This window comes from Squalius cephalus, assembly GCF_949319135.1.
Source record: "Squalius cephalus genome assembly, chromosome: 9".
Classification (NCBI taxonomy): domain Eukaryota; kingdom Metazoa; phylum Chordata; class Actinopteri; order Cypriniformes; family Leuciscidae; genus Squalius; species Squalius cephalus.
In genome coordinates, this window is record NC_137130.1 from 41,670,854 (window position 1) to 41,815,032 (window position 144,179).

Here is a 144,179-nt window from a genome sequence, read left to right on the forward strand (position 1 = left end):
ACAATATGACCTTTTCAGCTCATCATGAACCTGAACATGGGAGGCCCCTGAACATGGGAGGCCCCTGGGCTTCAGCCCAGGTAAGCCCGTGCATTAATGTGGCCGTGCTCAGACAGCAATGTATCAAGATTTTGTGGCAAGGAAGGCTCCTTATCAACTACTAAAAGGAGGGCAGCGTATATGAGCAGGAATTTTACAGTGGTTGCGTCAGTGGAGTATTTTATTGGTAAAGAAAAAAAATCTAGTGCTGTATATGTTCCGTTACATGCAATGCTCCAGAAAATGTTGAACAGGGCAGACATTTTAGACAAAGCTCTTCCACTACAGAAGCATGTGCCACATGAGTACAACACATACAAAGATGGTTCAAACTGTAAAGAAAACAACCTGCTGAAAGGGGAGGAGTTCAACATTTCTGTAGGACTTTACACAGATGAGTTTGAAGTGTCCAACCCTTTAAGGACATCAAAAAAGAAACACAAAATGAATGCAGTGTATTGGGTGCTAGCTAATCTGCCACCAAAATACAGGTCTACACTCCATTCCATTCAGCTTGCTCTCTTATGTAAAGTATCTGATGTAAAAGAATATGGCTATGCTAAAATTTTCATTTTCAAGATCAAGAATTTCAAGAATCAATCATTCAAGATCTGGTTTATCTCGAGCAAAATGGCAAATATGTTGAGAAGCTTGGAGCTTGTATCAAAGGCACAGTGTTATATGTGGCTGCTGATAACTTGGGTGCTCATTCTTTGGCAGGATTCTTCGAAAGCTTTGTAGTGGACAAGTTCTGCAGGTTCTGCTTGGCGACGAGGAAAGACATCCAAGACACAGACGTCTCTTCAGGCACCTTTGAAGCCAGAACCAAAGAAAGTCAAGCACATACAGGAGGTACGTCAATATCCCACTTTAGCTAAACAGTATGGTGTGAAAGGAGAATGTGTGTTGACAGACAGTCTGGAGCACTTTCATGTTGTTAATGGGTACCCACCTGACATCCGGCATGACCTTTTGGAAGGCATTGTTCCTGTTGAATTATCACAATGCATTTCAGACCTGATTTCTAAGAAATATTTCAGCTTAGAAACACTGAACCATGCTATCAAAACATTTGCATATGCCTTTAATGACTCAACAGACCAGCCTCAGCCTATTGCACATGGCTTCTCTACCAAAGGGACCATAGGTGGAAATGGCCATGAGAACCGGGCTCTAATTCGACTCCTCACACTTCTTATTGGCCATAAAGTACCTGAAGGAGACAATGCATGGAACATTTTGTTGCTCCTTAAAGACATTGTTGATTTGGTGGTAACAACAAAGCACACTGAAAAAGAGTCAATACATTTTCTTGATTGCAAAGTGTCAGAACACAGGGAACTGCTGCAAACTACATTCCCTGATTTCAGATTACGTCCAAAACACCACTTCATTGAGCATTACCCTCAGATGATTGAGACATTTGGTCCACTTTCAGATGTCTGGACAATGCACTTTGAGGGGAAGCATACATTTTTTTAAATAAGTAATTCTTAATGCTCACAATTTCTGAAATGTAGCTCTTACACTGGCTGTAAAGCATAAAAAATGATGGGTTACTTTTTAGACTCAAGCTAATTTTTTAAAGCCCTCAGTTGAAATGGACAAGGTTACTCCTTCGTCGATCACGTCTTACCCTGATAATATCCAACATATTTTCTGCCAGAGGGTTCCTCAGCTTCCATCAGTTCTTGTTGCATCTTCAGTCTCTGTAGATGGAATAAGATATTGTGCAAATCTGCTGCATCTTAGGGATGGAACATACCTTAAAGGAAGAAAAGATCTTAAACACGAGGTCCTTGAAAGATTGGCAGAGAGCATGGCTTCACAGCATACCCAAACAATGCTCAGTTTGAGAGTGTTGCGGCAGCACTGATAGGCAAGCACCCCTGTCTCCAGGAAAAAGGCTCAACCAGTCGCTGTTCTGGTGGGAAGAACAGTTTAAAATATAACATGGCTAACTACAGATCAAAGCGCAGGCAATCAGGATGTCTTGATGTTGTGGTAAATGCTGGTAAGCGTGGAGGGCATTCAACCCCAGGAGAACCAGCTAACACAAATATAAAGAAGGCAAAGAAAGGCGAACTCAACTACTTGCCCAACCTTCCAGGTGGATGTGATCAGACATGCCTTGAGGATGCACGCAAAGTCTTGGTGGATGAAATGCAGAAAAGAACGGCAAATGGACGACTTGTGAAAGATAAGATGGACCTTACGTTTGCACTAAGAAGAAAAGAGGTGGTGGAGTCCGAGCCTGCCATAAGCCAAGTGGTGGAACGCTGGTATGTTCAAGAGTATTATAACTTATCTATCTTTCTATTATTATTTGATTTAATTGTTTAGTGTCATTTACACATCCTTATGCTCTCTCAGATGTATATGACTTTCTTTCTTCAGATGAACACAAACAAATATTTTCAGAAAATGTTTGTTTGTCCATATAATGCAAGTATACAGGACCCCCAAAGTTGACGCTTCAAAAACCACACAAAGCGAACATGATAATCCACACAACCATAGTTGATGAATCAATGTCTTGTGGGTTTGTCTGGGTTACCAATGTTCACTTTGTGTGTTTTTTGAAGCATCAACTACCGTACCGTACACTTGCATTATATAAGGTTACAGAAATGATTTCTGAAAATCTTCATTTGTGTTCATCTAAATAAGAATGAATGAAATATACTCTTGACAGCATGAGGGTGTGTAAATGAGCAAATTTTAATGTTTGGGTGAAGTATCCCTAAACAGGTTCCTTCAACCACAGTATAATTTAGTTTTAAAATGTAATGCTCTGTATTTTTCTCTATTTTGCAGGTGTTCATGGAGTTCAACAGGATTGTGGGAAGGAATCTTAAGATGGAATTCTATGAAAGCATTGATCGACACAGTCCTCGTCTTACTGAGATTTTTCGATCAAAGAGAGGGAATGTTGGACAGCTGTTGACACAGCTTTCACAACAAACCGAGGTTGGTCCATACCCAGATAGCAAGCCACCATTGAAACAATGTTAAATCAATGTTAAATGGTCAATGTTAACTGTATTGAATCAACATCACGTTTGCACCCACAATTAATGTTAAAATTTCTTTTGATGTTGGTTCAACATCATGCTTGCACTTTCAGAGAATGAAACACACAACTACAACTGAATTGATACATTATACATTTGCATTGATTTTTTGTTTGTTTTTTTAAGTAATGACAAAATTTGACAAAAAGTGATACTATATTGGTTGTCCAATACAATCAAAATTGTCCTTTGTTGGTTCTGCTTTCTTGTAGATTATTTCTTGTTATTCTAGCTATGTAATTTCGTTTAACTCAACAGCCAACTGATATCAGGTCCTTGGTGCTCAGAGGGCTCCCGATTGTCCTTGGTGACAACCCTACAGATTTCTTCAAAGCATAACTTATTTTTTCCAAATGTTATCTCAAAGAACCATGACAACATATATATATATATATATATATATATATATATATATATATTTTTTTTTTTTTTTTTTTAATTGATAGTCTTTGTGTTTGATAAAACGTGTGCATAAAGCTTAAGCCATTGAAACTTAATAGCAAAAGGTCTTTCTAACCTCTTTCTGAAATTGTAATTTACTCACCCCTCATGTCTTTCCAAATCCATAAGATTTTTTTTTTATTAAATAAATATCTTTATTTCTGTTTTGAAGATTAACATAAGTCTTATGGGTTTTGAATGATATTACGGTAAATAAGTAAATGACAACATTTTTGAATGAAGTGAACCAACTCTTTAGTGTACTCCAGCAGTCATATTCAGCAACAAATCCATACGTGTCACTCATGTGCCTGTCTCATTACAGGACTATATTGTTTAACATTATTGATGGTTATGTAGTCAGAAATGTCATGAATGTTCTCTGTTGTTAGGACTCTGATGATGATTACTCATTCCGCCACCTCGACTTTGGGATCCTCCTTGTTGAGCATGAAGGTGCTGTGCTCCCATCTTCCCTTCATCTCACTCCAGCCTCAATCAAGATAATCATTGAGGGAGAAGTTGTGATGGAAGGTGTGATGGCCACAGCCATGGCCTCACAACCAGTTCAAGAGCGGTAACCTCATGCACTTATATTTTTCCTGAGTTTATGCTGTTTTTCTTTAGGATTAGTTTATATACTTTTTCATACACATTATACATTTGTTATTTATTTAGTTACAAATAACTCACAGGACACGTAGTTCATTTCACATACTTTATACTTTATTTAGTTGACCATACAGAAGTATATTTTTGGGAGCGCGCACCATTAGTTACTTTCGGATTGTCATTCTGTTTGTATAATTATTTGTTTCTGAGCTTACCAGTGTTGGATTCCACACCCGGGAGAGATCCAGGAAGTCGGCTGGCTTAAAGGGGTGGCGCTTGAAGCAAGAGCAGCTTTATAGGGGAGGTGGCCTAATTGGACACTACCATTGTTTGTTATGTCTGGGGGGGGTGTAGCTCATTCTCTCCTTAGATATGTTGGGGTTTAGATTTATATTATATTGAGTATTTTTGTTGAGTTAAGGTTAAGTAAAAGTATATTTCTTTTGGAATAAGTTTTAGGTAGGTTTTGCTGTTATTTGTAGTGTATGTAGTAGTGTTGTTGTTAGTCTTCCCCTGTGTGTCAAAATTGGTCTGATCAGCCAATATATAAGTCCCTGTTGTTTCTTGTGTAGGAGGTCAGTTGTATTTTGAATCTTTTATGTTTAGAGCTCTAGTTATTGTCTGTTTATTTTATTTGTTTTTGGCCCAAAACTTTATCTTTATTTTGTTGTTATGATTATTGGGAAATTAAAATCCTTACTTTTTGAACTTTCCTTGTGACTCCTCTTGCTTAACTGCTTGGTCCCTGACAGAAGGCATTAAATACTTGCCAAAAGCTGTGGGCATTCTCTTTGGACTTGCATATGCACTGCATCTCAACTACCCCAAATCAATGAAGAACACATTCCAATTCATCCAACAAGTACTTCTCATGTCGGGCCACATTGAACTAAAACCCAAGCTACAAACATTTAAAAAAATCAACTTACCATTTGATTTTCCCAAAGGAACTGAGAAGCTACCAGCAGAACCCATGGCTGTTTTTTGTTCTCTTGATGCACAATGGATCTTTGAACAGATTCTTGTTCAGAACGTTCAGTCACTACAGTAAGTGATTTAAAGTTTACCAGTGTACTGTATGTTTAAAACTGCATATATTGTTGGTCTATTGATAGAAGTTAACAGTTGTTAACTCTAAAGTAGTCAACAGTTGGAGTGTGTACGTGTTCATTTTCATCCAGTTGAATGCGTATCTGAATATAGTGTTGAATACTGTTTTTTCATATTCCTGTAAACAATTTAAAATTGTTAATAAGCAAAAATGGTTTGCCTATGCAAAAGTTGTTTAACTTGTCTGTTTGGTTGACAAGATGAGTACATTGAAGTTGTACCTGCTTTTTGTCAACAATAAATAAAAACATTGAAATGTTATTTATGTTTCATTTCTTTAAATTAATACAAACAATATCAATAATTTTTTAAAGTATAAAACATTACTTGAATATAACATTTATTACCACTTAAAATAATTTGTTAATATTGTTAATATATTGCATTTTTTGTTTAACTTAAAATAGTTATTTTCTAAAATGTATGCTCAAAATAATTAATATTGTGAACTAAAGATTTTTCTTGATTTGTCTACTGCACCCGCTGAAGAGTCTATGTTAATACAACTTAACCTGTTTAGTTTCACCCTGTGTAAAAACTAAAATGGATTAGTGGAATGGGTTTCCACACAATTTTCTAATGAAGTCAACTAGTTCGGGTTAAGAGTGCAGTTATTGACTTGCTTAAGAACAACGGCCTACAGATCAAAAACATGCGTGGTCAAGGCTATGACTGCGCTGCCAATATGACTGGACTGCAGTCAAGAATACTGCAACACAATGACAAGGCTCTGTCTGTGCTTTGCCAAACCCACTGCTTAAATTTGGTCCTAGTTGAAGCAAAATCAAGCCTCCACTTCATTACATTTTTCAACCTGGTACAGAAGCTCTATGCATTTCTCACCAGAACTAAGAAAAGACGCACTGCATTTGTGAAATGCTAAGAGGCCCTGCACCCTGGAGAGAGTGTAATCAATCTGCAGAAGCTCTCTGACACACATTGGGCATGCAGAGAAAAAGCTCTGAAGGCCCTCCTTAAAGTGATGAGTATTGTGGTCAAGGTCCTCACAGACATTACAGATCAGGAGCCTCCAGATACTGCTGATGGAGATGCCAGGGTGTACCTTAAAGCCATAGACTTGAGTTTTTGCTTTGCCTTGAGATTGCCACTCCAGTCTTTGAGGTCACTGTACTTGCTTCTGATGCTCTACAGCAGGGGTCCCCAACCCCCGGGCCATGGACCAGTACCGGGCCACACAGAAAGAATAAATAACTTACATTATTTCCATTTTATTTATTACCTGAGTCTGAATGATGTTTTATTTTGAAAAATGACCGCATTCTCTCCGTTACATCAGTCTATGACTCACTCTTGGTGCATAGCAAGACGCTTGTCTCGGTCACGTGATACGTTACCGCTAAAAATAAACCCACAAGCTAGCAAAATGAGTAAAAAACAAACGTCTCTGGAGATCGCAAATGACGGCGGCGTTAAAATTATGTTCAAGAAAACAACTCTGCCGGTGTTCTGGATAAAATTCATGGCAGAATACCCTGAGATCGCCACAACAGCACTGAAAACCCTGTTGCCATTTCCGACATCCTATCTGTGTGAAGTGGGGTTTTCGGCAGTGACAGCAACCAAAACAAAACTACGGAGTAGACTGGACATAAGCAACACACTTCGGGTGTCCTTTTCTCCCATTAGCCCTAGATGGGACCGTCTCGTTACAGAGAAACAGGCTCAGGGCTCCCACTGATTCAGCGTTATGGTGAGTTGTATTTTTCATGCCCTTTATATTTGTTTTTGTGGTGTATCTTATTTTGAAGGCATGTTTAAACGTTACCATAGCGACCACAGAGCGTTAGGGGGCAGAGAGGATGTTACTCATGTTATGTTGTTGGCGCGAATGTTATGAGGACGCTGCTAATAAAGTTGCGAGTAGGCCTACACATTGGATTCACGTTTATTATTATTATTATTTAGTTTTTATATAGTTTTTATGCCGGTCGTATCATTTTATTTTGTTGTATTTATCCGCCACACCTTAAAGGCTGGTCCGTGAAAATATTGTCTGATATTAAACCGGTCCGTGGCGCAAAAAAGGTTGGGGACCGCTGCTCTACAGAATTGAGATATTGATCTGTCCACAGCATATACTGTTGTTGATTGAGTGAAGGACACATTGTCCAACCTCAGGACAGAAGAACAGTGTCCTGAGTGAAAAGCAAAAGCCACTGGGATTAGCATTCCCGCAGTCCCCTCAGGAGAGATAAGACAGAGGGGGGTGCCTGCAAAGTATATCCAAAGTACTAGTGCAGTCACAGAGAGCCACTTCTTCCAGTCAGTAGAAGACTACTATATAAGGAAAGTGTACTATTTATTCATAGATGTTCTTTATGAAGTCTTCCACCCAGACAAAGGAAAGTCTCAACAGATATAGCACATCTACTAGTTGAAAGAGGGGAAAGAGCTAACCAATTAAACTCCAGGGACTTCACTGTTTATCAGGAAGATAGAGGAAGATGGTAATGAACCAGCAGAGGAGGAACCCCAGAGGCAGTCTTCAGGGGTGTCCCTAGGCCTCCATCAGAGGCCTGGTCGGACCACGTTGATTCAGCACACCATCCATCTAATCTATACCAATCCTGTCAGATAGTGACCCTATCAAGTGCCAGAAAGACTTCTTGAACCATTGAAAGAGGATATCGAAGAGATGAAGTGGGTGGGAGATATCAAAGATCCTCTATGAGTGAATAGAGCAACCCCCTGGTCATTGTCCTGATGAAGAATGGATCAGGTTCTGCATTGATTTCCGCAAGCTAAATGCTCAGTTCAGATTTGATGCCTACCGTCTGCCTCGAATCGATGAACTGCTGGAAAGGATAGGAAAGGCCTGATTTATCACTGGACCTGTGCAAGGGGTACTTGCAGGTGCCCCTTGATCCTTCTTACAGGCCCTACACCACCTTTAGGTCTCCATTTGGACTACATCAGTTCACTGTTTTACCTTTTGGCCTATACGGCGCACCTGCCACCTTTTAGAGATGAAAAGGACACTATGTTCCAGGGATGTGAAGAGTTGTCTACTGCTATCTTGATGTCGTTGTTTACAGCAAAACTTGGGAAGACTACCTAAGGCATCTACGACAAACCCTGGAGACGATTCATGCAGCGGGTCTGTCCTTGAACGTGGTGAAGTGCGAGTGGGCTCAACAGAAAACCAGCTATTTGGGGGAAAGCCTGGGCAATGGCGAATTGAGGCCTTAAGTGGACAAAGTAGAAGCGATTAGATGCAGTTCGCAACCGAGGACCAAGAAAGAGGGCAGGTCGTTTCTAAGTCTTGCAGGCCCGGTAGCGACAATTTATCCCAAACTTCGCCACCAAAGCTACATCAACAACCAGTTTGTTGGCCAAGACAGAAAATAATCCAGTTATGTGGACCAAAGACTGTGAGAAGGCATTTACCTTGCTAAAAGAAAAGATGTGCTCCAGTCCAGTCCTTCAGAGTCCAGACTTCTCCTAACGATTAAAGTCAATGCCTCAAATAAAGTAATAGGGATGGTACTGACCTGAAGGAGAAGATAAACCAGTAACCTACCTCAGTAAGAAGCTATTACCCACAGAAACCAGCTGTGCCACCATTGAAATAGAATGTCTTGCAATCAAGTGGTCCATGGAAGCCCTCCGATATTACATCTTGGGCCGAGAGTTTCACTTGGAGACCGACCATTGGGCTGTAAGGTAAACTGGTCAATTTAGCTCAAAGGGAACTATTAATTAATTTATAGATAATTTTGAAAGAGTCACTTATTTTACGGCTGAGCAAATGACTCTTCCAGCGTTCACCTGAACGATATCCAAACTATAGTGAAAATACTATTTATTAGCAAGGTAACATAGATCAGCAGTTTAAGACATTAAATTCATAAGCACATAACACAAGAACACTTATCTTTAAAATACAAAGACTTTATTAATTATACTAACACATAGAACTAATACCTTACACAAACACACACACACTTTCCTACGAGTTGCAGAAAGAAAGAAAGCGAGGAAAGAATGAGTTTTAAGAGGGAGATGGTGAAATCCCAAGTTCCTCACAATATATGCACTTATAAGACATGACCGAACTAACCATCAATAATCAAACCATCATTAATTTAACCCTACTACCACTTCAGCTAAGAGTCTGGAGGCTACTTGTGTTTGTCTTTGCTTTGGGTATTTCCTTTTGTTGGCCACTAGAAAAGGGGGTCTCCCGGGTTAGTTGGTTGGCTGGCGGTCTCTTCGTGTCTGGATAGATGTCTTGGCCGGCCAATCACATGGTGTGTTGGTGGATGGATGGAAAGTCTTTGAAGTTGGAAGCAGGCTTTGCTGTCGAATTGTTGACTGAAACTTGACAGCAAAACCTAACTTAGTTTATTTTCCGTTGAGAGTCTCAGTTCTAAGTAAGAGAAAGAAAAGTGAGATGAGAGTAGATGGATGGCTTGAAAGAAATTGTTTAACATGTTCTTCTGATCTGGATCTGAACTCTTTTGCCTGCTCATATAAAAAAAAGTTTAATCATGATTTCTTATAGGGATACGATATATTTTATACAGATTTCAATCAAGCCATCTTCTGAATTATGAGCATACGATCATACTGATAGGAAACATTAAACAATCTCACAGCAACAAAAGTTTGCATCCACTAAAACTAGACTAAAATGACCAGATATTTATTTGACTAAAACTTGATTAAACAAAAACAGGACAAGGTTGACCAAATGTGATAAAAACTAAAAACATTTGATACAGGACTAAGACACTACAAGCCAGACGATAATTCATAATTCACACTTCACTCTAATAGAGCTGGTAAGTCCCGCCCATCCGTAAAACCCCAAGTGGACCTCTAGGTTGAACAATCGTCAATGCAAGTGAATGGGAGAAAATAATTATTTTCTGATCCTGTTTGAATTGTGCCATGAATGTGAACATATGTTGTCTGTGAATTTTTTATATAATTTTTCATGTAACGAGTTTGACAGTATATTGTACGATTCTTTGGCTAGCAGTTGTGGAAGAGACATAACGAGAAAGACTACATGTCGCATATGTGACGTCACCCCATAACACATTTTCCCTCCACAAATCACGGTGCGATAATCCATGGAGACAGATCGAGATGCCTGTGTGTTTTGTACCCAAATGTCACCATTCAAACAAAATGGGCTGTTCTTTCTTCAGATTCCCGTCTGACGTAAAAACTAGGAATCGCTGGATAAAACGTATCAGGTATGTGAATCTAGCAAAAGTTGACTTACCTGCTACTCTGCTAGAAGCTCCTGAAATACTAGCAGGTTTGCCTAGTAGCACTAGCACAATAAAAAAGGTGCTGCTTGAATTATTATAATTTCAATAAAACCCCTCAACCAAGTCCTCCTGGCAACAATGAGATATGCACAGTATGATCAATCAGTGCAGCAATTCACAAAATTCAAAAAGGTTTTAATAGGTGCACATGATGGCATACTTTTAATCTAACTGTGTAAAGGTGATTTGGTTTCAGAGTAATGAAGTTAGTGAGAAAAGGTAGCACTAGTGAGCAAAAGGTAATGATAAAATGTATATTCTTTCAGGTGAAATGTAACTGGTGATATAATTGTTAAGGAAAGTACCCTCTTGTAATCTTATGTAATCATGCAATCAAAATGAAAAACCAAAATCAGACAGATCAGGGAGAGTCGAAGGGACCATCAGCCATGCATGAAATTGTTTCATTGCTTTGAGGGGTGAGTCAGACCAATCACTGTAACTGTTACCATGCGTGAATCAGTCTTTATAATTATCATTTTTAAAAGTGATTTAGTCTTTCTTTCCTCTGACATTAAATACATCATGTTCTGTTTTGTCCCCTTTATTTGTTTTGCAGGAACTGCCAAAGACCCCCAAACAGGACTGGTCCACAGTCATTATCAGGTCATGTGTTTTATAAACTATAGTGCATTACAGTTCGCAGTTAGCAGTGTCATCATACACAGCAGTATTTTAAATTTAACAGTGACCAACTGGGCACTTAACCATGAACATGTCCACATATCTCAGTCACAGAAAGTATGCACAATACACCACCCCACGTTGATCATATTGCACACAATATGAGGGATGTGGCGTGGTGCCTTGTGCATATATTTTGTATTACTGACACCATCCAGACCTCACAAGAACGTTTACACACCAAAAATGTAACATGTAGCTTTTTGAGATTTAATGTTCATCACATGAGCTTATGTTATGTTATGTTATGTTATGTTATGTTATGTTCTTCTATCCTCAGCTCCATATATTCCTGTGTGTCCTGCTTGCAGTACCCTGGATTTATGTACCATTTCAAATAAATGAGGTTTACTGTACTTATGACCTTATGCTGTGTTTCTTTCCGAATGAAAAAATAATGTTTGTATTTAAAATACAATTAGTCGCATAATCTTACAGAACACAAGCTGACTTTATTTGCTAAGTCAATAAGTAGTATTTATAACATAGAAAAATATACTAAGTGTAATCGCTATAGATTGAGTCATAAAGTGGGACATTAATTGAAACAACTACAAAAACCGTGTCTTATCCTGTAAAATGTATGCTGACATATCATTAAAGAAGAGAAGGAAGGCTGGAATACACTGCACAACGTTATCTCCAGGCACACCACCTGATGGGACAATATCAAAGGTCACGGTGAAGGTCAGGACTTCACAGTCCTGGCAAGGGCCTAAAGGGAGAAGGAATACACACGTGCACCATAGGACTAACACCACTCACTAGCAATAATAACTTAAAGTAAACAGCCGCATAGGGCTTCATTTAAGAAACATTAATTCTGTACAGACCATGAAGGGAACATTTCCTTTGGTTAACTCTCGTGTCAAAAGTCAGTACGGATCATGGACCATGTCTTCATTGATCTGCCTAAATCAAAAGAGAAAAAATAAACAGTGACACACACACACACATTAATTCCATAGCACTCACTGCTAATACTTACCGGTAGGGCTGGGCGATATGGCCAAAAAAAATTAATCACGATAATTTTTTTTATATCAGTCGATATCGATAATTATCACGATAAATGTCAAATCTTTATTTCTTTCAAGTTTAAAGACAGATTTTTGCTTCTAAGTGAAAGTTGTAGAAACCAGAGTGTTAATTGTGGTTTTAAACTACTCTTTGTCAGAACATATGTCAAACACTTGCCAAACAGGTTAACATTTCACAAATCTGAGGTAGAACATTCAAACATTTGTCATTTATCCTTAACAAAATAAATATCTTTATAGAAAAAACAATTTCTTAGTTTCTGCATGTGCTAATTTTTATTTGGTAAAATGTAATATTCTGACTGTTTGAGTTTTATTAAAATTAAAACATTGGTCATCCAGTATCATGCATTTAGATCATGAAAACCACAGATAAAAACCAGGCATAGCCTACAGCACCTCACTATCATGATACACATACAAAATGAGTCTTATGGTTTCTATGGTATTTGTATAAAAAACAGTAGCCTAAATATATTATTAAATACTGTAATTATATTCCGTTAGTCATTCAATACATTGTCTACATTCATAATATAATACAATTCAATATGTATATCGCACATTTCATGGTGCAGTTAATATTACTAGGCTAACGTTACAGTAAATCCCTGGTAAATGATGGGAAAGCGGAAAAGCCTTCTGACTGTATCATTTATCGCGATAATTATCGTTATCATTTTATTGCCCAGCCCTACTTACCAGTGATAATTTCTTATCATTTGGTTTTGCAGACAAGCTGACAGAGAGCCGGACAAGAACTCGAGGGTGTGTAGCTGCCATTTCCCTCATGGCAAGAAAAAGGGCCCATCCCTATTTCAGTGGTCAAAAGTTTCATCTGGAAGTGGCCCCATCAACCAGATGGCAGAAGAGGTGGCAGCAGCGGAGATGGCAGCGGAGATGGCAGAAGAGGTGGCAGCAGCAAAGATGCTAGAAGAGGTGGCAGAGGATGTGCCAGGGCTCTCCCAGTACCAGGTCCAACACAGTAGCAGGATGCATGCCCTGTATACTCCAGGAGGCCTAAGTGATGCTGAGATGAAAATGGAGACTGGCCTACCTGACATGGCCATGTTCAGAAGGGTGGTGGGGCTGGTCCAGCGGTTCCAGGGCTCCATCATATATGCAGCTGGCTGGAAGGTAGAGGGGATGACTTTGGAGTCCCAAGTTTTTATGACCCTGATGAAGGTGCGTCAAAATTATCCCCATCTGCACCTAGCCAAACTAGGTGCAGTACGGCAACTGTGTCAAATGTTGTAAGAACACTCATTCATGTGTTACACACATTATTATTCAAGAAAATGATGGCGAATGTGCCCAGTCGGCAAAAAACCCAGAATAGCATGCCCAAGTCATTCCTGCCCTCTGCCAGAAACTGCCGGATAGTTATTGACTGCACCGACATTAAAGTGGCAGCTCCTAAGGACATGAATGTGGCAAAAATGGTGTACTCTGCATACCGTGGAATGTACTCCTTCAAAGTATTGATTGGTGTCGCCCCCAATGGAGTTATCACATTTTGCAGTCAGCTGTTCCCTGGGTCTGTGTCAGACAAGGCCATTACAAAGGACTCCGGCTTGCTGGAGCAGCTTGTACCAGGAGATATGGTCCTGGCTGACAAGGGGTTCCTGATTTCCGACATTGTTCCAGAAGGTGTCAGTGTTAACATACCACCATTTTTGAATAATGGAAAGTTCTCCGGGAGTGAGGTCAGGGCCACAAGGGAAGTGGCAAGAAACCGTATCCATGTGGAGAGGGCCAGTGGACGGTTGAAGGACTTCAAAATACTTCAAATAATCTCCTACCAGCTAAGGAGCTTGGCCAATGTGCTAGTACAGTTGTGCTGCGCATTAGTAAATTTGCAACAGCCGCTAATCAAAGAGGTAGGCAGCACCCTTGCTGCCACCTAATTGTTGACATTCCCTTCTCTTTTGCTATCTCACCTTTTAATAAAGGAGTTATTTATTTTGAAATTTATGACCAAAAAATGAGTCTGGCTGAATCTCTCTAACACACCTCTATGACCAAAAATGTAACTAACTTACGGTAATGTATTGGTAAATAGTACCCTGTTAACATAATACAACAGATTTTAGTTTACAAGAACTGTAGTAGTACAGTCTGTATCTGGATCATTGGCTTCCCTGATTACAATAATAACTTAAAGTAAACAGCCGCATAGGGCTTCATTTAAGAAACATTAATTCTGTACAGACCGTGAGGGGGAACATTTCCTTTGGTTATCTCTCGTGTCAAAAGTCAGTACGGATCATGGACCATGTCTTCATTGATCTGCCTAAATCAAAAGAGAAAAAAAAAACAGTGACACACACACACACATTACTTTCATAGCACTGCTAATACTTACCGGTGATCAGGCGCGCTGGAAGCTGTTTCATGGGGGCTGTGTTGGAAAATATGTGACGTCATTATGTTGTGGCTGATGACAAGACATGAAATTTCTCTGTACTGTATGTGTTGTAGCCATTAAAGAAAACATTTAGTTTCATATTTATGAAATATTAATATTTTAATATTATAGGCTAATGTTATTTTTTAATTTAATCAATGTTGATTATGAAAGTGAGCATATGAAGCATTAGAAAGATAAAGATACATCATGAGATGTGCAATATGACCGAAGACATGGAGTGGGTAAGACATGATTTTGACCACTTCATTGAGTTTTGTTTTGTAGAAAGACTATTTTTAAAAGATTTTCGTTTTGTATAAATTGTATCTTAATTTTGATAAATGTTTAATCAACCAATTGCCTGTATTTAATAAATAAGAAGCAAATATATAGCAGACAAGTAAGGCACCGGCACAATCACTTGCATTGCACGTGAACTGGAGGGTGCAGAAACTCAGCTTGTGCCTCACAGATTTGAGAAATATAGGCTATCTATTATAGAAAGCTTGAAATGTCAACTTTTAAACTAAACTATTCAAAACGAAAAGAAATAGGCTACTCTGTGATTATGTAATCCATATGAAATGTGCATTTCACATGTATATCTCTCTGGCGCAACTTCATCTTTGCAGCGACACAGAAAACACCAGTTTATTAATAAACAATTAAATGTCTCCTTGCTATTTTTGACACATTCATACTTTTGCCGGTTCTTTGTGGCAATCTTTATGCTTGCGGCCGTGCGCCTGAGTGCGACTATATTATCTACACGCTCATTATCCTGTATGTAGCCTATTTAAGTAATAAAAATTAATATAAAGGGGCGATTTGTCCACGAATGGCTTAAATTAACAACTACTAGTCGATTAGGAAAAAAACTTAAGTCGGAGGCAGCCCTTATTCCACATATTTTCGAACCAGCAGGCCATTCTGGGTTGAGCGAGCGACCCTGAGCGGAATGAGTGAGTGGAGCAGAATATTCAGAAATGCGCTCTCCGCTCACGTGCTCCTCTGATCGGAACAAATCATGACAAATTCAAACTTTATTTAATTTTCTCCGTAGCTTGAACACTCACTACATTAGGCATAAGAGAGTTAGTTAACGCTGTCCATTTATTTATTTTTATTTCATGTTTTAAAGTACAATATTATGTTAGTCCACAGCCCCCTTCCCGCGCTACTGCCGGTGATAATTTCTTATTTTGTTTTGCAGACAGAGCACCAAAAATGTAACTAACTTACGGTAATGTAATGGTAAATAGTACCCTGTTAACATAATACAACAGATTTTAGTTTACAAGAACTGTAGTAGTACAGTCTGTATCTGGATCATTGGCTTCCGTGATTACAGGTACTGACAGGAGACGCGACGGGAACGCTGATCTACGGTCTCCCAGAATGTTTGGAACATGAACAAAAGAACTGATTGGATATAAAAAAAACTATTTACATAATATTTACAGATTCAGTCCTCTCTACTGACCAACACTGGGAGAACGTGCTGCCGGTAGAAGTCCTCGAGCATGAGGAGGTGTTGTCCCCACGCAGGGTCTTTGGCGATGGGGATGATGACTGCCTCCTTCGTGGTCCACACCACAAAATAGCATACATCCCGACCAGCTAGGTAAAGCTGACCCTGGACCTGGTGCCAGTATGGGTGGGTCTTTTTGAGGGCATATCCCTGACCCTCCACACACAGGCAAAACGATGGGACCTCTGTGACAGCCTCTGTGATGGTGTTGTTTCGCTGGCTGTAAGGGCACTTTACCTCCAGCAGGGCAGATGGCCCAACCAGCCCATCAGGTGACGCTCCCAGGATGCCTGATCGGCTCACAAAGAGTCCACTATCAAGCACCTCCACCTGATTAGCCATTTTAAAGGCTTTCACCCCCTCCGGCTCATTCATTACGCCCCAGTTGACAGCGAGGACACCATCCAAATTCTGTCCCCCAAGCAGCCGCTTCATGAGGGATGGACAGGGAGCAGAAGACCGGCGCGAAAGCACAGCGCCAAAATTACTGGCGGTCAACCGGCCCTGCCTGTGCGGCTGCCACTGGGGATTTGCCCGTTGCCCCACGGTGGCTGTTAGGATGGCCAGGCGTTGATCCTCAGAAAGCACCAAGGAGGCAAGGACTTCCTCTAGCCCCCGATCCTTGTGCTCCCTCACCAGCTGAGGCACAGTGGGGAGAGCCTGATGCTGGGGCTCTGGCTCTGGCGACAACAGCCATGTCATCCCACATTGAGTCCCATGAAGCGCCGACCTGAACCAGTCCATGTCCTCCTCAGTGACGTCCCTGGCAAGAGCGTTGTAGGTCTCCTCTACCTGGGGATACAGCTCAGACACTGGCCTCGTTATTTTAGTGGCGGCAGGTTTCCTCCAGCGGCACTCCATGTCAGTCACACTGACCTCCCGCATGCCAAAAATGGCAAGCGCTGCAGCATGACTGCATTTAATGTCCCCCACCGCGCACTCACAGGAGGACTTCAGTATGCTGCCATCATCACGCAGGGAGATCTGTTAAAACAGGAGCTGGGTAGAATATCAATCCCATGGTTAGATCGTAGATGGTTCATAGCTTGTTGTGGTTTGGATACACAGTGGCTTGTGTGTTTTCCAGACATCCCAAGTCTCCCGGATGTTCCGGGAGTCTCCCGCATATTGATAGCGGCTCCCTGATGCCCGCAAATGAGTTAAAATCTCCCGGAATCTAGAGCGAGCGAGCAAGAGCGTGCATGCGAGACAGAGACTGTGTTCCAAACAGTGTAGCGCGCGCACGGCAGAGAGGGAGCGAGAGTGAGAAACCTGGTTATAATAGCTTTGTAGGACTATTTAAAAAAATAAATAAATTGATTATGTTGATTGATTATTGAAAAAGAATAATAAATTGATATATTGATGTTTAATATTATTTTAATACAGGGCTATTAATTAGGTTATTCTAAGTTTAAATATTGATGATTACAAGCTTGGGGGAAATGCAATTAATTACAGCAAATTGTGCAATTAATTAGTTTTTTTTTTTTAATCGATTCCCAGCCCTAATGTATATATATATATATATAATAAAAAAAAAAACTCTAAGTGCCATTTGAAATTTTCTTCTAGAATGATAATTTTTATGTTTGTATATTTAAGTTCAGTAAATTCATTTTAATGACAATATATAATTATCATTGCCATTAAAGTGAAATAACTGAACATAAACATACAAGCTTGATAAAAATGATCATTCTAGAAGAAAATTTCAAATGGCACTTAGAGGCTTTTGCATCTGAAGTCTTCATATATATATATATATATATATATATATATATATATATATATATATATATATATATATACACACTCACCTAAAGGATTATTAGGAACACCTGTTCAATTTCTCATTAATGCAATTATCTAATCAACCAATCACATGGCAGTTGCTTCAATGCATTTAGGGGTGTGGTCCTGGTCAAGACAATCTCCTGAACTCCAAACTGAATGTCAGAATGGGAAAGAAAGGTGATTTAAGCAATTTTGAGCGTGGCATGGTTGTTGGTGCCAGACGGGCCGGTCTGAGTATTTCACAATCTGCTCAGTTACTGGGATTTTCACGCTCAACCATTTCTAGGGTTTACAAAGAATGGTGTGAAAAGGGAAAAACATCCAGTATGCGGCAGTCCTGTGGGCGAAAATGCCTTGTTGATGCTAGAGGTCAGAGGAGAATGGGCCGACTGATTCAAGCTGATAGAAGAGCAACTTTGACTGAAATAACCACTCGTTACAACCGAGGTATGCAGCAAAGCATTTGTGAAGCCACAACACGCACAACCTTGAGGCGGATGGGCTACAACAGCAGAAGACCCCACCGGGTACCACTCATCTCAACTACAAATAGGAAAAAGAGGCTACAATTTGCACGAGCTCACCAAAATTGGACAGTTAAAGACTGGAAAAATGTTGCCTGGTCTGATGAGTCTCGATTTCTGTTGAGACATTCAGATGGTAGAGTCAGAATTTGGCGTAAACAGAATGAGAACATGGATCCATCATGACTTGTTACCACTGTGCAGGCTGGTGGTGGTGGTGGTGTAATGGTGTGGGAGACGTTTTCTTGGCACACTTTAGGCCCCTTAGTGCCAATTGGGCATCGTTTAAATGCCACGGCCTACCTGAGCATTGTTTCTGACCATGTCCATCCCTTTATGACCACCATGTACCCATCCTCTGATGGCTACTTCCAGCAGGATAATGCACCATGTCACAAAGCTCGAATCATTTCAAATTGGTTTCTTGAACATGACAATGAGTTCACTGTACTAAAATGGCCCCCACAGTCACCAGATCTCAACCCAATAGAGCATCTTTGGGATGTGGTGGAACGGGAGCTTCGTGCCCTGGATGTGCATCCCACAAATCTCCATCAACTGCAAGATGCTATCCTATCAATATGGGCCAACATTTCTAAAGAATGCTTTCAGCACCTTGATGAATCAATGCCACGTAGAATAAAGGCAGTTCTGAAGGCGAAAGGGGGTCCAACACAGTATTAGTATGGTGTTCCTAATAATCCTTTAAGTGAGTATATATATATATAGCTATATAATTATATAATATAATTTCAAAAATGGGGGTGGGGGGGGGGCTCCTTGAAATGACTTTTTGCAGGTTGGGATGTCTGGTTTTCTACAGGGTACAACAGTAAACGGAGGGACATTGTTAACGTGCACAGCAGCTTCACAACGGCACAGAAACAACTAGTGCTACAGCACTTTAGCCACAGCAACACTAGTTACATTCGTGGATTATGCAGAATGTGTGAATAACAATCGAAAATACTCAAGAGAATGGTTAACCCTCGGGAGCTTTGCTTTTGCTACAGTAACTGCTACTAGCAATTTGCTAACGTGCTAGTTAGCTAGTAGACTCACCGAAACATTCTAACGCTTTTCTCGTCGACTGGCGTGGACAACGCCGACCATCTCCCCACTTGCGTACTTGAAGCCCTCCACATGCCCAGACCTGAAGTGGTTTTCACCACGCTCAATTAGTTTGTCCTCTCCCTGAAAGAAGGCGGTGAAGTGCACCAAAGACACAGCATGTTTAGCGGGATCCGTGAGCTAGTGTCCGTGTGCGAGTGGTGTTGACGTTTCAAACGCGTCGAAAGCAGCGAAGAGTTGTAGTCCACAAAGTGCTCTCACACAAAGTCTAACCGTATCAAACTTCTACCCGCTAAATTGTAGCATTCTTTACACGAAAAATTATATAAAAAATTCACAGACAACATATGTTCACATTCATGGCAAAATTCAAACGGGACCAGAAAATAATTATTTTCTCTCATTCACTTGCATTGACGATTTTTCAACCTTGAGGTCCAGTGGGGTTAGCGGAAGGGGCTGGACTTACCAGCTCTATAGAGACTTGAATTCTGCTGATCACGAATCAGATAATTGCCCAAGTACAATCGGCCAGACTTGATCAGCGATACCGGATCGAGAAAGCAAAAGACGACAATGAAGGAAGCGCCTCATGAGACAAACACAAGAGTGCTTAGACATTGTGAAACATGCATGATGTGACAAATACCTGAAATACCTGATCGTCACGTAGGCATAAACGTAGGCATATTCAAACGTAGGCATATTCAAGTCACGACTGAAACAATGTTTACCTGTGCATTCTCTCACTGAAGAGGAATCAAATAATTCAGTGCACGTTCTTTTATTTGTTATTTCTCCATTTACATTGTAGCATTTCACAGCAAGACAGAAGATTATCTGATGCATTGAACAATTGAATAAATGAAAGCAAATTTAATTTCACAAACATTTGTTGGTGGCATAAAAAATTGCCAAGACAAGGGTATCTGCAAGTAACGATTTCACTTTCCCTCAGAGTAAATGTACAGGTGATTTTGTTTTCTAAATCTCTTGGCAGACTTGGAATATTAAAGTTTCTTAAGAGAAAAGGTTTTCAAATGACGTTTCAAGTCTCTCTGATAGGCGTCACACTGACGGCAGGCGAAAGGCTCCTCTCCAGTGTTTTTCATGTGAATCTCAAGGGTTGTTTATGTTGAGTCACTCCACCATAAAGGCACATGAATGAATTCTCATGTGGTCCTTAAAGAGTCCTTTAAGTGAAAAACTCTTTCCACACTTCTCACATGTGGACAGCTTCTCTCCGGTGTGAATTCTCATGTGAATCTGTAGATTTTCTTTTCGTGAGAAGCTCTTCCCACACAGATTGCAGGTGAAAGAGTTCTCTCCAGTGTGAAGTTTCATGTGAATATTAAGGTTTGATTTTTGATTAAAACTCTTTCCACACTGTTGGCAAGTGAATGGGGTTTCTCCAGTGTGATCTCTCATGTGGACGTCAAGGCTTGATTTACGAATGAAACTGTTCCCACACTGTTGGCAGGTGAACGGCTTCTCTCCAGTGTGAATTCTCATGTGGACTTCAAGGTTTGATTTTCGAGCGAAACTTTTTCCACACTGTTGGCAGGTGAGATCACTTCTAGTTTTTGTCTTCACGGCTCTTTTTCGTGAGGAAACCTTTTTTGTCATTGAGAAACTAAAAGATTTTTCTCCAGTTTCGAAATCATGATCTTTCTCATACTGATTTTTAACTTCAGATTCCTCCAGTTCTTGACGCTCCTCTTTCAGCTGCACTGGGTCTAAAGCAAAACAAAAACAAATACAAGTTAACTCTAGTTTAATGGCACACAGCAAAACATCAAACCCAACAAAGGCCCTGTTTTACACCTGGCATTAAGAAGTGTTCTGGTCAATCGGTTCAGAAGTAAATGAGAGAGACACATTCAAGTTTACACCTGGGGCCTGATGTATAAACGTTGCGTACACAAAATGGCCATAGAAATATGCGTACACAATTGTCCACGCACATTTCGGGATTTATAAAATATAAACTAGGCGTAGTATTAATACCAGTATGTCAAGAAACAAATAAGAGGTATAAGAGCGTTGGCAAATTCATGGTCTGATTTGAAGAATAGGTGTTAACGGGGTCGAACCACCATGTGTAATGATAAGAGAAGTTCTGGATGTGGTGCGTGAATGTAGAGATGAGTCTGGACTAACTGACATACTCTGTATGTGTACATTTGTATCACTGGTTTAACCCTCTGGGGACCACAAACGCGCCCGCGCGTTTTTTTTTTTTAGCAATGAAAATAAACACTAAATGTTCTGTTAATTTTGATCTTTCATTTTCGTGTAATACATCAATCGATCCTGTTCAGTTTCTATTTTTTTTCTGTATACTCACAAAAAAAATAAAGTGTTTTGCTTTTTGACAAATAAAGAAAAATTAACATGATGCGATTTCTGCCTTCACTCTGTCAGTAAACTCCCATTTGAAACGCGTTCGAAAATGATCTATAACTCCGCGAAAATTCAGTCAAACAGACCCACGGGCATAAAGCTTGAGATCGCATCTTTTAAATGAAGTCATTTATATAAAAAACAAATATTATCAGCTTCTGTAATCTGTATAAAAAGAGAGCGACTCCTGTCGAGCTCATTACGAGCTAATTCACTGTAATGTGACCACTCCCCGGAGAGCGCGTGCTATTCAAACGCAAATTCTGAGAACTATTTCAGAGCTGTGAAACGCCCACATCAGCTGTAAACAAAGCGCGTCGCGACTCCTCGCGAGTGAGACATTATCGCGTACCTTATGGAGAAAAGATTCCTCAGAACAGTGCTGATGAGGAGCAATATCTCCTGAAATGAGGAGCAGATCCCGCTGAGGAGTGAGGTAGGCTGTTTTCTTTTCTCAAGTGTGGAATAACGTTATGGAATAACGTTAGTGTAGGCCTATGTAAACCGCAAAAAGATGAATCCCATTTCTATAATATGACTCGCCTTTCTGTGAGATGAATGAAGGGGACATATTTGTAAAGACTGTTTAGCCTAAATATGAATCGCGCGTCTGTGTGTGAAAGAATAAACTGCTTTGCTATAGCCTACTGAGATGAGTAAAAATCGACTGGAATATGTTGAAATAAAATGTATTTGTATAAGCAACGTATTAAACTGCAAAAAAAAAAATACTATTTTTGTCAAAAATAAATTCATAGACTAAGATGTTAGATGTTCCAATGTTGGCTATATTCAAACTAAGGAATACATATGATAAAATGTAGGCCCATAATCTTTTTTTTTTTTTTCTTTTTTTTTTTTTTACAAAGAAAGAGTACACTTGAAATATTGTTGAAATTGTAATTGTTGTAATTGTAACATTTTTAATAAAATAGCAAAACATATTTACAAGAGAGATGTAAGCGAAATCTTAAATGGTCAATATAAGTCTTCTTCTAAATACATCTTTTGTCCTTGCATTGTGGCTCAGTCAGTGTCACACCTGAATGAATGGCTAATTATGCAGAGTGGGTGGGACTAAGGACTCTAAGGTGTAAACTGCTCCTCCCCCTCGCATATTGGCTTTCCAAGCAAAACCTGTTTTACACCATTTAAATCAATGTATTTTTTTTTGTGAACGATAAAGCAAGACTATTTTCACATAATTTTGAAGCTAGAACTCAAAGGGACAACATCAATTAGTCAAAAGTCTTGTGGACACATATTTAATGTGTGTTTTGTGGTCTTAATTCAGCAACTTTCATTTTAATTTTTTCCAATAACCACGCATAAACATTATTATCTTAAAAATACAAACATCTACATACACGTTGCTTGCATATTATGGTAGCCCTGTTTGTGCTATATAGAGTGAATTTACACCTTTGCCATTAACATGTTTATAAATAACTGAAAAAAGCACAAATGTCAAGGCATGTCAGAACATCTCAAGGACCCCAAAAACAGCTTGGTCCCCAGAGGGTTAAAAAATGCTAATCATACCACTGGCGAGATTGTTGAAATGATGATCAATAATGCCCCAGACCAGAGTATGATGCAGACCTGCCAACCTGTACGCATTTTGCGTTGTAGATACGCATTTTGACATCAAAATACGGTGAAATACGACTTCCTCTTAAATGTCAAGCGGGGATATCGGCTACTGATTATACTGATAGCAAAACGAAAGCATCACATGCAAGTGTTATTCTTCTCTCATTCCCGTTTAGTTTGGTTGGTTTCCCCAAGGGAGGACGGTGCTTGCAAAGGTAAACAGGTTTGATGTAGAAAGGTGAAATTGTGAAATGAATTAATTTAATAAAAAAATGTTATTCTTGAAAAAGAATTATAGGAATCGTATAGTAGGCCAATTTTGAAACAATATGTGATGCGATCTGGGAAAACCCACCACATGATGAAATTTTATCTATAGGCGAGTTTCCATTAGAGATTTGCGCAAAACTTTTGCATCCCATTTGCGCCGGATGCTGCACGACGCAACATTCCATCTCACGCCGGTTGCTGCCTAGCGCAGCATTCTTTTCGCGTCATCGTTTTCATGACAAGTGCGGCATTTAACTCACTGTCATTGGTTCAAATACACATGAGGTGGGTCTTGTTCATTTGTTTAAGACCACGTAACCACCAAAATGTACTGTGGTTGGCTGAAAATCACGTCAATCAATCATACATACACGTGCGGTTTTGTATATATACAAAACCGCACGTGTATGTATGATTGATTGACGACATATATGTTTTTAGTGACAAGGCGACAATTAGCGAGTAGCTAGTAGCAATGGAAATGGATGATTTTAACAGCGATGGCAGTGATATTTAAGTAGATTGTGAGGTACTTGACCATGAGAGGGAGGATAAGGATGATTTTGTGCCGGATCCTCTAGACAGGGCACAGGAGTGGGATCTGTGGGACTCCGACGAGGAGGATGATGACTTTCGGGGATTCCAGGTTGACTGGAGAACTGATAATTACGAGCCTCGGGCTAAGAAACGATTCACTCGTACATCCGGGGTGAAGCAACCGATCCCCGTAGATGCTAGCCCCCTGGATGTCTTCTCGATGATATTCACGGATGAGTTGTGGGACACGTTGGTGACCGAAACTAATCGCTATGCGGAACAGGCGCGAGGACAGACCCCCACGAACTCAAAGTGGACACCAGTCTCAAAAACTGAGATGAAAACTTTTCTCGGGCTGTGTCTCACTTTTGGTATCCTAAAGCTGCCGTCACGCCGAGACTACTGGAGGCAGAATAAATGGTTATATCAAACCAACGTTCCCAAGGCGATGTCAAGGGACCGTTTTGACATGATCTGGAGGTAATTATTATGTTTATTTGTTTTCTTGTGCTTTCTTCCGAGTTTCGTTCTCTTCTCTTAGAAAACGGAATGGCCAGTAATGACAGTGGTGCTATAGCACTATTACTAATCTAATGGTGATGATGGTTGATAATGATAATAATAAATACAATTATGCTAATTATAAATACAATACTGGCATAAATAATGCATAGCATAATAAATAGTAATACATTGTGGATAAATAACAATGAATAAATAACATCATAAATAGTAATACAATTATGGCACAATGAATAAATAACAATAAATATAAATACTATAAAAAACATAATACATGTAAATAAATACAATGATGGAAATACATGTTAGGCTTAAATTCTTTATCATATGTATTTTCAGATATCTCCACCTGCAAGATAACTTGGACTCTGCCTTGGACAAATCTGACAAACTTTGGAAGATCCGGCGGTTCATGGACCTCCTCCTGGTTAGATTCAAGGCGCTGTACGAGGTCAATGGCTTTGTATGCGTGGATGAGTCGATGGTGAAATACAAGGGACGCCTGGCCTTCCGGCAGTACCTCCCTATGAAGCCCGTGAAGTGGGGAATCAAGGTGTGGGTGATGGCGGAGAGCAAAACCGGCTACGTCAGCAATTTCCAGGTGTACACGGGGGCCATTGCGGGTAAGACTGAGACAGGCCTGGCTTACCGGGTAGTGTCAGACCTGGCTAAACCTCATTTTGGGTCCAACTTGTGCTTGTATATGGACAACTTTTACACTAGTGTGCAGTTGTTGTTGGATCTGAAGGTCAGGGGGGTGCAAGCGTGTGGCACGGTGCGTGCTGGGAGGAAGGACCTCCCCAAAAATAGGGAGCTAACCAAGAAGGCTGACCTGAGCAAACACCAATTTAATGTGGCGCAGCGGGATGACCTGACCTTCTGCGTCTGGCAGGACACCAAGACTGTGATGGTCCTGTCCAATTATCATGACCCGACTGCTCATGGGTCAGTGAGGAGAAAAACCAATGGTCAGCGGCAGACAGAGGTTCGGGTGCCAGAGTGCCTTGCTGACTATCAGCAGCACATGAAGGGGGTTGATCTTCTGGACCAGATGGTGGGTTACTACCAGATCCATCATCGGTCTACTAAGTGGTGGAGGAGGCTCTTCTACTTTGTCACTGTGGCGGGCTACAACGCCTTTGTCGCTGCCAGGTCTGCTGGAGGACCCGAGTGGACGTACAGGAGGGGTGGCTACAAGGACTGGCTACAGGATCTAACCCAGGAGCTGATCGTCCCAGTGACAGCGAGAAGTGCTCCCTGTGTGCCCACCAGCCCAACAGGAGCTTCGGCTGAACATGATCTGGTGCAGATAAATAACAAGAGGAAGACCTGCAGGGAGTGTTGTTTGAAGCACAGCGGCACCAACATACGTCCAGGGTCAACTTTGATGGGGTGCAAGCAGTGCAACATTCCTCTGCACCGCGAGTGCTTCATGCACCACGTTGTTCGGCATAAATGACTCTGTGTGTGTGTGTGTGTGTGTGTTTGTCTGTCTGTCTGTCTTATCTGTCTGTGTGTTCTGTATGTGTATGTGTGTTAGTTAGTTAGTCACTCAGTGTGTCTGTCTGTCTTGTCTGTCTGCGTGTGTGTGTGTGTGTATGTGTGTTAGTTAGTTAGTCACTCAGTGTGTGTGTGTGTGTGTATATGTGTGTTAGTTAGTTACTCAGTGTGCCTGTCTGTCTTGTCTGTCTGTGTGTATGCGTGTTAGTTAGTTAAGCAGTTTATTATCAGTTATTTATATTATGTTATTTATATTATGTTATGTTATATTTATTGTCAGTTATTTACTTAGTCAGTGTGTCTGTCTGAGACTGTTCCCTGTTCCATCTCAGGACTTTCCCCACCCCTCCCCACCTCTCCCTCATAACAAGGTGCCTTGTTCAATGTTGGCATGTTTAAAATTTGTATTTGTTGTATTTTATATAATTTATGTATAATGATTTTGATGAATTATAATGATTAGAATGATTTTAAGAATGTTTTGAAAAATTTGTTGGTATGATATTGTTAAAGGAGCAAGGTGGAATAAAACATGTGATTCTTACCTTTACAATGCTTTTTATTTCATGTTTCTAGGTGCTACAGAGGCTTAGATATTAAGGTTTTGGTAGACGTTGACAATTCTTAGTATTTTTTCAGAAAACCCTCAGGAAATAAGGTTATTTATTCTAGAATGCCATAGGATTCTATAGCCTAGGCGTTTTTAGCAGGCGTTTTAGGAGTAAATGGGTTAACCGATGTTATGCGACTAAAATTTTATTTTTTCCTCTCGCGATCAGTAAAATCATTCCAAAAAACATGGCACCAGACGTTGGTGGGTTTATGTACTATATCCCAGCCACTGCACTGGCCATTATTATTAATGGAAGGAGATGTGTGTGTGTTATCCAAGCATTAATGGTAAGAAAACGACCCTATTATACTTGTGAGCGGCACATATGAGGAGTTTCTGGGTGTTTCTCCCTCAGATCTGCTTCGAGGTCTTGATTGTGGCATTTCTTTGAGGTTTAGAATCCATTATTCCTGTAATTCTTTTGTCTTATATTAATTTAATAAAGAATCTGTCTCGTATTCTGTCCAAACACACCGCGTCATCTACGTCAGGTGACTGTAAATGTGCAAAAACTGTTTCCATTGGAGTTTTGCGAAATATTACTTTTTCGAATTGCCTGAAAACCCCCTCATGCGAGCGGAAAAACTTTTTTGCGATAAATGGGAGTTTTTGTGAAAATCACGTGTTTCCATTAAGCGTATTTTCAATTCGCAATTTCAATTTGCGCAATTTGAAGAGTAATGGAAACACGGCTTATTACAGGTTTTGATATCATTTTAAAGCTGGGTTCAAGCCCTTTCCAAATCTGTTAAAAAAGAGAAAATAACATTTTATGCTGCTCATTATTTTAACCAATCCAGTGATTTGTTACTTCCCTGGCATTTTTGAATGCATACCAATCACATTTGGCAATGTTGAGTTAGCCCCACATGCTGTCTCAGGGGACCTCACACACACACACCCTGAAACTGGTGTTTCGGGACGCTTCAGAAATCAACACATTTCTGCAATTTTCAGCCATTTCTTTGGTAACTACATTGATATTATGCCAGATAAGAGCTAAATGTATTGTTTTTTTGTGTATGAACAAATATTACTTTATCATGTTATATCATTTTCCTTTAAATGGAAAGATGAGTTTTATTAGCTTGTGTTCAAAGCTAATCTCTAGGTCAAACCATTAGCCTTACAGAAAGATAGACTGCCAAAGAATTAAGCATGTGAACTGCAAACAATACATGTTTTGTGATTCATTTTACATAATTTACATAAACTGTTTTGTAGAGAACCTTATTTTCATAAATTAACTTTTTTTAAAGATGGGCTTAAATGGTACAGTGCCACAAAACGCATGCAAACTAGAGCCAACACAAGCTAACCTTGAATGAAAAAAACTTAATATTTCTCAATGTGGGCACAATGATACTTAGTCCACAGTATATTTAAGCTCCATGCATGTATTTGTAAACATTATATTTCTAAAGGAAAACATTGTCTTTTCTCACCATTACTCATTGTGGAACCATTTAAGCCCACCCCAAACTTTAATACATGTTCTGAAAGTGTTTAATGATAACATTTCTATATTTACTAACCTTTTAACCTGACCTACTACCTTAATGTACAACTATATTTAGATAGGCCACCAAATTACACACATTCATTCAAATGAAATAGAGCCCGTTTTGTCCTAACGCCCCTTATGTATAACCGGGCATAATGCGGGAGACAAGCCGAGTTAAAGGAACACGCCAACTTCTTGGGACTTTAGCTTATTCCCCGTATCCCCCAGAGTTAGATAAGTCCACACACACTCTTCTCATCTCCGTGCGTGCCGTAACTCTGTCTGACGCACCCACCGCTAGCCTAGCTTAGCACAAACACTGGAGGTAAGTGGCTCCAGCTAGCATACCGCTCCCAATAAGTGACTAAATTACGCCAACATTTTGGCGCAACATTTACATGATGTGATTTGTATAGATACTATATGGGGTTTAATGTTACACAGAATAATGGTTTTGTTTGGGCTATTTCCATATTACTTTCCTAATTTAATGTGCTACATGTCATAGTAATGAATGCCCAACATGGAAGTAGGAGTTTCTCAGAGGCTCTTGAAGCAACATTAGTATTAGTCTGGTCATGTGATCCCAACAAACATGTCTATCCTCATGTAGCATTGTCTGAATAAGGATTGAATGAAACTAACCTGTTTGTTGGTCAGTATCTTCATGTTTCACGCTGAACACTTCTTCAATCTTTATGTCTTCACTCTCCTGTTTAATAAACGCCATCTTTATAATAGTGTGTCACGTGGATCTCAGATGTTTCTCCAGGAGTTTTCTTCTCAGAGTGCGTCTCAATCAGCTCTAGTTCAGTAGTTCAGCGCACTGGTGAGGGAGTCAGTCAGAGGGAGAGTTAATGGACAAAAAACACAGAGAACTACAATTTTATAAAATAATTAAATTATACTTACACTTCTTATAATTTATAGACTAAATGAAATGGATAAACCTTTCATGAAAACATTGCAGTTGGTTTGTAAAAGTGTGTTTGTGTTTCCGCTGCATTTACACCATTAGGACCAGCAGATGAAGGTCACAATAGTATAATCCTGCAATACCAGAGGCTGCAGTTTCAGTTGGGTAGTTGACAAATGGCCAAGAAAAAGTTCTTTTTTTGGAAAACATAACTTTTTAAGAAAAAATACATATATTTATGGAGTATGAAAACTGCAGTTTCAGAAAATAGTAGTGGTCACTCATTTTGTCAATGACTTCACATATTTTTTTCACGTTTTCACTCAACAGTACTGTAAATGTGTCCTATGGTGTGACGTTTAAAAAGTACTAAGAAATTATATTAAATAACATAAAAAAATACTTGAGACAGAATTGTTCACATTATTAAAACATTATTTTCTTAAAGTGATATTTATTTTACATGAAAGTACTAATTAGAATCATTTTCACCATGGATAGATGAACCTGATAAACTTTTCCCTACGAATGTCAATAAAACTTTTTCGCCAACCTTACAAAACTGTTTGAAATTGTACCTATTTAAGAGGAGATATTATTGTAACTCCCCTAATGCCAAACCTGACTCTTTTTTTAAAGATATTTTAAAATAAGTATATTTTTCTGTTGTTTTATGTTTGTCACACCATAGGACAAAACGTCACACTAAAGGACAAAGATAGTCATTGCATAAAAAGAGTCAGAATATATAGTGTTTATTGTAACAATAATAAAGGAGGACATTTGTTTTTTTTGTTGTAACTTTATATATTCGTTTTAAAAGCTTCTTAAGGAGGTCTTGTCCTATGGTGTGACATCTGTGTCCTATGGTGTGGCAGGCCAAAGTGTCACACCAAAGGACATTTCCTGTGGCATTTTCTGTCACACCAAAGGACATTTGAGCTTTTGTGGCAGTTAATAACCATGCTAATACCAGCTGAACTGTTATTAACAATTGGCATGATACATTTGCATAATATTATATAGTCCTGCTGTTAAAAATACAAATTTTTATTAAAAAATTTAATTTAGGGGTGTCACACTAAAGGACAAAAAATCTTAACAACTTCAGTGGTCTGAAAACATAGTTAAATATTTGAACAATTCTGAGAGAAATACTTGCCATGTGCACTGCTCATGGGCTTCATAGGGGTCTTCAGTCAAAGGACCTTGAATGGGGTCTTTCAACTAAATTTAGTTGTCCATGATATTGCCCAACTTAATATCAGGTTATTGCATAACACCAAAGGACATTTTTTTCTGTGACAAACTTTATTAAATTCCTACATTTTTAGAAATGTATGTATAGGAAAAGTGATGGCCACTTAGTGAAATAGACACTTGCACAATTATGCCAGGAGTGTTCATTAAGATGTTTAAATATTATTTTCTTTATTTATAAAAGTGAATATTTATGAAATAATGTTGTCTACCGTCACACCATAGGACGATTTTGAGATTTGGCTCAAAGTTGTAAAAAAATAAAAAATAACTCAGGTATTCAAACAACAAATTCATGTAAAACAAGAAAATGTTTAACCATTTATAGTATTCTAAATGATGAAAATGTGAAATAAATTATTTTTTATCTTCTGTGACGGTGAAAAATCCACGTCACGTCAACTACCCAGTTTCATCTTTCCACATTAAGCCCAAAGTATCCTTCGTTATTTACGCAAACACTAGTGTATGTGTACAGTCGAACGCATCGTCTTTCAAAGTATACTGCATTTGATAGTGTGTGTGAACACAGGCGGTCGACACACGCACTCTGGAAACTTTCATCTTTGTCCAGTGTCTGCGCTATTTCTCTCCAGAAGTAACGAGTGGTAATAATGTAAAAAAAAAAAAAAAAAAAGTTTTGTTTCTCTCTCTCTCTCTACACTGATCTCACCATCCAGTTGTGTGAGGGTGTATGTCTAATGCCTGGTTCAGATTACACGATTTTTTTGTCTGTTACGATAGTCACTGTGTCAGATTACACGATTTTGATTCATAAAAATCTTGGCATGTCGTGGACAAGAAACATGTCAGACTACACGTTGTTTTCCGACCAGTCATCGCGAGCCGTCTCACACAGTCATTCACTCGCGCATATACGCACTCACTCGCACATACACACTCGCGCACATACACACTCACTCACTCGCGCACATACACACTCACTCACTCGCACACACACACACACACACACACACACACACACACGTACACACTCACTCACATACACGCTCTCTCTCTCTCTCTCTCTCTCTCTCTCTCACGCACACACACTCGCTCACTCGCGAACACAGACTCTCACTCACTCTCCCTCACTCACTCTCCCTCACTCACTCGCGCGCCGTCGTCGTGGAGGACCGTTAAAAAATTAAACATGCTAGTCTTTCTGTCGTGATGTCGTGAAGCATCGCAGACGCGACGTAGGTTGTCGCCCACTATGACACACTATACGAGATGAAACGATCGAATCTTGCGTCCCGACGCCCGTTGTCGTTTGCGAATCCCCACGACACCCTACGTCAAACGGATCGTGCCAAAATCGGGCTAAAATCGTGTAATCTGAACCAGGCATAAGAGTGTGTAGTCATGCCTTAAGTTGCTAGGCTTGGTAAATGTTTTTATGTATGTTTTAATTATTACTGTGAAGCACTTTGGGCAACAACGTTGCTATTAAATGTGCTATATAAATAAATATAAGTTGAAGGTGAAATACCCTAGTGCATACGTTAGCAACTGCGTTCAGCGATTCCTGATGAGCGTCCCCTGCGCACCGGCCTCGCATCTGACATGAACGGAGGAGCGACGACAGTGAAGGACAAGAGAGGACCAGGCCTGGGCTTCATGTTGTGTGTGTGGCAGTCGTCCGTGAGGGGCTGCCGTCTTTACTTTCGTTTTGTGTTTATTTATTTGAATGATTATTAAAAAACGTTGAACGTTCGCAAGTTCCCTCCTGTCTTATTCCTTGCTTCCTCTGAACATCGCTACACTTGCTTTTAATGTTGTAAACTGGTGTGTTTTCATATTATTGAAATTATCATCATAATTTTTTACCTTTTACTGCACTTTAAGTCAGTCGCACACAAGATGAGAAGCGGCTAATGAAGCAGAGATCTCACTCATAGACAGAAAATAGCTTTGTGATTTCGTGATTCTGAGGGGCAAGATGGTCCAGATGAACTGGGTACTGACCCTTCTTTCTAGAGCTAGCGTTTTGCGAATGCGTTGAACTCCGAGATTTGAGAAGTCGCCGTCAGTAAAGTGACGTGTTGTGGGCTGGTCAAGCTGTTCGCGGGCGGACAACGTATAATATAGGCCCTGTCCCAAATGGCACACTTCATATGCACTTTCGGTCTTGTGGACTTACAATGGCGGCCGCGTGCGCGTGTCCGTTAAGTCCGTGAGACCGTAGGGTGTCCCATTTGTCATTTTAGGCCTCAGAAGAGTGCTCGCGAGTCTGAGCGGACTCCGCCCCCTGTGCGGTCGACATGTGCCCTCGACCATAGACAGTATATAAACTGGACACAGCGACCCCATAGGTTTCAACGGAGAAAAGTGAAGTCAATTAGAAGCTCTCACTTCCTGATGGCTGAGCGACTGCGCAGACTCAAACTGAGATTGACGATGTAGATGTGACGTGAGCAACCCGTCTGTCTTCTAGTTGCTGTGCCGAGAGAAATCTGAATCATTCCCTTCCGAATCTTGCAGAGACGGAGATCATGAGTAGGAGCTGTCCATGAGCTCGGAGCTAGCAGCAATTTTTGCTAAGTATTCTGATTAATTTGCCATTTTGCCTCCACGTCCCCCCGATCGCCCGCGAGCTTCTCCTCCTGTCCATACGGTAATCTCTCTACTGTGCGACAGAGAATCGCGTGGCTGTGACGCAATCGTTAGCCTATTTTTACAAAAACTGCTTCTACGGGGCTACAAGATAATGGAGCCTTTTATACATTTTCGTGTTTCTTTAGGAATAAATAATGGACAAATAGAGTCTTTAAACGCCTCAGATGTAAAGTTATTCGCTGTCAAAGTGACGCCAAAATGAATGGGAGTCAGTGGGATGCTAACAGCAGGTGATGGTCCGCTAATCAATGGCGGCGCCCGGGGAAGCTTCAAGAAAATATGAAACCCTGCCCCCCTGCCCTCGACGCGCACTGATGCGGACTTCTTCCCGACAGTCAAAGCGGCATTACGCCGCGAAAGTGCAGACTCGTAAGAAGACCACGAGTGCCTAGGGTGCCAATTGGGACAGGGCCATAGGTGGGCATTATGTATTTTCTAGTGAAGTAGAACCGTAAAGCAGAAGGATTCGATACACAATCGATTCATTAAGACAATTATTTTTTGGGGGAGAAAATAACTTTATTTATCGTGCACTTTTTACTTCATTGCAGAACGTTTAGGCTACTTTCACAAACAGCTCTATTACAGCGCATGAAAGGGGCTACTCGAAAAACCATAACGGGGCACTTTAAAAACAGAATATATGGGCATTGAAACAAATTAGGTTAAATATACCAAGAGGGTTACCAACGGTTATGGTTAATATGCATTTTCAGTTACAATTTACTGTTTCAATTGCTTAAATTTATTAACACAAACACAGAATTGAACAGTATGCTATAAAACTGCTAGTACAAACTCAACTAGTGTCCTAGAAATGCGGTCCTGAAACTGCAGCCTCTGGTATTGCAGATCATGAACTCTTCTCAAGAGCTGCAAACACTCAGTGAATCATTCTGATGTGCATTTGGTTCAGTTGACTCAGTTTCTCCATCACAACTTTTACCAGAGACTGAATTCGTGTTTAAACTGATTCACGATAAAGAGGGCGATATCAAACACACCTTGTCTGTTACTCGTGTGTGTTTACTCAAAGAAATAACGCTCATAAAAGTTTCATATAAAGCATTATATCACATTAAATAATAAATTCGCAGTGCTTGTTAAACCAATAAAATGGTCTGAAGGGACTATATCTATTTGAAAACATTAAATGTCTAAAAATCACAAACCTTTCTTCAGCAGATTCACAACAGACGCAGAGTAGCACGGCGCAGCCTTATGACGTCACAGCACCACACCAAAATAAAAGTCCTGGTCACAGGCTAAAATCACTAAAGTGCATAGAAATTTAGACTATATACAAAAACACATACAAGTAAAGACGTAAAAAACATGTTTAAATACATGCTATCCATTAATGATGATAATATATAACAGAGATAGACTGATGATTAATGTAAGTTTATTAATTTATTTGTTTAGGTCAAATCAGTCCACACCAACTGATTATAGATTTAAAGACATTGACTGCGGGCTAATAGGTGCTTTAGGGAAAATTAATAATAATAACGTGGCTTAATCTGATTTTTTCAGCAGTAAACACATCACTAATGCATTTAGTCACAGTGCATATACATGTTTGCTCTTAAATGACCAATTATAAACAATCTTAAAAATCAAGAGTATATGAAGAAACAGAGCCAGTGTCAATTTCAAAACATTTTATGAGTCAGTCATCAAACACAGAAAACAGAAAGACAATGTGCTTTACAGAGCAGTTTCAGAAACACAACACAAGAATACACCAGAACTGATGAAAGAGTCTCTGCAACTATCATACAAGGCATCAACTTTACAACCCAGCAACACACACACACACACACACACACACACACACACACACACACACACACACACACACACACACACACACACACACACACACACACACACACACACACACCCCTTCAGGATGAACTTTGCATATTTTCACTTGACTCCCAGGAGTTTTCCCAGTTTTTCCCGCTGTAAGAGAGCATAAAGTGTTACTGGAATATAAATACTGTACAATAAAATGTAGTTTTCAGGTATGAATGCATTTTTTTATACCATGGTAACTTATTGGTTTCAAAACATAATCCACATCATGTATTTTGTACATTATATAATGTAATTGTTTGAAATGTCATTATTCACACTGCACTCAGAGTGTGTGAGACAGCAACAGATCTTCCACTGATTTGGGTTTGTGTTCAGAATATATTATATTCTCATTGTTCAAGACGACAGAAATATAATGCCGTTCTCAACAAAGGCTTGATGAAGTAAATGCTTGAATCTAAGAGTGGTTGAAAACATTGAAGAAAAGATAAAAATAAAAAGTTCGTAAAGGTGTGTCGAGATCACAGCTAGTGTTGTCTGTAGAGATGTGTGTGTAACTACGGCTCTTACGATATTAAATAAAAATTATGAGATTGTTATTTGACTTGCTTGACAATCAGACTTTAGTGTCACTGATCAAACTGCAACTTTATGTTTCTCTAATGTTTCTCTAAATAAATGTGTGTGTAGTTTTCTCCAGTGATGGTCAGATAATACACACCCCATCCAGAGCAAGAGCGCCTCCTCACGAACACGGGAAACATGAGCTCAATCACAGCAGGTTCAGTCACACGTCTGATGAACGCCAAACACTACACAGTCTAACATCAGAAGAATAACACAGCTTTAGCATGATTAACTTCATTACTATATTATCAGTGACACTTTACAATAAGGTTCATTTGTTACAGTATTTCTTAATCTTTGTTAATGTTAGTTAATATAAATCATTGTTAGTTCACAGTGCATTAACTAATGTGAACAAGACTTTAATCAAGTATTAGTAAATGTTGAAATTAATATTAACTAAGATTAATAAATGCTGTAGAAGTATTGTTCATTAGTAGCTCATGTTAACTAATGACCCTTACTGTAATACTTTCCAATATTATCAATACAATTGTGAAATATATGGACCTGCAGTTTTTATTTCTGTCAGACGACCACTGTTATGAAGAAGTAAAATAATTCTTATTAAAATCCACGTTTGAACATTATAACATGAATTATATGAAAACCTCACATTAATTATTGAGTATATTTGGTAATGTTTTTTTTTTTTTGTGACATACACATAATATTGTTATTGTCAATGTGTTTTTGTTGTTCATTATTTCAGAGGTTTTAAATGCTTTATGAAACTAACCTCCCGGAGTCTTGTCCTCGAGATGTGTGTGTGGGGGATCCGGCCGAGTGTTCATGCATGATGGGACACTCTGAAACACATTAAAGGATATGGTTATCATTTATAACAGACATAAGTTCAACAAACATCTTCTACACATTATAAACCACATCAATTTAAAATGAAAATGAAAATTTAGCTTAGTGTAAACAACAGAACCGGTTTCAGTGACGCTACAGTAATATGGCAATGACCATTTTAGAGACGTGGGAATTCCCATAACACACACACACACACACACACACACACACACACACACACACACACACACACACACACACACACACACACAAACCCAACCCCTGAACCCACTCATCACTCATCACACACACACACACACACACACACACACACTAACCCAACCCCTGAACCCACTCATCTCACACACACACACACACACACACTTGTGTTTAAGTCTGTTTTTATTGTCTTTTCCATGCTCATGATAAAGTAGAGATCTATTTTTCCTCAAGTTACATCATAGATTCATGTTTTTGAAACGCTTAATTTCATATTTCATGGTTCATATGAATACGGGGAATGATTAAAGCAACACACAAATATGTAGTTTAAATACACACATATATTTCACTTTGTATATGTAACCATTCGTTCCTTCAGTGCGTTTGACTTCCAGACTCATTCCTGTGCAGAAGCAGTCGTGTGCAAACCTTTAACGGTTACATTATACATTACATATACATTATATCATTTATTATAATTTATTAATTATAAATATTTATAATAATCATTTATTATATAATTTCATCATCAAGCACACTGGCTCAGAGCACATGCAGTTCAACATTCACTTTAGTTTGTTATTCCTCATTAGAGATAAATCGGAAGTCTCGCATATTCAAAGAAAATAGCTACAAAAATGTTGCAAAATAAGATGGATCCTAAATCTTCATTTTTATTTATTTATTTATTTAATTAGCAAACGCTTTTATCCAAAGCGACTCAAATGAGGAGAACAATAGACTCAGATCAACAGGACAACACTCGGGGACCGTACGATCATTACACGGAAGAGCTCGCTGTCAAAAACATTACAAATATTGGAAACACTTTATAATAGGGGTTATTAATTAACATGAACTACTAATGAACAACAGCATTTATTAATCTTAGTTAATATTAATTTCAACATTTAATACATTATTAAAATCAAAGGTTGTTTGTTAACATTAGCTAATGCACTGTGAACTAACATGAACAAACAATGAACAGCTGTATATTTATTAACTAACATTAACAAAGATTAATAAATACAGTAACGGATGTATTATTGTTAGTTCACGTTAGTAAATACATTAATGTTAACCTTATTGGAAAGTTTTACCAATATATTCACTTTCAGCTGACTAAAACTGTGTCTCAGTGCAAAATAAAGATTCATATGTCAAAAAAATAAAATAAAAATCCACACACACACACACACACACACCTTTAGGGTCTGCTTTCCTCTTTACTGGCCGTTTTCCCCATGAGGAAGACACTGGGCCTTCAGTAGAGCGTTCAGCTTGAGGAAGAGGAGAAGCCAGAGAAGAAGATGGAGGAGAGGAGATGAAAACAGGAGGAGGAGTGACGGATGAAGATGGAGAGGACGACTCTGATGATGATGATGTTTGAGTCTCGGTCTGTGAACTCTCTCCCATGATGCTCGCTTCTCTGTCTGTTGGAACGATAACACTGTGATATGAGCCTTAGCATAAGCTGCTGTAATCAACACATCTCTAAAACACATCTATCTAACGGCTGGAATACACTCTACAACCCGTCACCTCTGCTCTGGGCACAACACACTGAAATATACAGCGTGTGTTTGTGCTTAGGAGACGCATGACCAATGAGAACAATGTGGCCGGGTTTCACTGACAGAGTTCAGATTAAGCCAGGATTAGGCCACACCCTCTGGTGCTCTTCAATTAGGCCACACCCTCTGGTGCTCTTCAATTAGGCCACACCCTCTGGTGCTCTTCAATTAGGCCACACCCTCTGGTGCTCTTCGATTAGGCCACACCCTCTGGTGCTCTTCGATTAGGCCACACCCTCTGGTGCTCTTCGATTAGGCCACACCCTCTGGTGCTCTTCGATTAGGCCACACCCTCTGGTGCTCTTCGATTAGGCCACACCCTCTGGTGCTCTTCGATTAGGCCACACCCTCTGGTGCTCTTCAATTAGGCCACACCCTCTGGTGCTCTTCAATTAGGCCACACCCTCTGGTGCTCTTCAATTAGGCCACACCCTCTGGTGCTCTTCAATTAGGCCACACCCTCTGGAGCTCTTCGGCCATTTTTGACAGAAAATGTTTACGTTTAGTTTTTTTCTTTTTTCACCGGAATGGTTCAAAACTTTGCCCCTGCAGCCGAACACACTCTGACAGAAAGATAATTTTTTGTGATATCAGGCTCAAATTGTGAACACAACTTGTTTAAAGTTATGGTTGTGATTAACACCATATGGTTGCTTTCACACCTGCCTCATTTAGTTCGGTTGAATCGCACTAGAGTTAGTTTTCCCCATTGGTGCGGTTCGTTTGGGCCGGTGTGAATGCGGCAATCGCACTCGTGTGCGCACCAAACAAGCCTAGGTGGTCTCGGCACGCTTTCAAAAGAAACCAGGAGCGGTTCGTTTGTGGTGAGAACGTGATCCGACCTCGAACAGAACCAACTGCCAAAGAACTGCGCATTTTTGGACTAAGCCAGTTGCCGTAGTGCATTATGGGATGAGGAGAAATGTGTGTTGACAGTCTGCACTTTAAGCATGGCAGCTCGCGGACAGACCTGGAGTTGTGCGAAGCCTGATAGAAATTATTAACGTTATTTTCGAGCCGCATCCTCGCTTGTACAAGAACAGGTCAGATATATTGCAGATACTGTACCGTTACAGGTGAGCTGAGATGTGGACTCCGTCTCAGTCTGTGTGTGTGTGCTGTGTGTGGCCTGCGGACGCTTTCCCAGCATGCTTTTATCCGTGTTAACCACTGTTGGAGAAATACCACTGCATGAGAATAACAATCGTTCAGCAAAAATAAATACATCAAATAAAGTGTTATTATGGTTTAAGTTTAAGTCCACCAATGGGTTGTATTTAATAATGTAATATCAATTTGACAATCAAAATAATACAAGGCTCAAGTTTCTTATGTTTTCTTTATGTAAAATTGAGGCTTCAAGGTCAAAAGGTTGGGAATGTGATAAATGAAATCAATGTGTCGTAAAATGTTAGTCCTATTGAAAAGAGACATGTTGTTCACATATTAAAGCATTTTTCTAAACCTAAGGTGAGAACAACTTAACTCTGCAAATGTATGTGCCGTCGGTACTACTGTCTTATCACATCAATTCTCAAATCAATAAAGGATGCATTAATAAGCAATGAAATATGTGCAAATGTAGCATGCATTGGATAATCACCATTGAGAAGACTCTCATACAGCCTCTGTATGGTCAGAAAAGCCTCGTGCGTGTGTTCGGTGTCCATCTTCCACGGACAGAAGCACTCGGCGGAGAAACCACTGGAGCCTCTCCGGGCCAGCAGGAGCACTGGGAACCGCTCCAGAAGAGCCCACTTGTGGAGCTGGAGGAGATTCACACATCATCACAACACTGAACATCAGATAAATAACTACAAGTTCTCTCTCTCTCACACACACACACACACACACACTTGCAGGAAGCTGAGTGTTAAGGGTTCAGTGAGGTTCTATAGAGGGATTAAATAACTTTTTCTAAAGAGACAATAAATCCAATAAAGAAATATAGCTGCAAGCAGCAATTATCGGGGCCAAGCAGAATAAGACGACAAGACATGCCAACATGTCTGAAAGTGTCAGACCAACTGCAACAATGAGCAATTAAAGACATTTAAAGACAATTGTAGGTGAAATGGCTGAAAAATCATCAGTTTTAAAGTAATTTAAAATATGATTTAATTGATTACCACTTTCAACCAATAGGTGGCGCAGTTACAAAGCTGATGTGATGTGGTCAGAGTGAAGTGACAATGAGGTAAACTTGGTATCTATGTTCTCGGCTTTACCCAAGGAATCTATTAAGACCAGTGGCATTTCAATAGCCAGATTTATTCAAAAGTTATTAGCCTTTTTGGAAATTTTGTTATAACTTTTGACCACTGGGTGGCGCTGGTTCGAAACTTATCCGGCTCCTTCAGGGCATCGTGCTGATGACCCATACCAAGTTTTGTAACAATCTGTTCATGCGTTCTTAAAATATAGCATTTTATCACAAAATTCAAAATGGCCGACAGCCAAAATGGCCGATATGGTAAAATTGGATATCAGTCGACTCGGCATGTTGTCCTGAATCTAACGAGACCAATGTTATGATTTTTGGACAAACTGTTCAGAAGTTATAAGCAAAAATAGCCATTTTTCATTTCTCCGGACCAGTAGGTGGCGTTGCCTCAGGTCATGCTTGTGATGACATGTACAAAGTTTGGTCTGAATCTGATAAAGCGTTGCGGAGATACAGCCTTACGTCTCTTTTCGCAAGCGCTACGTAAAATTTGTTTGCACGGTATTCGAGAACGGTTTGACGAATCAACACGAATTCCATAATTTTTTGTCGGCATGGTCTGAAGATGATCTGATTAAATTTTTGTGAAAATTGGAGCAACGGCCTAGGAGGAGTTCGAAAAAGTAGGTTTTTCGGAAAATTCAAAATGGCGAAATATTATTGACGTCATAGGATGCAATCGAATCGACATGAGCTCAGGAATCAGAGGGAAAAAGAATTTTGTTTCTAGCCCTTGTGGTTCAAAAGTTATTAGCATAAACATGAGTGCAACTTTGGACAGTTGGTGGCGCTAGAGGGAATGAGTTGGAGACTCCAAATTTGCAATGGTGACTGTTCAGTCTGTCCTCTATCAGTGTGCCAAATTGCACAACTTTCCCGCAATCGGTTCTATGGGCTGCCATAGACGCCCAGTCGGAAGAAAAAGAAGAATTATTTTTGGTACGCCAACAGATACAATAGGTATCTACGCACATTCTGTGCTTGGCCCCTAATAAATAAAGACAATAAAGAATGAATATATTTCTGTATAAAAGGTTATATATAATGGTGGGGTTTTTTCACAAGAATTTTCTGTGAAAATCATTCCAAACACTATCATCGCAGTTTCTTCCTGCATATCGTCCGCCGTGCTTATTCTGAAGTCTCGCGAGATTTTGTGTTCACAGTCGAGACTCTGGTTGAAAATCTGTTTGTGTGTGGTGTGCTGTCTGTCACATCATGGCACACACACACTATAGGAGCAAAACGCTTAAATCTAGGATTTTTTGTCCTCATGTTTGTGGTCTATCACATTTTGAAAATCTTATAAGATGTAAAAAATCTTTTGGTGTGTGTACCCAGCATAAGCTCTTTAAAGGCACAATATGTAACTTTTTTGCTTTAAAAATAGCAAAAATCACTATATCTCTGTTATATATTTTTTTTAGCTGTGTACTTACATTATCCCGACTGTTTCCAACAACTTTCAAACCAGGAGAAATTTGTAATTTAATTCGAAGACACGTCCCGTTTCTTTATTTCCGTTTTGTCGCCGTCAATGGCGTCATATCCGCGTTGTCCCTGGTTTCCGCTCGTGCTGCCATAGCAACCAGAGCCCTCTGATAGTAACCAAGGCGACAGACGTGGACAGTTCGTAATGTCTATCTGCACGCTGTTGTTGTTTCGTTCAACCATTACGGACCACGGCAAGCAGACTTTGGATAAAAAAGGAGAACTAAAACGAGAATCAATATCAGCGCGGTGTTTTCGAGATGCCGAGAGCTCCATAGACAGTATATAAACGAGAGCTCCACGTCCGAGACTTCGACCGCTCCTACATGTACTTTATTAAACATAAAACTAATCAATGTTATATAGTTCAACAATGATAAAATGTTAGAATATGATCTGTATGTTATTCTAATGTTGATCTAGCTTACTGCTAGTCTCATACAGACAAACTAACACATACATTTCAACACATTCAAATGCAGTTTAGTGTGATAGTTTAATGTTAGACCAAGTGAAACAGCGCTGCGTTACCTCACAAGTTTAATTTGTCTAATAAACTGACCTGTGAGTAGTAATTCTGCACGTGTAGTTCGGTAGAATGAAATGTCCATATTCCTTTTATATCCGCGGGACTCGCGTCGCGTGTGGAGCTGAGAGCTGTCTCTTAGCAATCCCGAACTGCTTCATATCACAGTCATGATAAAAGCATCAATGTATTCACTCATCCATAAACATTATTAGATCGGCCGGCTTGACGTTGACGACAAGATCCATAATTCTTAGCAAATGTTGCGTCATCAAACTACGCCTTTGTTATTGTAAGAGGTTAGCGACCCCTAGTGGAGAAAAAATTACATACTGTACGTTTAAGACAGAGGTTTGGACACCCCTGCTCTGTACAAACTCTTTTTTATTATACTTTCTAATGTTGTGCACAAACTTCTAATTTAGTGTTCGTTATCAGACCCGAGTACAGTGAAAACACACACAGATGTTACACTCAGTCGGTGAACACACTGAAAGAAGACTTGCAGAAACGTCTGTGTATAAATATAGAAATGCATGTGTAGAAGGTAAAGATCAGGGATTATTAACGTACTATTATATGACTAACATCTGAAAGATAAACCTACCAGTAGATTTGTTGCATCGTAAACTTTGTTCACACTGCTGTTTTTCTTTTGCCGGTCAATCCATTCCTGGGAAAGCTGTTCCTTCTTCTCCTTCTTCCTCCTTCTTCTTCGTGTATTTGGATGTGAGGGAAAGCTTACCGTGTTCAGCTTCCCAAAGAACCCAGTGTTACAGGAACAGTGGATGCAGTTTGTTTTTCCGGGGCAGCAACGGAGTGTAGGAAGTGCGGTTGTGTGTTCTGGTCATTTCAGTGACGAATGTTTTATTAACAAGGCCCAGGTCGACGCTGGATTTGCAAATCGTTTGCTATTAAAACGTGGAGCGGTCCCAGTGATAAAAGACCCCATTCATGTAAGTACAACTGGATCGGATGTCTGTCTTTTGCTGGAAAGCTACCGCTTGACTCTATAGCTCCGCCTCCAGGACCTCGGCTTTTTCCGGAGAGAATCGGAAAGCTGTATTTTTCTTTTATAAATATAATAAAACTAAACACTTTTTGGAGATATTAAGGATGCACTACTACTCTATAGGTACTCAAGATTAACATGAGATTAGGTGAAACTGTGCATGTTATGTACCCTTTAAGACATATAAACTGTGTGTGTGGTAGCCTTCTAACAGGCTTGCACAATTCCAGCTATTGTTTTCGAAAGGTTTAATTTAGAGGTGGGCATAGATTAATTTTTTTTATCTAGATTAAAATGGCTCATTTGAATTCTGCCGAAGGCATTCAGAATATGTGTGCTACCCAAATAATGACTATAAAATTAAGTCTTTGAGAACGGGTTTCTCAAGCCAGGTGGCGCATTAGACCAGGGGCTCATCTCCTGTTTCCAAAATGCATCACAAACTGCTTGAGAAAGCTGTTCTACTCATAGACTGTAAAAGGTTACTACTGTACTGTTACCGTCCGTAGGCAACATTAGGTAGGCCTGTGTTATTATCAACTACTATAGGCTATCAATTAGGGATGGGCGATATGGCCTAAAATCCATATTGTGATATACATTGCAGCCTCTTGCGATAACGATATTATAATAAAACCATTTCAGAACAGGTTACACAGACCCTGCTAAACAACTGCTAAATGTTTTTTTTTTTTTTTTTTTTTAAAGGGTGTATGTAGTTTTGAGAATATATATTGTGCAAAACTGTAAGTATACAACATAATTTTGCAGATAAATAAAATGTAAGCACACTAGCTGCAGAGACTTAAGTAGGTCTAATGTTTATGGCTTGGAGCTTATGAAACCCCAAATTTAAAATTAGAATATTGTCTTTTAAGTTAAAAAGAAACAACAACGATTCTTAAAATCGGGCGCAGACAGAGATTATGTGCTAAGTTACACCACTAAGATATATTGGGAATAATACGCGCGCTGGTATTCAGTGATATCATGTTTCGTTTTGAATTTGAGGTGGTAGAACGGATTAGTCGTGTGTTAACTTACCGAACTGTTACCCCACACACTCTGTCTATATAGTTTGCTGCTGCTCGTTGGACGGCTTAAATCCGAACCAAGTCCAAATAATGGATGTTGCACCGATCTTTTTCACCAGCTTTCACTTTCAGCAGTTTACTTAAGATAACGACGAATATGATGCGTTGCAGCCGGGTGTACCTCGCGGCCGCGGGTAGATTGCGTCATCATAGCTTGTGTAGTATAGAGCAGCTCCCAACCCAACTTGGAGAATAGATTAACGGCAATATTTTTTTTAATCGCCCGATAAGAGTCTCGCGTTAACGCAGCACGTTAACGCCAATAACGGCCCACCACTAGTTTCATTACATACTAAAATTTGACATCTGTGCAAAATTTTTAAGCACTCTCATCACTCTCAGTAAAAACGGTGAGTTTTCCGGTTTATATATATGGGTATTCACACACACACAATATACTGTATATATATAATGGATGCGTGTGACCTTACACTAAACCATGATGCTCTGTGTTTGGTAAAAACACATCAGATTACCTTTGATGTCTGTCCTCTAACCTTGTGCATTTGCTCTGTTCCTGGCTTTGCACCTGTATGTAGAAATCAGAGAAAAAACAACAACAATGTATTTTATAAATATATATAATGAAAGGATCGAATGAAACTAACCTGTTTGTTCCTCAGTTTCTTCATGTTTCATGCTGAACACTTCTTCAATCTTTATGTCTTCACTCTCCTGTTTAATCAACGCCATCTGTGCAATAGTGTGACAGTAGTCAATACAGACAGTAGTCTTAGATATACTAGAGATAGCTAGAGATAGGTGTAGTGGTGAAATAAGAGGTGGGTAGGATAAACTGCAGTAAGGAAATGCGCTACTGGATAAAAAAAAAAAAAAAATTTAATACATAAAAGACATTCAGAACATATTTGATAATGGTGAAGATTACTGTTTACTAGTGGTATGCCTACTAGATAGTTCCAAGAGTGCATACACTCTATTAGAAAGTGCACTGAATGTATTGAGTGGTGGATAAACTCTATCAAGAGGTGGATAAACTATTTCTGAAATCTCAGAGGTGGGTAAACTGCGTTTACTTGCGTTTAGCCTCCACTGCAGTCATGATTAGAGATAACATTATGTAGGCTACTTACAAACTGTGCTTGGACAGAGGGAGGAATCTTGACTGGTGTTGATAACATTGGTGCTAGCGCTAACTGGGATTCATCCTCTTCTGATGATGGGGACAACACCGCTGCAGCAGACGTCGACGTCGCTTTAGTCTGAAATGTCATACGTTCAATAACGTTAAAAACATTTGAAAACGTCATCAGTCGCTGCCCAAGTACTGTTCCAATTCAAAGTTCACATCTAGCCAAGTCCAGTTCAAATCCCCGGATGTGTTCTTGATCCGCCCCTTTTAACGAGGATGCACCGAGAGGTGACTTGTGCGGACTTGAGACAGCCAGGTATCCCAGAATGCATCTCACACCAACCAGCAAGCGTCAATAGCAGAGGAGAAACCCCGCGTAATTTAAAAATACTGCTGTTATTGTGTCACGAAATGTAGTTTTAAGAGTATTTCAGGCGATAATGTAGTTGTTTAAAGCTCAAATCTTTGGTTTATTTATAAAGATAGCGCCTATTTGAAAATTTGATCTGACGTTTTCGGAGTTGTGAGAACCAGGCAGTCGGACGCTCGGCGCTCATGTACCCCGCCGAGAACAGCCTTTCCTCGGCTAGTGCTGCTGACGTTTGCCGCTGGCTCGGATGTCTCTAGTGGTTTAACATGAGATAAATCGTCTTGTGTATATCTAACGGACGATTTATTTATTTTATTTGTCTCATTAATCAATAATTTGTTCCCCGGCAAAACGTTTTAGCTGAGGGCAAAGTGAAGTTTCATAGCTTTATTTAGTCTATTTAACTTTAACGTTGTAGCCTAGAGAGCTGACTTATGTTTGACTGAATCGTTTGCTTTATTATTGTATAGCTTCTTATACCTTTTACGCTACTTATACTTTTATAATGGCCATTATTGATCATTAAAACTGACATTTAACAAAAAAGGTTATGTCATTTTATTTTATATATTTAAAACATAAAATATTTTATTATACATGTTGCCTACATTCTCTTCACTGTATGTACATATATAATAAAATGACACAACCCTGTCTCTTTTTGCTAAATGTTAGTTTTAATGATCAATATTATAATGTTTTTTATTTATCATATTTTTATGAAGTCAGGGTTGTGCTTTATATTTCGTGTTGTTATAAATATGCAGTGAATCAATTGCGTTGCCTGAACCACATTTGTGTGGCCATTATGTTTAAAAAAAATTTAAATGAAAATGAAAAGAGTGGTGGTTTATAGCATATTTTGTTTTATTTGTAGCCTAGATATACATAAAGAGATAACCGGAGTAGCCAGAGCGAGCTGAGTGACACTATCAAGTACGCCGCTGTCTCATTTGCAGAATTACCGGACTTGCGTCCTCCCGTCCTCGGGAGTTCGTTCTCCTGAGTCGAACTTGTCAAGTCCGAACTTTGCGTACTTGGTATTGAGAAACGGCTAGAAAGAACCTTACCTCCAGGCATTTAGCGCTGCTAGCACGGCTAGTTCCAGACTGTTCGCCGTCATCATCTGGCAAGGTAAATATCGACGGAATTGCGGGTTTCACAAGCGCGGGTCTCTTCACTCCTAAGGGGTTGGGTTCGAAGTCTTCTGGCTTGAAATGTAGACTGCACACCGTCAGATGTTTTAGTGCTTCAATGGCCGTGTCCTCTCCGAACTTCGGGTTATTGATAGCCCGTAGCCACTTTTTGCACAAGTCCAACTCTTTGGGTAATCTATGGAAACTTACTCCGTGTATTTTCCTTGTGCTGGCTGAACATCCCGGTACCATGCAAGTGCACACCATTTCGAAACACAAACGAGGAGTAATTCAATAATGAGTTCGCAAACTAACTCTTCACTAGAAATTGTGTGAAATGATTTCCAGGCGGTCTCGTGGTAGCGTAGAGTGGAGCCCAACTCTAGTCTAGATCGTTGGTTGATAGATTGATGGGCGGAGTTTAACTATTGCGCTCGACAGTGGGAGTGGCCTGCGGAGCTGAGCATTGCAATGCACTATGGGGATTGTTGTCTGCAATCCACAAGCACTAAAAAGTCATTTTCTGCCTTTTCTCGGCCAAGAAGGAACCAAATTAGAAATTTATGCTACTATTGTACTAGCCTACATATATATGGGGGTATTATTGTTGCAATATTCCAAATAAATAGATTAATATTCACAAATAAATGTAAAGAGATTCACAAAAATGTATCGAATTCACAAATAAATAGATTAAGATCCACAAATAAATGTAAAGAGTTTCGCAAAAAAATATAAAATACACAAATAAATAAAATGAGATTTGCAAATAAATAAAATATTTACAAATGTTTTATTATTTTACAAACACAACTCTGCCTGGTATTTATTTGTGAACCGCTTTCTGTGCATTTGTAAATCGCTGCACACATTTGTGAATCGGTTCCTGTGCATTTGTGAATCCCCTCAAGCATTTGTGGATTTTGAAACACTTCTAGCGTCGACGTGCAGACAGATCCACAAATACGTGGACTCCACCCACCGCCTACTCAAGCCAATCAGATAACGGCCACATCGAGCTGGCCAATCGTAGCACAATCTCTGGTTGAAACCAATCACGTTTGGCTTTACACTCGGGGCGGGAACTGATTCTTGCATCCTTGAAAGGACCAGTAGCAGCGCTGAACTGTTTGTGTGGTAAAAACACTCTGTTTTCAAAAGATTTTAAGGCCTCTTTATATTTCCATCAGGATACACTCAGGGAATTATGATAATCAGAGATCCCGAGCATCATGAACAGTCTCTACACCGGCAAGAGGCGCGACACAGCGCGTCAAAAGCAAATAGGCACTATCTATTCACTGCTGCCGTAGCAGTTTCAAATAATGTAAAACTAGCATGTTTGAAACGTTAACACATATTCCCTATGTGACGTCTGCTTAGCTGCAGACACTCGTACTCTTAACGGCTCTGATCGTAGTCTACTTTGACTAGTGCTGGTTACTTGAAAAATCATATTTCGTGATAGTGTCCTGGACGCGGGGCATTCATTGATAGTAAACGGATGCCCGCACTTCTTCTAGATAGATAGAAGATAGATTAGATTAGAAGATAGATTCTTCTAGATAGATAGCCTCGCACGGGGTAGACACGATGCAAGAAATTACAGGACATACGATTTTGCCTTTTAAAGCACAATCGCCGTGACAAATAGCAATAGGACATAAATAAATGTCATGTAGAATACCAAATATGAGCCCAAATGACCACCCAATATGGAACGGTCCGAGCCTCAGCATCAGCGTTTTCTGCAAATAAAAATCTTGCCATGCAAATTAAAAACTCGTGTAGCTATTTATGGGTCGAACCCAGTTATTCATTAGTCAGCTACTTGATGCTTTTCTGTTCTATCTTGAATAACGTGACGCGTCCATAATGCGCTGTTCCCATAACAGAGATGTAAAGGGCTGTTTCTCTGGCTTTTTTCAAGGCTCATACAAATTGTGGCTTGGCTTGACAAGCAGTCTAATGGTGTAATTCTAACAAAATCCAAATTTTAAACATATTTTATGGGCCTTTACGCGTACACTTCCTATTTGAAATGCAGATGAATGATGAATGAGCACAGAGCAAGATCGCCCAGTGTAAAGCCAAACGTGATTGGTTGAAGCGAGAACGTGCTACGATTGGCCAGCTCGATGTGGCCGTTATCTGATTGGCTTGAGTAGGTGGTGGGTGGAGTCCACTTATTTGTGGATCTGTCTGCACGTCGACCCTAGAAGTGTTTCAAAATCCACAAATGCGTGAGGGGATTCACAAATGCACAGGAACCGATTCACAAATGTGTGCAGCGATTTACAAATGCACAGAAAGCGGTTCACAAATAAATGTCAAGCAGAGTTGTGTTTGTAAACTAATAAAACATTTGTAAATATTTTATTTATTTGCAAATCTCATTTTATTTATTTGTGTATTTTATATTTTTTTGTGAAACTCTTTACATTTATTTGTGGATCTTAATCTATTTATTTGTGAATTTGATACATTTTTGTGAATCTCTTTACATTTATTTGTGAATATTAATCTATTTATTTGGAATATGGCAACAATAATACCCCCATACATATATGACCCACTTTCAATACATATTCATGTCTCCACTGGTGGAATTTCCCTTTAAGGAAGAACAAAACGGAACTAAACTTGGTTGAGGTACTTATCTGACACAATTATTTTGGGGAAAAAAAAAGCAAACTACATCTACGGGTTTTATTTTACTAGTAAAACAAAAAAGCTGACAGGAAAAACCCTACATTGACTACAACATAATCAGTTTTTAATATTTAGTTGGCTGTATCTTGTTTTTGCGTGTGTTCGTAATGTCTTTGTATGACAGCCTGGCAAAAATTATGTCTGCATAATTCATGTTCTCTTACGAGAGGTTCTCTCGTATTGCGTAAGTTGTTTACGCATCGGGAAAGTCTTCTTTCTTCGAGATCTGAAGCCAAAAATTATCCTTAATTTTGTATTCATTGTCAACGCAGTGCGGCAGCCGGCAGACCTAGGCAGGCTGTATAAGCGTGCTCATTGGCTGCTCGGCGGCAACTGCTTAAGCCTATCAGTGAGCACTCTGAAACGTGGCCTCCAATGAGGGCGCTTCGCGCCCTCCACACCCTTCTAACCGTCAGAATGGGTGTGGCCAGCGTGTATATAACCAGTGCTCAAAGGCTAAATATCTGATTTTCTTGTCTTCAGCGAAGCTCTTCGCATCGCTGGATCTTGAGAGCCGCCGCCGTTGAAACCAGCGACCAGCAAGCCGAGGACAGCGCCTGAAGAAGCCGGCCGCCTTCGCCGCCTTCAGCCTTCCGTGCCTGCTACGCTATCCGCCGTCATATCCTTTACTGTGTGTTCGGCTACTGTGACACACGTTTTCTCTCTCTCTGCCGCGCCCGCTCAGCAACGGAGACCGCCACCTCATCTGCGCTCTCTGCCTGGGCCGCGAGCACGCCGCCACCGCACTCTCTACGGGCGGCTGCCCTGAGTGCGAGGAACTTTCAATGTCGACCCTGCGGGCTCGACTTGAAGTTTTCAACCAAGATGTCGCTCCGCCTGTCCCTGCTGGGCCGCGCAAGAAGAAGCGCCGCTCACAGCGACCACCGGAGACAGATGAGGCACTTAGAAGCTCGCCGGATCCTCTCCCTCGAGCTTCTCTCTCGCCTTCCCCGCCACCCCTCCCGGCCGCGCAGCCGCCGGCTCCCGCCCGCGCCGCCGCTGCTTCAGGGGATGAGGCGGACGAGTTTGATGAACGCGCCGCTGACAGCTGTTCCATCCTGGCCTCTGACAGCGAGGACTGGTCTACTGCCTCCTCTTCAGTCCAGGATTCGGGCCGTACTCGAGCGGGCGAGGACGCGGAACTTTTACGCCTCCTCACGTGAGCTGTTGAACAGCTGGGCCTTGATTGGTCTCCTCCTGAGGAGCCAGCACCGAACAGACTCGACGGCTGCTACCTTCATCATCGCCGCCGACAGCCAGCGTCCAGAACCGCACCCTTCCTGCCTGAGCTTCACAGCGAGCTCTCTAAATCGTGGAATGCTCCATTCTCCGCGAGAGTTTCTTCACACGCCTCATCGACGCTCTCACAGGTTGACGGCGCCGCTGAGAAGGGGTACAATGCCATTCCCCCCGTGGAAGAGGCGGTCGCAGCGCACCTTTGCCCGCCCTCTGGTTGGCGCTCAAAGGCTGCCCTCCCGTCTAAGGCTTGCAGGACCACATCAGCCCTCGCCGGCCGTGCTTTCTCCGCCGCCGGACAGGCTGCATCTGCACTCCACTCTATGGCCGTACTGCAGATTCTTCAAGCCAACCTCCTCCGTGATCTGGACGAGAAGGGTTCGGAGTCTGCTTCCATCACGGATTTAAGGAGCGCGACGGACCTCTCCCTTCGCGCCACGAAATCCGCTGCCCAGGCCATTGGACGGTGCATGGCCTCTCTGACTGTCGCAGAGAGGCATCTCTGGCTCACGCTCGCGGATATGAGGGAGTCTGAGCGCGCTGCGTTCCTTAACGCCCCCCTCTCCCCCACCGGCCTGTTCGGCCCAGCGGTAAACGGGATCGTGGACAGCTTTTCGGAGGTTCAGAAGACCACACAGGCAATGAATCTGTTTCTGCCTCGGCGCTCCAGACCTGCTGCACGCCGTCCTCGTGACCAGTCTGCGCAAAGCTCTGACCAGCGCCCAGCTCGACCTCCGTCCTCGCAGCGACGACAGGGCGGCCGCCCTCGTTCTCGCTCGACCAGCCGCATCAGGCCGCCTCCTCCCCGGGGACCCCGGCAGAGGATCGGGGTGAAGCCTGAGCCTGCAAAAACCTCCTAGCCCGAGGAAAGAAGCGACGACCGTGTCCCGCCGCGGCCGGACCATCGTCAAAGCTTCATGCTCTGTCAGTCCCCGTTGCTACGGTTACTGCAGACACTCATATCGCAGCCAACGAGCCGGTGAATTCACCCTCTCGCCTGCACACAACCGCCGTTTTCACAGCGACCCAGAGAAATCTCGAAAAGAGCATTATGTCTGCTCGCGCTGTATGTGTTTCAAATGCAGTAAATGTGCCCACTTCTCTGTGTTCACCTCTGCACACAAGCACCATAAACCCCGTGTTTCTCACAGAGCCCGCTCGCATAAAGCAGGCAGAAGCCGCTCGAGCGTTAAGAGTAGGTCACGTGTCCACCCCGCTGTGCCCACACCTACTCACCGCCCGCTCTGTTACACATCCCCTCACGACCGGTCATGTTATAAATACAGATGCTGTGAGCCTGTGACCGCTCCCACGCGCTCACACATCCTCTCGAATACTTCGCCCCCGACGCCGCTGTTAAGCGTCGTGCCTCACACTGTATGCTGAGCACAGTAAAACAGGGCTATACTCTGCAGTTCGCTCGCCGCCCTCCGCGCTTTCAAGCGCGTATCGAGACCAGAGTGAATGGGGAAGTAGCACATCTACTTCGAGCAGAAATAGCTACACTTCTGTGCAAAAGGGCTATAGAACCGGTTTCCCCTTCTATGAGCGAGTCGGGCTTTTACAGCCGTTATTTCCTCGTTCCCAAGAAGGACGGAGCTCTCAGACCAATTTTGGATCTGAGACGTTTGAACAAGGCTCTTATGAGAAGACTGGTTTATATCTCTCGATCTAAAAGACGCGTACTTTCAGATCCAGATAATACCACGTCACAGGCCATTCTTGAGATTCGCCTTCGACGGTCAGGTATATCAGTACACCGTCCTGCCTTTCGGCCTGTCATTGGCACCCTGTACATTTACGAAGTGCATGGACACGGCTCTCGCTCCCCTGAGGGGTCGGGGAATGCGAATTCTGAACTACTTGGACGATTGGCTGATTCTAGCACAGTCAGAGGCCGAACTCATCGCCCACAGAACAGTGCTTCTAAGCCACCTGGACAGCCTGGGGCTTACGGTCAACTGGACCAAGAGCTCGCTAGTGCCCAGTCAATCAACCTCTTTTCTGGGTTTGGGTCTGGACACTGTGGCAATGACGGCCCGCCTGTCGACACAGCGCGCGCGCTGCATTCGACGCCTGGCCGCGTCCTTCCGGCCGGGCAGCACCGCACCTCTCAAAACATTTCAGAGGATGCTGGGTTGTATGGCTTCAGCTGGGTCTCTTACGAATGCGCCCGCTACAACGCTGGCTAAATGCCCGAGTGCCTCACAGAGCCTGGGCTTCCGGCGACATCCGAATCAGAGTGACTCAGAGCTGCGTTTCAGCACTGAAGCCCTGGTTAGCGGCCGACTGGTACCAGCGGGGAGTGACAATGGGAGCCATCTCACACCGCAGAGTTATCTCGACGGACGCTTCCACCTCAGGTTGGGGCGCTCTTTTCGAGGGCAAACCGGTTTTTGGCCTGTGGTCAGACCAGGAAAAATGCCTCCACATAAACTGTTTGGAGATGATAGCGGTCGAGAACGCGCTCAAGCGCTTCCTCCCATTCATACAGAATCACCATGTGCTAGTCCGCTCGGACAACATGTCCGTGGTGTCCTATGTGAACCGACAGGGCGGTGTCAGATCCAGGAATCTGTGCAAGCTGACAGAACGCCTTCTCGTGTGGGCTTACCGCTCGTTGCGCTCGCTGAGAGCCGCGCACGTGCCGGGCCACTTGAATGTCGGTCCAGACAGACTGTCCAGGGACAACATTCCCCCGGGAGAATGGTCCCTGCACCCCCAGACAGTCCAGTTTCTCTGGCTCCTATTCGGCAGAGCGGAGATCGACCTCTTTGCGTCGAGAGACAACGCTCACTGCCCGAAATTTTTCTCGAAAAGCGAGGACGCGCTGTCCCAGACATGGCCCAGCCTCCCGCTGTATGCTTTTCCCCCGATCTCCCCGTTACCACAGGTCATTTCGAGGATCAGGGAAACGCACCACTCAGTGCTTCTTATAGCCCCGCGCTGGGAGAACCAAACTTGGTACCCAGAGCTAGTGAGGCTGTCGCACTCATCCCCATGGCCGATCCCGGTGAGAAAGGATCTCCTCTCCCAAGCCGGTGGATCGATCTGGCATCCCCATCCAGAGCGATGGTCTCTGCATGCATGGGTGATCAACGGATACCCGTTGACCTGCCAGAAGGGGTCGTGAACACGATCATACAGTCTAGAGCCCCCTCTACGAGACGGCTCTACGCGTCTAAATGGTCGGTGTTTTCTAAATGGTGCGCTACTAAAAACTTGGATCCGCGCGCATGTGGGGTTCCGCGAGTGCTCTCCCTCCTACAGGAGCTGTTGGATAAGGGCAGGTCCCCTTCCACGCTCAAAGTGTATGTGGCGGCTATTGCAGCGTTCGCTGAGACGACGCGCGGCCGGGCAATAGGAAGGAACAAGCTCATTATCCGCTTCCTCAGTGGAGCTAGACGGATGAATCCCCCGCGGCCCCCGTCGGTTCCTTTTTGGGATCTGTCCTTGGTCCTAGAGGCCCTGAAGGCTTTTCCCTTTGAACCGCTCGAATCCGTGGATTTAAAGTATCTGATAGCTCTTGTCTTCAGTAAAACGCGTGGGGGATTTGCACGCGCTATCTGTTAGCCCTGCATGTCTTGAGTTCGGACCGAACGACTCGAAAGTCATTCTCAGACCGAGACACGGTTACATCCCCAAAGCGATTGGAAACCCTTTTAGGGCACAAGTCATTTCCCTTTCGGCTCTGCCAGCATCCGATAATGGGGACAGTGATAACCTCCTATGCCCTGTCCGGGCGCTGAGAGTTTACATCACGCGCTCCGCCGCTTTCAGGCGTTCCGAGCAGCTCTTTGTTTCCTTCGACGGACGCACCAAGGGTCTCGCCGCCTCGAAGCAGAGCCTGTCCAGGTGGTTAGTGGACGCGATTGCAGCAGCTTATGCCTCCAAACACCTGCAGTGCCCTCTGGGTATCAGAGCCCACTCTACTAGAGGCATGGCCTCTTCGTGGGCCTGGTCCAGTGGAATTTCTATCCATGATATTTGTATGGCGGCGGGCTGGGCCTCCCCATCGACATTCGTGAGGTTTTATAACCTGGAAGTTCCCGCCTTACAGGCGACATTACTGTCAGTATAAGTGACATATATGCTCTGCCCAGTCTCTCATGTGCAGACTACGTTCACATGCTGGCGATATTTCTGGTATGGTACTTAGGGTGAAGTGTTTTATACTCAGACCGGCTGGACCGCTCTGTTTCTCATTCCCCGTTACGCGCTGTTTACCGGTGCTGGCCCGCGCTGCTGGCTGCCCGTATTCCACTCTGTGGCGCGGGGGATTACTCTCTTCATGAAAGACCGATTATGTCGCTCTTTTCTTACCCTAATAAGTGCTTATGTACTGTTTTGCACTGATATATGCTTATAGACCAGCCGCGCCGCTCTATTTTATATATTGAGTGAAGTGCTTTGTACTGTGTTGGAAGAAGACTTTCCCAATGCGTAAGCAACTTACGTAATACTCGTTCCCTCTTCTAGAGAGAACCGAGGTTACATTAGGTAACCGTTTCACTGCGTTATCACAAATAAAACAACTAACTCCAAGCACAACATGCTTAGGCCTACTTAAAATATACATTTTTGACAATGTGAAGATGTAAATTTTTCTCTTTTTTCCCCCACGGGTACTTTGGTGTGCATTAATCTATGAATTATATGGACTCCTTATATCATTTGGTTATTTGGTGTCCTTTTGTGTCCAATTGTCATTTTTGGAAAGACGGCTAAATTTACCTTGAAAAAAAGCTTGCAGAAAATATAGTTTTTTGAGAATCATCCTTCAATCTGATGGTTTACTTACAAGTGTGACCCATTGAGATGTATTTATTTATACAGGCATTCTTATCTCTACATTAAATGACTATAGCAAGTAAAGTTTTAAATATACAGTCTGGGGGAAACGCATGTACTTGGACTGTAGAAGTTTATTTAAGCTTAAATGAATTGCTTAAACAATGCTATGAGACTTCTGGCGGCTGGGTACGAGAGATGTACGCTCCATCCCAAAGGTCAGAAAATTCAGGATAATCTCCTTACATTCAGAAATCATTCCTGAAAATGTCTGGATCGAAATCCGTGAAGAATAAACCGCCTCAAGATGAGACAACAAAGAAAAAGAAATGCAGAGACGCAGACATTTGAATGGTTTTGCCAGAACAGGAGGAGAGGTTCACCAAGAAGGTCAGATTGGCTTATTAGTTTTTGGTGAAATCCAAACTTTACAGAACATGATTGAATCCTCGAACTCAGTGATTAACAAATTGAGACAGGATTTGGCACGCCTATCCGAACGCGATAAAACATTGCAAGCTCGGACGGACACTATGAATGCAAACGTGTGAGGTAAAACAAGATGTTAATATGCACCAGCAAGAGTTAATGAATCTCCATGACAAACCGGTTGAAATGGAAGATGGATCAGGAAGATGTACCATCCGACTCGTGGGCTTGAGTCAGGGTTAGGGTGAAATGCCCTTCAGCTTCATCAGGAGAACTTACCGAGATGGATCCCTTGTCTTGGACAGGACCAGCAGATGAACGTTTGTCAGGAGAATCTGGCAAATGACAGCATGAGGCCTGCACAACTCAGGCGACACCAAGATTGCAGAGGTAGTAGGAAAACGGCCAGAATTTTCCATAGAAAACTTCAATCCTTTTCAAGGTCAGAAATACATTTTTGGAGATTGTTAAATTAAATGCAAAAGCCACTGAAGCGTCATATCGTGTTGCATTACGTATTGGCAAGGCAGGCCAAGCACATACCATTGGAGAGACGTTAATTATGCCGGCAGCAAAGAAACCGATGGCAGGAGAGGCTCTCTGGCAACACAGCTGTGCATCTCAGACATGGCACAGGGTGTGAAGCTTACCACATCTATTCATTTCTGCAACTCATAAAACATTATAATATATGTTTAAACTATTAAAACTAGTGTAGGAAATAGCAAATGTAAATTATATTATAGGATTTAAATGATCATTTTGCTCCAAAAGTAGCACATTTGGTATGGAAAATGAACTTATAAATACAGAAATACATTGCCATTTTACATATTGCATTGCCATTTTGAATATTAGATTTCAAATTGAATATTGCTATCCATGTGCTTCCATACTCCCAACCGTAGGCATATTCAAGTCACGACTGAAACCATACGTTTACTTGTGCATTCTCTCACTGAAGAGGAATCAAATAATTCAGTGCAAGTTCATTATTTTATTCAGTTAATGCCCTTTTATTTGCAATCTCTCCATTTACATTGTGACATTTCACAGCAAAACAAGTTTATCTAACATTTTGATTCTGATGTATTGAACAATCAAATAAATTACATATATTAAAAAAAATTACAACGATTTCTGGTGGCATTTAAAATTGCCAAGTGTATCTGCAAGCATGATGAAAAAAATTAATAATTCTGACCCTGAGCAAGATTAAACCACTTTCCTCCTGAGTAAATTTACAGGTGATTTTGGATATTACTTTTTTTTCCTCGTCGCAGACTTAGAACATTTAGGTTTCTCTCCAGAATGAGTTTGCATATGATGTTTCAAGTCTCTTTGTTTTGTGAAACTCGCATCACACTGAGGACACGCAAAAGGCTTCTTTCTAGTGTGGCGAATTATGTGACTCTTAAGGCTTGCTTTGCTTAAGCATGTCACTCCACAGTGAAGGCACATGTGAGGCTTCTCTCCGCTGTGTGTTTTTGCATGGTTCTTAAGGTGTTTACTGTCTTTGAAGCTCCTTCCACACTCATGAGATTTCTCTCTTGAGTGAATCCTTGTGTGGATTTCAAGAGTTTGTTTACATCTGAAGCTCTTCCCACACAGATCACATGTGAACGGCTTCTCTCCGGTGTGAATACTCATGTGAAACTGTAGATTTCCTTTTAGTGTGAAGCTCTTCCCACATAGATCACATGTGAACGGCTTCTCTCCGGTGTGAAGTTTCATGTGAATCTGTAGATTTCCTTTTAGTGTGAAGCTCTTCCCACACAGATCACATGTGAACGGCTTCTCTCCGGTGTGAATACTCATGTGAATCTGTAGATTTCCTTTTAGTGTGAAGCTCTTCCCACACAGATTGCAGGTGAAAGGCTTCTCTCCAGTGTGAAGTTTCATGTGGACATTAAGGTTCCCTTTATGAGTGAATTTTTTCCCACACTGTTGGCAGGTAAATGGGGCCTCTCCAGTGTGATCTCTCATGTGGACATTGAGGCTTGATTTTTGAGTGAAACGGCTTCCACACTGCTGACATATGAACGGCTTCTCTCCAGTGTGAACTCTCATGTGGACTTCAAGGTTTCGTTTTTGACTGAAAATCTTCTTACACTGTTGGCAGGTAAACGGCTTCTCTCCAGTGTGAACTCTCATGTGGGCATCAAGGCTTGATTTTCGAGTTAAATGTTTTCCACACTGTTGGCAGGTGAAATCACTTCTAGTTTTTGTCTCCAGAGCTCTTTTTTGTGAGGAAACCTTTTTTGTAACTGAGCAACTAACAGACTTTTCTGTAGTTTTTAAATCATGATCTTTCTCAAACTCATTGTTAACTTCAGATTCCTCCAGTTCTTGACTCTCCTCTTTCAGCTGCATTGGGTCTAAAGCAAAACAAAAACAAATACAAGTTTAATAGCACACAGCAAAACATCAAACCCAACAAAGGCCCTGTTTACACCTGGCATTAAGAAGTGTTCTGGTTTACTATGCCACTGAATTTGAGGTCCACATGTGTGGACAATGGGACTTTGCTTCGTTGAAAATGTAAAAATGTCAGCAAAAAATGTAACTGTGAAACCGTAGAATTTGTTAGAAAACATCCATTTATAATAGTTTACAACAGTATAAATTGACATTGCATGTGTGATAAAAAACTTAACATTATTTAATTTTTTCTCATGATATAATTTCCAGAGCGTATTCCTCTGTCAAAGGCACTGAAATTAGTTCTGGAGTCAATTTCTGGGGACAACTTAGAGGTAGAGGACTTGTCTGACAATGATGACCCCGTAGAGGATGTTGATAACCATCCTCCACAACAGGAGACAAGCAGCAGAGAGGAGGAGAGTAGTGGGGATGAAGACCCCACTCCACAGCCCACTGAGGCCAGCCGGGGACGTAAACGCCTCCGTGGTAAAACTTATGGTTATCGTTCAGACCCTAGCATTGCCATTTTGCGCACTACCAGACGTCGGACTCAGCAGGTTGAATCTGATGGCTCAAACGATGGCCCTGAAGAGCCCAAGCAAGGACAAGGAGTGCGCTGGAGGGCTGCTCAATTGACCCCAAACAGAGAAGGCTAGACCACACTGGACTATATAAACCAGTATATTGATAAAGATTTAATGAAACTGATTGTATACTGCTCCAATGCTACAGCGCTAGCTAAGAGTGGGTACCCACTCAACACATCAGTTGATGAGATGTATAATTTCTTTGGTGCCTCAATTTTGATGTCCTGTGTACCGTACCCACAAATCAGGATGTACTGGTCCAGCGCGTTAAGATTCCCAGCCATCACAGAAAGATTCACACGCGACAGATTTTTCAAACTGAGGCAATCAATAAAGGTGGTCATTGATGATGACATTCCAGAGGACCTGAGGAAATGTGGTAAATTCTGGAGGGTGAGGCCTTTTCTTGACCACATTCTGAAAGGCTGCAGGTCTCAGGCAAGACTCAAGAGCGTTTCTATTGATGAGCAAATGATACCATTTACAGGAGCCTGTCCTTATCGACAATATCTGCCAATGAAGCCCAATCCAGTTGGCATGAAAAACTTTGTTTGTGCTTCAGCAGAAGGCATCATGCTCGACTTTGAATTATATCAGGGTGCAGATGCACTGATTGCACAGGTCCAAGAACCAGGTGAACTCGGTTTGGGAGGCTTGGTCATTGATCGTCTGTCTGAAACTCTTTGGATGCTCATGCACTTCACAGATGTTAATTTAGCCAACAGCTGGCTACTGTACCGCCAAGACCACACAGTATGCGGCACACCAAGAAAGGGCATCAGGCAATTTCTTGAATTCCGAATGGAAGTGGCTAAGAAATTCTTGGCCCAGCATAACAATGCACAGGAAGACAACACACACCATTCAGAGCCAAAGAAAAAGCGCCCTGTGAAGGAAGTACCCCACATCTCAGTCCGCAGAAGGGCTAATGCACATCTTCCAGAGGTGGTCAACCTAAAGAATGCAGCGCGCTGCAGAGCGACAGGCTGTCCTGGGAAAACTCGAGTCCGATGTGTAACATGCAAAGTGTGCTTCTGCTTGCAAGCGGAACGCAACTGTTGCACAGTCTTTCACAGCAGGTAAGTGTGATCAACTGTTCCCACAGACAAAAAGGACATTCCTAGTTTGGAGTAGTTGAAGTTTTGGAGTGTTACATAAAAGCAAAAACGAAACATTAGAAAATATTTAAGGTTTTTGGATATGATAGCTTGTTTCTTATAAATTTAGCTTTTCTATATCCATGTTCAGAAGTTGAAACATTTATATATGCAACAGTAACAATAAAATGTTCAGGCACAGTGCTCAGGCTATAAATAAAAGAGATTTGCACTTTGTTACACCAAAGTTCAGGTCTTAGGAGATTAATATTTATTTAAACATAACAGTATCAATAAATAAGCTTAAGTTAATCTACAAAAAGTATTGTATTTACTTTGAAATGTGTAACCCAACAGTATGCAGATTTTACAGCTGTGTACACTTTTCCTTGGAACAAATATATGAATTATATGAAGCTCATAGCTTGTATAATTACTCCGAAGGACTCGTCGGTTCTCTGACTGCCAGAATTGGCTACAGCGCTCAATGTACACCCTAAGGGCCTGGACCGTGTGCTTACTCATCCTCAGTAAAAGGAGAGCAGAGAGCGGTATGACTTGTGCTCTAAAGGGCATGGAAAGCACTTTAGGCACATAGCCCCTTCTTTATCTAATGATGACTTTACTAACATTAGGCCCAAAATCGAGGCAAGATGCTTCCTCTGAAAGAACCAGCAAATCGCCAACTCACTTGACCGATGCTAAAGTTAGCAGAAGAGGCTGAATGTGTTCATGACCTCCCGGGAAAGACATGACGTTTCCCATCAAGCGGCCATAGATGGAGGCTCCACAACTCGGGTTGGGGATGCCAAACTGTCCCTCCCGCTTGGGAGAGGAGGTCCACCAATGGAACTGAGCATGGTGCTGCTGATAGTGGCTGAGTCACATCCCGGGGAACCACGGCTGGTTCTGCCAGTGTGGTGCCATAGTGAAACCGAGCATTGAGCTGATACAGATAGGGCGATTTCCAGTGGACCAGGGCTTTGATATAACCGTGGGTCACCCTGAAAATGAGACGGCCCTCATGCCACACTCAAGGTAGGACACCTTCAACATGTGTTGTAGTGACAACCCCAAGTGAACTACTGAGGAGGCTGCTAACATGAGGCCCAATAGCTTCTGAAACTTTTTTAGGGGAAGGCTGTCCACGACTCCGAATGACGCCGCCAACCTCTGAATTCTCAGAGAGCACTCCGGTGAAATCCAGGCCCGCATTTGGCCAGAGTCGAGGACTGCCCCAAGAATGGGATTTGTTGGCTGGGGGACAGTGAGCTTTTGCTTAAGTTGATCCTTAAAGCCAGACTTTTCAAGAAGCTGAAGAGCAGAGATCTCTGCATGCATAGTTTCTCCTTCGACTGGGCTAAAAGCAACCAAGCTACAGTCGAGGTAGATACAGATGTATACTCCCATCTGTCTCAGTGGGGAGAGGGACACATCCACGTATTTCGTAAAAGTGCGAGGAGCTAAGGACAGTGGTAGGACTGCAAATTGGTAAGACTCGTGAATCTCAAGAAAGGACTGTGATGTGGGGCTATCTGGATATGAAAGTAATCGTCCTTCAGATCCACTGATAAAAACTAATCCCCTGGGCAAATCTGCAAGAGGATTTGTTTCAAAGTTAACTTTCTGGACGGCCGTCTTATTAAGGCGTGGGATCAGATATCTCAAATCGAGGATGGGCCTGAGGCCTCCATCCTTCTTTGGAACAAGGAGCTGGCGAGTGTAAAAGCCTGACTCGCTGTGGAAACTTCCTCCACAGTGCCCTTCACTAGCAGAGCTTGCACTTCAGCTCAGAGGACGAGTGTGTCAACGTCCTAGAATGGGAACAGCGAACTGAAGAGAGTAGCCTCATTTGATTATTTCAACCCAATTTGGCTTCTGTGGCGGGGGGCTGATGCTTACGATGGGATAATGAAGAGGAGGAAAGCTTTTTGTGAGGGTTTTTGTTTATTATTTGATTTGCTATAACAATATAAGGTAGTCTGGGCGCATACTACTGGTGGGGCGGACCCAGTCACACAGCCCCAACAACGCCCGGAACTGAACTGAACACAACACTTGGTTGCTTTGAGGATGGTCCGCCTTGGTGGCTGCGCATCGCCTGTGAAGACTTCGGGGCTGCTGTAAAATGCTCAGCGAAGCCGTCCACCCCAGAACCGAACAAAAGAGGGAGACACGGGGGAGTCAAGAGCTGTGTCCGAAACCGCTCCCTATTCACTATATCGGGTGTCGGCCATTTTGTATTGGTGTCTGAATTCTAAGTGAACGACATCATTCCCTAGCTGTATAAAATTAATGATTAGTTTTCTCCCTATGAATATATTCAAACAGTTGCTCACCAGTCTAATAAAACACAATATATTAAAGCGTCTTTGGTGTTTCCATGGTTTCTACAGAATAAATCGAGGGTAATGTGGATATGATGTCATTGATAGGCGACGCACGAACACGGTCTGTGTCCTGGTTAACACTGCTTATTTCTCTGGATTTAAACATTCTTAGAAACATTTGGGATAATGTAAGTACACAAATCAACAAAATATATAACATTGTTCTAGTGGTTTTTGGATATTTTAATCCAAAAATCTTACATAGTGTGCCTTTAATGTGCTACATGTCGTAATATTGAATGTCCAACATGGAAGTAGGAGTTTCTCAGAGGCTCTTGAAGCAGCATTAGCATTAGTCTGGTCATGTGACCTCAACAAACATGTCTGTCCACATGAGGTGACCCGCTCCATGTCAAATAAAAACACTTTTAATTAGTACACTCATATGACATTCTTCTGAAATATCATTCATTTCTGTAGATGCAGACATTTTAATAAGGATAAAGAGAAGAGAATGAAACTAACCTGTTTGTTGTTCAGCATCTTTGGGTTTCAAGCTGTACACTTCTACAATCTTTATGTCTGCACTCTCCTGTTTAATAAACGCCATCTTTATAATAGTGACACGTGGATCTCAGATGCTTCTCCAGGAGTTTTCCTGTGTGTTTGGACAAATTGTCAAGTTTAAGATGAGAATAATTAACAGAAAGAATCTCAATCAGCTCTAGTTCAGTAGTTCAGCGCACTGGTGAGGGAGTCAGTCAGAGGGAGAGTTAATGGACTTAAATAAACTGACTAGACAAAAAACACAGAGAACTACAAATTGAAAAAAGAATACAATTATAAAGACACTTCATATGATTCATAGACTACCATAAATTGATTCAACTTTAAAGGGGTGGTATAATGCCCTTTTCACAGGATGTAAAATAAGTCTCTGATGTCCCCAGAGTGTGTGTGTGAAGTTTTAGCTCAATATACCCCACAGATATTTCTATATAGCATGTTAAACGTGTCACTTTTTGAGTGTGAGCAAAAAAGCACTGATTTTTTTTCTGTCCCTTTAAATGCAAATGAGCTGCTGCTCCCGGCACAGGGGGCGGAGCTTCAAGAGCTCATGTCCTGAAATTTTCAAAAACTTTTTTGATTATGTTTAAATATATGTATGTATCTGATGTATTTTTATCTTCTAGTCATTGATTAGCATATTCTGTCATGATAATCTATAAATTGCGTTCCCGGAGGCGGGGTTTATGTAAATTTTAGGGTTAGTGATGTCACTAACCTGGGATGAATGTGGTATAGTCTCTACCAGCCGTTTGTTGTAGTCCTTAAAAAGCGATTTCTTTAAAAGCAAATATCTCCCTTTGCTCTGAACTTTGAGTTGTAACTTTGCAAATTTTGTTTACGCTCAAACAGCAACATTACACACTAACTAAAGTTAGAAAAGTCCAATCATAATCAACCACCCCTTTAAATAAATGTGACCCACGTTGGCAAAAGCAGTCGGAATTAACTAATTTTAAAACATTTGTTATTGTTATTGTTAACAATAACAAATGTTGTTATAATAATTTTCTATTAAAAAACTATTAAAAAACCTTCAAAATGATAAAGAATGACTGAGCTACACCTGTCTGAAGTCGACAGAGTCAGCAAAGTTAATGTTGAGAAAAATTGCGTTAAAGTTTTCTGACGGTTCCTGAAAAGAATCACACCAAATTTGGCACACACCAAGTCAAAATCAATACCTATAGGAAAAATACATACTCGACTTTTTTTTCCCCATTTTACTACAATAGTTTGATTAATATTTACTTATTTATTTTAACATTTTATTTTTACAGACAGCTTAAGACCTACTGTACCACACAGATATTATATAATGTTACACTTCAGATGTTTTTTCCCAACAGTTAGGCCTAAATGTTCCCTTACTAGATAATGTCTGCGTGAGAGATATTTTGAAATGCTGTAATTCTGTGTGTACTGTACGTGTATATCGGGATCACGCGTGTCTGAGAGTCTTTGTGAGCGCGCTTCGGATGTGTCTGTCAGTGTGAGTTAGATCGTTTTGTTAACATTTGAAAGTCACATTTCACTGGTTCAGACTCACGCCATTGAGAATTCGCTATAAATATTCACAAAGTAGGAATACTGCGCTTTACAACTGTACCAAACTTGAGCTGAGGGGAAGCGCCAGTCAAGAAGTGGCATTTCTCATGGACAAAGGACAGGTACTCCTCTCAGAAAACACACAAATAAAGATACTTTTAGATGTTTAATTGCTATTTGGAGCATTGGGATGAGGGATTAATTAACTAATTTCTGTGAAAACCTCAAAATCGACAAATTCACTTGTTTTACCTGTAGCTCGAAATTAGCCTGTGCGCATTCCAGCTCATTTAACTAGCACAGGTCACAATTTAGATAAACCTTCCATGAAAACATTGCAGTTGGTTTGTAAAAGTGTGTTTGTGTTTCCGCTGCATTTACACCATTTCGACCAGCAGATGAAGGTCACAATAGTTAGTATAATCCTGCAATACCAGAGTCTGCATTTTCAGTTTTATCTTTCCACATTAAGCCCAAAGTCCATGATTAGTCATTAGTAAATTTTGGGCTGGTGGATTTACAAATGATTGGTATTGTTGGTAAGATTACGAGATTACAGGCAGAAGTCATTCTTGCCAACTAGACGATTCACTCTCACACAGAAGACAGATGAAAAACCAGATAGACACACTTTCCAGACATTTCAGCTCTTTAAAATAGTTAGACACCAAAACTGCTTCTCTTTTTGTAGTTAGCAAGTATTTCAGACCAGACGGGCCACACATCAGACTTCCACCATTTGTAAAGTAGTTTTGCAGTGTTATGAGAAGCTAGCAACAGCAATATCTAGGTTAGTTAAATAAAAAAATAAAATAAAAAACACCAAAAAGAAACCTCCCGTTGTTGCTACCTTGTCGTGGTGGGGAGGCTTGTGTGCCTCCGTGACCCTGAAGACTATACCAGCGGGGGTTACAGCTTGTAATACAAAAAAAGGTACTTTTTATGTATACTTTTACTTTAAAAAATGAAGCCTATTTGGGTGTATTTTGGGCATATTTGATTAGTGTATAGCTCATTTGCATATTAAAATTCATTTTCAAAGAAACTTGTAATACAAAAAAATGTTACTCTTCATGGGTACTTTCATTGTGTAAAGTTTCATTTTGATAGGAGTAAAGGAAGAAAAAAGCCCCATTGGAGTGTATTGCTGTCTGGCACACATCTCGGATTGATGAGAATTTAACATAATCAACTAGGATTTCTTAGGACTTTTAGTATGTTTTTCTGGACACCTCATAGAAACTATGCTGAAAATAATTATTTTACAATTAGTCTGTCGTAAAACGCTACTTTGCCTGGACTACAGGTGGAACGCACTTCAAAATGGCGGTAGGGATTCCCCCGAGGGGAAGTGCTTAGGGAAGTTGGCAAGTGCGTGTCTAAAAGTGGACTGGAACGCAGCCATAGACAGGTAATAGCTCATTTGCCTTTCTTTCCATCAAAACTTAATTTTAAACCAGAATATATGGGTTTATATAATTATACAAATTAGGTTAAATATATCAGTAGGGTTACGGTTATGTTTTTGATAAGGAGAAAATATAAATGAAATTGAATTAAGAGTAAATCGTTACTGAAAATAAATAAGACAAATACAGTAAGTGCTATAAAACTGCTAGTACTAGAAGCGAGTGTCATATACGCTCTGGTATTGCAGGATCATTAACAGATTATGTCTATTTGAAAACTTTAAATGCTTAAAAACACAAACCTTTCTTCAGCAGATTCACAACAGAGGCAGAGTAGCGCGGCGCAGCCTTATGACATCACAGCAACACACCAAAATAAAAGTCCTGGTCACAGGCTAAAATCACTAAAGTGCACAGAAATTTAGACTATATACAAAAACACATACAAGAAATAATGTGAAATACATGTTAAATACATGCTGTATGGTAACAACATAAAACAGATATAGACTAATCGTTTAATGTAAGTTTATTACTTTATTTGTTGAGGTCAAATCAGTCCACACTAACTGATGTAGAGCAGTGTTTCCCAAAACTGTGAGACAGGTCATTCCTGGTCTCCTGTTGAACATCATAACATTTAGAAAATCAACCTCAGTTTTTAAAATAACTTGTGCAATCACTATAGGGAGAATAGATCAAATAAATAACTTTAAGTATTTATGAAACAAAATAGTAACGCTTTAGATTACAGCCAGCAAAATACAGCATAAGTAAAACAAATGTACAGCGTACCTTTCAGTAATTATAACATACCTTTTAAGAACTTACATGTAGAAATAAGGGAACAATATGTACAGTTTGGGGAATAGAGATGTAACAACCAGGAAAACTAAAAAAAATATTTATACAGGAAATATTTTAGTACGGAAGCCCTAAAAGGCCATATATTATTATTTTTTTACTTCTTGTTTTCTTGTGATCACGACATAATAAGAGTGGTTTTCTACTGAGCCCCTAAGGGGACATTGTGGTGGGAAAAAATATGTGTCAAAGTGTGTCAAGTCACCTTTATTTATATAGCGCTTTTTTAACAATACAGATTGCATCAAAGCAGCTTCACATTGATAACATGAAAATAATACAACAAAGTTTGTTTCTAGAAGAAAATTGCATCATCGTCCACCATAAGTAAGGCAGATCAATAATATTGTTGAATATTAAATGTTATATAACTAACGAATAAATAAATGAATAAATTGTATTTATTTTTGACTCGTAGTAAATAGACACAAATTATAAACAAAATGTTTATACATCAAAATGTAACAAATTAATGTTTATCTCTGGTTTGTTGAACAATTTACGGCGGTTACATGGCCTGACGTGATTTTAGGCTTTATTTTAGACTAATTTAATCCAATAGTGAAAAGTATACGTCGTTACTATATTTCATTGTAGATCATCTTAAAATGAATAACCAGCATTGAACCATTTACTAATTAAAAATAACCTAATAAATGATCAATATTGTTTTTAATAAATTTCTTTGTACATTGCCTGAGTCTCAGCTCTTCAGTAGGCATCAGAGTTGAGGCGTCATATCAGCTATGCATTCCGCTAGTTTAGTGAATTGGTAAGTTTCGTCGGGGCGTGAAGAAATATAGAGCTGAGTATCATCAGCATAACAGTGAAAACTAATGCCATGCTTCCTAATGATATCTCCCAAGGGTAGCATGTACAGAGTGAACAGCAGCGGTCCTAGTACTGAGCCAAAATGGTCATGCCCTTCACTCGCTAACTTCCCTCCGTCTCGTTCACTCAGATGTACGTCATTGCTTAGGTTGCACGAGTGCCCACTACTGGCGGAGGCTTTGCAATGGCTGAACTGGAATGTGCTGAAGCCCTTGATCACTTAGAATCCACTATGGGGTTGATTTATTTTTATTTTTTTTTCCCTTACAAAATAGTTTAATGCAACATTCTATATGTATATAGATGTGTTTGAGTTGTTTAAAATTATTATTATTATTTGTTTTTTTTATATGTCATAGAGTTGTTTATGGTGGGGTAAATTAAACGCAATATGCGTTGACGTCACAATCGTGTTGCATTGTGGTATATGGAGCTGCCTGAAGTGTACATAAAGTAGGCTGCGTTCCAGTCCAATATTGTCATGCCCTTCACTCGCTAACTTCCCTCCGTCTCGTTCACTCGGATGTACGTCATTGATTACGTTGCACGAGTGCCCCCTACTGGCGGAAGCTTTGCGGATCAGCTGTGGAGTTGATTTATTATTTACATTTTTTTCCTCTTTAAGAATTTGTTTAATGCAGCATCCAAATGTATATGGGTGTGTTTGGGTTGTTTTAAATAAAAAAAATTATAATTAATATATCATAGAATTGTTTGTTGTGGTGGTGATTAGACGAGATATGTGGTGACGTCACAATCGTACTGCATTGTGGGACATATGGGTGCCTGAAGTGTACATATGAAGTAGACTTGCTCCCTCGGTCAAAATCAAGGGTCTTTCCACATATAAACTTCCCTCGTCCACTACACCAGGTGGAACTAGACATGTGCCGGTATTCGGTAATGCGATAAATCACGGTAATGAATATGCACGATATTGTTATCGCGGGCACTTCAAAATAGCGTGAAATATAATAGATCAGAATTTAGATTTATAGAATGCGCATTAGCTTATTTTCCATCAACCGCTTAAACAAACACTGCGTATATGCTGCGCAAAACACGTGCGCACTCTGATGTAAACAATCCCCACATGTATTAGCACTGTGTGCATGCGGCGCCGTGCCCACTCTAGTCTAATGCAAACAATCCTCACCAGAGCTGGATTATCCATAAGGGCACTTGGGCCAGTGCCCAGGGGCACCAACCATTCACAACCACTAGGGGGGCACCACATGACACAAGCTTTAAAAATATTTTTCGTAAATTGTTTTATTATTAAAGGTAGGGTAGGTAGGATTTTTATAAAAAACTTTTTTTCAAATTTGTTTAAACTGTTTTTATATACCAATACATAATTAAAATGTAAGTGCTCTGAAAAAGAGAGTATAAAAATCAAGTGACTGTAGACCTTTTAATCTGCAATAAACACAGCTCATTATTTCCATTCGGGACGAAACAATTGATTGGTTTGGGCGACTGTCACTCTCTCTCGCTACCATGGCTACCACCCCTGTTGCTACAAGATCTGCCCATATGCGCGCACACCCGTTTGATTTGAGGAGTGCAAGAGGCGCTGAACCTACGAAGAGTAAAATTATGGCAGAGAGAAGGAGCATTCAAAATTCAAAGCACCTGCATATTCAGTGAGCGAAGGCAAGCAAGGCAAAAACTACTTCCTCGGAGCCTGTCCTCGAACCGACGAAGCGGTACTTGTCTCTGGATTGTAGTCCTCATTAGAGTCAACAATGTTTTCATCATGGAAACTCGCAAAACACCGTATATGTTATGAATCTTACACGAAATTCACCTTCATCACAGTGTAACTGATGGTAATGGAAAAACGTGTATCAATGCAACCTGTTTTTAGCTTTGCCTTATAAATATAGCTCGTTACCTATAAATATAGCTCGTTACCGAATCAAACAAAGTATATTTTAAACTTTACCAGTATCGATATGCTAGCTTGATAGTGAGTACTAAAATAAATCTTATTTGTTTATATTTATAGTGATAAAGTTAGGTACTTTATTACTTGTGATTCTGACATGATGTCACTGCATGCACTGCGCTCGTTCCTCTCCGCTCGCCTCAGGTAAATAATAAATGCGTCTTCCAGCTGAGCGTTTGGCGTCGCGCGTTCATGTGTTTTGGGGGTGTGGCTTTGGAAGGAGCTCAGAAGGGAGGGGGTGGGAGTGAATGGAAATAATTAGCTGTGTTTACAACAGTTGTGAGAGGTCTACAGACACTCGATTTTTATACTCTCTTTTTCAGAGTACTTACATTTTAATTATGTATTGGTATATAAAGACAGTTTAAACAAATTTGGAATGTTTTTTTTTTTAGAAAAATCCTACCTACCCTGCCTTTAACTTGAAATTCTTGAAAGACCATACATAACTTGTTTATGAACACTAACTTAACAACAATAATAATAATAATAATAAATTATAAATAAATAAAGATTACATGACCACTATCAACCCCCCCCCCCCCCCCCCCCCCGTCCCCCGTCCCCAATCTGTCAGAGTTGAGTTGGTCCACAACAAGTACGCGCAAATGTGTCATTATATTAACGGCTACAGAAAATGAATCAAAATGGACAGACGTCAATTGAGTGGTTTTGCAAAAAGAAAGTTAAAGAAAGACAAGGATGCTAGACGTTTAGCTACAATTCAAAATGTTCCAGGGATCGAAAGTTTTTTTGTGAGAACTAGCAGCGCTGAGTCTGACGAAGCCGAGCTAACTGTGGAGACGGTAACACTAGCATCTCAGATGGTACCGCAGGCACTGCTAGCGGGGGAGATGCTGCAGCCTTTACTGCTAATGTTAGCCTAGGCGTCGGCGATGACCGCCAGGCGAATGATGATATTCTTCTTGGGGGAGACAGGAGCGAGGAAGACTCGGGTGAGGAAGAGGACATTAATGAAGGTAAATATGGTGCAAAATGTGAGAGCTTGTAGAATACGATGTGAGAACTTGCAGAACAAAACATCTGAACAACTTACCGAAATGTATATTCCTCATACATAATATCGATCAATCAGTGTTTTTCAACTGCGGAAAGAGGTCAATAAAACAGCTGGAGAACAATTATGTCACATAACATTTACCTCAAGCCATTTAATGACCATAATATAGCTATAGCACGTTAGTTGGCTAGATAGAAAAAAGAGCTATAGAGAGTATTTTGCTAAATATGTGTAGGCTACTATATTACATATTTATTATATTGTTACTTATATCATTAAATAAAGTTATTCTAATAAAAAAACGCATTATATTTAATTTGAGGGTTTTTTTAACCTTAAATAATACTGCCAGCTGAAAGGGCTCTCTGTATGTTTACAGCATTAGGTGAGATTTATTTTTTTCTTGAGAAAAATTAATGCCTATCTTGTGTACCTAATATTTACCCAAATGAGTCAATATTAAATCAAATCACAATAACTGAATTGAATTGAAATCGTGAAATTTGTGTCAAGCAATAATAAAAAAAAAAGTAGCTTACCAGAAATTGTACCATGTGCAAGTTTGCAGCTGTAAATATCAATCAATCTATTTTTTCTCTGACTTCACATTCAGAATACAGGTGTGAAGATTTTCTACGATTGCAAATTTCAATTTAAAAGTTCAGATTTTTTTTACAAGCTCTCATTTGTTTTGTTTTTCTCTCTGTCACTTCAAATTCAGATCACGTGAGTGTGAATATTTTTGTTTTTCATCAATATTTTTATTGAGTTTTAACATAATCAATGTACTTACATATAAAACATGCTTGACACTTAAGGAAAACATAAATGTAAAGGACAGAGTCATTAAGAATAATAATAATAATAAAATAAAAATTAATAAAAATGAATAAAATAAAAAATAACTAAAAGCTTCTCATCTCATACTATTTGACACAGCTTCTCAATCAGCCACTGGTACGTCGTTTCCACCATGTTCAAGAAAGAATAAATAAGGATTCCAGATTTCCTCAAACCTCCAATATTTACCTTTCACAATATAAGTTACCTTTTCGGGTTTTTTTTTTTTCGTTTTTTTGTTCTGAAAGTTCTCACATCGTATTCTACAAGCTCTCACATTTTGCACCATATTTACCTTTATAGAGATTGGAGATATGGTCGAAAGCACTTCCAGCCAGGTACATGAGAGTGCACTCCAAGGAGATGAAGACGAGGAAAACCTGGGGGAAGATGAGGACGTTAGGGATGTCGTCAATGAAGACACCTCCAGGCCAGATGTGCCGCCGAAGCCTGTGGATCATTTTACCCTCTCAACTGATCCTGCACTATGGGGAGATCTAACCGAGCAAATGATAGAACTGGCTATTTCTAAAGGTTCCGCCGCCTATCACAATCGGGCAGCTAAATACCCCGCCTCTGCACGGGACTCTGGTATGAAAAAGCGATTTCTTACAAATGATCTTTTGCAATGCCACCTCCCAAACAAACAGGTGGTGTCTAGAGATAGGTTAATTTACTCGCCTTCAACAGGCATCCAAATTGCTGTCCTTGCAGCAAAATGCTTTTACATCTGGATATTCTGACTGGAAACATCCTGAGCGAGTTTCAGCTCATGAAAAGAGTGCAAGCCATCGTGAAAGTATCTTAGCCCTTTTAAGGAGATCAAGGAATGTGGGCACAGTGGATGCCTTACTCAGGCAACAGAGAGATGATGAGGCAAAGTATTGGAGAGAGGTTTTGCAGCATGTTGTGACTGTAATCAAATTTTTGAGTGTGAGAGGTTTAGCGTTCAGAGGGGAGGACGAACTTCTGGGCTCATCGAGGAATGGCAATTATCTCGGACTGTTGGAACTCATTGCAGAGTTTGATCCATTCTTAAAAGAGCACCTGGAGAAATACAGTCAAAAGGGAAGAGGCACCACATCTTACCTGTCATCTACTGTGTGTGATGAGCTCATTTGTTTAATGGGTGAGAAAGTAAAGAGGAGGATCGCATCCGAACTACAGCATGCCAAATATTTTTCAATCATCACGGATTCAACGCCCGACATGTCACATACTGACCAGCTGACATTTATCTTTAGATGTGTCAGTGATGAAGGTGAAGTAGTTGAGCGATTTGTTGGTTTCGAGCCTATTTATAGCCACACGGGAGAAAGCCTCGCTGATTGTGTCGTGAAAATGATAAATGATCTTGAGTTAGACCTGTCAAATTGCAGAGGTCAAAGTTACGACAACGCCAGTAACATGTCCGGTAAATACAATGGCCTTCAGGCTCATCTTAAAAAAAGAAATCCCCTGATTCATTATGTGCCCTGTGCTGCACATTCACTCAATCTCGTGGGGGTGAACAGCATAGACAACAGTTGTCCACATGCAAGACATTTCTTTGACTTGCTCCAGTCTCTCTATGTGTTTTGTGCTAAGTCCACACACCGCTGGGATAAAATCTTCCACAACACAGATGTGATCAGGGGCCGTATTCACAAAGCATTGTATCTTACCACTAGGAGTACTCCTAAATCGCTCTAAAAGATTTTAGCTAGGAGTTTTCTCTTAGAAGTTATTCACAACGCCTTTCAGACCTACTCTTAGTAAAGAAAAATGACAACTCCTAAACTAAGAGTGAGTCTTCGTTGCTATGGATGACGTCATTACTCATGCACGAGCTTGACTGAAGTGACCACCTTGATTGGCTGATGATTGTAACGCGGGAATGACTCCAAACTCCTCCCCTACGATGATGAGTGACAGGTGACAGGTCTGAGAGTGCGTGCGTTACACAAGTAGTGCGAAGGACGGAAGATGATGAATAACTGAATAAATAGCCTAAATGAATAAAGAGTAAGGCTAAACTAATAGCCTAGTAGCCTAATGAAACATATGGATTGATGCAATATCTTTGCAACATTATTGAATTAATCTGTCACTATATGCCTCTGCCTACGTTTGCAAAGAGAAGAACATTTTAATTTGATTCACAATGATACGTTACAATTAGTTTATATGCAATGAGTAGCCTAGTTTTGGTTGTTGTTGGTGGCGTTATTGCATCCCTAGTTATGCCTACAATGCAGAATTATTCCCTCGCGATTGGAAGCTCCTGTAGCCGCCGCATACGCATTTCAAAACATCGCAACGTGAAATGCCACAAAAAGCGGTTTGTGAAGGTCTTAGTGAGTTAGGAGTCCTCTCGACTTCTTTTAAGCTGTCCCAGGCTTAGGTGCTACTTTTAGGGCTAAAATGCTTCATGAATTACTCTTAGTCAAAAAAATTAGGAGTCCTAAAGTTACGAGTGACACGCCCATTATTTTTAGGAGTTGCTCCTAAATTCGCCAGTTAGGAGCAACTTTTAGCCTTAAAATTCTTTGTGAATACGGCCCCTGGACTCTAAAACCCTTATCCAATACCAGGTGGACATGCAGAGCGGACTCGACCAAGGCATTGAAGGAAAACTACAAGGCCATCAGAGAGGCTTTGGGCAGATTTTCCATCGATCCGGAGGAGAAGGGGGACGCCAGCCGTGAGGCCAGATCACTCTGCACTCAACTTGATAAATTGGAGACCGCGATTATGACAAATGTTTGGGATAGCATACTAACCAGGTTCAAGGCCACTACTGAGACTTTGCAAAAGCATGACATAACTTTAGACAATGCAGAACGTCTTTTGGAGTCACTGCATTCTTATGTGGCATCGCAGAGGGATCAGTTTGAGAAGTACGAAAATGCCGCTCGAGATATTGAGGGAGTTACTCACCTATATGAGGAGGAGACCAAAAGAGTCAAAAAACGAAAATATTTTCCAGATGAATCAGGAGAAAGTGATGCTCTACTAGGCCTGCATGGCAGCCGACGATTCAAAGTGGAAACCTACAATGTCATCTGGGACAAGTTGCTGTCTTGTCTTGCCAAACGCATCGGCGCATACACAGAATTGAACAAACTATTTAGTGTTTTGTTTAACACCGACACAGACTGTGATAGTGTGCATAAATGTGCTGCTGCACTCTCCTCCAAATATTCGGATGATCTGGACAAAGACTTTGGAGAAGAGCTCATCCAATTTAAGACTTTCGTCCAGGAAGAAAAAACACGATCTCCTAAAATAATGCTACAGCTTCTACACAGACATGGCCTCCAAACCACATTTCCAAGCGTCTTTGTTGCGCTCAGGATATTCCTAACCCTGCCTGAAACAAATGCTGAAGGTGAAAGGTCGTTCTCCCGATTGAAACGAGTGAAGAATGAGCTCAGGACGACAATGACACAGAAGCGATTGACTGCACTCTCCCTGCTTACCATTGAATCGGACTTGGTCAAAGAAATGAACTTTGGGGATGTAGTTGACACCTTTGCTTGCGCAAAATCAAGGAAGAAGCAGTTCTGCTAAAGGTAAAAAACCTGATAGATTTATTATTATTTTTGGGCAAACGTGAATTGACGCTGTCAATGAACTGGTGTACATTTTGAATTGAGACATTTGAATATAGTGCTCACTGCTCATATGCCTACATGTATGTAGTTGGACAAGTTAATAAATTACATTTGAGAAATCACCTTAATTATGTCTGATGGGGGGGGGGGGATCAGGGGGGGATCAGGGGGGGGGGGGGGGGTACGGCCCTGATCCTCACATGGAGAAGCATGGTGGAAAGAGGAACGCTGCCGTCGATTTATCCCCCTTCTAAAAGCAGGGCTGCCAACTCTACGCATTCAGCGTGAGACTCACACTATTTACACTTTTCACACACTCACGCCACACATCCATTTTCCCACGCACAGAAAAATCGCGAAGCAAAGAAGACACTGACACCGACAGACTAGACAGAGCAGGCTACTTATGATATGAAAAAAAATGATCAGCTCTCGGGTTCTGTCCATTTCATTACGAAATTCAGACAATAAATACCGTTTTGGCGCTTGTAAATGTGACGTGACCAATCGCTGTAGCGCCTCAGTTCAAGCAAACCGATCATCTGTTACTTTTTATTTAAAGATACAGTACAACTTACCGAAAGGTATATATGCCTCATACGTAATATCGATCAATCAGTGTTTTTCAAGCACAGAAAGAGGTCAATAAAACTGCAGGACAACAATTCACAGAACGTTACATTTACCTCAGGAAAGCCATTTATTACCAGTTAGTTGACTAGAAAAAAATATAAAGAGGAGTATTTTGCTAAATATGTGCACTATATTACATATTTATTATATTTATACTTGTGTCATTACATAATTGTTATTATAATTAGAACCGCATTTTATTTAATTTAATTTGTTATTTTTAACCTTTAATAATACCAGCTGACAGGGCTCTCTGTATGTTTACAGCATTATGTGAGATGTATTTTTTCTTGAGAAAAATTAACATGTAGTCTATCTACTGTAGCCTACCTAATATTTATCCAAATGAGTCAATATTGAATCAAGATTGAAATCAAATCCCAAGAATTGAATTGAAATCGTGAAAATTGTGTTAAGCAACAATACAAACAGTAGCCTACCAGTCATTGTACCATGTAAACATTGTACCATGTTGTCACTAAACTTAATACAATTCTGTTTAGTTACCAAATGTTTTGACAATCACAATTACACCTGTTGTGATGCAAGTTGTTGTTTTTTTTGCATCCCCCCAAATCCATCCGTTTCTCTTGTGCAATTAAAATATCGTGATAATACCGTATACCATGATAAAAGCTCAATCAATTAATCGCAGCATGAAAATTTGATACCGGCACATGCCTAGGTGGATGGCGGCAGGGATTCCCCCGAGGGGAAGTGCTTAGGGAAGTTGGCAAGTGCGTGTCTAAAAGTGGACTGGAACGCAGCCATAGACTGGTAATAGCTCATTTGCCTTTCTTTCCATCAAAACTTAATTTTAAACAATAATATATGGGCTTATATAATTATACAAATTAGGTTAAATATTTCAATAGGGTTACGGTTATATTTTTGATAAGGAGAAAATATAAATTAAATTTTAAATTGAATCAATTAAAACAGTAAATCGTTACTGAAAATGTTCCGTACACTTTTCACCTTTCACCGCACGTCAGCGGCCAATCCTCTGTTGCTGAGAGCCAGACAAGCGTGTGTGAGTGCTCATTCTCTGGGGAAATTCCCATTGGAGGATCTATTCTTTGATTGATGTCTTTTGGACCAATAGTATTTGAGAAAAGTGGGGTAAAGTCCCTCCTCCGCCTGTGTTCGGATGCTCACAGACGTTAACGGTGTTTTTAAAATGATAATTTGTGAGCTGTTTATTTATTTTAACAGAAGAGGATATTATTGAAATCTATAAGAAAGGTGAGTACACTTTTTTTTTTGTTAAAACTTAAGTTAACTGCCTAACAAGCTAGACGACCACGCGAGTATGGTTAGGCATGATTGTGTCGTGATATTACGTTAAATATGGCACGTGAGTTAAGCATGAACCATGTGAAACGTTATAAAACAACTTGACCATATCTTTCTGAAGAACAAGAAGGAGGGGAAACAATTTGCATTTGTTTAAAACATTTAATAATTGAAAGTAACTAATTAATGGGCAAACCGTGAACTTAAAAATAAAATGATTAGGATACGTATGTGTGCGTGTGTGAGTGTTGTAACGTGTGTGAGTGTTGTAACGTGTGTGTGTACCATTTACATTTAACACTAAACTGATTAAAAAAAGAATATTTAAAACTATTTACATTGTGTGTACATGTGGACAAACAACATTTAAGCCACTCAGCGTCTGGCACTTCCTCCACCCCTGCGCACTCAGCGTGGAACCAAAGATGTCAAAGGTCACACTGCACCCATTCATCAGTGATCAGTGTTCCCCGTCTCCTGAGCCGGGTGGGACCGCCCTCCTGCAGACAGCGCAGTGCTCCCCATCTTCCTCAGCGGGAGCTGGTGCCTGTTTCTTCTGCCTTTCGGCCTCCTGCCCTTGTCTTTTTTTTCTCCTTCTTCTTTGCCATATCTTCCTTGCGCTTTCTCTTCTTTTCTTCCTTCTCTTTCTCCTCTGCTTCTTTCTGCTCCAGCAGTCGCACATACCCATCACTCGTGATGACGCGGGCTGGCAGCGGAAGGCGGCGCCTCACCTTCTCCCTCCTGTCCAAGGCTGGGCTCATGAGGACATTAGCCAGGCTTTCTGGAATGACCCCGGCTGCTACCAGGTAATTTCTGGGAATCCCCCTTTTACAGGTGGGGCAAGGTGTGGTGGGAGTGGAGGGAGTGGCTGATGTCTGTGTGTCAGTAGTGGGATCGCTGTGTGTGTGTGTGGGAGTGACAGGTGCACCGGATGGTGTGTCTGAGGGAGTGACGGGAGCGATGGATGTGGGAGTGACGGGAGCGATGGATGAGGGAGTGACGGGAGCGATGGATGAGGGAGTGACGGGAGCGATGGATGAGGGAGTGACGGGAGCGATGGGTGGCCTGGCGTCAGCAGATGGGAGCACTCTCACCACCTAAGAGAATAAAGCATATTTAAAACTCATTAGCACACCACAAAAAATGCAAGTAACTATTGTTGCTTTCGTCAACGAAAATTATGACCAAATATCGTCGTCAACAAACCTTTATCACGTGACGAAAACGAGACGAGACGCAACGTAATGTGACAATAACTATAATTAAATGTATAATGCAATATTGTTGACGAATAAAACCGAGACTAAATGTGGTTTACAAAATAAAGACTATGCTAAAATGTCTCTTATGTTATGACGTTATTTCGTCTCGTTTAGTCGCATTATTATTATTATTATTTTGCAGTATTTCTGTTTATAAGCCCCACTCGCGGCATTATTTAGAAGATGCAGCTACGGTGAGTTAACGTAAACAACAACAAACACAGTTAAGTCTGACGCCCATTTCACACACACTCCGTGTGCAGTGTGTATGCGGTGCAGGAGCAGCATGCGCTATAGTGCTTTCACATGTGCTGCGTTTGCAGTGCGTAACTGATCCGCGGCTGTACCACAAACACATACTCACTATTTTTATTTCAAATCCAGAAGTTATCAGCTACTTTTATTTAAAAAAAAAAGTTTTGTCAGCATTGCGATTCTCTTTGTACACATATACTCTCTTTAATAGACGTAATTCACTTTTAAGCACAATTTAAACAACGTATTATTCAATGCACTACTTCTATCTAGATTTATAAGCAAGTGGTAAAATATTTAGCCATGTACTTATATTAAAATCGCAAACATTTCAAATTAAAACTTAAAATTGACAAAAATCATCAGTTCAAAAAACCTCTCACAATACAACTTTAACATAGTAGGATGTCCTGTTACTTTATCCTCTACAGTAAAAGACCTGGGTGTTATATTAGACTGCAACCTGTCTTTTGAAAATCATATTTCATATGTTACAAGAACAGCCTTTTTCCACCTTAGAAACATTGCTAAGCTACGTAACATGCTATCTGTTTCTGATGCAGAAAAGTTAGTTCATGCATTCATGACCTCGAGACTAGATTACTGTAATGCTTTATTAGCTGGTTGTCCTGCATCCTCAATAAACAAGCTACAGTTAGTCCAAAATGCCGCCGCTAGAGTTCTTACTAGATCAAGACAATATGATCATATAACACCAATTTTATCATCTCTACATTGGTTACCTATAAAGTCCCGTATTAATTACAAGGTATTGCTACTGACTTATAAAGCCCTAAACGGCTTAGCTCCAGTCTATTTAACGGATCTTCTATTGCCCTATAATCCATCGCGCTCTTTAAGATCACTAAATTCGAGGCTTTTGGTCATACCTAGGATATCCAGATCCACCAAAAGAGGGAGATCATTTTCACATTTAGCTCCAAAACTCTGGAATAGCCTTCCTGATACTGTTCGTTGCTCAGACTCGCTCTCCCAGTTTAAAACTAGATTAAAGACGCATCTCTTCAGCCAGGCATTCATATAATACTTTTAATCTTACAGTTAAATCCGACCTCTAGTTCATAAACGCCAGAGGAGAACTGGCCCCCGACTGAGCCTGGGTTCTCCCAAGGTTTTTTTTTTCTCCATTAGGTCACCTGATGAAGTTTTTCGGTTCCTTGCCTCTGTTGCCTTTGGCTTTGCTCAGTTGGGGATATTTGGGGATATTTAATTTAATTAATCAATCAACAATACTATTGATCAGCATTACCAAACGTGGACGTTTTCCACTAGAAACAAACATTGATGTATTATTTTAATTTAATACTGTGAAGCTGCTTTGATACAATCTGTATTGTGAAAAGCGCTATATAAATAAACTTGACTTGACTTGACAAAAACAGCAGACTCTCGTGCCTTTTCTTTTGCATTTAAATTTTAATACAATAAATCTTGGATGTCACAAAGAACTTGTTTTTCAACCTCCACGAATGAGACGAGTGTTACTTTTGCTATTTTTCCATAGTGGTACACTATATTGACTGGGTTAAATAGAATTGCATTACTAAAAAGAGACTAAAATACAATTTTCATTGACTAAAACTAGACTAAAATAGTCATGGATAATTCTGACTAAAATAAGACTAAAATGCTCAGACTTGTAGTCGACTGAAACTTGACTAGACTAAAAAGAGGACGAACGTGACTAAAATTAATAAAAAACTAAAATGACTGCTTGAAAATTAAAACAGGCCGCCAAAAACAACACTACAAGTAACTTAGAGGATGAGTTATCATTGTATTAATGTTAAGATTACCTGGGTTGTGTCCACAGCCCCCCTGGACAGAGGGAAGATGCCTGCCTTCCGGAAGCCGGCCTTGATGTTGTGTGCAGTGACGACAGTGGGGTAGACAGCTTTTAGCAGGGAAGAAAACTGCTTCTTCCCCACCACCAGATCCCCTCGCACTAGACCCATCCTGGAAGCCATGGTGGAAAACCCAGTCTTAAGGGGATTAAAGACGGCGATGTCTAGGGGCTGCAGGATGTGTGTGGTGTGGGCAGGGAGGCAGAGGATTTCAATTGTATTTTCCCTGCAGTACATAATTACGTCTCTTGAGACATGTGTCTCGTGTTGGTCCATGATTAAAATGATTGGTCTTTCCTCCGGAGCATACTGTACAAAATGCCTGAGCCATTTGAGAAACAGCTCAGAGTCCATGTACCCCTTCTCCTGGATGCCGTAGAGAGCGTTGGGCGGCCCGTCCAGCCTGTATGCGTTCTTCGGGAGGCAGCCGGGGTAGATGATGAAGGGTGGGATGCTGTCCCCGGCCGCACTCACGCAGCAGTGTACTGTGATGTGCTTTCTGGTGGTCTGCTGCTGCTGGTACACGTGCTTCCTCCCGGTCTGGCAGAGCACCTTCTCCCTTGACCTATGCTTGTCCCCAAAGCCAGTTTCGTCACAGTTGAAGACGAGATGGGGCTTGTCCTCTAAACTGTGACGGATGTACAAGGCTTCATATAATTGAAAGAACCCTTCAATGGCCTCTGGAGTAGCACCGTGGACTCTTGCTCTGTCCAGGGAGTCGGCTGTGCGGGAGGTGAGTTCTGGATGGCGGGCCTTAAACCTGGACCACCAGACGTCGCTCGGCCCCTTCTCCAGATTGACAGTGGTACTGTCCGCTCTGCCGCTCTCTTTGATGATGCCACTAGCCAGCACTTTCACCACAGCTCTTGTGACTGGGAAGCCGTGGTCTGCCATCCAAAATATAAAAGAAATCAGTGCATCTTCTTCTGCCGGTGTCAGGGCCGAATTAGGATGAGGGTTCAGTGTGTATTTCTTCTTTCTGTAGTCCTGCAGGGTGGTGTGTGGGATGCCATACTTCTTGGCCGTCGGCCTCAAGCTAGCTCCTGCTCTCACTTCCTCAACTGCCTTTCTTAGCACTTCCTTTGTATACTGCTTTTTCTTGCCTGACATTTCCTTACTTTCCCTTGTCTTGCTTTTATATTTTCCTTTGAAATGAACACACTGTATGTTATGTTACAACTAAAACTGTTTACTGTATGTAAGTGCTATAAAACTGCTAGTACTAGAAGCGAGTGTCATATACGCTCTGGTATTGCAGGATCATTAACAGATTATGTCTATTTGAAAACTTTAAATGCTTAAAAACACAAACCTTTCTTCAGCAGATTCACAACAGAGGCAGAGTAGCGCGGCGCAGCCTTATGACATCACAGCACCACACCAAAATAAAAGTCCTGGTCACAGGCTAAAATCACTAAAGTTCACAGAAATTTAGACTATATACAAAACCACATACAAGAAATAACGTGAAATACATGTTAAAATACATGCTGTATGGTAACAACATAAAACAGAGATCTTATCGTTTAATGTAAGCTTATTACTTTATTTGTTGAGGTCAAATCAGTCCACACTAACTGATGTAGAGCAGTGTTTCCCAAAACTGTGATACAGGTCATTCCTGGTCTCCTGTTGAACATCATAACATTTAGAAAATCAACCTCAGTTTTTAAAATAACTTGTGCAATCACTATAGGGAGAATAGATCAAATAAATAACTTTAAGTATTTATGAAACAAAATAGTAACGCTTTAGATTACAGCCGGCAAAATACTGCATAAGTAAAACAAATGTACAGCGTACCTTTCAGTAATTATAACGTACCTTTTAAGAACTTACATGTAGAAATAAGGGAACAGTACAGTTTGGGGAATAGAGATGTAACAACCAGGAAAACTAAAAAAATATTTATACAGGAAATATATTTTAGTACGGAAGCCCTAAAAGGCCATAGATTATTGTTTTTTTATTTCTTGTTTTCTCGTGATCACGACATAATAAGAGTGGTTTTCTACGGAGCCCCTAAGGGGACATGGTGGTGGGAAAAAATATGAGATGAGAGGAAAAATAATGTCAATGCTTTTGCGTTCCCCTGCGAAACGTTTGCAAAAAAAAAAAAAAAAAAAAACCTTCACAAAGGCATTATCTAGGGACTCCATAGTTTTCTCGTTATCACAAGTTAATTTTCTCATGACCTCGACATTACAAAAGTTGTTTGATTCTGAAACTAATGCTCCAGGATTCCACTGTTGCTGTAGTATCAGACTTTCACACGCATCTGATCGACAGATAAACCATGCCACATGTTGTGGATGTTTCAGAAAAAAGTTTACTATGCTTAATAATAAAGTCTACAATAAATAAATAAATAAACAAATATAGGGTTATCAATCATGGATGCCAGATCACTATTCTGAAATATTTTAGTGCTGCTTGGATTCAACCCACTTTATTTTACTCATTCGTTTGAAATAAAATTGCATTACATAATTTGTTTGTGATTTTTATTGGTCATGTAGGATAGGCTGTGACTGATATTATGTGCGCTACACTGGCTATATATCCTTCTAGCAATGCTCTTCCATCAAAAAGAGGTGCAGTACTACACTAAAGGTGCAGAGTGTGTGTGTGTGTGTGTGTATCAAGTCAAGTCAGCTTTATTTATACAGCGCTTTTTACAATACAGATTGCATCAAAGCAGCTTCACATTGATAACATGCAAAGAATACAACAAAGTTTGTTTGTAGAAGAAAATTGCGTCATCGTCCACCATAAGTAAGGCAGATCAATAATATTGTTGAATATTAAATGTCCCCAACTAAGCAAGCCAAAAGCCAAGGCGACAGTGGCAGGAACCCAAACTCCATCAGTGACAGAATGGAGAAATAAACCTTGGGAGAACCCAGACTCAGTCGCTCAGTTCTCCTCTGGCCAACGAGTGAACAGTGTGTGATTATGATCCAGGCAGCATTACAGGTCAGAGGTCAGATTGGATCGGAACAATCAGAATATTATCCAGTTCCATTGTTTAGAGATCGGAGTCGGAGGAGGGCAGATCAATTAGTAAGGTAGCTGAGAAGTTCAGGATTCCTGTTGCTTCACTGGCCCGATATGTGAAGAAAAGGCGAGAGCTTGCTGATGAGGGCCCAGGCCTGCTGCCCTCGGTAGGGTACAAGGGCTGCAATGCAGGTCTTACTACTGACCAGGAGCTCAGTCTGGTGTCTTATATCAGGACAGCGGTAGCCTTGTATTATGGGCTACCCCCCAAAGAAGTAGGAATGCACTAAAAACCAACAATAGGGAGAGACCAGGTTAGGCACAATGACAAATAAGCCAGTTTTACAAATCCATAACAGATGTTTTTCTGCACATACATTTACTGTAGGCTAAATGTATTTTTCAACAGCCTTCAACTTCAAATCATGAAATAATGAAATTCTACATGGGATATCTTATAAAAGTACAACTGCATTATCAACTAATTTTGTTTTTCTTTATCGTTGTAGATTCTCAAATTGGCTTTAGAATTGGCCGATGTTTACAGATTGCCTTTCCACAGCGGTGGACTAAAAACGACAAGGCAAGTGCAAGTTGGTTTACCAGCTTTATGCGGAGACACCCCGTTTTCTCCATCAGAAGGCCTCAGACTACAAGTCTGTACAGATCAACAAACTTTAATGAAGTGAAGGTCTTTCTTCAAAAATCTGACAACTGTCTACAGCAGACATGGATTTCAGTTAAAGGATATCTGGAATGTGGATGAGATATCCTTTAACTGAAATCCTTTAACTGGCTTTCTTGTTGCGATGAAGGGGGAAAGACAAGTGGGAAGCATCACATCCGCTGAGAGGGGGGTTCTTGCTATCATGGCACTGGCAGGGAATGCTCTTGGTAACATTACCCCCCCCCCCCCCCCACATTTCATCTTTCATTCGTGGTAGTCCAGAGGGGTCTATCGGCACAGCCAATGGCAGTGGCTGGATGATGGAGAAGGACTTTGTTGTCTTCTTGCAGCATGTTGTACACTAGACCCGGGCAACAGAGGAGAGCAAAGTCTTGCTGCTGTTGGATAATCACAGCTCCCATATCTCAATAGAAGCTATAAACCTCTGTAGGGCCAATGGTGTGGTTATGCTTTCATGTCCACCACACTGCGCTCACCATCTGCAGCCGCTGGACAAGTCTGTCTACGGTCCGCTAAAGAGGCTCTTCAACGAGGAGATGGACAAGTGGCACCGTGAGAATCCTGGACAAACTATCACCATCAATGGCCTGAGCAAATCATTGTTCCTAGAATGATTAGATCTGTGTTGAAAGAATGTTTCAGGAACATCATACTAACCTTAAATAAAAACGTTCCACTAACTAAGAAATTAAGAAAACTGAACATTTTGACGTTCCCATAACAAAACACAATGTTTGGAAAACGTTCTTAGAACAAAAATGTGTTAGCTGGGTTAAGACTTACAGGAGTTGTGTCAGTGTCACTCTTTTTAAACTGCAGTTTCAAATGCAATTCGAAATTCCACTATTTATGAATGTGTTAATGTAGGTTTAAATGATGTACTTATTGAGTGTTGTATGTTGTTTTTGTAAATCCCTTTTTATTTTGAACCATTTATTGATGGATTAATAGTTCATTTATAAATTCTTAAATGTATAATTCCTCCTTTTATTGCCCATTAAAATATAAAATAATGAATTACCTGCAATTCTTCTATTCTATTCTATTTATTCTATACTTTGCAGTTTATTCATAGAATAACTCATTAATTTGTAAACAAATTTATCAATGCCTATTTTTATTGTACAATTAGTTATTTAATGAAATGCTTTATTACAATATCCGATTACACTTGTGGATCTCCTTACTAGATTAGGGTTAGAAATCTAAAACCTGGCCTGCGCTGAAAGCTTGAAACAGTCTTCTGCACTGAACGAGTGGCAGATGTCCAACCACGTCCTCAGTCTTGGCAAAACTAAGGTCATCTACACCGTTTATTACTCCAGTAAACTGCAGTCCAGCCATGAGCGAGTCCATCAGATCATTACTGAGCGACCATTAGCTTTCCGAACTAATTCTTTCACAAGCTTCATTGTGGCATATAATATGCTTATATTTTCACCGTTTTCATACACTCCAAGCTCAGGCACCCAGCTGACAGTTTTATCTGAAGCAAAAGTAGGACAATTGTTTCACTTTTGATAAAAATGCTAGTTATTAAATGCTAGTTAAACGAGGTAAGTCCAACGTCTGCAACTGCGTCTTTTACGCCTCCATCATAGAGCTCAGGAAACCTCAGTCTGAAACCTGAACATGTGGGCTAAATAAACTGCTATGTCTCTGCAAGCCCTGAAACAACTGATGTCTATGAGCAACTGACTCACATTTTTGAAAATATTTCTTGACCTTATGCATCTTTTGGAATAGCAATACCTACTTTCAAAGCACACGGTCCAAGTATGTATGAGCGGACCAAACTGTAAAGTCAGCAGATCTTCCCCTCCGCCTTGGAGACACATCTCGGTAAGTTCTCCTGATGAAGCTGAAGGGCATTTCACCCTAACCCTGACTCAAGCCCACGAGTCGATCTTCCATTTCAACCGGTTTGTCATGGAGATTCATTAACTCTTGCTGGTGCATATTAACATCTTGTTTTACCACACACGTTTGCATTCATAGTGTCCGTCCGAGCTTGCAATGTTTTATCGCGTTCGGATAGGCGTGCGAAATCCTGTCTCAATTTGTTAATCACTGAGTTCGAGGATTCAGTCATGTTCTGTAAAGTTTGGATTTCACCAAAAACTAATAAGCCAATCTGACCTTCTTGGTGAACCTCTCCTCCTGTTCTGGCAAAACCATTTAAATGTCTGCGTCTCTGCATCTCTTTTTCTTTGTTGGCTCATCTTGAGACAGTTTCTTCTTCACGGATTTTGATCCAGACATTTTCAGGAATGATTTCTGAATGTAAGGAGATTATCCTGAATTTTCTGACCTTTGGGATGGAGCGTACATCTCTCGTACCCAGCCACCAGAAGTCTCATAGCATTGTTTAAGCAATTAATTTAAGCTTAAATAAACTTCTACAGTCCATGAAGAACACATGCATTTTCCCTCAGACTGTATTTCAGTCAGGACCACTTCGCCAAGTATGGATAAATAGATTTATTGCGATAATAGCATACAGTTAGTGTTGGCGGTATGGATCTGTTCTGGGCAAAACTCCCACGCCTGTCCATGCAGCTATACCTGGACAGAGCGGGAGAGCAGTAAGGCAAACCCCCCATGGGGTACAGAACAGAACCAGTATATGCATGATTACAATTCTCAATTACATGAGTTGAAATGAGCAATTACATGTGAAATACAATATAATACAACATTTGCCAAGATTACACTGTAAAGAAACAAGTGATCAGAAAGATGAAGGTTTGGTTAGGAGGAGTTGGGGTTGGAGGAGGGAGTTTAGATGCGAGCAGCAAGCTATGTGGGAAATGCTGAAGGAGTGTGAGATTTATGTGTGCCGCTGAGATAGATGTCGACACCGGATTGGACCACGTCATGAACAGCTGATGCGGGCTTGGCTGACGTGGCCTGCCTGAACTAACGCGATGCTTGATATTTAAAACTTTCCTTGCTATAGTCATTAAATGTAGAGATAAGAATGCCTGTAAACATAAATACATCTCAATGGGTCACACTTGTAAGTAAACCATCAGATTGAAGGATGATTCTCACAAAACTATATTTTCTGCAAGCTTTTTTTCAAGGTAAATTTAGGCGTCTTTCCAAAAATGACAATTGGACACAAAAGGACACCAAATAACCAAATGATATAAGGAGTCCATATAATTCATAGATTTATGCACACCAAAGTACCCGTGGGGGAAAAAAAGAGAATCTTCACATTGTCAAAAATGTATATTTTAAGTAGGCATGTTGTGCTTGGAGTTAGTTGTTTTATTTGTGATAATAATGCAATGAAACATGAATTATGCAGACATAATTTTTGCCAGGCTGTCATACAAAGACATTATGAACACACGCAAAAACAAGATACAACCAACTAAATATTAAAAACTGATTATGTTGTAGTCTTTTTCCTGTCAGCTTTTTGTTTTACTAGTAAAATAAAACCCGTAAATGTTGTATTTCCCCAAAATAATTTAGTCAGATAAGTACCTCAACCAAGTTTAGTTTCGTTTTGTTCTTCCTTAATATATAAAATATTTTCCTTGTTATTTTGATGGTTTAATCAAACTTGTAGGGTCATAAAAAAGATATTTCCCCTCTGGATATCATTTTTGGCCACTGACTGCTGTGTGTGTGTGTGTGTGTGTGTGTGTATATATATATATATATATATATATATATATATATATATATATCATTTGTATGTAAATATATATGCATTTTTGTGATTTTAGACAGCAGCGAGTGAAAGGGACTTTTATTTTGGCGAAATTCTGGCGATTTGACGTCATATGTCTGCGTCGCGTTCCTGCAAGTGTTGTGTTTGGGCTGAAGAAAGGTTTGTTTTAAAGCATGTATATCAACACAAAAACCGCTAAACCATTTGTATAGTTTTTACAAGCAATGCAAAATTAATGATTTATGAGCGAAACATTGTAATTATTTATTTGCACATAACGGACGATGTAAGTGCACGTGGGTAGTTTGTTTACTAGGACTAGATTTTACAGTCAGTGAATCAGAAAAGGTGCGTCTCATTTCGTTCCACATAGTCAATAATTTGATCGTAATTCGGCAGCTGGCAAGAAGTGAAGGAGAAACGGATGTTTTCTTTTTTGAACTGCTTAAAACTGTGTAAATCCAACGAGAATACAAACACAAACATGTAATGACAACTTTTATAAACCAATAGCATATGTTTCATGAAAGTGTAATCTAAATCATTAAATATCATTTATACATCATAAATGCCTAAATATGAAGTGTCAATATCATTTGCTCTTTTATTAATTTTCACTGCTTGTTTTGAGTGATTTTTGTCTAGTCAGTTTATTATTTAAGTCCATTAACTCTCCCTCTGACTGACTCCCTCACCAGTGCGCTGAACTACTGAACTAGAGCTGATTGAGACGCACTCAGAGATTCACTGTGGATTTATTTTTCTTTCTGTTAATTATTCTCATCTTAAACATGACAAATTGTCCAAACACACAGGAAAACTCCTGGAGAAACATCTGAGATCCACGTGACACTATTATAAAGATGGCGTCTATTAAACAGGAGAGTGAAGACATAAAGATTGAAGAAGTGTTCAGCGTGAAACATGAAGAAACTGAGGAACAAACAGGTTAGTTTCATTCAGTCCTTATTAAAATGATCTACAGAAATGAATGATAGAAGAATGTCATATGAGTGTCCTAATTAAAGCGGTGTTATTTGACATGGAGCGGGTCACCTCATGTGGACAGACATGTTTGTTGAGGTCACATGACCAGACTAATACTAATGCTGCTTATTACGACATGTAGAACATTAAATTAGAAAAATATGGAAGTAGCCTAAACAAAACCAGTATTCTGTGTAACATTAAACTTAAAGTCTCTTCTAACAACCCAGTTGTAAATTGTCCATCAGAAGCTGATGTAGGATCAGTGTTTCTTCTCCTGAACTCCAGCACATGTGTGAAGTATTCAGTCTCAGAGAGATAGCTCGTATATGATGCTGTTTATAGCTAAATAATTCTAGTGTCATAATGACAAATATTTATAACGAAAATAATGCAATTACTGTTTAATGACTGATAGGATTTTTTTTGGCCTGTAGGCCTATATCTTCATAATTCACTCCATTGCCAGGTGTTTTTGTACATGTTTGTCCTCCTGCAGATATTATTTATATAATATAAATGGGCAAGGCTTAAAAATGTAAATGATAAACTTTCATGACGATGCAGCACTCACATTAGATCGCTCCAGTTAGCTAATGACAACGAGTCGACAATCCAATTATTTTTCTCATTTGAGAAGCACTTTCACTCATATATAATAACAAAATACCCAACAGGCTCAACCCAGCTTGTGACTGATTCACTCAAAAACACTGAATCATTCATGAATGCAACGGCTGTGCTGTGCAAATGTCCATAGTTAAAACACTCAATATTGTGCTTAAAATGTTACTTGAGCAGCATTTCTATATCACATTTCAAATGTATGTCAGTGTAAAGTTGAACTCGCCTACCCCACTTTCCTCTCGTATCACATGGATGAGTGACGAACATATGTGATAAACTACTGAAAAAAACAAACAGTGACTATCCAACTTACACATCACTCTGTCTGCACACAGCTGAGCTGCTGAAAACACCAACAGGTGTTTCTAATCACCAACGCGTCTTACAGCACCAATACAAAATTTAAAAAAAGCATACATTTCTATCACGCGAAACAAAATCTTATTACGTAAACTAAAATAAAAATCTATCCGTCAAATATTTTCTCAAAAGGCATTATGTTACGGCCGACTCGTGGCCTCAACAATAAAGGGAAATCAAAAGAAAAGATCGATATGATGAATAAGGTTTATGACATGATTCTAGGGGTTTCACTAATTTTAATAATATTTAACAATATTAACTCATGCACATATTCAAGAAAGAAACCTGTGTGTTTGCTTGTGTGAAAAAGAAAAAAAAGGAAAACATTACAGGGCTATATTTGCCTCCATATTTTATTTAAAATAATTTAAAAATGCATTAATTTTAATGCTGTTTTTTGCGCCACAATCCTTAATTTCTGACCCAGGTCCCAACTCTTCATCTTTTCACGTACCCCTGGAGTCCGCTTCACATTTAACTCATAACTCATTGCATCCGCTTGTCGGAGAAAGTGTTAACGGCAGTATGAACTGAAGCAGATATGTGTTTTTAGGTAATCCGCTAACCTGGCTAGTTACTTTTATTGTTGGCATTTTATGTGATTTTAAATATCTAAATGCTAGTGAAAAAAACAAAACAATTTTAGATATCAGTCTGCATTAGGGGTGGAACAGTACACAGAAGTCACGGTTCGGGTCATACCTCGGTTCAGACATCACGGTTCGGTACAGTGGAGGGAAAATCAAAATAGAAATGCAGAAGGCTTGTGCGTGTCTCAGGCTGTCCCACCAAAAGAAAATAAATGTCTAAGCCTTGTATTTTTTAAATAAGTTTTATTAATAAAGTAAAGGCATAGAACCAGTTTATTTGTAGTGCACTGACACTAGTTTTATATAATTAGTTTATTAATTAAATTAGTAAAAAGACAAAAAGACCTTGAGATATGTTTGGTAATTGTACCTGAAAATTAATTTGCTACATTTCAGATCAATATATTTGTTTTCCTTAATTTTAATTAACAGTAACTTAGTGTTTAAGTTACTGTTAATTAAGATTTTAAGGAAAACAAATATATTAATCTGAAATGTAGCAAATTGCAGTTTGAATGATGTCCTGTATAAACAAAATGACGGAGTATGTTTTTATGTTTCCACTGTTCGATCGCGCCCACGCCTCACACACACACACACGCACACACATAAACACTTTGCGACTTTTCGATCACGCCTCTCTCTCTCTCTCTCTCTCTCTCTCTCTCTCTCTCTCTCTCTCTCTCTCTCTCTCTCACATTACATTAATTAATTTGCACGCGAGTTTTATTTATTTTTATACCGTGTATTCCGTACCGTTTCGGTTCAATACGAATACATGTACCGTTACAGCTATAGCTAACTGTTCAGCTATAGCTATGCACAGCTCAAAACCGAGGCAGTTTTATTTCTAATATGAATATTTGTTATTGTCAGCCCCTTTTTATACAGTGTAAAAACACAGTTTGAACTTAAAAAACTTGAATAATGATTAAATGAAAATGAATTGCACCTAAAAGTGAAATAAAAAATGTACTTTAATATAGTAGAGGTCCTGGGTAAGATTTGTATGCATTTCATTTAGCGGAGAATATCTCAACTGTTATAGACTAATATGACCCCATTGAACAACGTCAGATGTGTGCCAAAATCTCTACCCGGGACGAAAGTCCTGAAAATGACAACAATAGGTGACACTATTATCACACTACAGGTGAATGGGACTTTTTTTTCCCTTTATAGATATCCTCATACATTTCTACCAGTTTAATCTTCATAAATAAAGATTAAATGAAAATGTATTGTACTTAAAAGTTAAATTGAAATTGTACTGTACTTAAAACTCCAGTCCGTAACTTTTTTGGGTTCAAAATGATCCAAAATAAATTTGAGCAAGTATATAACCAGCCAGTGTTCAAAACTCTCTGCTTGCCTTAGCTCGATTCAAAACGGTAATGCTTGTAATAATGTTTTTAATTCCAGTGGTACTGGTGGATTTCCACGGGAAATTCGAGCATGTCTTTGCGTCATTACGTCACATCTGTACACATAAAGACACATCTGTACACAGTCACATCTATAGTCACATCTGTACACATAAAGACACATCTGTTACTTACACAATGTGTATCTGATATAAATAAAACATCTACGTCATCTAATTATAATGGAAAGGATTATTATTCAGCTTCCATAGACATCAGTGTGTAACTCTGTGAGTTACAAACTCTAAATGTATTGTTTATATATATATATATATAATATATATATATGATTTTCATCAAATCAGCTTAAATATGTGAACATACACTCTTAACATCAGTCAATAAAGCATTATATTATTATAATTATGATAATCAAGCACTATTTAATTATAGAACTTTAGTAATTAGAAGTAAAACTTATATGTATGAATGCATATTTGTCATTTTAACTGAACTGAAGTGAAGGACTGGTGGTGGTGCTTAAGATATTGTTGGTCATTCAGCTAATGTAAGAAAATAGATTAATAGAAATTATTATTAAAAGATAATACTACTACTACGAATTCTACTACTACTAATAACATCCAATAATACATCGCACGTTTGCTCGAACTGATTTGCTGAAATATAAACGGGGATGATGGCCAGCCAATGAGATTGCTGTTTGCGCATTAGCTCCGCCCACTACCGGAGAAAATGACATGTCTTATTCAAAATGAACTCCGTTATTTTGACAGGAGAATACAACAAAGAATATCATTTACATGTAGCGCGTCGATTCTGCGTGGTATGTAATATTCTCTCTCTCTCTCTTTGCGTGTGTGAGAGAGACAGCGCTCTTAGCAAAGCGACCGCAAGTTGTGTGCCTTAACACTAGAGATTACAGAGTGCGTCAAATATAGGTACGCTGTGCATCCATTGAGCTGAATAGAAGTAGTAGGTACAGATTGCTTGACGGAGAGCAAAACTCACAAGCGCTCAAGTCAGAGTGTTCAGGGAGTGAAAATATAAACTTATACTTGTCCTCTAACACAAACACACTGGCGAGTAAAATCTAAGAATTTATTAACCATTGGCTAATAATAGACATTATCTAGTCACCCAGAGTGATTGACTCGCATTGTAGAGGGTTGGTCTTTGTGTATAAATAGCCATCATAACCATTGTCTCTTGTCTAGCTTTGTTTTGTGTAACCCGCTGTTTGGTGAGTTTGTCAAGTCTGTTTATCGTCATAGTCAAGTTCTGTTCAAGTCTAGTTCTCACGTTCAAGTGCTCATGTTTCTGTTTTAGATAAGTTTATTTTTGTATCACGTTTTTCATTTATCAAATAAAATTGCACATGGGTTCAGACACATTGCCTACGGTGTACTTAAATGTTACACAATTAGAAATAGTTGTTTGATGTTAAGTCAAGTCATATTTATTTGTAATATTGTAATATAATAAATTATGTTTATTTTTAATTCTTTTCACACTACATATTGTTTCAAACCAGCTTTACAAAAAGTTATTTTGTAAGAAAGTCCTACTGTGTTTTTCTAGCAGTATTACTGGGAACAGTGTTTTCAGTTCCAGCAGAACCGTCTAATGCAGCAGAGATAGTTTAGGAATGAGAAATGAGGAGGTTAGTTGAATGGTGTGTTCCATTTACCTCGGAAGTCTGAGCTTTCCACTACACGTCGGAAAATCAAGATGGACGCATCCAGGCAAACCTTTGTTTTGCATGAAAAAGTGGTACTGCCAAAGTATCATGTCCACAGAGGAACCTCACAAGAATCAGAAATTGGTTAATTTCCCATAGACTGGAGTGAGACCACAGATGTCTCTCGAGCTCTTGTGTGCGAAGAGGCTGTGTGGAGCACACAAACTAATCATCTCTTCCTCTTTACTACTAGTTACAGCACAAAAAAAAACATGCTGTAATGAATAGAGAATGGAGACTCCATCTCCAGGTGGTTCAGCTGATCTAGAGTTGATTCAGGGACACACAGGTAGACCCGTTTGTCTCCCAGGAGTCCTACCACCGCCAGCACTTTAACTCCCTGACCGAGCCCCCCTCGGCACGGATGTGTTGGCACACAGCTGGGCCGGGGGCCTGTGCAAATACGCATTTCCCCCAGTAAGCCTACTTGTACAGAAACTGTGCAAGATCAGGGAGGACAGGGAGCAGGTCTTGATGGACTTTATAACCTGATTCTTCTTGTGACAACCTCTCCCTGACAGATTCCCATGAGGAAGGACCTTCTTTTTTAGGGACAGGGCACCAGCGGTGGTAGACACTATCACTCAAGCTAGAGCTCCCTCTATTAGGTGAACTAATGCTTTGAAGTGGAGTCTGTTCGTTGAGTGGTGCTTTTCCTGTCAGAAAGACCCCCGGAGATGCCCAAGCGATTCTGCGACTCTTTCCTACCTGCAAGATGTGTTGAAGCGGAGGCTGTTCCCCTCCACCTAGAAGGTGTATGTTGCCACCATTGCGGCACATCACATTGCAGTGCACGGTACATCTCTAGGAAAGCACGACCTGGTCGTCAGGTTTCAGAGAGGCGCCAGGAGATTAAATCCTTCCAGACCGAGCCTCATCCCCTCCTGGGATCTCTCTGTGGTCTTTTTTGGTATCCAGAGAGCTCCCTTTGAGCCGCTTGAGTCAGTTGAACTTAAGATCCTGTCTCTAAAGACAGCGCTCCTAACCTCGCACATTTCCATCATGAGGGTGGGGAACCTGCAGGAATTTCTGTCAGCAAATCGTGCCTTGAGTTCAGGCCGGCCTCTCGTCATGTCATCCTGAGACCCCGGCCTGGATATGTGTCCAATGTTCCCACCACTCCCTTCCAGGACCAGGTGGTTAACTTGCAAGCGCTGCCTCCTCCTGGGCGTAGGTGCACCGCGCCACTTTGGCAGATATCTGCAGAGCTGCGGGCTGGCTGACCCCTAATACATTTCTTCAATCTATTCTACAATCTCTGGGTGTAGCCAGTTTCTTCCCGTGTGTTGGGTAAAAACAGCTAACGTGCAGGAAGGCTGGCTCAGTGTCTCACTTTTGCAGTGCCATTCCAAGTGCCTTATTTGCTCTCCAGGTGAGTTCCCCACTTGGTGAACCCTGGATTGAGTTTTCTCTGAGCATCCTTCGGCAGTCCCAGTACTTGAGTGCATGCCTGCTCGGTCAGCCCTTGTACTGGGCTAGGTGCCGTGATGTTCCCCAGCATTAATTACACTAGTCATGGCTTATAAAAAGATATTGAGAACCGAGGCACACTTCCTGTGAAATAAAATGAAAGGGGAACAGCAACTACGACTGTCTCCATAGTAAGCCCTGTCCCTTCCACCCACTTAGGAATGGAGGACTGAGATTTTGGGCTTACGTGGGTGCTGGGTAGGTTATGACTCAATGGGAGCAGTTGCCAAAAGGCCACGCTAAAGCTTGCCAGCATCTGCATCTCCATCACTCATAACACATTTCAGTGGTTGTGGCATTTTCCATAGGGACCCCATTTGTCAGTCGACATAACATTGTAGTGACTGACAAATGGGCAACGTCTTGGTTACTAATGTAACCCTTGTTCCCTGATGGAGGGAACAGAGATGATGTGTGTCCCCTGCCACAACCCTGAACCACTGCTAAATGGCCGGGTCCCTCGTCTCGGCTCATCAGCATTAACCCAAACGAGTTGATGCGTGCCACCATCTTATGTACATATGTACGGGGAGTGGCTCGGCTTTCAAATTCCACTCGCCAATTCCATTGGCCATTTTTCTAAAACTCAGAGGTGATTTGGGCTCCCAAGCAAGACCCTATTTGTCAGACGACATAACATCTCCGTTCCCTCCATCAGGGTTACATCTGTAACAAAGACATTTGCAAAGACAATGACACAAATTCAAGTACATGTGAAAAAAGTTATTTGTTGCCGAGAATGTGCAGTTAATTCTCGTTGTGAATTAGGGCTGTCAAAATTGCTCAAAAATTACGTTCGAATATTCCTTCTAAAAAACACACAAATATTCGAACTATTCGAACATCTGGTTGCGCATTTTGTCAATGACGCGCATTACGTCAATAACAGGACAAATTAATACAAAGAGACATAACTACTAGTTTATTTAAGTTTAAACATATTTGACAACGTATTACCTACACAAAAACAAGTAAATCACCTAATGGCCAAGACCGCAGACCTCACTCTCGCTCGCAGGCACTCGCAGGCACTCTCTCTCTCTCTCCCTCACGCTCATGCTGCGTTCACACCAAACGCGAATAGAGCGTCTGGCGCGAGTGATTTCAATGTTAAGTCAATGTAAAGATGCGTTTACGCGCGTCTGGGGGTCTTGCGGCGCGAATGAGGCGTCACGCTCTCCGCGCGTCAATTTCGCTTCAGACTTTTGCTTTTGACGCGCGAATGGATTCAAAATGTTCAAGAGTCCAACTAGACGCGGTAGACGCAAATCCGACATTGAACGCTCCGAGCGAGCTGTGCTGTGGTAAACAGAGAACTTTTCCTTGACATGAAACGGTAAATAATCAAACCAGTGGAAGCCTGCAGTGCATGAAACTTCTGTATCCAACCTACCTTATTCATGCAATATCTATTCAGTCAGTACAGTAGCCTACACTTTAGTAATGTTTCTGTTTAACGTTAACGCCTTCCTGTGACAGGTCCCCACTCGCAAAGCAGACAGCCGCACCTCTGCTACCGCGGGCGTTTTTCCACATTCGAATATTAATTTTCACATTCGAAATTCTGTTTTTTAAAACTATTCGAATATATATTCGAATTTAGAATATTCGTTGACAGCCCTATTGTGAATCCACCATAGCAACGTGTTATGCAACCAGTGTTTAAAACACAGGAAATCAATAACAGTCTTCAAGGGAAGAGTTCACCTCACTGTAATATACTGAATTATTATCATTATTACAAGGTTATTATTTTAACCCTTTAACGTGCATTGTAACCGTGCGGTTGACCTTTTTTCGCGGTCAAATTCCTGTAATTAAAACTTGCCAAACCCCATTTTTAGCTGTTTGTTCTTCCTCTCACTGAATAGAATGTGTAATGGCAATTATATCCACTGGGTGGCAATGTTGTAATAAAATATTTGTTGCTGAGACAAGCTGAATCTGAACCGGAAGTGTATTGTCGTGACCTCTCTTCAAACAATGGCTGCCAGTGACGCTAAATTTTAAGGTAAGATATTTTTTGGTTGGATTTCATGTTCTAGACTTCCTAATGATTATATTTTTGTTGAATGGAAGAAACGTGATGATAAGATGCATCTCTCTGTTACCTCAGAAAAGTTGTGTGACCGCTCTGTTGAGTTGCCCAGTTAGGGTAAACTGAACTGGACACTACCTAAATTAGCACAGCAACGCTATCGTGACTCAGTATAATACACCCTGCAGGATCATACGGCCTATTTCTTTGCTAGACTATATGTATTTTATCCTTATTTATACGGCCTGTGGTTTTACTTTCAGATTCTAAATTTAATACTGTTTACTCTTTACATATTACGAAATGAACCATTAGTCCTACTCATTATTTCTGCAATAGCCATCGTAGCTGAGGCTTATTGACTAACACTACGTTATGCATTGAATAGCTACAACTACAGCTGTCTAGATGGGTATAAACATTACATTTTCTGTTCAATAATCTGACAAACATAACACGAGACTGTAATTGAATTGATGGTTGGACATTTTTGGCTTTATTTAGCACAGTAAACTTACCTTATCAGTCACACTTCAACATTTTCTGTCTCTTGTTATGTAATTTCATGGTTGTGTGTTATCCGATTTGTCATACATAGTACACAGAGTATTTATTAGCATATTCAATTTTTTCTTAACAAATTAAAATAATTCACAATGTGCCTGTATGTTGGGAGAGTAGTTTATCAATATGACAATTGTGCATTTATTATGGATAGATGTACCTGATGCACTGATTACTCAAGACACAGTTTGCGACCCTACGCTGTACAGTAATGTTTATTATGTTCCATCTCTTTCAGACATAATGGACTGCTGTACATTTTATGGACCCCCCAGATCTACCTCTAGCACTATTGCACTTTTACCCGCTGATCCATGTGACTCAGAAGTGGAAGAGCTCAGTGATCCAGACGATGGAGATAATGAAGATTTTGTCCCTCCACGCAGTATAGATTTACCGCCCCCTTCAAAGAAATTGAGGAATAGAAACAGCCTTGTTGAGGTATCTTCAGACCTCAATCAAACTCCCTCCCCTCCTGCAAAGTCCAGAAAGACCAATTGGGTCAAAAAGGACATTCCAATCTTCACTCTGCCCGAGCCTGTCTTCGAGCTTCCAGAGTTGGTCCAGACGCCGTTTCTGTATTTTAAGAAGCTCTTTACTGACCAGATGATTGTGCATATATCTGAGCATACCAACCTGTACTCAGTTCAACAGACCGGGACTTCCATCAACACCACAGCTGCTGAAATTGAGGTTTTCTTGTCAGTTTTGCTCTACATGGGTGTTTTTGAATTTCCCTCTTTGGAAGATTACTGGGCCTGTGAGTCACGCTTCCCACCAGTGGCTGATACCATGTCAGTGAAGCGCTTCAAAGTGCTCCGAAGATATGTCCACTTCAATGATAACTTCCAGACGGAGGGCTGCCCTGACCGCTTCCATAAGATACGCCCTCTTTTTGACATGTTCAGAGAACAATGCCTCCTTATTCCACCTACCAACAGGCAGAGTGTTGATGAAGTTATGGTGGCTTACAAGGGCACCAGAGCTGGCAAACTCAGGCAGTACATTCAGAACAAGCCGGATAAGTGGGGGTTTAAGATCTTCTGTCGGGGCAGCTACTCTGGCATCATCCACGACTTCATATTGTACCAAGGGGCCACAACATTCTTCAACATTCAAGAGGAAGAGCATGCACATCTGGGCTTGGAAGACCTCCTCCTTGGCGCCAAGGTTGTCTCAATTCTCTGCAACACTATCGTACACAAAGAGGCAACTGTGGTGTTCTACGACAACTTCTTTACCAGCTTCAACTTGGTGAAGATGCTGCACACCAACCTGGGACTGAGAAGTGTGGGTACCGTCAGGGTAAATCGCACAGGTAATGCACTTTCAGTAAATATGTTAATCATGTTAGTTACACAATCACAACCAAATCAAACCATGCATGCACAAACATTTTTTTTCTTCTGATGCAGATATACTATACACATGCCTTCCATTTGTTATAGAAATTATATTAGTGTTATTGTGATACATACTGTTCTCACAAAAACAAATTTCCATATCTTTCAGGTGGTGCAACATTGATGAGTGATAAGGAGATGGTGAAGCGAGGCCGAGGTGTTGTTGATTTCTGTTCATCAGAGGGAGTCGTTGCAGTAAAGTGGTTCGACAACAAGTGTGTCACCTTGCTGAGCAATGCTTATGGGGTGGAGCCACTGTCTTCAGTGAAGAGATACACAAAGGAGGCGCAACAGAAGGTCGACGTCCCCTGCCCATCCATCGTCCTGGCATACAATCAAGCCATGAGGGGCATTGATCTCTCTGATATGCTTGTGCACCTCTATAAAACACCAATGAAGTCCCGGCGCTGGTACCTGCCATTGTTTGGGTACATCATCGATGTGAGCATTGTGAATGCATGGCTAGTCTACAAAAGGGACTGCAGCATTCTCAAACAGAAACCGATGCCCTTGAAGAAGTTCCGTCTGTCGGTGGCAGCTACGTTGAAGGGAGCTGACAAGGTACCTGCCAGGGTTTGCCGACCCCCAGGTGCAAAGCACAACCCACAAGTCCGTCGCCCCAACCCCCGAGTTCTCCACCCCACCCAGGAAGTCCGATATGATGGCGTTGGACACTGGCCTAAATATGGCACTCAGAGAGGGAGGTGCAACTTGTGCAAAAGTGGAGTGTCGCGTTGGCGATGTTCCAAATGTGGAGATGGGAAGTTGTTCCTTTGTTTGAACAACAAAAACCAGTGCTTTGTTGCATATCACCAGAGATGAGTTAAGAGTAAGCCAAGGATGAGACCTATGCATGCATGCACGCACGCACGCACACACACACACACACACACACACACACACACACACCCTTACTTGATATTATTACTACATTGACTAATCACCCTTTATAATTTTTTATATGATTTTACAAGTTGCATTTTAGTATTTTGATCAGATTTCACATTTAGAGTAATTCAAGGATGAGAAAACTGTTCTTTGTTACGTATCACCTATCGAATCAAAAGATATGTGCTATATTTCTATTTTATTACATTGCCAATTTGTCTATACCATACATCTTGTCAGATATTGTTACCAGAGATTATTTATTTATTTTATTTATAATATATTTTTTTAATTATTTGCTCAGTTATCATAATTATTTATTTAGTTTTGTATTTGTTTGTTACATTTATTGATTTCTATTATGTTTACTGTTGCACTTTACAATGTTTTTATTTTATGTGTTATAATAAGAACATGTTTTTAAAATAAATTGATGATATTGTTAACATATTCTACTGTCTGTAATGTTTTTATGTGAAAAAAAAATTCAACTTCAGATGCACACAAGAAAAAAATCCATGAATGCCTAATACAAGTTACTTCATGCCGAGAATTACCCTAACTGGGCAAGTCAACCGGCTGGTTGACTTGTGTATCTGCTTCCTGATTGGGTCATTTAAAAAAAAAAAAAAAAACACTGAAAAGTTGCTAAATGTGGACTAAGGAACACAATTTTATCAAAAAATATTTTTTGCATATTTATTTCTTAGTGTGACTGATAAAGGGTTAAGAGCTCAGGAAATCAATAACAATCTTCAAGAGAAGAGTTCACCTCACTGTAATATACTGATTTATTATCATTATTACAAGGTTATTATTTTAAGAGCTCAGGATTAGAACAAGTATTTTATGTCTTTACACTAAACATTTGTGCTGGCAAAAGTGCTTGAAATTCCTGAAGTAGTCAAAAAATTATTGCAGTAGGCTTTGTGCCATTAAACTGGTGTTAACTTGTATTTGTCTTTTTTCACTTTAGACCTGATGGTGCCGAAAGAGGAACTGAAAACTGAAAAGAGTCAAGAACTGAATAATGTTGAAGAGAAAGATGAGAAACATGATTTCATGATCGGAGGAAATCTATCCACACAGACTGTCACCTGCCAACAGTGTGGAAAGAGTTTCAGTCAAACACAAAGCCTTAAACTCCATATGAGCATTCACGCTGGAGAGAGACTTTTTACCTGCAAACAATGTGGGAAAAGTTTCAATCGAAAAGGAAACCTTATGGTCCACATGAGACTTCACACTGGAGAGAGTCCTTTCACCTGCCAACAGTGTGGAATCAGTTTCACTCAAAAAGGAAACCTTAATGTCCACATGAGAATTCACACTGGAGAAAAGCCTTATACTTGCTCTCATTGTGGACAGAATTTTACACATAAAAAAACCCTTAATTCCCACATAAGAATGCACACGGGAGAAAAGCTGTTTGCATGTGATCAGTGTGGAAAGCGCTTCTCAACAGAAAAAAGCCTTAGATTTCATATAAACATTCACACTGGAGATAAACCATTCCCATGTGATCAGTGTGGAAAGAGTTTCACACATAAAGTGAACCTTAAGGTCCACATGAGACTTCACACTGGAGAAAAGCCTTATACTTGCTCTCACTGTGGACAGAGTTTTACACATAAAAAATCCCTTAAAACCCACATTAATAATTTACACTGGAGAAAAGTGTTTGCATGTGATCAGTGTGGAAAGCGCTTCACAACAGAACTAAGTCTTAGATATCATTCAAACATTCACATATCCTTCACTTCTTTATATTTTGCTTGAGGCATTTTTATTTTTTTGCTTGTATGCACATATGAACTCTTCTGGCCACATCGACCATCTCAGGCCTCCAATTTTGATTGTATAAAGGCGTCACTCCATTCCAAATATTGATAAACTGAAAACTAGTTAAACTTCTGTCTTGCTGTGACATACCATAATGTAACTGAATTATTATACATACAGTTTAAAAAAAACTGAATGAAATAAAGAACAATGCACAGCATTACTTGCTTCATTTTTAGTGAGAGAATGCACTGTTAATCTGGACTTGATTATGGCTATTGTTGGGGTTATTTGATGATACCTGGAAGTCTCACTGCTATCCCTGACTAACCACTAAACTTAGGGGGTTCTGCCTAGTACATAATAAAGTAGTATGCAATAATAACAACAACATGGGCAATTGAATTGTGTATTAGAAGGTAACTGTTAGCAAATTTATGGATGTCATAATTATAGCTTTTCTAAGATCGGACCTTACCAACCTCACCATTGCACCTTTCCTCATTCATCCTTTCGATGAATTTGCCAGTAAGAGTTTCCACATACCAGTCACGGTAAGTAAAATATGTATCCATGTATGTAATCATTTAAGCAGAAACAATGAGTATGTTAAAGCAATGGTTACATGCTGTGATTGTAACGATTACAATATATAGAAAATCTGTCAATTTTGTTTGTTGATTCAGAGTTGGAGAGCTTCTTGCCCAACTGGATGCAAACTGGAGCTGATGTAATCCCGAGGTAGAAACAGAAAAGCAAATGGAGAATAATGAGCATAACTGCGGCTATTAACATTTCAAGCAAGATGATCATGTGGATCTCATCTAACTAAGTACAAGGTTATGATATTCATTATGTGAATGCTTGGCTATGAGTGTGTCATGGAAAGATAAATGTAGACAGAGGGCTCAGTTTGACCAGATGAAAGAGTGATGGAGATTCCAATAAAAAGGGATCAGTAATCCATATATAGTCTATAAAATATATTGTAACTGACACCCATGTTTTCAGCAAAAATTGGTGTCAGGATTCTGACACTACCTCCCCTTAATATCCTCCTCAGAGCTAGACAAAGTCAACACCCACTCCACCCGGGTGAAAGAAACCGCAGATTGGCTTCAGGATCCCGATGGATCCCGCTACGCTGCCTCAGCAGACGTGGGACCTGAAGGTGGGTGTGAATCTGGCCCTCCTCGAAGAGCGTTAGGCAGGAGCGGAGCGTCCTCAGCGGAAGACGTTCACAATGAACACACAGACCCCTCGACAGCATGCTTTGCTCCCAAGCAGATACACACAAAGATCATGGGCCTCATTTATGAAAGAATGAACGTGACAGAAAACAGATGGAGGGCAGGACGCCATTTTCTACATAGTAAAGCACTATCACAAACTCAGCATACCTATGTTTTGTGTTGATTTTGGTTGCTCAAATCGATCAAACCGAGAAACCACAAGGAGCATTCGTAAATTTTATAATTTTTTAACTATAAAAGTTGTTGCCTTTAAAGGACAAGTTCGGTATTTTACACTTAAAGCCCTGTTTACAGATCGTTTCTGATGAAATAGAACGGTTAAGATTAAAATTTGGACACATGCTGCTGTCCCGAGAATTTTAGGTTTATTTCGCTTCCCCCCCCCCCCACCTACACAATGGCAGCCTATGGGCACTGGAACAATCCTTCCTAAAATGCATTAAACTTTCGTTTACAAAGACGTGAAACTCACCGAGTGGTCAGGGGTGTTCACTGATATGCTCACACAAAAATCGCTGCAAAAGATGCTTTCCAACAGGTTTTATCGTAGTTTTTGTCCAACTCCATTGACTTGTATTGAAAGAGCTGTGTGGGGTACGGTATTACTCCGCCGCTTCTTCTTCTGCTTCTTCTGTGTATTCAATGAAATGCCAGCGGTTTGCTTGCAATTGGCAAAGGTGCATTATCGCCACCAACTGGGCTGGAGTGTCTATTATTCAAGCTCTCAACGGAAGAATCTACGGGTGTGAGACGTTTGGAAAAATAGATCCACAGTTTTACAACAAATGGTAAAACACCTGTTGGAAAGCATCTTTTGCAGCGATTTTTGTGTGAGCATATCAGTGAACACCCCTGACCACTCGGTGAGTTTCACGTCTTTTTAAACGAAAGTTTAATGCGTTTTATGAAGGATTGTTCCAGTGCACATAGACTACCATTCTAGAGGTTTTGGGGAAAGCGAAAGAAACCTAAAATTCTCGGGACAGCAGCATCTGTCCAAATTTTAATCTTAACCGTTCTATTTCATCAGAAACGATCTGTAAACAGGGCTTTAAGTGTAAAATACCGAACTTACCCTTTAATGGTGTTTTGCGTCTGCTGATACTGAATTTAATATGGATAACTGCTTTTGAAATGTTTAAATATTCACATTCTTCATGATATCGTTTGCAGGGAAGAGAAGTTATTTTATCCCATTGCATGATCATTTGATGTTTTCACTGAAGTTTTGTAGAATTCTGTTCACAATGTAGATAATATTGTGAAAACAGTGTCACGTGCTGCTGCTTCAGCTATCAAATGGTAGAAATGTCCAATAAAAAAAAAAGTGTACGACTGAGACAAATCAGACACAATTATTTGCTACAGTTAACCCTCTGGGGCCGTATTCACAAAGAATTTTAAGGCTAAAAGTAGCTCCTAATTGGTGAATTTAGGAGCAACTCCTAAAAATAATGGGCGTGTCACTCCTAACTTTAGGACTCCTAATTTTTTTCACTAAGAGTAATTCACGAAGCATTTTAGCCCTAAAAGTAGCACCTAAGTCTGGGACAGCTTAAAAGAAGTCGAGAGGACTCCTAACTCACTAAGACCTTCACAAACCGCTTTTGGTGGCATTTCACGTTGCGATGTTTTGAAATGCGTATGCGGCGGCTACAGGAACTTCCAATCGCGAGGGAACAATTTTGCATTGTAGGCATAACTAGGGATGCAATAACGCCACCAACAACAACCAAAACTAGGCTACTCATTGCATGTAAACTAATTGTAACGTATCATTGTTAATTAGATTAAAATGTTCTTCTCTTTGCAAACGTAGGCAGAGGCATATAGTGACAGATTAATTCAATAATGTTGCAAAGATATTGCATCAATCCATATGTTTCATTAGGCTACTAGGTTATTTGTTCTCTCTTTATTCATTTAGGCTATTTATTCAGTTATTCATCATCTTCCGTCCTTCGCACTACTTGTGTAGCGCACGCATTTTCAGACCTGTCACCTGTCACTCATCATCGTAGGGGAGGTGTTTGGAATCATTCCCGCGTTACAATCATCAGCCAATCAAAGTGGTCACTTCAGTCAAGCTCGTGCATGAGTAATGACGTCATCCATAGCAACGAAGACTCACTCTTAGTTTAGGAGTTGTCATTTTTCTTTACTAAGAGTAGGTCTGAAAGGCGTTGTGAATAACTTTTAAGAGAAAACTCCTAGCTAAAATCTTTTAGTGGGATTTAGGAGTACTCCTAGTGCTAAGATAAAATGCTTTGTGAATACGGCCCCTGGGGTCTAAGGTGTTTTTGGGGTCCTTGAGATGTTCTGACATGCCCTGACATTTGTGCTTTTTTCAGTTGCTCATAAACATATTAATGGCAAAAAAAAAAATTACACACTATTTAGCACAAACAGGGCTACCATAATATGTGAGCAACAAGAATGTACATGTCTGCATTTTTGAGAGAATAATGTTTATGCGTGGTTATTGAAAAAACTAAAAACTAAAGTTTCTGAAATAAGACCACAAAACACATACTAAATATGTGCCAATAAGACTTTTGTCTAATGGATGTCATCACCTAGTGTTTTTTCTTCAAAATGATGTGAAAATCACCCTGCCTTATCATTCACATAACACAATACATTGATTTGAATTTTGCAAAGCACTTTCTGTTTGGAAAGGCAATATGCGGAGTGGGCGTCAACGATCATGCATATTTAGTGGTTCACACCTGAGGAGACAATGGGGCCTGCATACTTAATTAGCCATTCATTCAGGTGAGTCACTGAGCCACAAGAATGCAAGAGCAACAGTTGGAAGCATCTCAATTCTTTTTTATTTTTCCACATATTGTGCTTGCAATTTGGCCTATAATATCCAAGGAAAACATGTCTAGTAATTGTGCAGTTAATTCTCATACTGTATTTTCAGTTTTGGAATATTTATCCTCTCCCCAAATTTGTCACTAATAAAACACAATAAAAATTATTTAAAGAAAAGGCTTATATTTACCTTTTACTAGTTTGTTTACATCTACCTTGTAAATATATTTTTTTATTAAAAAGGTTACAATTACAACAACAATTCAAGTGTAATCTTTCTTTGTAAAAACTAAAGTATAAATTTTATCATACATAATTCAAAGTTAAGGATTTGATTGATTATTTGATTACTTTATTTTTGACAAAACATACTATATTTAACATGAGCAAATATTGGCAAACAAAAGCTTATTTGAGGTGGCAGATATTTTACAGTAAAAATGTATAATCTATCCAAAACTAATCAACGAAATGTTGTCTTTCATATGTCTGTAACATAGGTCTTTCATTTTTATTATAAGAAATATAAATGTTAATTTACAGTTTAATACGTTGCTTATACAAATACATTTTATTTCAACATATTTCAGTCGATTTTTACTCAGTATAGCAATACAGTTTGCTAAAACCGAAACATTCATTCACAAACAGAAACGCCTGACTGTAACGTTGTTTTTATGAAATATTAGGGCATATAAATGTTAATTTTCAGTTTTATACGTTGCTTATACAAATAGCCTACATTTTATTTCAACATATTTCTGTCGATTTTTACTCAACTCAGTATAGCAATACAGTTTGCTAAAACATCATCATTCATTCACACAGAGACGCAATTTAAATTTAAACTGTCTTTTTGCGAGCTGTGATAAACAGCGCGCATCTCTGCGGCTGCCGTTCATTCATTCACAGAAACGCGATTAACTTGAGAAGGAAAAAAAACTTACTACAGTATTCGGATCCTCTCTCCTCGCAATACCCGCACTCTGAGGTAGATTTTCCATTATTATTATTCCTCACAGCGCTGCCAGATGGTGTAAACACGTAGGCTACAATGATATGATTAAACTTGTGTTTTCTCGAGCTGATATGGGGGCGTTCACAGGTTTGCGTGGATTGCCTCAGTAATTTGCGTTTGAATAGCGCGCGCTCTCCGTGGGCGGGTTCACATTACATTTGAATGAGCTCTAATTAGCTCGACTGGAATCGCTCTCTTTTAACCCCCTGAGGTCGGCTATCGCGCCGGCGCGATAGGCTCGTTTTTTTCCCTATCAGTGAAAAATAAAAAAAAATAAAAAATATTACTTTTTATCTTATATGCTTGTGTTATACATCAATCGATCCTGTTAAGTGTGTATTATTTTTGTGTATACTCACAATAAAAACAAAGTGTTGTGCTTTTCGCCAAATAAAGAAAAATAAACATGATGCGAGTTCTGCCTCCTCTCTGTCATTCTGAAACGCGTCCGAAAATGATCTGTAACTCAGCGAATACTTCTCACACAGACACGTGAGATATGTCTTTATGAAGCTGGCATTCTCTTCTTTTAAGTGAAGTAATTAATATAAAAAACAAATGTTTTAAACTCATGTAATCCGTTTGAAAGCAAGGAGAGGTGCGTTTTTTTCCTTCTCCCTCATTATCTCCTAATGAGCTGAGGCCGCCCCGCCCCCGGCGGCTATTCACATGTAAATAGTTTAGGTAATCGCGTGCGTAGTTTAGGTAACACGCGTGCGAATGCCTTGATCAATGCCTTGAAAACACGAAGTTTCATCAGATCAGATTCACTGATAATTCATCGTGTTTAGAGAGGATGGCTCGTTTCTCCGGCAAAGACGCCCTTCAGATGATTCTGGACAGCGAGGAAGAATTCACCTTTTCCTCAGAGGAAGATTGTAATTCAGACGAAGAACGGCAGCATTTTCAAGAGCGAATTGATCCCGCAGAGGATACAAGTTCAGAGTAAGTTGTTTACTGTTATATAATTCCTTTTCTGATAATATAGAACTTTATATATATTTAATTTCTGAATTTTCAGACTATATTTTCCCTAGTTTTGGCTAGCTTTTGACAACTTACAGGAACGATTGCCTTACAATATCCCTAACATCCGTGGAACTTATATGCTCAAGTGTAAACTTTTTTTTAAATGTGATATTGCTCTTTAAACATATTTGTATATGAAATATATTTCACTCAGTTTTGATTAGCTTATGACACTGATTCATGCTAAAATACTGCATTATGCATAATGTAGATTGTTTGCGAATATCTGCTTATAGGTTATAGCCTATGTGGTTTAGTGCAACTATATTTCAGCCTCCGGTAAAATATGTGATACTGTCTAAATACATTATATTTTTATATTAATGTTCTGGTTTTGGTTGGCCTATGACAGTATTTATCATGCTGCAGATGTTTTTGAATACAGACTGTGTAAATGTTTTAGTGATGTGTCGTTCGCGAACGATCCGTTTATTGCGTGCTTCACTAAATGCGTGCGGTCTATATGGCCCATCAATGGTCCATAACCATCAATTGCTCATCAGTTTACTTTGAATAATGTATGCTAACAGTTTTAATTTTATTTTATTTTTTTAGGAATGTGTCTGCTTCAAGCTCTCCTTCTCCAGCACCCCGCAGAGGGGCACGCAGGTGTCGTTCAGTTCTCAGTGCGATCGAGAATCATACTGAGTAAGTACATATACGTAATATTTTACAGATGAAATGTAGCCTAATTGTGTTTACATCATAATAATATAAAAGTAGCCTATACCTATTCTTGTGTGAAATGACAAAAACCGTTGTCTTTTTTTTTATCCATGGCCATTAGTGATTGATAATGATAATACAAGTTCTTTTATTGTGTTATCAGCATGCTCATGTGTTTTTTTTTGTTGTTTTTTGTTTTTACAGATGTGACAATGAACATGTCCAAGCACCTGTCCCGAAGAGAGCCAAGTCTAACCAGCATGCAAGCAACAGGCAGTCCACTCTGGCATGGAAAACAGAGACTGATGTTGACATGGTTCCGCAGACTGTGCAATTCTGTCCTGCACGGGAAATTGGACCACAACTGAGCCCTGTAGACTCACATTTGCCTATGAGTCTATTCAAACAATTTTTTTCAGAAAGTGCTGTGTCAACTCTGTGCCACAACACAAATGCTCAAGCTGCCAAGGCAACTGCATTTAATTTAATTTAATTTAATTTATTTTGCTCACATTTGATTTGCTTAGAGCAAATTTAGAACATTTAGTTCCTCCACATAGAGGAATTACAATAAAACAGATTGAAAAACAAAACCTTTGAATCTCCTCTTCTTTGTTCAGGCACCTGATGGCCCATTAGACACTGGAAGAGTGTATGTCACACCCCTGGTCTGAATCTCATTAATATTAATGGGCCATTACCCCTCCCATGCATAAACCTCTTCTGACAAAAAAACTGTTTTAGAAAGTTCAAATCAATGTACTGTTTTATGAGAACGATAAGGCTGGATAATTTTCACATCATTTTGAATCCAGAACTCAAAGCTACACAATTCATTGGTCAAAAGTCTTATTTACACATATTTAGTATGTGTTTTGTGGTCTTATTTCTGCAACTTTCATTTTTATTTTTTCCAATAACCACGCATAAACATTATTCTCTCAAAAATACAAACATATACATGCATGTTGATCAGATATTTTGGTAGCCCTGTTTGTGCTATATAGAGTGAATTTACACCTTTGCCATTAATATTAGAGATGCACCGATTACAGTTTTCTAGGCCGATTCCGATTTCCGATTTTTCATTGAGTTTGACCTGCCGATACCGATTTTAGCCGATTCCGATTTAATTTTTTTCTAATCACTTTACAGCACACACAAATATTTATTTTCAATCTTTACTTTAACCCTTTCAAGTTTAAAATATTCTAACTGACACCCCCACCCCCAGAGTGAGTTTTTTCAAGGCGAACGTTCCCTTTAATGTTTCCATGGCGACGCGTCACGCGATACACCGCAGCCACAATAATACTGTATGACAGATGTGTCGCTTTTATTTCGCTTTTCCTTTTTTTATTCAAAATATTCGCAAACTTACTTACCATGTCATCAACTAGCCTATCTGATATTCCGATTCTCAGTGTGTGTGTTTGGTCGTTAAAAACCGGCGCCGCAATGTTGTCCTGTCAGTCGGATTTACAGCACGTGAATTCATCAGTTTCACCCGAAATAAATGCAAGAAAGTGGCCGGTGAACTGAGAAGAATAGAGTAAACTTTATAGTTACTTCCACTATGTTTGTCTGATATGAATAACACATGTCGGCAAATTATATTTGAATAGATTGTTATTGCTGCTTCCACAGACATTAGTGTGTATTTTACAAACTCCTAATGTATTGTTTTAATCGTGTTTATGTGTATTTAAATATCTGAAACCTAAAATAAACATTATGAGGCTGAAAACTCTGCTTAGTTGTGATATATGACAGCGCTGAACGCGTCCGACTCTGGCTCAGCGCCAGCCAACGCGCGAGAGCACAGTTTGAATCTGGCAGTTATGCGACGTCACTGAACATTCTAAATGTGGCGCTGTACTCTCAGGGGCGCAGAAATAAAATCCCATATATCGCTCAAAAGGTTAATCATGCGGCGCCCGAGTGCATTTGACCAGCATACAATCGGCATATGTCAGACTGACCGGCCGGTCGCAGGTCATGGCCGATCACGTGAAAATCGGCCAATTCCGGTCACCAGCCGATCAATCGGTGCATCTCTAATTAATATGTTTATAAATAACTCGAAAAAGCACAAATGTCAGAGCATGTCAGAACACCTCCAGGGCCCGGAAAACAGCTCAGACTCCAGAGGGTTAATACAGATTTCACAAGATGAGAATATTTGTTTTTTATATAAATTACCTCATTTAAAAGAAGAGAATTCAAGCTTCATGCCTGTGTGTCTGTATGCCTGTTTGACTGAGTATTCGCTGAGTTACAGTTCATTTTCGGACGCGTTTCAGAATGGTCTTCACTGACAGAGAGAAGGCAGAACTCGCATCACGTTTATTTTTCTTTATTTGGCAAAAAGCACAACACTTTGTTTTTATTGTGAGTATACACAAAAATAATACACATTTAACAGAATCGATTGATGTATGAAACTTGCTTGTAATATCAAAGTCAACAGAGCAAAATTAATTTCTTTTGAACTGAACTGAAAAAAAGCGAGCCTATCGCGCCAGCGCGATTGTCGACCTCAGGGGGTTAACAAATAATATTTAAAACTCACTCTGGGATCTGTGGTCCCATCCCCCCAACAAGGGGAAGAAGGGTCTTGGTTACCATGACTACGATCAGGTAAGTTGGTTTTATTGCTGTTAAAATGTGGTCACGTGGTCTAGACAGAGACCATAGGGAAGACAGTGTAACGATCACCAGCTGGAGTGCCCTTGAGAGCCACCAGAGGGCACTCCACACCAGACTCTCATGTTCACTCACAGACTACGGCTGCGTTCCAAACCGCATACTCAATGAGTAGGTACTCAATTTCAATGAGTACTTACTTAACGAGCGCTAAAAGAGTAGGTACTTTATAGCCAGATCTCGTTGAGTATGAATGCGAACCGGACATCTGCCATGTTGACGTTATCATGTGACCTACGACGCGTTATCACAAGCGCAACAACTTAAAAGATTTGAACGACACGTTTAATTCATCTATCTGTAAATATCTTGATATTGATTAAACTTGCTCATTTTGTGGTCTTTTTAAAGAAACTGCTGCCCATTTATTTTGTGAGTACATTTAGGGTTGATTTAAGTTCTTATGTTTAACCCTACCCTACTAATGCGACCCACCGTTTTATCCTAACGATAATATTTATTTTTATAACGAAATCCCAAAATTGTTATCTCTTGAATATGTTGTTAATTTCTTTATTTTATATCCAAACATTTTCATCCATAAGCAAAAGTGGCTTACTGCTTTGTTTTCCTCTTTTTCTTGTTAAATTTAACTCTCGTTTCATCCCTCAGGCTTATAAAAAACAAAAAATGCATTTTTTAAATGTATTATCATTAATTAAGAAATATATTAAGATATTCAACCTTATGTTCTTTTTTCCAGTGTATAAAATCTCATATTGTTTGCAAACCCATGATATATATATATATATATATATATATATATATATATATATATATATATATATATATATATATATATATATATATATATATATATATATATACACATGCATATATATATATATACCTCATAACATCAGTAACTGGACAGCCCTACCTAGAACGGTTTTCCTCAGCATTTGTAATGTCTGCACAAAAGGCAGCTGTGTGAAGATTCACCTTTAGAAAAATGTAAGTATCATTATTAAAAATTAATTTTACCCCAGAATGAATTGCATTGCTATCCCACCCCAAAACATACAATAATAACAACTTGTGCTGACCAATTAATTATATAACTTTTTACTGAAAATGATATAATTCAATAAAACAAACAAAATGTAATGTATGTCATTTGAAATAGCTATGCATGAATACACTCTAGATGTGTATATAATGAACATATCTACATTTTCATTCAAACAATAAATAAAGCATTAATTAAATAATTGTATTTTATTTACTGACAACAATGAGAAATATTACCGTAATAAATTAGTCAAAGAATGAATCAAAGTCACCATCACACAATAAACAAATGCATATACAAGTCAACACATGAAACAAAGCTTTATTCAAACTACAATCATGTATGTAGGCTACAGGCGCTGAACCCCACATCCTTCTGCCATCTCAACACAGCAGTTCCTATTCTGCGGCTTTATTCTGATGAATCAGCTGACCACCAGAGACTGCCGTTCCTTCGTGCCTGAGGTTGTTGCGTGATGTGTTGTGCTTCACAATCTGAGGCAATAAAGGCAGGTGGAGTGATGGAGGGTCTCGTAAGGGCTGGAGGAGTGATGGAGGGTCTCGTCCATGGCACCATCTCCAGGATTCAGCTCTGGGCTCCTCATCCTCAGTGCTCACACCAGCCTGCTGACATTTCAGATCCTACAAAAATGCACAAACATAACACAAAAGCAGTCATTTAACCGCACAATGTCATTTGATTTCAGTATTATTTAGAAGACAAAAACGCTTTTTTTCCACAAATGGCGCCATCATCTTCCCTTGCAGGTCCTGCTCCACAAAAGCTCTGCAGCAAATGCACAGAAATCAAGAATCAGAAAAGTGCTGTAATAGCTCTGTTTGAAATTACAATAATTAAAATAAACTACAACTTAAGATTTAAATATTTATTCATTTCTGTAATGTCACAGAGCCTTTGATGGCAGCATTCAGCTTCATGAGCCACTCTCCACCGGATAAACACACATCTGTTCATCTGTCCCTGTAACATCCAGACATGATTCACATTACCTCTTTATGTAAATCTCTTTATTTTATCTCTTTATTTATGAACTCAACACTACATTTACATGTTGAGGTTGTTTTAACTTTTTATCCAACATAAATTTTCCTCAATTTATCAACAGTAATGGACAAATAAAATAGATAACCTATGTTTTAGTTACTTTATAGATTTGTTCTACATAATAGTACAGATACATCACTCAGATGCCTATTTCATATCTATATTAGACGTAGTAATCTGCAATTCTTATAGAAGATTTTCTTGCCAGATATTAAATAAGACATTTAGTAATTGTATTTAAGATACGGTTTAAAATGTATGCAAATCCACTTTGGAGACGTATGTGTCCTTACTGGAGCTCCTCTGTTAGCTGTAGCTACATAATAAAATGTGATTTACAGCAAAATCACAAATATATAGCGTCTTTACATCTTCAACAATTCAACAGTTTACTGTACAGTAGTTCAACACATGCGATCATTTGATTTGTAATACTCACATTTGAGTCTCGTCCGTCATCCTTTCCGTCACGTTCGAGTATGACCTATCCTTCTTCTTCTTTTTTATGACGTATCCTCTCGCGTGGCCTCCTGGGATAGAAGAGTATCCATCGGTTGAGCACTCAAAAATCTGGGCGGAAGCAGTAAGAGTAGTGATAACCCTATACCACCTGTCAAAATGATTGATGACTTCCGGTCCCGCCCCCCTAGATATGACATCTGGTCACCGCCCTTCCGGTTGTCCGTTGACTTGTCCCGCCCTTTCTGGCTTGTATAGATATGGATATGGATTGTCGTATCGAGCGTTCGATCACGCGTTTTGACAGTTTTATCTACCGCATATGTTGTTTTTATCTACCGGTGTCTTTCCGGCATATGTTGTTATGGTTTGCCCTATCGTCCTAGCTAGTCGTAGATCATGTGGTTTTGACAGAAAGTTTGAAGACTGTGTCACACCACCATTATCTCTTGTGCACAGGAGTTGGGTGTATTTTCTGTGTTTGTGATAGACATCTGTTTTTTGACAGAAAGTTTGAATTTGTTGTCCGGTTCAGTTATGTGTGTGTGTGTGTGTGTGTGTGTGTGTGTGTGTGTGTGTGTGTGTGTGTGTGTGTGTGTGTGCGTCCTCTGACATGACCCCCTCCACATTCCTGAGGTAACAGTGAAAGTGAGAAAAAGAGAGTTACCCTAATCATGTTTTATATTTCACACAAATGATATACAATAATATCTTAGCAAAAATCTACTGAAACCATTTAATTCAGTTTTAGAGAAACAAAAGAATAAAATGAATAAGGATTTTACTAAATACTAAAGCCTATCACAAAAAAAGTTGAAAACATACTGTTCTTTAAAAAGTATAAATGAAAAGATTATAAAATAATTTAACCAAGGTTGAAAACATACCGTTCGTTTAAAGTATAAATGAAAAGATTATAAAATAATATAACATAAATGTCAGTGTTTCTCTCTCTCTCCTCCTAGGTTTATTCAGCGATCAGAATGAGACAAAAGGGCTACATTTATTTCAAAGTTTAAATGATATCTTTATAAAATGTTGTTTTTATTTTATTTTATTTTTTAATTAAATTTAATACATTTATTAAAAGTCGTAATAATGTTTTTAAATTCAATACATTATTAAAAGTTGTAAAACAAAAACACTGTTTTTTCTGAATGCCTCTCCAGCCAGAGTAGTGTGCCTGTGGGTGTGTGTGTGTGTGTGTGTGTGTGTGTGTGTGGGTGTGTGTGTGTGTGTGTGTGTGTGTGTGTCCTCTGACATGACCCCCTCCACATTCCTGAGGTAACAGTGAAAGTGAGAAAAAGAGAGTTACCCTAATCATGTTTTATATTTCACACAAATAATATGCAATAATATCTTACTAAAAATCTACTGAAACCATTTAATTCAGTTTTAGATAAACAAAAGAATAAAAAAATCATATTACATAAACATTCCGTTCTTTAGGCCTATAAGTGTATAAAATAAAATAGCTATCTTGCTAATTTAACTAAAGTTGAAAACCATTCAGTTCTTTATAAAAGTATATAATTAAATGCTTATAAAATAAATATCTTATTGATCCAATTGTTTTTGATAAACAAAAGAATAAAAATCATATTACATAAAAAAGGGTATACATTAAAATGGTTATCTTGCTAATTTAACTAAAGTTGAAAAACATTCTGTTCTTTAAAAGTATATAAAAAAAATCTACTGAAATTTCAGTTTTAGATAAAAATAAAATTCATCTAAGTCTGCTGACTGAAGATTTCATGAAGCACTAGACAAATGGTATGTTTGTGTGTGTGTGTGTGTGTGTGTGTGTGTGTGTGTGTGTGTGTGTGTGTGTGCGTACGTACGTGTGTCTGTGACAGGTACCGGTAAATTAGCGTGCCGTCATCTTTCTGAATTTATTTCAAAACATAATCGTAAAAGTTTAAATATGATCTTTTAAAATTAAAAGACTATTTAAATAAAATCTTTAAAGTTTGAATACATTCATATCTTCTATTTATCTTTTAGAAGATTACTGTAATGATTTTGTTTAATGGTGACCTAAAGTATAATTGTTATTAAACAATGTCTGTCTGTTCAAAAACTTTAGATTGTAGAAAAACTGTACTTTTTAGTCGTCTTAAATCTCATTTATATGAAAAGATTCAATCAGCATTTTTTTGTCCATGCGGGGTTTCAATTTTTATGGTGGGGGCTTTCCATAGCTATAATGAATTTTGTACCGTACACCTAAACACAGAAAACTACATTTGTACATTTTCAAAATGAAATAAATAAATAAATAAATAATTTAATATCATTTTGTGCACACACACGGTTCTAAAAAATAAACTAATCTCTATTTTAAATTAAATTATTATTAATAACATATGTTACTAAAATGTAAACAAAGTTTTAGCTAAATAAATATATAAACAAAAACACCTTACAGCCCCAGATCTTTCAGAGATAAACCACAGTGTGATCTGAAGCTTCAGGAAACAGGGTATCAGACCAGATGAGTCTCGGGGGACAATGTCACAGTAAATCTAGTCTGCTAACGCCTTTTACAGAGTACATCCAGAGTTTATACTAAATTCATTTAAAAGCATAATCATACAAGTTTAAATAAGAAAAAAAAAAAAAAAAAAATCTTTAAAGTTTTATTAAAATTATATCTTCTATTTATTTTCTTAGAAGATTACTGTAATGATTTTGTTTAACGGTAACCTAAAGTAGAATTTTTACTAAACAGCGTTTAGTTGTTGATTGTTGAAAAACTGTGCTTGGGCATCTTAGATCTTTTGTCCATACAACATGTTGTCAAAGTTTGTCACAATGTTTTGTTGTTGTGTTGTTTTTAAGAAATCCGAGGACTCCACATTGCTCTTATTTAGACTAAGTTGTATCATCTGCAAAATCACTGACGCGGCATAAGTAAAGTTGGTCTTGAGCGAATATTTAATTTTATCAGTCATAATTCAAAGTATAAGTATACGATCGTATAAGATCATTTTAACTTGTATTCCCCCGAACTAGGGTGAAACCCTTTACTGAGAATATACTATCGGTTATCTACTCAAAATATATGTAGAAGTGTAAAATCGGTGTTTAAAATCTGTCTGCTGGCCGCATGAATAGACTTTGGGGAGAGCTGATGATACTATCTATAGCAGGAAGCATGCCCTTTGACCTCCTCGATTGTGGAGGCTTGTTTTTTTTTTGTTAAAGACCCAACTACAATTTAGTTCTCCCAAAAGAATTTCTCCCATCTAGTGGTTCTCCCATCTACTCGCTTTTTCAAATGCGTGTTGCAACTGCGGTAGCCGTAATGTGTCAAGAAGCTATGACAACATGGCTTCCAATAGCGCTTCATTGAGTTTAACGATACATGTTTTGTACTGTTATGGCAGCTATATAATGATTTACACTTTGACCTCCTCGATTTAGAGGCTTTTTTGTTAAAAAGATTTCTCCCATCTACTCTTTTTTTTTTTTCCAACTTTGGTAAATGTGCCAAGAATCTATGACAACGTGTCTTCCGATAGCGCTTCATCGAGTTTAATTGTACATGTTCTACCGTTCTATATAATGATTTACACAACCAAGCAATGAAAAAAGCTTGTAAGTTAGACCATACCTTTGACTTGTCTGTCGAGAAGAAATCAGGCAACTTCCCTTTCAAAGTCTTTCTCCTTCATTAGCTCTTTTTCACCTGGGAAAAGCTATCCCGATATTTATTTACATACCGATAAATTACATTTGAATTTAATTAAAACTTCTCCTGTGGCTCGGCATAACTATGATCCGGCATTATATTTTACCCTGCAGTGCAGCCTTTCAAATGTGCCGGGGCAGTATCAATGCCTCCCATATGGTCTAGCGGTTAGTGTTCCTGGTTTTCATCCAGGCTGCTACTCAATAGTCGAATAATCATCAGTAATCATTTTTAGTAATTCATAGTCTTAGAGGCCTACACGAACTGCAGAAACAAGCAGTTTATTGAAGATTCGGTACTGAATCATTTTCACAAATACAATTATATTGAATTCAGAAAATTTCACTATGGAACATTTACTTTATCATAATTTCAATTTAGTACGTCATCATTTAAACTTTTCATCTCATAATTATGACGCATAGTCATCATTTCAACTTTTTAAGTGATCATTTTGACTTGTCATAATTATTACTTAATACAGAATTACAGTTTTTGTCAATGACGCCTTTTTAATGTAATACTTAAAACGTGTTTAAGTCATAATTTGGTGGTTGACTATAGTAGTGTTGATGATGAAACGTGCTAGTGCTTTTTGTCCCTCTCTGCTCTTTTTCAAGATGGCGGAACGACACGGAAGCCTCCTTGGTCCCATGCAAATAAAGATAAGAAATGATCTTTCTTTAAATCAGATCATTGGCACAGATCATTTTACACCATTTATTTTATGAATACAGACAATGATTTTAGCTAATAAAATACCATTTTTCAGCCGAGCGAATCTAGGCCTTCAGAAGTCATAACTCCAGGGGTCAACGGTTTAGGCCCGTTGGTTTCGCTATTTGTAAAAATCAAATACTGTATTACACTTTTCAAAGTTAGAATAACCTGTTGTGTTCTGACACAAGGCCATTAACCGGTTCTTTTTTGTTTATAAATGTACTTTGCTTATTTCTACAAATATTCATGATAAATGAAAATCAGGAAATAAGAAAAACAGTGTTTTAAAATACAACAAAACCATGATAATGTTTAGATTAGATGTTGATGATTAAGTTTTAGGCGTAGTGCAACCTGATTTCTCTAACATTGCGAGGTATCACGACGCACAACGTTGTAAATAAACATTTTCAAAATGTAATTTTAACCATATTTTATTAATATTATGTTAATTTAAAGTTTTTGTTATTAACTAATACCTACTAACACTTTAACACACAAAATTAAAGAGATCTCAGATCACAATCTACAGTTAGATATTCTCCTATGTATGTAAGTAGTTGTGCTTAAATCTTTGGCTGTATCTTGACACACCGTAGTGATGCAAAGTTCTACACTCTATAACTTTAAAACATCATCTTTGGAATCACACGTGTCCATGTAAGATTCAAAAAGACCAAATCACTAAGGATTTGTGATACACAAATAAATACACAAAAGTTTATTACTCCGCTAGATTTAGTCATCTTGTTCAGATAGCAGGCGACACTGTTTCACATGTTGTACGTTGGACTGTGTTTTAGGTGAAGACGTTTATAGAAATAAATGACGCTTAAGAATTTAAGCGATAGTTTGACTAAATTGATATCAATCACACAAATACGAATCACACAAACTGTTTTACACTATTACAACAGAATCACATCCGACTATTGTACCGAGAGATGCATACTCATTAAAGCTTGAGGCTGTTAAACAAAGTTCCACACTCCAGTAAAATTGCACGAAAAGTAAGTTCTAGAGGTCAACTGGGTTAAAAGTAAATGCATCATCATGAGCCATTTAAAAACAAATACAGAAAAGCCACTATAGTGATCCGTTTCGAATGTCTGTCATTGACATCTTGTTTCTTTTTGTACAGTTTGCAAAAAGTACATAGAGCGTGGTCAAACATGTTAGGAAAGTATCCTATACATTATAGGTCCTTCTACATGATAGGCCTTTAACCGGTTCTTTTTTGTTTTATAAAAAAAAGAAAACAAAAAATATGACTAAAAAAAATTACTAAATCTTTCTGCGATGCCTACGAAACATTGACGTGAAAGATGAGTATGGCTGTTTTTCTGTTACCTATTACGTTTTAAACTCGTCTAACTATTACACTTATTTTCTTATTTTGTGTGTGCGTAGCTAAACAATGGTTAAGCTAATGAATTACGGTTGACAAGGGGTATTTTTATGTAAATTGATTCATTTTTTTATTCCGTCCACACTTTGACATCAGAGTTTTAGGCATCCGTCTTTTAGGCATCCGTCTTTTATGATCCGTCTATACTGCATAATGCCAAAATGTATTAACATATCGTAAATTTCAATCATTAGATAAATCATCTAACTATTATATGTGAAACATAGGATTCACATATTGGATTCTTGTTTATATTGAACATTGTTATTGAACCGTTTTTCAATATTATTGAAAATAATTGTTAAATAAAAGCGCTAGTGTTCTCGGCCTCATCAAAGTTCACAAAGTTTTCACAGGAGCATACCGACTCTGAAACAAGACTTTGTTTACAAGATTTTGTTTGCATTTCTTCTGAAACACCCTGTTTTGAAATGGTTTAACTTCACCAGCGTAACACTTACTGTATTGTCGGGTGTGATTGTAATGTTTTGTATGGCGTTTTCTTTACACTTTTCCTAGAGTTAGCTAGAGTTAATGTTAGTGAACTCTAGGTCTTCTCTTTGTTCATACACGACGGTATTCGCATGATTTGTATCTTGATTTGTATCATGATTTGATACGCGAGACATTTACATTATACCGTAAATAGCGCTAAAATGTATATTTTAATATTTTAATTATATCTCTGGTTCTATGTTTTTAAAAGTAAAGACAAGGACGCCTCTTTCTATAAGCGACCCTCAAAATCTGTGCATACAACAAAAACACTTTTGTCTCATTGTTTGAAGAAAAACTTAAATCAGCCGGTGCTATTGAAGTTATTAAACACGTCAAAAAGATCATTTTAGAGGCCAAATGGTTGGCTTGATGCACAGGATCATCGACGCTGCGTGTGATATGAAAAAAGATTGTGCGCAGGATACCAAACGTGTGACAAATCTCAAAAATGAAATGGACGTCGTAAGAGGCTTGACTAAGCCATGGCCTGATGTAACGCCCATGTTTTTTAACGGCAAAGAGCCGAACGGCGTAATCCTCAGAAAAGTTCTGGATGTGTTGCGTGGATGTTGTGCCGAATTCGAAATCACAGAAATACTCGCTATATGGACATTCGTAACGGATCTCTGTGTGTCACTGGTGTCAAAAAATGCAAAAACTGACGTTGGTGAATTAGTTGAAAGTCTGGTCAACTATACCCTGGAGCAAAACATGATAGCCTGCAGAGATTTTCTATTCTGGTTAGACCATCTGTAAATGTCTTTCACTCAAATTTCTTCTTCAATGTATGAAAGTATAATGTTGAAATAAAATTCTGGTAAAAAATGTCTGAGCTCATAATATTTAGAATAATTCAATATTTCAATATTTGTTTTCTGCATTTTATGTGCATGCATGTGCAACCATTTACATTCCAGACACGCCCTGTGGCCCCATTTTTATGTCTTCATCCTTTTCCCCGCTTCACAACGAAGCCATCCTCTTTCCACCCCTGCGACACCCGTAACGTCGACCACCACGGCATCCGTTTCAGGCCAAACGGAGGAGTTTACTTAAACATGGATATGTCTCACCAGCAACCTCCGGCTTGTCACAATCCTGGCATGCGTCGGGAACAGGAACGCCTTGACACCTTTCAGAATTGGACTCTTGCACCAGTAAGTCCAGCCGAGCTTGCCAAAGCTGGTTTCTACTATCTTGGTCAGGGCGACAGAGTGGCTTGTTTCAGTTGTGGAGGCCAGCTTAGCAACTGGGAACCGGGAGATTGTGCAGTATCAGAGCACCAGAGACATTACCCCAACTGCCCCTTCGTTCGGGGTGACCGTGCAGATAATGTACCTTTATCTATCCTTTTCAATGTATCGGCAATGCAACGGTGTGAAGAAAGGTCGCTCACATTTGTCTACTGGCCCTCAAGAATAACTGTTCGACCAGACCAATTGGCTCATTTTTTACCAGAATTTTATTTCAACATTATACTTTCATACATTGAAGAAGAAATTTGAGTGAAAGACATTTACAGATGGTCTAACCAGAATAGAAAATCTCTGCAGGCTATCATGTTTTGCTCCAGGGTATAGTTGACCAGACTTTCAACTAATTCACCAACGTCAGTTTTTGCATTTTTTGACACCAGTGACACACAGAGATCCGTTACGAATGTCCATATAGCGAGTATTTCTGTGATTTCGAATTCGGCACAACATCCACGCAACACATCCAGAACTTTTCTGAGGATTACGCCGTTCGGCTCTTTGCCGTTAAAAAACATGGGCGTTACATCAGGCCATGGCTTAGTCAAGCCTCTTACGACGTCCATTTCATTTTTGAGATTTGTCACACGTTTGGTATCCTGCGCACAATCTTTTTTCATATCACACGCAGCGTCGATGATCCTGTGCATCAAGCCAACCATTTGGCCTCTAAAATGATCTTTTTGACGTGTTTAATAACTTCAATAGCACCGGCTGATTTAAGTTTTTCTTCAAACAATGAGACAAAAGTGTTTTTGTTGTATGCACAGATTTTGAGGGTCGCTTATAGAAAGAGGCGTCCTTGTCTTTACTTTTAAAAACATAGAACCAGAGATATAATTCAAATATTAAAATATACATTTTAGCGCTATTTACGGTATAATGTAAATGTCTCGCGTATCAAATCATGATACAAATCAAGATACAAATCATGCGAATACCGTCGTGTATGAACAAAGAGAAGACCTAGAGTTCACTAACATTAACTCTAGCTAACTCTAGGAAAAGTGTAAAGAAAACGCCATACAAAACATTACAATCACACCCGACAATACAGTAAGTGTTACGCTGGTGAAGTTAAACCATTTCAAAACAGGGTGTTTCAGAAGAAATGCAAACAAAATCTTGTAAACAAAGTCTTGTTTCAGAGTCGGTATGCTCCTGTGAAAACTTTGTGAACTTTGATGAGGCCGAGAACACTAGCGCTTTTATTTAACAATTATTTTCAATAATATTGAAAAACGGTTCAATAACAATGTTCAATATAAACAAGAATCCAATATGTGAATCCTATGTTTCACATATAATAGTTAGATGATTTATCTAACGATTGAAATTTACGATATGTTAATACATTTTGGCATTATGCAGTATAGAAGATCATAAAAGACGGATGCCTAAAAGACGGATGCCTAAAACTCTGATGTCAAAGTGTGGACGGAATAAAAAAATGAATCAATTTACATAAAAATACCCCTTGTCAACCGTAATTCATTAGCTTAACCATTGTTTAGCTACGCACACACAAAATAAGAAAATAAGTGTAATAGTTAGACGAGTTTAAAACGTAATAGGTAACAGAAAAACAGCCATACTCATCTTTCACGTCAATGTTTCGTAGGCATCGCAGAAAGATTTAGTAATTTTTTTTAGTCATATTTTTTGTTTTCTTTTTTTTATAAAACAAAAAAGAACCGGTTAAAGGCCTATCATGTAGAAGGACCTATAATGTATAGGATACTTTCCTAACATGTTTGACCACGCTCTATGTACTTTTTGCAAACTGTACAAAAAGAAACAAGATGTCAATGACAGACATTCGAAACGGATCACTATAGTGGCTTTTCTGTATTTGTTTTTAAATGGCTCATGATGATGCATTTACTTTTAACCCAGTTGACCTCTAGAACTTACTTTTCGTGCAATTTTACTGGAGTGTGGAACTTTGTTTAACAGCCTCAAGCTTTAATGAGTATGCATCTCTCGGTACAATAGTCGGATGTGATTCTGTTGTAATAGTGTAAAACAGTTTGTGTGATTCGTATTTGTGTGATTGATATCAATTTAGTCAAACTATCGCTTAAATTCTTAAGCGTCATTTATTTCTATAAACGTCTTCACCTAAAACACAGTCCAACGTACAACATGTGAAACAGTGTCGCCTGCTATCTGAACAAGATGACTAAATCTAGCGGAGTAATAAACTTTTGTGTATTTATTTGTGTATCACAAATCCTTAGTGATTTGGTCTTTTTGAATCTTACATGGACACGTGTGATTCCAAAGATGATGTTTTAAAGTTATAGAGTGTAGAACTTTGCATCACTACGGTGTGTCAAGATACAGCCAAAGATTTAAGCACAACTACTTACATACATAGGAGAATATCTAACTGTAGATTGTGATCTGAGATCTCTTTAATTTTGTGTGTTAAAGTGTTAGTAGGTATTAGTTAATAACAAAAACTTTAAATTAACATAATATTAATAAAATATGGTTAAAATTACATTTTGAAAATGTTTATTTACAACGTTGTGCGTCGTGATACCTCGCAATGTTAGAGAAATCAGGTTGCACTACGCCTAAAACTTAATCATCAACATCTAATCTAAACATTATCATGGTTTTGTTGTATTTTAAAACACTGTTTTTCTTATTTCCTGATTTTCATTTATCATGAATATTTGTAGAAATAAGCAAAGTACATTTATAAACAAAAAAGAACCGGTTAATGGCCTTGTGTCAGAACACAACAGGTTATTCTAACTTTGAAAAGTGTAATACAGTATTTGATTTTTACAAATAGCGAAACCAACGGGCCTAAACCGTTGACCCCTGGAGTTATGACTTCTGAAGGCCTAGATTCGCTCGGCTGAAAAATGGTATTTTATTAGCTAAAATCATTGTCTGTATTCATAAAATAAATGGTGTAAAATGATCTGTGCCAATGATCTGATTTAAAGAAAGATCATTTCTTATCTTTATTTGCATGGGACCAAGGAGGCTTCCGTGTCGTTCCGCCATCTTGAAAAAGAGCAGAGAGGGACAAAAAGCACTAGCACGTTTCATCATCAACACTACTATAGTCAACCACCAAATTATGACTTAAACACGTTTTAAGTATTACATTAAAAAGGCGTCATTGACAAAAACTGTAATTCTGTATTAAGTAATAATTATGACAAGTCAAAATGATCACTTAAAAAGTTGAAATGATGACTATGCGTCATAATTATGATATGAAAAGTTTAAATGATGACGTACTAAATTGAAATTATGATAAAGTAAATGTTCCATAGTGAAATTTTCTGAATTCAATATAATTGTATTTGTGAAAATGATTCAGTACCGAATCTTCAATAAACTGCTTGTTTCTGCAGTTCGTGTAGGCCTCTAAGACTATGAATTACTAAAAATGATTACTGATGATTATTCGACTATTGAGTAGCAGCCTGGATGAAAACCAGGAACACTAACCGCTAGACCATATGGGAGGCATTGATACTGCCCCGGCACATTTGAAAGGCTGCACTGCAGGGTAAAATATAATGCCGGATCATAGTTATGCCGAGCCACAGGAGAAGTTTTAATTAAATTCAAATGTAATTTATCGGTATGTAAATAAATATCGGGATAGCTTTTCCCAGGTGAAAAAGAGCTAATGAAGGAGAAAGACTTTGAAAGGGAAGTTGCCTGATTTCTTCTCGACAGACAAGTCAAAGGTATGGTCTAACTTACAAGCTTTTTTCATTGCTTGGTTGTGTAAATCATTATATAGAACGGTAGAACATGTACAATTAAACTCGATGAAGCGCTATCGGAAGACACGTTGTCATAGATTCTTGGCACATTTACCAAAGTTGGAAAAAAAAAAAAGAGTAGATGGGAGAAATCTTTTTAACAAAAAAGCCTCTAAATCGAGGAGGTCAAAGTGTAAATCATTATATAGCTGCCATAACAGTACAAAACATGTATCGTTAAACTCAATGAAGCGCTATTGGAAGCCATGTTGTCATAGCTTCTTGACACATTACGGCTACCGCAGTTGCAACACGCATTTGAAAAAGCGAGTAGATGGGAGAACCACTAGATGGGAGAAATTCTTTTGGGAGAACTAAATTGTAGTTGGGTCTTTAACAAAAAAAAACAAAAAAAAAAACAAGCCTCCACAATCGAGGAGGTCAAAGGGCATGCTTCCTGCTATAGATAGTATCATCAGCTCTCCCAAAAGTCTATTCATGCGGCCAGCAGACAGATTTTAAACACCGATTTTACACTTCTACATATATTTTGAGTAGATAACCGATAGTATATTCTCAGTAAAGGGTTTCACCCTAGTTCGGGGGAATACAAGTTAAAATGATCTTATACGATCGTATACTTATACTTTGAATTATGACTGATAAAATTAAATATTCGCTCAAGACCAACTTTACTTATGCCACGTCAGTGATTTTGCAGATGATACAACTTAGTCTAAATAAGAGCAATGTGGAGTCCTCGGATTTCTTAAAAACAACACAACAACAAAACATTGTGACAAACTTTGACAACATGTTGTATGGACAAAAGATCTAAGATGCCCAAGCACAGTTTTTCAACAATCAACAACTAAACGCTGTTTAGTAAAAATTCTACTTTAGGTTACCGTTAAACAAAATCATTACAGTAATCTTCTAAGAAAATAAATAGAAGATATAATTTTAATAAAACTTTAAAGATTTTTTTTTTTTTTTTTTCTTATTTAAACTTGTATGATTATGCTTTTAAATGAATTTAGTATAAACTCTGGATGTACTCTGTAAAAGGCGTTAGCAGACTAGATTTACTGTGACATTGTCCCCCGAGACTCATCTGGTCTGATACCCTGTTTCCTGAAGCTTCAGATCACACTGTGGTTTATCTCTGAAGGATCTGGGGCTGTAAGGTGTTTTTGTTTATATATTTATTTAGCTAAAACTTTGTTTACATTTTAGTAACATATGTTATTAATAATAATTTAATTTAAAATAGAGATTAGTTTATTTTTTAGAACCGTGTGTGTGCACAAAATGATATTAAATTATTTATTTATTTATTTATTTCATTTTGAAAATGTACAAATGTAGTTTTCTGTGTTTAGGTGTACGGTACAAAATTCATTATAGCTATGGAAAGCCCCCACCATAAAAATTGAAACCCCGCATGGACAAAAAAATGCTGATTGAATCTTTTCATATAAATGAGATTTAAGACGACTAAAAAGTACAGTTTTTCTACAATCTAAAGTTTTTGAACAGACAGACATTGTTTAATAACAATTATACTTTAGGTCACCATTAAACAAAATCATTACAGTAATCTTCTAAAAGATAAATAGAAGATATTAATGTATTCAAACTTTAAAGATTTTATTTAAACAGTCTTTTAATTTTAAAAGATCATATTTAAACTTTTACGATTATGTTTTGAAATAAATTCAGAAAGATGACGGCACGCTAATTTACCGGTACCTGTCACAGACACACGTACGTACGCACACACACACACACACACACACACACACACACACACACACACACACACACACACACACACACAAACATACCATTTGTCTAGTGCTTCATGAAATCTTCAGTCAGCAGACTTAGATGAATTTTATTTTTATCTAAAACTGAAATTTCAGTAGATTTTTTTTATATACTTTTAAAGAACAGAATGTTTTTCAACTTTAGTTAAATTAGCAAGATAACCATTTTAATGTATACCCTTTTTTATGTAATATGATTTTTATTCTTTTGTTTATCAAAAACAATTGGATCAATAAGATATTTATTTTATAAGCATTTAATTATATACTTTTATAAAGAACTGAATGGTTTTCAACTTTAGTTAAATTAGCAAGATAGCTATTTTATTTTATACACTTATAGGCCTAAAGAACGGAATGTTTATGTAATATGATTTTTTTATTCTTTTGTTTATCTAAAACTGAATTAAATGGTTTCAGTAGATTTTTAGTAAGATATTATTGCATATTATTTGTGTGAAATATAAAACATGATTAGGGTAACTCTCTTTTTCTCACTTTCACTGTTACCTCAGGAATGTGGAGGGGGTCATGTCAGAGGACACACACACACACACACACACACACACACCCACACACACACACACACACACACACACCCACAGGCACACTACTCTGGCTGGAGAGGCATTCAGAAAAAACAGTGTTTTTGTTTTACAACTTTTAATAATGTATTGAATTTAAAAACATTATTACGACTTTTAATAAATGTATTAAATTTAATTAAAAAATAAAATAAAATAAAAACAACATTTTATAAAGATATCATTTAAACTTTGAAATAAATGTAGCCCTTTTGTCTCATTCTGATCGCTGAATAAACCTAGGAGGAGAGAGAGAGAAACACTGACATTTATGTTATATTATTTTATAATCTTTTCATTTATACTTTAAACGAACGGTATGTTTTCAACCTTGGTTAAATTATTTTATAATCTTTTCATTTATACTTTTTAAAGAACAGTATGTTTTCAACTTTTTTTGTGATAGGCTTTAGTATTTAGTAAAATCCTTATTCATTTTATTCTTTTGTTTCTCTAAAACTGAATTAAATGGTTTCAGTAGATTTTTGCTAAGATATTATTGTATATCATTTGTGTGAAATATAAAACATGATTAGGGTAACTCTCTTTTTCTCACTTTCACTGTTACCTCAGGAATGTGGAGGGGGTCATGTCAGAGGACGCACACACACACACACACACACACACACACACACACACACACACACACACACACACACACACACAGACACATAACTGAACCGGACAACAAATTCAAACTTTCTGTCAAAAAACAGATGTCTATCACAAACACAGAAAATACACCCAACTCCTGTGCACAAGAGATAATGGTGGTGTGACACAGTCTTCAAACTTTCTGTCAAAACCACATGATCTACGACTAGCTAGGACGATAGGGCAAACCATAACAACATATGCCGGAAAGACACCGGTAGATAAAAACAACATATGCGGTAGATAAAACTGTCAAAACGCGTGATCGAACGCTCGATACGACAATCCATATCCATATCTATACAAGCCAGAAAGGGCGGGACAAGTCAACGGACAACCGGAAGGGCGGTGACCAGATGTCATATCTAGGGGGGCGGGACCGGAAGTCATCAATCATTTTGACAGGTGGTATAGGGTTATCACTACTAGTAAGCCATCCGGGACCTTCTCGCCTACTCTTTTATGAATACTGATGTTTCGAACGTACTGCTTCCTTCACGTACTGTTTTCGCCTACTATATAGTAGGAAAGTAGGCATATTCGAACGCACTTAAGTCCGAATCTCGCGATAATTAGTACGTCACCCAGGTAATTCTCGCCTACTCTTTTGGATTCATACATACTTTTTCGCTCGCCTACTCTTTTTCCCATACTAAATAGTAGGGAAGTATGCGGTTTGGAATGCAGCATACATCTCCCATCATTATCTGCCTGGACACATCAGCACTAGGGCTGTCACTTTTGTTAAAAAATCCTGTTCGATTTTTGAGACATAAGTGTTCATTGAATCGATTGTAAAATCGAAAATTGAAAAATAAAACGCCAAATATGGGCAAATCCACGGACAACTAACAGGCATTAAGACGAACGTTAAGAGGGCGCGCCGCGCCTGACGCGCTCAAGTCAGCAATATTTCTGATGATTTATTGGCGTGAAGTTTCGCGCACAATGACTAGTGCAACATTCTCGAAAAGCAATAAGCAGAGTGGACTGCCATAGCAGCATATATGAAAAACATTACCTCAGTCTTCAACATGGCTGTGTTTACGATTAGAAATGTCAAACAAATTTCGCCTACGTAGGCGTTTGTAGACCGTAGCCCGAATCTGTATCTGAATGCATGAAACTGTCTGAATACCGGGAAAATTCACAGTTTTGTAGTAAAAAGAGACACATTATGCAAAAGGATAATTTGCTGTTATGCGTGTTTGTCAGAGCCTGCAGTTGCAAATGACGCGCGTTCGCTGCGGGCATAACATGACGAGCTGGACGCGCTCCGAGAAAAGACCGTTAAAATCGATTCCCTATTTTCGTTTTCGAAACTTGCGTTGGTTAGTCCGATCGATTGTGCAATCGATTTTCGAACGTAAAGTGACAGCCCTAATCAGCACTCATTATCACATTCACCTGTATCTCATCTTCTTGTTTAGTTCAACCCATATAAGCCTGGTTCACCCCTTCACTCACTGCGAAGTTTGGTTTAGTGTCACACTGCAACTCTGAGCGTTTTCTTGTTTTTCCTGTTTCTTGTTTTTTTGGATTTCTTGCCTGTTCCTTGGATTACTCTCTTGCCTCTGACCCCTGCCTGTCTTGTTTTTGTTTTTGTTTTTGTTTTGTTTTGTTTTGTTTTGTTTGTTTGGACTGTCTACCTGTGTTTTGACCCATTGCCTGTTTATTGGATTACTTATCTGGATTACTTACAGATTATTTATCTGGATTGCCCCTTAATAAAGCTGCATTTGGATCCTCTACCCTCGTGTCTCAGAGCGGTTCGTGAAAGAAAACTTTGCCACACCTAGATCCAGCAGCGATGCCAACAGATACAGCAGTACAAATCCTGCGTCTCCGTCAGGGGAATCGGCCGACTGAGAGGTATGTCGAGGAGTTTATTGAACTGGCACATCTCACCTCAATGAACACAGAATGCCTTAAGATCTTTTTTTGGGGAGGGCTATCTGAATCGCTCAGTTCATTCATGCCATTGCATGATCCTCACGAGACTGAGGATCTCGTGAGGATCTCTTGAGGGGCAGCCCTGCCGCCCCTCCCAGTTTTCGAGATCTCCACCCAGAACCGCTTCTCCCCTCTTCGCGAAACAGAACGCGATGCTGTCACCATCGGCGATTCCATCGTCCGCCACGTCCACGCTACGTTAGGTAAAAGTAAGGTGCGCAGTCACTGCTTTCCTGGTGCTCGTGTTTTCGATATTGCTGCGCGGGTACCCGAGATCTTGAACGGTGACGAGCGTGTCGGAGCCGTCGTGTTGCACGAGGGAGTGAACGATATCAGGCTGCGGCAGACGGAGGTTCTGAAGAAAGACTTCAGGAGCCTGATCGAGATGGTACGCAGCACATCGCCTGAAATAACGATCATTGTGTCTGGACCGCTTCCCACGTACCGACAAGGGCATGAAAAGTTCAGACGATTATTCGCGCTAAATGAATGGTTAATATCATGGTGCAATGAGCAAAAACTGTGCTTTGTAAATAATTGGAATCTGTTTTGGGAGCGTCCTAGGCTTTTCCGCGCTGATGGCTTACACGCAAGTAGAATCGGAGCAGATCTTCTGTCTGATAACATCTCCAAGACGTTAAATACCGTTTGACTAGTAACTAAAAGTCCAAATTACAGTCTCTGCTGCACCAACTTAATTGATATAAATACTAGTGTAGAACATTGCATAGAAACTGTGTCTATTCCTCGTTTAGTGAGATCAAATAATAAATCTACTGCAGTATCTAAAAAAAATCTAATTGTTATTAAAACAGAAAATCTCGCTATTAGTGAACAAAAACCATTTCTAAAGCTAGGTCTTCTAAACATTAGATCACTCACACCTAAGGCAGTTATTGTAAATGAAATAGTCACAGATAATAGCATCGATGTACTTTGCCTTACTGAAACCTGGCTTAAACCAAATGATTATTTCGGTCTAAATGAGTCTACTCCATCAGGATACTGTTATAAGCATGAGCCCCGTCTGATTGGTCGTGGCGGCGGTGTTGCAACAATCTATAGAGATATTCTTAATGTTACCCAGAAAACAGGTGACAAGTTTAATTCGTTTGAAGTACTTGTACTAAATATTACGCTCTCAGATGTAAGAAAAAAATCCCTATTATCTCTAGCCTTGGCTACCGTATATAGACCGCCTGGGCCTTACGCTGATTTCCTAAAAGAGTTTGCAGATTTTCTCTCAGATCTATTGGTCAACGTCGATAAAGCATTAATTGTTGGAGATTTTAACATACACGTAGATAATTCAAATGATGCGTTAGGGGCTGCGTTTACAGAATTATTAAATTCCTTTGGGGTCAAGCAAAACGTCACTGGTCCCACTCATCTTCTTAATCATACAATTTTCATCGATTTAATTATATCATATGGAACCGATCCAACCGATATAGATATCACTCCACTAAATGATGATGTTACTGACCATTACATGGTAACTTGCATATTACGTACTGCTGTAATATGTCATGCGGCGCCGCGTTATCGACCAGGCAGAACAATCCTTCCATCCACCATAGATAATTTCTCAAATTGCTTATCTGATTTGTCTCAGCTGCTGCCTGAACCCAAACAAACAGATGAACTAGAGGAACTAACTAGCACTATGAGCACCATTCTCTCTAGAACATTGGATATTGTTGCACCCATTAATTTAAAAAAAGTCAGAGAGAAAATTAAAGCACCATGGTACAACAATACTACGCATGTTCTAAATAGAGAAACCCGTAATTTAGAGCGTAAATGGAAACAAACTAATTTAGAGGTCTTTAGAATCGCGTGGAAAGACAGTATGTCAGTATGTATAAAAAGGCCCTAAAAGCGGCCAGGGCTAAGCACCTCCGCAAACGAATAGAAAATAACCAAAATAATCCTAGGTTTTTATTTAACACCGTGGCTAGACTAACATATAAACAGACATCACCTGAACAAAATATCCTGTTACAGTTTAGTAGTAATGATTTCATGAACTTCTTCACTGAGAAAATAGAAAACATCATCTATTGTAAACGTTCAATCTTCAATCGCGCCTTATAATTCAGCCTCAATTATCACCCTGCAAGAACAATTACAGTGCTTTACAACTATAGAACAAAAAGAGTTAAATAAACTTATCACTTCATCTAAAACAACAACATGTTTATTAGATCTTATACTGAAAGAAGTGTTACCTATAGTGGAAGAACCTCTCCTCAATATTATTAACTCTTTAACTTTAGGTCATGTTCCAAGAACATTTAAACTGGCAGTTATAAAACCACTCATTAAGAAACCACAATTAGATCATAATAACCTAGCCAATTATAGACCCATTTCAAATCTTTTCATTTATGTCTAAAATACTAGAAAAAGTTGTGTCTGCTCAACTGGGCTCTTTCTTGCAAGAAAATGACATCTATGAAAAGTTTCAGTCTGGATTCAGGCCGCACCATAGCACTGAAACTGCGCTCGTTAAAATCACAAATGATTTACTTTTAGCTTCTGACCAAGGCTGTGTGTCAATACTAGTTTTACTTGATCTTAGTGTTGCGTTCGATACTTTAGATCACACAATACTCTTAGATCGACTACAAAATTATACTGGTGTTCAAGGACAAGCATTAAGCTGGTTCAGATCATACTTATCTGACCGCTAACATTTTGTCTATTTAAATGGAGAAAAATTGATCATAACTTCAGTAAACTATGGAGTGCCGCAGGGATCTGTGTTAGGCCCTCTATTATTCTCAATATATATGATGCCACTTGGAAATATTATAAGGAAACATGGAATTAGTTTCCATTGTTATGCTGATGACACTCAAATATATATTTCATCACGGCCGGAAGAAAACGCTAAATTATCCAAATTGACAGAGTGTGTTAAAGATATAAAAGATTGGATGACGCGTAATTTTCTTTTATTAAATCCAGACAAAACAGAGGTGTACTACTTATCGGTTCAAAAAACCGCCCACAAAACCTCTCACAATACAACTTTAACTTGGTAGGATGTCCTGTTACTTTATCCTCTACAGTAAAAGACCTGGGTGTTATACTAGACTGCAACCTGTCTTTTGAAAATCATATTTCATATGTTATAAAAACAGCCTTTTTCCACCTTAGAAACATTGCTAAGCTAAGTAATATGCTATCAGTTTCTGATGCAGAAAAGTTAGTTCATGCATTCGTGACCTCGAGACTAGATTACTGTAATGCTTTATTAGCTGGTTGTCCTGCATCCTCAATAAACAAGCTACAGTTAGTCCAAAATGCAGCCGCTAGAGTTCTTACTAGATCAAGAAAATATGATCATATAACACCGATTTTATCATCACTACATTTGTTATCTATAAAGTTCCGTATTAATTACAAGGTATTGCTACTGACTTATAAAGCCCTAAACGGCTTAGCTCCAGTCTATTTAACTGATCTTCTATCGCCCTATAATCCATCGCACTCTTTAAGATCACTAAATTCAAGGCTTTTGGTCATACCTAGGATATCCAGATCCACCAAAGGAGGGAGAGCATTTTCACATTAAGCTCCAAAACTCTGGAATAGTCTTCCGGATACTGTTCGTTGCTCAGACTCGCTCTCCTAGTTTAAAACTAGATTAAAGACGCATCTCTTCAGCCAGGCATTCATATAATATTTTTAATCTTACAGTTCAGACTACAATCCGGCCTCTAGTTCATAAACGCCAGAGGAGAACTGAGCCTGGGTTCTCCCAAGGTTTTTTTTTTTTTTTCTCCATTAGGTCACCTGATCAAGTTTTTTCGGTTCCTTGCCACTGTTGCCTTTGGCTTGCTCAGTTGGGGATATTTTGTGAATATTTAATTTAATTTTATCAATCAATAAATTCCACTAGAAACAAACCTTGTTGTATTATTTTAATTTAATACTGTGAAGCTGCTTTGATACAATTTGTATTGTGAAAAGCGCTATACAAATATACTTGACTTGACTTGACTCGACTTTGGAGCACTATATTGATCTGGCCCTTTTGTTGAGCGGCTCATCGTTTACTGTGGGCGGGGTAGAGGAGGAGCTCAGTGAACCTGCAGTATCCCCTCAGCCTGAGCTCCTCCATGTCAGCCCTGCCAAGCCTGCGCTCCTCCATGTCAACCCTGCCGAGCCTGCGCTCCACGTCAGTCCTGCCAACCCAGAGCTTCACGACGTCACTTCTGCCGATCCAGAGACTGTTCACGTCACTTCTGCCGAGCCAGAGCTTCACGTCAGTCCTGCCGAGCCAGAGCTTCACGACGTCACTTCTGCCGATCCAGAGACTGTTCACGTCATTTCTGCCGATCCAGAGACTGTTCACGTCACGTTTGCCGATCCAGAGACTGTGCACGTCACGTTTGCCGATCCAGAGACTGTGCACGTCACGTTTGCCGATCCAGAGACTGTGCACGTCACTTCTGCCGATCCAGAGACTGTGCACGTCACTTCTGCCGATCCAGAGACTGTTCACGTCACGCCCACCGAGCCAGTGTCTCCGGAAAAGATGGTCTCCGCCGAGCCAGTGTCTACGGACAAGATGGCCGCCGCCGAGCCAGTGTCTCAGGACAAGATGGTCTCCGCCGAGCCAGTGTCTCAGGACAAGATGGTCTCCGCCGAGCCAGTGTCTCAGGACAAGATGGTCTCCGCCGAGCCAGTGTCTCCGGACCCGCCGAGCCAGTGTCTCCGGACCCGCCGAGCCAGTGTCTCAGGACAAGATGGTCTCCGCCGAGCCAGTGTCTCAGGACAAGATGGTCTCCGCCGAGCCAGTGTCTGAGGACAAGATGGTCTCCGCCGAGCCAGTGTCTCCGGACAAGATGGCCACCGCCGAGCCAGTGTCTCAGGACGAGATGGCCGCTGCCACGTCGCCTGAGCCCTCAGCAGAGATGGCCGCCGACACGCCTGAACCTGAGCCCTCAGCAGAGATGGTCGCCGACACTCCTTTCCCTGAGCCGGTGTCTGTTCCTGTTCCTGTTCCGGTGTCTGTTCCTGTTCCTGAGCCGGTGTCTGTTCCTGAGCCGGTGTCTGTTCCTGTTACTGAGCCGGTGTCTGTTCCTCCGCCCTGGCCACCTGAAGGGTCGTCTCCTCCCTGGTTGCCTGCACTGCCTGCTCCGCCCTGGTCGCCTGCACTGCCTGCTCCGACCTGGTCGCCTGCACTGCCTGCACAGCCTGATCCGCCCTGGTTGCCTGCACAGCCTGATCTGCCCTGGCTTCCCGTCTTGCTGCAGTCTCCAGGTCCTCTTCCACTTCACAGGCCTGGCCCTCCATCCCGCCCCCGGGTCCTCCTCTGCTCCACCACCCTCCTGGACTGTTTTTCTGAGCGTCTGGAATCCGCTCCTTAAAGGGGGGGCTATGTAACGGTCACCAGCTGGAGTGCTCTTGAGAGCCACCAGAGGGCACTCCACACCAGACTCTCACGTTCACTCACAGACTACATCTCCCATAATTCTCTGCCTGGACTCATCAGCACTCATTATCACATTCACCTGTATCTCATTATCTTGTTTAGTTCACCCCATATAAGCCTGGTTTACCCCTTCACTCACTGCAAAGTTTTGTTTAGTGTCACACTGCAACTCTGAGCGTTTTCCTGGTTTTCTTGTTTCTTGGTTTTCGGATTTCTTGCCTGTTCCTTGGATTACTCTCTTGCCTCTGACCCCTGCCTGTCTTCTTTTTGTTTTGTTTTGTTTGTTTGGACTGTCTACCTGTGTTTTGACCCATTGGCTGTTTATTGGATTACGTGTCTGGATTGCCCCTTAATAAAGCTGCAATTGGATCTCACCTTCGAGTCTCGGAGCAGTTTTGTGACAATAAGGTTTAATCAGTGACATTATTACAAAATTTGCTATCCGGCATCTTCCGTCTCCTCCTCAACCTGCTTTCCTTAGTGTTTTTACACATAAACAAGGTGAAAAAGCGTATTATATTGCCTAGTTTTCTTCCTGAAAGATGATGTGTTCCTATGGCAATTCTCCATTCAGCATGAATGACATTTTTCACATTCACGACGGAAAATCTAAATACTGCCCTTAACTCAGTAGCAGAAAGACAGCGTGAAATATACAAACCAGACCTCAGCTTCACATTCTCCATATCTACCACCTCAAATAGCAGGCAATGCTCCTCTTCATAACATAAGGATCACGTCCAACATATGTTGTGATTTTTCTGTTTTATACCTTTCTATACTAGCACAGTACGGACTTTCCTCCATCTCGTCCATTCTGCTTTTCTCGTCCTGACCTCAATCTGAATTTTGCGCGTCATCAGAATCACGTGTCGACAAACAAGCTATAGACGGAGTAACATAGAGCGCTTACTGAAGGAACAGAAGCTGACGATGCTTTCTTCAACGGTACACTATTATGTGTTTGAGCCAATACTACAAAACAGAACAAAAAATTACTTTTCAATGCTTTTATTGATTGGAGAAATTAAAGTTAAGAGGTTGAAATTCAGATTTACATAATGTAGATGCTGTATGTTTCTATTACACTATTATTGTCATCAATTAAGTATGTTCCCTTTTAAAAAATAAGATTTCAGTAGTAAAGATAAATTCAGAATATGTTTTAATGCATGTTCAATCAATGAACTTGTGAGCAGAATGACTTTTAAAAAAGACTTCTAGCACAAATATAAGCAATTTGTTCATGTTTTTGAGCGTCATTCCAGCAGTGGTTACCTAGGATAAGATAAACAGTAAATACATGATTATTTTTCTGAATCAAAGACACTTATTAATGCAATTAACTTTATATTTAATTAGCTTGAAGAAATCTGTTATGTTCATACCAAAGTGTATTGCCAGAACGTTCTCATTATTTGCATAATTGTCAGGTTGTCCACTGCACCAGTTGATGTAATCAAAGACAGATCCATCAGTCCACATCCACTGTCCTTCCTAAAGAGTGAATGGAGTGGTTAGAAAGTCTTCTGTTCTGAAACTCATTTCACAAGTTCATTTGTTGTTTACACACTTACTTCTTGCAATTGATGAACTTTTTTCCTTTTTATAAAATATTTGTGGCCAAATTCATATTGCGTCCATCTGATTGTTTCGATCAGCAGCTGGAGTGCCCTTGAGAGCCACCAGAGGGCGCTCCACATCAGACTATTGTGACCCTCACTAACTACATTTCCCATAATTCTCTGCAGGGACTCATCAGCACTCATTGTTTTCAGCTGTGTCTCATTATCCTGTTTAGCTCACCCTATATAAGCCTGGTTGATTCTGATACTCTCTGCAAAGTCTTGTACATTTTGAATGGTTTTTCTGAGTGCTTTTGTATCCTGGTTCTCTTGTTTCTCTGTCTGTTCCCTCTGATTTCTCTCTTTGCCTCAGCCCTTAAACGTCCCCTGAAATCAAAATTTAAGTTCTAAATATTAAGTATGAATATGTTAGCCTTAAGGTTATGAACATTGTTCCTAAACAATGACAAAATTCACATTTAGGAGACATAAGCATTTAAACTTACAGCCTCTCACTTCCGCTAAAATGGATCAGGGATTTTTATGACATCACCACAGACTTCAGCTTCTCGTCACATCTTCTGTCCAATCAAATGCTCTCTAGAATCAGAAGCTCCGCCCCCTCTGCTATAAACACCACCTGGCCAAAGCGACAATCGTTGGCACGTTGCGGAGCAATATGTGTTGGAGAAGTGTGTTCGGTTGCTCAAATGCTCAAGCTTTATAATTTTTTTTTCTTTTTCTATTTATTTATTTATTTATTTATGATTCATCTCAAATCCAATACAAGAAAAAAAAAAAAAAAAAAAACTAAGCGTATAATACATACAAATCTATGTTACATTATTGATGAGTTACCATTTAAGCTTTATACAACGTTAAAAGGAATTAACCAATCTTCAATACCTTGTTAAAGGGAGAGACATTTGGTATGTTCCACATTTGATCTATTTCATAAGCTGTCAATTTCTGTGCATCTCTTAAAATACAGTCACCAATACATCTTAAGCTCGATTTTACTACTGATTTAACCGGGATCTCATAAGTCTGAAAGACACAAATATTTCTAGATTTCCATAACGCTTCTTTAAAGGGGTGGTTGATTATGATTTAACTTTTCTAACTTTAGTTAGTGTGTAATGTTGCTGTTTGATCATAAACAACATCTGCAAAGTTACAACGCTCAAAGTTCAAAGCAGAGGGAGATATTTGCTTTTAAAGAAAACGTTTTTTAAGGACTACAACAAACGGCTGGTAGAGACTACACCACATTCCTCCCGGGTTAATGACATCACTAGCCCTAAAATTTACATAAACCCCGCCCCCATGAACACGATTTAGAGATTATCATGACAGGATATGCTAATCAATGACTAAATGATAACATAAGCTACAGAAATGTCCTGTTGCTTCTACATGTTGTCACTTCTTCTCGAGTCTCTCCATCATTGTCTGAGTCCAGTTTTAACATAAAAGGCTAAAAGTTTTTGAAATGTTCAGTGCATGTGTGTGTGAGGTAAAAGGACACAATAGCTGTGTCCCAATGTGAAGGCTGCATCCTTCGAAGGACGCACCATGTAGCCTTCATAGGATTTCCTAATTGCGCAGCCAGGTGTTCCCGATCACCGCTCCAGGCGCCAAGCAACGGTGCGAGAGGACAGCTGCCATCCTGATCATTCATTTGATATAGCCTAATTGAGTAAACAGCTATGGAGCCAGAATTGGCTATTGTCAATTTTATGTTTTATATTTTACTGGAGGACATGGTGAGGATGTTTCAGCCCCGGCGCTGCCAGGTCATGTATTTTCGGTTTAGCCCTGTTTGAGTATAAAACCCAATTGAATATAAAAAGTGCAGTATTTCTCCCGCTCGTCATCGGCAGCTGTCACAGTTGCTAGGCGACAAGAACAATCCTTGTAGGCTAGACCGGTCCGAGCGCTTCAGATGCGCCCTTTGATATGGGACGCAGCTGTAGTTAGCAACAATTTGTTAATATTGTGAGAAAAGACCTGCATTTTGTTGCTTTAATTTTCGGAACTGCATACTTCGTTAAGTATTCACATACAAATGTGAAGTAACCTACTGAAGTACTTTTTTCCCTCACATCACAATATGATTTTACATTAAACTACACAAAAGTATATAATGTAACAACCAGATATAACTGTATATTGAAAATAAACAGATTTAAAATGCAACATAGCCTACGCAGTAATGCAGTAGCCTAATATAAATGCAGTAGTTATTAAAAGTACTTTTTTCAGAAAGCTGTCGATTGAATCAGCCCTGCAAACCGGTTGGTAGACAACTTAGTGGATAGTGGAAATATGCACTTAAACAGTCTGGAGACCATCCCAGATGATGTCCCACCAGCAGAGAGGCCTTACCAGGGTCTCTATTGTGAAGCCCATCCCGGTCCAGCAGAAATGCTGTTGTCAACGGCGCGCAATGACTTATGGGGTAGAATAGGGTAGGATAGGCGGCTAAGTGTCCATTTATGTATCCTTCCTTTCACGGGGAAAGGAAGGGTGCATTTGGCGTCGCTTTTGAATCAGTGTAGCCTTCGTCGCGTCGCGATGATGCAACCGTCCTTTGAATACGGCCTTCGGAGGATGCAGAATTGAATTGGGACAGCCTTCATCAAGCCGCGGTGACGCAATCGGCCTTCAAATGCGACCTTCCAAGGATGCAGCCTTTGAATTGGGACGTCCTTCATCGCGCCGCTGTGACGCAATCGGCCTTCAAATGCGGCCAATCGGCCTTCAAATATGGCCTTCGGAGGATGCAGCCTTCACATTGGGACACAGCTAAGCTCTTGAAGCTCCGCCCTCTGTGCCGGGAGCAGCAGCTCATTTGCATTTAAAGGGACAGTCACAAAAACTGTGTGTTTTAGCTCACCCTCAAAAAGCGACAATTTTAACATGCTATATAAAAATATCTGTGGGGTATTTCGAGCTAAAACTTCATATACACACTCTGGGGACATCAGAGACTTATTTTACATCCTGTGAAAAGGGCATTATACCACCCCTTTAAAAATGTTTATAATTGTCCACCAACGAATCCAATTATTAAAATGAACCTCATTTAATTCTCCATACCACATATCTCCCTCGCTTGGCACTCTATACAGATTTGACAACCATGGTCGAATTAAATTCCATGCCTTCTGAGCATATGAACATTCCCACAAACAATGTCTAATTGTCTCTTCTTCACCACAGTTCGTTCTAAGACACAGCATGGTACGGGTACAATTTCTTTTCTTCAGAAAAACCAGAGTGGGTAAACAATTTTGTACAACTTGCCAAGCAATATCTTTATGACAATTGAGTAAGAAGTCATCATTCACATTCCTCCAAACTTTAATACATTCTGATTCAATAAGCTTACAGACAGGGGTCATTTTAAAGGGGTCATATGATGCCATTTTTGTACAAGCTAATATGATTCTTTAGGGTCTAAATTAAAATTTTGTAATATACTTTAATTAAAAATTCTCATTAGTATTGTAAGAAAACACTAATTTTACCTGGTCAAAAACAGCTCTGTTTTAAGCACTCCGTTCAAGTGCATGTGTCTTTAAATGATAATGAGCTTTGCTCACCCCGCCCCTCTGTTCTGTGCATACACCGTTTGTAACACAATAACCATAACGCGTTGTTTATTATAAACATGGGATTATGAATTATATTGAGAACGTCGTACATAGGAAACATGCCGTAATGTACCTGAGTGTAAAAATAGCTGCATTCATCGTGAAGCGTGCAAGCGATTTGCAAAGATTAATATAAAGCTTAATAAAACGTTTTCACTTCACTTCTTCTGGGGGTGCAGCAGGAACACGAAGTTGGTACCGATCCTTTTTTCAGGAGCAGCTTCTTAGCAAAACCAGCTGACCCTCGTTTGTAAAGCAGTCTGGTGTGTGAAATGATTCGCGCAAACATGAAAGCATTGACGTTGATCGTGGGGAATATTCCCTTCGAAAACAAACTCAGCCACTGCGTCTTCAGCGGTTCAGATTTAGGAACATCAACAATGACTGCTGTGATCGTTATTACACCCAAGAACAGAACACCACAATTGCTTAGACGCCATTCTACTCAGTGCTCCAGCTATCAACAATGAACGCGCCAGTCCGCGCGGGCTATGATTGACAGCTCGCCTCGCTCACGAGCGAGGGTGCGGCTGTGTTGAAACGCTACTGTCATTCAACATTCGTGGGAGGGGCGTCCGATCTTGTGACGTCACAAAATTGAACAGCTTGATTTGAGTTGGGGGGAAATATAAAAGAAGATAAAAAAAAAAAACACTGGATGGATTTTTATCATTTTATGATGGTTGTGTACAGGCACTGCCAACACACATTTCAGTACAATCAACTTGTAAAAGTGCATGTACTATTATATGACCCCTTTAAGTAAGAAAGGGGATAACTTTTATTCTATTAGTAGTCTATTCAAATTACTGATTGGAATCTTGGACCAAGACGCTTTCTTTAATAAATGCAGTATTCTATCGTACATAGCTAGTCTAATTTCTGCATGTGGGGTATTTTGTGGCGTTCTCTTATTCCATATTCTCCTTGTTTCTTGGCCTACCCAAAACTTCACAAAGAAACTACTGAGATTTTTTTCTTCATCATTTAGACAAGCTTTTATTATAGGAAGAAGGATCATGGCATCTAATTTAGCTTCAATATCAGGTACTGCTAATCTTCCTTGCTCAAATTTTTTTACATACTATTTCGCATTTAAATTTCTCTTGATTAGAACCCCATAAAAGACTAAACATAATTTTCTTTACTGAATAAAAAAATAAATAAAAATCTTTACTGAATTACAAAAGGTTGCTATAACTACGTTGTTTTATAGCGTTGTTACAATGTTGACATTAAACCACCGTTCAGGGCCATTGCTTAAGGTTGTGCCAATTGTGTCCGGACAACCACTGGACTACATCTGTACTCGTCACTGCCCTGAAGCGCGAAAATCAGCCTTTTAAATTTCAACCGCCGTTGGGCTCATTGTGTTCTCATTCTTCATCGAGCAAGGATACGTGAGAATTGCTTTTAATTTAAAATAAGATACGTAATTATTCAAACACAACATGACACTAGTTAAACAAATTATATATAGTATCGTGAAACCATTAACCTACATATGCAACTTATCGTTTCAAATAGGAACATTTCCAAATAAAATGAAAATTGCAAAAGTTATACCTATACATAAAAATGGGAACAAACACATCTTCACCAACTATAGACCTGTCTCTCTGCTCCCCCAGTTTTCCAAAATCTTAGAGAAACTTTATAACAGTAGAATGGATAATTTCATAGATAAGCATAAACTAATTAATGAAGGTCAGTACGGGTTTCGAGCAACAAGGTCAACTACAATGGCCATCATCGATGCAATAGAAGAGATTACTAATAGCTTAGAGGGAAAGAAACATGCAGCTGGAATATTCATTGACTTGAAAAAAGCATTTGATACACTTAATCATTCTATATTATTAAAAAAAAATTGACAGATAAGGCATAAAGGGAGTGGCTTTGAGCTGGATTCAAAGCTATTTAACTGGGAGACAACAGTATGTGAAGATGGGGGAGTTTACATCAGGTTATTTGGACATTGGTTGTGGGGTCCCACAGGGATCTGTCTTAGGCCCAAAGTTGTTCAATTTATATATTAATGACATTTTTAATGTGTCTAAATTATTAAAATTAGTGATTTTCGCAGATGACACAAACGTCTTCTATTCCAATGACAATTATAGTTCTTTAGTAACTAACATAAACTGTGAACTAAGGAAATTAAAAACATGGATGGACATTAACAAATTGTCCCTCAACCTAAATAAAACAAAAGTAATGTTTTTTGGTAATTATAATAGAAAACCAGACTCAGTAAATATAGACGGTGTGGTTTTAGATACAGTATTAGAAATTAAATTCTTAGGAGTCACCATTGACAGTAAATTAAGCTGGAAACCACACATAAGACACATACAAGGTAAAGTCTCCAAAAGTATCTCAATCATTAATAAAGCAAAGTTTTTCTTAAATTACAATGCATTATTTTTGTTATATAGTTCATTAGTTTTGCCATATCTAAACTACTGTGTAGAAGTTTGGGGCAATAACTATAAAAGCTCATTACACCCCCTTGTTATACTCCAAAAACGGGCTGTAAGAATTATACATAAAGTAGGATATTGTGATCACACTAATATATTATTTCTGCAGTCTAAACTATTAAAAATACATGACTTAGTTGATTTCTCTACTGCCCAACTTCTGTTTAAAGCAAACAAAAATGTGCTACCTGCAAGGATACAAATGCTTTTTGCACGCACAGAAGGGGGATATAACCTGAGGAGGTGTGATAACTTTAAGGTTCAAGCAGTGTCTTCTACTAGGAAAAGTATGTGTGTGTCTGTATGTGGAGTTAAACTCTGGAACAAATTGGGGGCAGAATATAAACAATGTCCAAATATTCATCATTTCAAATCAAGATATAAAAAAAAGGTATGGTCAAAGTACCAAAAGGAGGAAATGGGTACTTGATTGCTAATGGGTGTTACAAAGTGCTGTGTATTTTAAAGGTCAGATCTTATTAATAATGAAGTATATGTGGTTGTTACTATGATACTATTGCAGTTGTTACTGCCACT

General features: G+C 39.5%; 4 protein-coding genes across 8 annotated transcripts; 1 reads left to right on the forward strand and 3 right to left on the reverse strand.

Moving 5' to 3' along the window:
* Window positions 1-34,862: 34,862 nt before the first annotated feature.
* LOC307164967 (uncharacterized protein) lies at window positions 34,863-47,809 on the reverse strand. Of its 2 annotated transcripts, XM_079882217.1 has the most exons (10): window positions 47,302-47,809; window positions 45,863-45,991; window positions 45,377-45,461; window positions 45,245-45,297; window positions 40,025-40,187; window positions 39,490-39,591; window positions 38,053-38,280; window positions 36,564-36,633; window positions 35,919-36,018; window positions 34,863-35,341 (listed from the first exon to the last, which is right to left on the reverse strand). In XM_079882217.1, the coding sequence occupies exons 1-9, from the start codon at window positions 47,632-47,634 to the stop codon at window positions 35,985-35,987; spliced, it is 1,197 nt and encodes a 398-aa protein (XP_079738343.1). In that variant the 5' UTR covers window positions 47,635-47,809; the 3' UTR covers window positions 34,863-35,341; window positions 35,919-35,984. The 2 variants fall into 2 exon arrangements, with proteins under 2 accessions (XP_079738343.1, XP_079738344.1); XM_079882218.1 differs by lacking the exon at window positions 38,053-38,280.
* A 9,728-nt stretch (window positions 47,810-57,537) lies between these two features.
* LOC307165103 (uncharacterized protein) lies at window positions 57,538-66,855 on the reverse strand. Of its 2 annotated transcripts, none has more exons than XM_079882403.1 (3): window positions 66,799-66,855; window positions 63,499-63,631; window positions 57,538-58,913 (listed from the first exon to the last, which is right to left on the reverse strand). In XM_079882403.1, exons 2-3 carry the CDS (start codon window positions 63,581-63,583, stop codon window positions 57,796-57,798), a joined length of 1,203 nt encoding a protein of 400 aa, XP_079738529.1. In that variant the 5' UTR covers window positions 63,584-63,631; window positions 66,799-66,855; the 3' UTR covers window positions 57,538-57,795. The 2 variants fall into 2 exon arrangements, with proteins under 2 accessions (XP_079738529.1, XP_079738528.1); XM_079882402.1 differs by having other exon boundaries at window positions 66,794-66,810.
* A 10,813-nt stretch (window positions 66,856-77,668) lies between these two features.
* On the reverse strand, window positions 77,669-82,309 carry LOC307164652 (uncharacterized protein). 2 transcript variants are annotated; one of them, XM_079881689.1, is made up of 3 exons: window positions 82,224-82,309; window positions 80,864-82,056; window positions 77,669-78,626 (listed from the first exon to the last, which is right to left on the reverse strand). In XM_079881689.1, the coding sequence occupies exons 2-3, from the start codon at window positions 82,019-82,021 to the stop codon at window positions 78,060-78,062; spliced, it is 1,725 nt and encodes a 574-aa protein (XP_079737815.1). In that variant the 5' UTR covers window positions 82,022-82,056; window positions 82,224-82,309; the 3' UTR covers window positions 77,669-78,059. The 2 variants fall into 2 exon arrangements, with proteins under 2 accessions (XP_079737815.1, XP_079737814.1); XM_079881688.1 differs by having other exon boundaries at window positions 80,864-82,309.
* A 6,062-nt stretch (window positions 82,310-88,371) lies between these two features.
* Window positions 88,372-102,341, forward strand: LOC307164945 (piggyBac transposable element-derived protein 3-like). Of its 2 annotated transcripts, XM_079882177.1 has the most exons (5): window positions 88,372-88,443; window positions 89,100-89,232; window positions 98,288-99,367; window positions 99,562-100,281; window positions 101,317-102,341. In XM_079882177.1, exons 2-4 carry the CDS (start codon window positions 89,148-89,150, stop codon window positions 100,272-100,274), a joined length of 1,878 nt encoding a protein of 625 aa, XP_079738303.1. In that variant the 5' UTR covers window positions 88,372-88,443; window positions 89,100-89,147; the 3' UTR covers window positions 100,275-100,281; window positions 101,317-102,341. The 2 variants fall into 2 exon arrangements, with proteins under 2 accessions (XP_079738303.1, XP_079738304.1); XM_079882178.1 differs by lacking the exons at window positions 88,372-88,443; window positions 89,100-89,232 and adding an exon at window positions 97,366-97,458.
* Window positions 102,342-144,179: the final 41,838 nt, after the last annotated feature.

What these genes read in the sequence shown, in the direction of transcription:
- LOC307164945 (XM_079882177.1), top strand. Translation starts at nt 89,148, where the DNA reads ATGGCGTCTATTAAACAGGAGAGTGAAGACATAAAGATTGAAGAAGTG. An exon ending in AGAAACTGAGGAACAAACAG is followed by an intron (nt 89,233 to 98,287) that starts GTTAGTTTCATT and finishes CATCTCTTTCAG; the next exon opens with ACATAATGGACTGCTGTACA. An exon ending in CGTCAGGGTAAATCGCACAG is followed by an intron (nt 99,368 to 99,561) that starts GTAATGCACTTT and finishes CATATCTTTCAG; the next exon opens with GTGGTGCAACATTGATGAGT.
- LOC307165103 (XM_079882403.1), bottom strand. Translation starts at nt 63,583, where the DNA reads ATGGCGTTTATTAAACAGGAGAGTGCAGACATAAAGATTGTAGAAGTG. An exon ending in AGATGCTGAACAACAAACAG is followed by an intron (nt 58,914 to 63,498) that starts GTTAGTTTCATT and finishes GTTTTGCTTTAG; the next exon opens with ACCCAATGCAGCTGAAAGAG.
- LOC307164967 (XM_079882217.1), bottom strand. Translation starts at nt 47,634, where the DNA reads ATGGTGTGCACTTGCATGGTACCGGGATGTTCAGCCAGCACAAGGAAA. An exon ending in CCTCTGTCCAAGCACAGTTT is followed by an intron (nt 45,462 to 45,862) that starts GTAAGTAGCCTA and finishes ACTATTGCACAG; the next exon opens with ATGGCGTTGATTAAACAGGA. An exon ending in CGAGGACAAGACTCCGGGAG is followed by an intron (nt 36,019 to 36,563) that starts GTTAGTTTCATA and finishes TTCTGATGTTAG; the next exon opens with ACTGTGTAGTGTTTGGCGTT.
- LOC307164652 (XM_079881689.1), bottom strand. Translation starts at nt 82,021, where the DNA reads ATGTCAGGCAAGAAAAAGCAGTATACAAAGGAAGTGCTAAGAAAGGCA. An exon ending in GGGCTGTGGACACAACCCAG is followed by an intron (nt 78,627 to 80,863) that starts GTAATCTTAACA and finishes TTATTCTCTTAG; the next exon opens with GTGGTGAGAGTGCTCCCATC.